Raw genomic sequence first — 118,278 nt, 5'->3', positions numbered from 1 at the left:
ATTGTATTCATTGAGGAACCAGGCTGGCAGAGGCTCCATCTCAGCATGCTTCCCTGATCATGGGGGCACGGGTGAGGAAGCAAGGCAAGCCACACATAGGCTTCAAGAAACGCCCAGAAATACCCACATCATGCTGCTCATATTACATTGGTCAAAGCAAGGCATATAGCCATGCCTGGGCTTGAAAGGGAGAGAGTGTACAATCTTCCTGCAGGGAGGTACCCCCAAGAACTCAGGGACAAGCTTCCACAAGGAGTTAACGTGAACAGAAAACCCATCTGAAATTAGCTGAAACAGTAAAAGGACAGGGGGATATTTCCTCACCCAACAAGAAGTCTGGAGGTGGATCAAGGCCCAAGTCTGTAAATCCAGATGTACAGGGGGTTTTTAGGGGCCCACTTTGTTCCGTCTTTCTACTTTGCTATCCCCCGTCATTATCACAGAACGGCTGCAGCAATGTCAGCCATCACATGCCATTCCAATGACATCTGGAGAAGAATAATGATGCTTCCTTCCACTGGCCTCACAATATTGAGAAAATGTTTTCCAGAATCCCCCTCAGCTTCCCTTGGGTCCCATTGGTCAAAATTAAATCTTACGGCCATGTCTTAGTCAGTCACTGGCAAAAAGAATGAGACCACCTCCTGCCATGAGAAAAAGCCCATTTTCCCTTCACACAAGTAAGTCTGACTTATATAAGAAACATGCCACTGAACATAAGAAATCAGAAAAATGTAGTCTGGTCTCACCAACTCTGGCAAGCTCCTTTATTCAGAGTGTAAATAAAGAGGGACCACAGTGGCCCCTCGTGAAAAGCTTTCATTTGTGCTTACATAATTATCACAGTGGAATAACTAGGGGCAAATAAAGCAAGCAAAACAGGCATTTAATAGGAAAGGATCATTTACCTAAGGGTCAGGGAAATAAGACACTACTTTGGATTGATATTACATCCGTCTCAAAAGAGTTGACCAAAAGAATTCACCACTCCCTTCTTTGTGAGCCCCCACCATAGTCTAAACATACTTTCTTCATCATTTCACTCACCACACATTATTTGCCTTTATCTGTGTACCTGTCTGTCTCCACCTGCAAGACTGTAAGCTCTTTGAAAGATATGATCTGTTTCAACTATTTACTTTCCTGTGTGTGCTAAAAATAACAATGGATAACATCGGTTACTTGTTCACCATGTACCAGAGCCCATTCAGATTCTAAATGAATTAATTCTTCTTAAAATGCTCACTACTGTCTTATGAGGTCTGTGCTGTTATTATCGATATTTTTATAGATGAAGCAGCAGAGGTTCAAAAGGTCAAGTCACTTGACCAAATGTACACAACTACTAAGTGAGAGAGTTGGATTTCAAATGGAGGCAGCCTAGCTAGGTCATGAGCTTGACAAATGGGTGAACCTAACATACATTAATATGCAATGCGAAGGTGAGAGAGCATAGGAGTGAAGAACAAGTGCTATTATCTTTTACTGACATGTAGAATCTGAAATCAAGCATGAGAGATGTAAATTCCCTGAGGGCAGAGATCATGTGTGTTTCCCTTGTTCGCTATGGTTTCTCTGGTTCTTAGTACAGTCCCAGCACACAGTAGGTCCTCAAATATTCCTGAAAGTGGGAGAGAGAGGAAGAGGGGACTGAGCCAGGGAGGAAGGAAGAGAGATTGAATGAATAAACACAGCAAATGCCCTCCTTCCTCTATATTTTCTACTGAATCTTCCTCTTTCTTATTTCCTTGGGTAACTTGGCTTCTGAAATTTATAGTAGCTCAGACCATAAAGCATCTGCCTACAATGCGGAGGACCCGGGTTCAATCCCTGGGTTGGGAAGATCTTCTTGTGAAGGAAATGGCAACCCACTCCAGTATTCTTGCCTGGAAAATCCCATGGACGGAGGAGCATGGTAGGCTAAGTCCAAGGGGTCGCAAAGAGTCGGACATGACTGAGCGACATCACTTTCACTTTCATGAAGGAGAGGAGGAAGTGTTGTTCTTAAGTACTCAGTTCAGTTCAGTTCAGTTCAGTCGCTCAGTCGTATCCAACTCTTTGCAACCCCATGAATTGCAGCCCACCAGGCCTCCCTGTCCATCACCAACTCCTGCAGTTTACTCAAACTCATGCCCATCGAGTCGGTGATGCCATCCAGTCATCTCATCCTCTGTCGTCCTCTTCTCCTCATGCCCCCAATCCCTCCCAGCACCAGGGTCTTTTCCAATGAGTCAACTCTTCACATGAGGTGGTCAAAGTATTGGAGTTTCAGCTTCAGCATCAGTCCTTCCAAGGAACACCCAGGACTAATCTCCTTTAGGATGGACTGGTTGGATCTCCTTGCAGTCCAAGGGACTCTCAAGAGTCTTCTCCAACACCACAGTTCAAAAGCATCAATTCATCGGCACTCAGCTTTCTTCAACATCCAACTCTCACACCCATACATGACTCCTGGAAAAACCATAGCCTTGACTAGACGGACCTTTGTTGGCAAAGTAATGTCTCTGCTTTTTAATATGCTATCTAGGTTGGTCATAACTTTCCTTCCAAGGAGTAAGCGTCTTTTAATTTCATGGCTGCAATCACCATCTGCAGTGATTTTGGAGCCCAAAAAAATAAAGTCTGACACTGCTTCCACTGTTTCCCTGTCTATTTCCCATGAAGTGATGGGAAATGCTCTCAAAGAAAGGAGTTTAAATGGAACATTGTTGCAGGGTACCCAGGCCTATCTGCTGCCCTAAAATTCACTTAGCTTTTGAAACAATGTATCTTATATATAGCAGACTCTTCCTCACACTGAAACATTTTTTTGGAAACATTCTTAAAGAGTTTGGACTTGTGTTTTTTCTTCTAATTGTGTGCTGCCTGCAATGTCAATGCAACACAGGAATGGCAGTTCCCACATGGACAAACTGATTAATTTTTAAAAAATCAATGCAATGCCATAAGCAAATGAGCAATAATTAAAGGCCAGGAAACGGCCACTGTCGGTTAGTGGAACTATTACTCTGGCAGCCCCTCCACCAGCATTGTGTCCCATTGGGTAATGGGCTGCGGATGCTCAAAGCACTATTTTTCTTCTTTCAGCACCATATCATAAGACTCTGTTTTCATCATTCATAGAATTTCACAGTCCATAGAAACAGCCATACAAATTTGATATATCAGATCTAATTTTTAGATTGTATAGACTCCCTACTTTAATTTTAATCAGCAAAGTAAAATCATACTGAAACCAAAGCATTGCACTTTTGTCACAAGTGAATTTCAAGTGTTCTTATTCCTAAAAGGTGTCCAAGTTTCTGTCATTGATTTTCTTGTTTTGATTCCTATCCAGAAAGCTAATTTTTAAAAGTGTCTCTTTGGTCTAACCTTGAACTAGAACTTCATGAGTCTCCGAATATGAGTTTGTTCTTTATTCTCAGATTACTTTCCAATTTCATTCAAATGTCTTTGAGTTATTAGGGTTCTCTAGTGTCTCCTTCAATTTCAGTATATCCAAAAATGAACTCATTGATTTCTTTCCCATCTGGATTCTTCTTCTTGATTCTTTTACTTTGCTGATTGGTACCATACCATCCTTCACCCTCTGATCCAATGCAACACTTTGACCACTTTCGATTGCTCTCATTTTCCCACCTACATCCAGTTAGTTTACAAGTCCATTCGCTTTGATCTCTGGATCCATCCTTTCCTTTCTATTACCTCACCCACTGCTCTAAGTCAGCCACTTATCATCCCCTTGTGAAATATTGCAGTGATCCCCAAACTGACTTCTGTTGTTTGCCTCTTATCCCTCCAACCCATCCTTTACATTTCCACACAATTATTTTCTAAAAGAGAAGTGTATCATTTCTCCCCTGCTCAGAAATCTAAGATGAACAATTTTTTGAAAGCCCAAACTTTTTAATGACATTCAAGACTCTTCTTCCTTTACTCCCAGCCTACCTTGGTGGTCTCATCACCTTTCACACCCCACCATTACCTTCATTATCCCTGCACATGGATGCATTTTCCCCAGATTTATTATGACCTCCCTCAATTCCACCAGTCTGGTGAAATCCAAATAACCCTTCAAGGCCTAGTTCAAATACCCCTCCTTTTATGGAAAGGTGCTCAAGCACCAGGCAAAATCAATCACTCCTTCCTGCTCTCATAACACTTTGTTTATATCATTATATCCTTGTCCTCAGTCAGGTTCCCAGAAGAAGATCCTGAGAGGAAGGTTTGTAGAGACGGGTTTTACTTAGGGGGTGTTCCAGAAGACAGAGACTGGCAAGTGAATGAGGGGAGTGGGACCAGGAAAGAGAAGAGACAGAAGATGTGTGAGACTGGGTGAGACTAGGCAAGAAGTTCAGGAGCAGTCGCTCAGCCTGATCTGGTGGGACATTAACTGAAGTCCTTCTCTAAGGCAAAGGGAACTGGGCTTTTCTATTCTCACACTGAGCACTCACTGCTAGGAATTAGGCTCCCCAGCACTTGCTGCTCTCCAAATATGTACCTTGTACCCAGGGGCAGTCACTAAAGAAGAGCCGTAGGTGCAGCCCAGTGGAAGCAAAACCTGTCAGCTGATGGAGGGGCACAGAAATGGAGAAAGGGATCCCTGAACATCCGGGAGGAGGGTGGATAGTATCAGCTCTGCTCCTTAGTATAGTCTGCCTTATTTCCACCCAAGCACTTCCCAGCCTCTGGATGGTGAATCACTAAGGAGTGGACGTCCCTTTTTAGTCATCCTTTTGTCCCCACAGCACAGAGGATGTGACTTTGCACCTGGAAGGTGCTTAAATAGTATTTGTTGTTTCAAATTAAATATTCCTTTCCTAGGTCTTATGGAACATTTTGCTACTACTAATCAAATAGCTGAGACTTCCTTTTTCCTCCTAGCTAGTTTTAGCTCAGTAACAGAAGATGTGACTTCTAGGGTTTCAAAACCTAAGGTTCAACTTTTCACCTTGTGCTTTTCCTCCTGGAGCAAGAACTTGCTCAGCATCTCTCTCCCTAAATTCCAAGGCAGGCTGCTTGCTCTGCTCAGTCAAGACTGCCAACCCAAGAAACATTTTTGAAAGATCACAGTCAACATCACTGCCAAGAGAAGAGGTTCTTGGCACACAGAGAACCTAGTTCAATATGAGATGCCAGATGGTGATTTCAACTTCAGCTCAATTCCTGCTGAAAAAAAGTGTTTGAACTGCAGATGAGAAAAGCTTCTATGACAAATTTCCAAGTGTTAGAAGCTTCAGAGGGAAATGGCAAGTGTTGATATAGCCCCCTCCCAACCACATGCACACACACCATAGAACTGCTACCTGCATCTGGTAACTAAGATTCCTACAACGATGACTTTGCTTAGGAAGACTATCAGCCCTGATATGATTTTTTTTTTTTTTTTACTAATATTAAAGTATATTATCCAAATCCATTAAAAGAAAGTACTGTCTGTCTATATGCAGCGTTTTTTCAAAGGATGTGTCCCTGTAGCATCTGCTGTGAGCTTTTTTGGTATCTGGAGGCAATTCTTTCCTCTCTACCAGTAACTCCATCATTAAGCCAATTAATAAACAGTATGTCTCCCCTCTCTGAATGCTTTCACATTACAAAGGATGTGTGTGAAGTATAAATTGGTGGCGCTCTGCCTGGATGCCCTTGGGTCTCTGACTGACTGCTGCAGGAGGTGGAAAACCCAGCACCTCTGACTCCAGTCAGGGCTAACTCTGAGGTGTAGTTTATGCTCCAGAACTTCACTCAGGATTAGGCTGAGGCTGGGACTTTGCCTGCAGTTGTACCCTTGGCTGACTTGTCTTCTGCTCTCCCTGTCTTGTTATTCCTTTCCTCCTTAGCCCTCCCCTACAGGATTCTCCTAGAGCATTTCTTTAATAAGACTCATGCACACAAATCCTTATCTCAGGGTCTGCTTTTGGGGAACTGACCTAAAATTCTGGGCAGTAGAAAACTTCAAGGCATTTGTGCAAATAGAGGGAAGACAGTTTTTGTTTTTGTCTGGAACAAGGAATGTATGTATGCATACTTCCTTTATTAATCAAAGTCTCAGAAGGAAGTAGTGGATAAACTAAAATTAGGTATTTGGAGAACAGTTAATAAAGGGACTACTTACAAAGGGGTGAGCTGAGTGCACAGAAGCAAGGGTGGTACCTGCCTGGAAGCTGATACCAGAGGGCGCCGTTACCAACCCTTGGCTTCACTGGCAGAACTGGTGACAGCATTGTGTAGAGATGGCTGTGATCTTAAGGGATGCAGCCAGCCTACAGAGACCCTAGAGGTGGCAGCAGGCTGAGTAAATACCCCAACCTCATGATGTTTCCTCCATCCAATCATTTGCCATTGACCCCATCAGCCAAACCTAATGGGATGCTAGGTGCAGAGGAGACCCTTAATACAGCACATCCCAGTTGGCTTCTTAGGGAATAGAGCAAGTAGAGGAGGCAAAGGGGGCATTTGGAAGGACAAACAGGCACATCTACCTACCTATTCTCTCTCTCTCTCTCTCTCTCTCTCACACACACACACACACACACACACACACACACACACACTTTGCTCTGTGACCAAATACACATAAACAGGCACTCATTTTTTTCCCTGCTGATTTCTGGTCCCCCGATCCCCTTTTATTTGTACTTTGGGGGATCCAGAAATAGGTTGCATGATGTTGGGCGGTGGAAGCAGTAGAAAACTTCTCAATAATACAGAAATCAGACAAAGTGCTTTTTTGGTTAAAGCTTTGAGCATGGCATCTGGACATCTCATCATAATCCCAAAACCTCATCTCCAAGATGGCTTTTTTTATCATCACATTGACCTCAGTATTCTGGTGTGAAGAGGTCTAGATTATATCTTTAGAGAACCATGCACATTTGGTCCAAATTGAAAACAAAATGCAAATCAAAGATTTATATTGTTTTTGTTAAGGAAGGATCTAATTGCTCTCTCATCAATCCAGGTGCAAAAGATGCCCTCATTATTTGGTTTACTCCCAAATGTCCTCATTATTGGAGATGACACTCTCTTCCTATTGGTCTCATTTTCTGTATTTGAAATGGTCATTTTCCCTGCATTCAGCTTTGACTTGGTTCCAAATATAAAACACTGCAAAATGTGCAGAGTGGAAGACAAAGGTCACCCAGTTGTTTCAAAGCCTTTGAGATTAATCATGGAAAACAACACAGCTCCTTGGGATGCCGGCAGGAGCTGATGTGGGCAGGATGAAGGCTGGAGGATGGAGCGCACCCCTCCCACTCATCCCTGGAGGACAAGCACACACAGCAGTGATTACCTTCTGGGCCTCCAGCCCTCCCTCTCAGAGTCCCCTCAGGTGTGGGTACAACTGAGCAGAAAACAGGTAGGTGCTGGGACAGGTGTTGACAAATGGCCTACATGGTTGTCACCTCTAAGTGTTAGAATAGGGCACACTGGGCTATTTTCTTCTGAAATTTTGTTTTTTAAAATACTCTTAGGCGTCCAAAGGTTTTAGAGGGTGGTGGTTTTTAAGAATATTTTAAAACTGTGTTTCATTCCAAGAAGGTGGTTTGCATCACCCATAAACCTGCATAGATGGGCAAGTGTGGGTATGGATGAGCCCAGCCCAGGAGACTGATACATGAGCTTGAGCAAATCACCAAGCCCTCCTGAACACAGGCTCCTCATCACAACAAGGTGCTGGGTGGGAGGAATAAGAACCCTCTTCTTGTTCTAACATTGCACTCCCTGAAACAGCAACCACCAGCCGTAGGCAGCTAGTCTGAGTGGAGACAAGCTGCAAAATACACACTAGATTTTAGACTTAGTGCAGCCACTTATGTAACTCATATCATTCATAATTTTTATATTGACTACATGTTAAAATGATAATATTGAGCATATATTGAGTTAAATAAAATATAAACATTTTACTTGCTCATTTTTACTTTAAAAAATATGACTACTAGAAATTTTTGAATTACACTTGTAGCTCGCCTTCTTTGAACAGAACTGTTTTATTTATTTAAAAACTTTTTTTTTTTTTAATATTTCTTGATTCTCATTTCTTTTGTGTGTGCCTCAAATCTAGAAAACTTAAAGTACTCTTGCTTGGGGGAAAATGTTATATCATTTTCCATTCAAAGGTCTCTTTCTTTAAAGAAAAAAAAAAGGTAGGGATTTCAGGTCATGATGACTGAATGTTTAAGAGTGTGAGGTGAAGGAATGCCAATGGTTCTTAAATTAGAATTTTAATCTCTTCTACTTTGAAGGAAACTGTGTCAGTCTTTAGACCTTACATCTTTAGAACAGTAGAATATTTCCAGATCCCAGATACATGCAAAAAGAGTGAAGACCAGCCTCCCTACCCCACCATGCACACATAGGAGACATCTCTTCTCCACGTGAGGTCCAAGTATTTGGAAAACACCTCAAAGTTTAATCTGTGGGCTCCCAAGGATACATGTTCAATAACTACTTCCTGCTGTGCATGAACTGCTGGGTCAAACAAAGAACAGTGGACAGAGACAGGGCATCAAATATGTCTTCAAACTGATAATCTGGGCAGAAAGAGTAGCAGAGGGGAGCTGCAGAGGCACTTAGGAGCACAGTGGGAGGAGGGTCGCTTGTCTGGAGACAGTGAAGGTACGTATATTTGCATGGATCAAGTAGGGCCTTGAATATCAGGAGGAAGATCTAGGACCTGATATGAAAGGCAATGGGCTGAACAACTTGATAGAAGACATGTTTTAGGGAAATCACTCCTCTCTTCTCTGCTATGCTATATACCTGTGTGTCCCCAGCTCTAGGACCTGACTAGAATCCAGCACCACCGCACAGAGTTCCCTCACTCTCTCCTATGTGCATCGTTTTGCCTTCCCCAGGCACAGTAACACATTCCTCAAGGGTAAGGACCAAGGCTGGGGTTTCTTCTGAACACCTCTTGACTCCCGGGAGAGTAGTGGACATGGAATAGGTGTTTAATGCTTACTTTTAAAAAATAATCTTTACAATAGCCAGGACATGGAAGCAACCTAGATGTCCACTGACAAATGAATGGATCAAGAAGTTGTGATACATATATACATACAATGGAATATTACTCAGCCACAAAAAGGAAGAAATTTGAGTCATTTAAACTGAGGTGGCTGAACCTAGAGCCTGTTGGACAGAGTGAAGTAAGTAAACAAAAACAAATGTCGTATATTCACGCATATATATGGAGTCTAGAAAAATGGTACTAATGAACTTATTTGCAGGGCAGCAATGGAAGCACAGACATAGAGAACAGATTTGTGGACACAGTGGGGAAAGGAGAGTGTGGGATGAATTGAGAGAGTAACATTGAAACACATACATTACCATATGTAAAAATAGATAAGTAATGGGAAGTGGGACGGGTAGGGTGGGGTGGCAGGAAGGCTCAAGAGAGAGCGGGTATGTATATACTTCTGGCTGATTTTCACATTGTTGTATGGCAGAAACACAACAACACAACATTGCAAAGTAATTGTCCTCCAATTAAAAATAAGTTATTTTTGCTGAATGAGGGAAGATAAAGAGAGCATCCTAATTCCTAAGGCACAAATTAGGAAATGTAAATCTGTTTGCTTTCTGTCTCTTTCCCATCCCTCTCCTGTGTATCTCTTGTTTCTTGAGGGCATATTCTTGGGTTCTTACCATCAGTATTTTGTCATGCAAACTCGTGGTCTTTGACTTGTGAGTCTGGAACCCAGATTTTGCCCTTCCTCCTTTCACCACCCATGTCCTTAGGCCTTTGGGGAGAGGGTGATGTCCTTTTCACCCAGACAGTCCCTGTGTTGGATTATTACTGATAATCTGCTTTATGTACTTGGCCCTCCCTGATGCAGCTCTACTGCTTACACAAACACTGTCCTGATTAGTTCAAACCATCAGAGAAATAAGAAAGACACTAAGTGTAGAAGGAGCTGGGAGTTACCACACAGTGACAGGAGAGTTTTAGTTTAGGTTTTTTGTTTGTTTTTACTATTCTGCAATTATGAAATAACATAAAGCCAACTATGACTTTGAGGGAGAGTACACAGTTTGGTTAGAGCTGTAGCCTTTCCTTAATCAGAAAAAGATAACTCTGCAGATTCCAGGACATTTACTAAGTTTGAATCTCCCACCCCCACTCCCTCTTTTAATTAACTTCTGTTATCTTGACTCTAAATTAATCATTACAGAGTTACTGCAGGAAGACACAAAGAATAACTTTCTTTTCCCTGGACTACTTTTTAGGTAACTTTTTACAGCTTTTTTAACAATCTAAGAAAGCCAATCCAGGACTGGAAAATGTAGCAGAAAGCCATTGGGAAGTGTTGACTACAAAAAACTTTAAGGACACTAGGTCCCTGAACAAGGCTCTTCTTAAAGTGAGAGCTGATATCAGTGGCGATAAACAGCAAGAGATAAGGAATGTGAAGGGTATTAACTCTGGGTAAATATTTATATTTCTTTTCATTTTTTTCTTACATTGCATATAATGTAGAGTTGATGTTTGGCCACTATTTCTGCTCTTATCTTTATTTTTTGTTTAACAGAGGAAAACTCAAGTGATAGCTTCTGAGGTAATTCCCTGCTTTCTTCCAGTGACTCAGTCTGGACCAAGACTAACCTTTCACCCTGTGCAACCTAAATTGCAGGTACATTGTGATCTTTGTTAAAAGATCTACATTAAGTGATCTTCACTGGCAGGATTGTAATTGCAAAGCTACACCATCAAGTAGCCACGCTGCACACTTTCTCCTCCTTTATAGCGAAGCTGGAAATTGTGTGTAATTTTCAGCATTAACTCCACTCAATTTACTCCCCTCGTGAAAGAGTATCTTGTGGTTTTGAAATGACACAATCCCCGCCAATTCTGAGTTTTCTCCACAGGGAACATCTCCTCAACCCCAAGAATCACTGCTGGAAATGAATGACAGTCTCATCCTTAAGGATTCTTGCAAGTTAAAAAGTGGTGCCTGGAAAAAAAAAAAAAGTGATGCCTGGGGAGAGAACTTGTATGGTGAGACTCGCATGGCAGAAACTAGATGAAACAAGGGGAAAAAAATCTTTTTAAATCTTATTTTATCGCATAGTTGATTTATAATGTGTTAATTTCTGCTGTAGAGCAAAGAGTTTCAGTTATACATACACACATATATATGTTACACATGTACATATATTCTTTTTCATATTCTTTTCCATTATGGTTTATCACAGGATATTTAATATAGTTCCATGTGCTATACTTAGGACCTTCTTGTGTATCCATCCTATATATATTAGTTTGCATCTGTTAATCCCAAACTCCCAATCCTTCCCTCATCCACCCACCTCCCCCTTGGCAACCACTAGTCTGTTCTCTATGCCTGTGAGGTTGTTCGTTTCATAGATATGTTCATTTGTGTCTTATTTTAGATTCCACATATAAATGATATTATATGATATTTGTCCTTCTCTTTCTGACTTACTTCACTTAGTATGATAATCCCTAGGTCCATTCATGTTGCTGCAAATGGCATTATTTCATTCTGGAAAAAAACCAAAACACTCTTCATTCTCACCTTCTAGGACTGTTGGCTGTTTTAGTCCCCAGTGAACATATTCTCTTATTTATGACATTTATGTAAGGATTCTGATAACAGGTTAGCTCTTCCCATAACAAACAGTGTGTATGTATGTTGTGTAATTATTCCTGAACAACCATGCATAAAGTACATGAGTGTGTGTGTGTGTGCATGTTTGCCCAAGACTGTTAAAGAGTGGGGAGAGAGGGGCATGAACCTTTCCTTTTGCTTATTCCCATGTGCATGTGTTGAGAGAATAGCATTTGGTTTCTAAAATAAAGCTGGTCTGCATAAAACAAACAAACCCCAAACTTTATTTTCAGTTATCTGTCAATTATATTAAGTTGTAAGAAATAATACAGAGAGGTTCCTTATAGACCTTTTCCCCAATTTTCCCCAATGATAACATTTTGCATAATTGTAATATAATGTCACAACCTGGAAAATGACATCAAAACAATCCTAGGGCCTTATTCAAATGCCACCAGTTTTATGCTCACCTTGTTCCTGTGAGTATATATTTAGTTCTGTGCAATTTTGTCACAAATGTGACCTGCTTTTGAATCCTAGCTCTGCCAACTAGCTGTGTGGTCTTGAGCAACCTCCTTAACTTCTCTGAGGCCTGGTTTCCTCATTTGCAAATGGATGGAATAATGTTTGGCTCCTAAAGGTGCTGCGAGGATTAGGTAAAACCATTTGTCAAGTTTCCAGCACACTGGATTCTCAGAAAATGCTAGTTTCTTCCCGTCTACCCCTTGTTCTTTCAGTAGCAAGGGAACATTCTCCAGTTTCCAGCTGAAATAACCAGGCTGGTGAAAGTTTAGTTTAGCCGCTCAGCCGTGTCCGACTCTTTGCGACCCCATGGATTGTAGACTACCAGGCTCCTCCGTCCACGGGATATTCCAGGCAACAGTACTGGAGTGGGTTGCTATTTCCTTCTCCAGAGGATCTTCTCGACCCAGGAATCGAACCCGGGTCTCTCACATTGTAGGCAGACGCTTTACCGTCTGAGCCACCAGGTAAGTTCAACCAGGCTAAATCAGGCGGCTCCTTCTTCAAGAGCAACGCATTTAACTCTGCAGCCCAGAGAGAAAAATGGTGTCACCTCCGGCCCACAGCCAACGCCTCTAGGCCCGGACCGGAGTCGGATTTGCCTTCAGATCAGAAGTGTAGAGATGGGGGAAGTGAGAAGCAGAGACTCTGGGGGAGCCCCTGGGTAAGGGTAGGAGGGAGGAGGCGGTAGATACCAAGCAATCACAGGCCTGAGAATTTCCGACTCCAGGGATTTTCCCTCGGGTGTGGCTAGTGACACAGGGTTGGATGTAGCCACAGAAGGACATGGTGGGCAGGTGGGCGGAAGCCAGTCTAGACTGGTAGGAGGGTCGCACTCACTGGCTGGGGTTCAGGGTCAAGCCTGGAGCTCTTCAGCCTCCCGGGACCCTCTTCCAATGACCGCCAGTGGGCGCTCGAGGGCCGAGAAATCCAAGGCCTCCTGGGGGCACAAGAGGCACCCGAATCCCCATCTTACGGTCCCACGGGCTGGAGGCGGGCCCCTTCCCCGACCCGGAGACTTTGCTGGCCGGGTGTCCTCGGCACGGAGGGGCGTGTGCACGAGTTTCTGGAAGGAAGGGGCAGAGGGTCGACTTCAGGTCGCTGACCTCCCCCACCCGCGTCCCAGCAAGCCCCGGACTCCGCGGCGTCCGCCCCAGCGGTCGGGACCGAGCACCTCCGGGCTTCGGCCACACGAGGAGCAGTCCCCGTGGAAGGGAGGGTGGCGGACTGACTCCGAGAGGGCCCGGGCGGCGCCCAGCGCTCCTCCCTCAGCGGCCCCAGCTGCGCGGGCCGCGGAGGAGGAGTCGCGCCCGGGCAGGCGTCGCCCTGGCTCCTCCTCCCCGCGCGGGCCTGGCCCTTCCTCCCCGCCGTCCAAGGCTTCGGGTGGCCGCGGCGGAGCCGGGAGCCGAGCGCGCTGGGTGCGGCCGTCCAGCTGCCACCGCCGCCGCCGCCTCCGAGTCCCGAGTGCCCCCGCGGCCATGGTACCCGCGGCGACGCCGGGCGCCTGAGCTCCGGGACGCGGTGAGCGCGCAGTCGGCTCCCGGGGACCCGGGTCCCGCGGCCTGGGGGTGCTTGGAGGCCTCGTGCTGCCCCCGCGCCGTCGGCGAGGCCCTGCGCGCCCGGGTGGCCCCGGCATCGGGACAGGCTGGGGATCCCCCTCCGGGTCTGCGGCCGGGTGGTGGCTGTCGGCAGCGAGGAACCGGGTGGCCAGGCACCGGGCTCGGACCCGGGCGTCAGCGGAGAAGCAGGCGGGGAGGGGGCGGCTTGGGAGGCGGAGGAGGGGCCCGTCCCGGAGCGTGGGCGGCGGGGGCGGGTCGGCGGGCGGGGAGGATGCGCGCCGCAGTCCCCAGGAGCAGCGCTTTTGTGAGTGCTGGCCCCTTACATATGGAAATGACGCTCGAACTGGTCCCCATTCGCGTCCTTTTGAAGGACGCCCGCCCAGAACCCCGGAGCCGGCTGCGAAGTATTGTCCGGCTTCTGGAGCCCTAACAAAGCGTCCCTCCCCGCTTTGCAGAGCGCTGGAGGCAGCGGCCGGCTGTGCGGGCGCAACGGAGAGGCCGACAGAAGGTAAGCGAGGACGGCGGGGGCCGAGGGAGCTGCTGCTTCGAGACACAATGGGGTGCCCGAGGTGTCCGGGGGTAGCGATAGACAGGCGGGTCGGGGGACGCATCTCCATCTCGAGTTGGGAGGCACCTGGGCGGCGCACCCGCGCTCCGGCCTCACCTCGCCCTCCGCCGGCACCGCAGCTCAGCCGGGGCTGGGCACCTCCGCACCCCGCAGGGTCCCCGCCCGCACTGCCGGCTGAAAGCGGCTACTGTGTGCAGGTCCAGGACCGGACTTGAATCCTGGAGGGAGCAGAAAGGGTGGTTGTTCTGTAGCCAGGCAGCACTGTGACTGAGAAATTGAAGGGAAACCTGCCCGGGGGACCCCGAGGTGTTAGTCTGGACTGAGTCGCGGAGAGCTGTTTGATACAGTGGGAATTTTAGAAGGTGCGAGTGATCAGTGCATAGAGAAAGACTTTCCCCGTGCGACTACTGAGAAAACGGGAAGAACAAAATGACGCTCGGTTTATTGCCTGAAACCCTTGACCGCCAGACCCACGGAATGAAGTGTGGTGTGTAGCCAGAGAAGCTTCCAGGGTTCCAGAGGGTGGGCTTCTGCAGCTATCAAACCGGTCCCTGACAAAAGGACAAGGCTGATGGAGACAGTTGACTGCTGAAAGCTCTTTCTGTGTAGTTGAAAGAGATAGAGATAGGAAGGGGCGATTTCCCAGCCTCAACCCTGACAAACCCAGGCTTAAGTGTAAATGAAATGGGAGCTGGAAAGATTGTGCTACCATGTACCTTGTTTCTAGACAGCTTAGCTATTATGGGATCTTCTGCTTTCTTTACTTGACTGGGCCAGATCCCTTCCTGGTGTTGAGGAACTCCTGACATAAGCTTGTCATAGAAATTAACTCCTGGATTTGTGAAATCAAAATGAATCACCGTCATTGTCTGTCGTGACTGAGGTGATAGCTTTTTTAGGATTAGAATCCCACTAAAGTCCACAGAGGCACTCAGGCTGAGCTTCTGAGACCAGCGAGGGTTCTCAATCCAGACCCCTAAAATATATTAACATAAATTTATATGTTGACTTGTTTCCTGAGGCTTGACAGTCTGCAAGGACATGTTTGTTTGTTTCAGTGTCCGTTTAATTTTGAGTCCTCTTTGGTGGTTAGCGTGTTGGTAATTGACCTGAAATATTGTCAGGTTTATGCTCTAGAGTTGAAGAGGGCTGTGAAAATTCCCAGACTGTTTGTAACAGTGACATGACAGGCTGGCTGACAAAACAGTTTATTGTGGTCTCCTAGCTGTTGTCAGTGTCCTCAGAGAGGTGAAGTGAACTGCTGGGGAGTTTCTTGGCAGATTTGTTTATTTTCAGCTGGTTTCTGGTGATTCCTTAGAGGAAAGCATTCTGAATTGCAGTGTAGATAAAGGGTAGGAGTTACGGATGTTCCAGATGGGTTGGACATCAGCAAAGATATTGCCAAGGCAGGAAGAGGCTTTATAGGGGGCAATGGAAAGGAAGCCATCACAGGCATGGTCTTTGCAGTCAAATGTCAGGATCAGTCATTTTTATAGGCACATGCTCAGAATGCCATGGGTGTCTTTTTTCTTGTCCTTTTTTCATTTTAGATATGTGATGAGCCTTAATATCAAAAGATGTTAACTGTCACAGAGGCGGAGAATAGGGCTCCAATGAATTTTGAACAGACAATCTTAATAGGCCAACATTTTTATCATACGTCAAATGTTGTTCAAATAAATTGTTTTAAATGTCACTGCAAATGACTTTTTAAACTAACATTTCACCGATCTTGATGCTTCTGTTTTATGTTGATAATGAAAATACATTTTATCAGCCTTATATTGATAAAGGGTTGGCACATTTAGTCGGAGCATTTTAGAACGATTCAGACAGCCTGCAGCCTTTTCAGGAGGTTTATTTTTATAGATGTCAATTCATTTGTAAGCCAATAAATTATGTGGTTTGAATTCTGGCTATTGAACTTACATCTGTTGGGCAGGGGCTTGTGGAGAGATTTACTGAAGCTTGCAAGAAGATATTTTTGTCCTATTCACAAATAAAATATAAATTTGAAAGATGGGAATATGCCAGTGAGCAACTTTATTTGAAAGCAGGACACATTTTTATTGCAGTTCATAACAGCAATTACCATTTGTTCAAGCTTTTAGATGGAAAAATGACAAACTATTTATGATCTAAAACTCACTTAAAAAACAAAGCTAGGAAAATATTGATTATAGATATGAGAAGACAAGCGCTATACTCCAGGGAGCCATAGTCAGAGCTGCAGACATTAATTTAAGTAAAAGTGGCTCAAGAAGTGAAAGTTGTTACAAGCTATCTCTTTTAGGAGAGTAACAAACATGAACCTCTGTTTTGTACTTCTGAAATTTTACTTAGTAGCTGATTACAGGTTATTGAAGCTACCCTGTGCCAGGCTAATGAGTTAACTCCAGCCATCCTGAGTTAAGACTTGATTGGGTAATCCACCTAGCTATTAGGTTTAACAAAAACTTGGGTTTGTTAAATCATTTCAGGAAAGTAAAATACTAAGGCCTGTTATGTTTTAGAATAAATGCTAGTGGGATACCCTTAAATTTTTTTTAATTGTAGTCAGCAAAGTTTGTTATTTTCTTTCAAATTTAATGTGATTTTTTTCCCACTGTGTGGTGACATTTAAGTTTTTGTGTTATATTTTTACATTCTGATTTTATTCTTGCTGATACTCTTGTGCTTTTAGTATCCAGCTAGAAGTGAGGTGCTATCGGAGCTGAGAGAGACTCTCTGACAGTAATCGGTTTGATGAGCAGCAGTTTTTGACAGAAATATTCTACATCAACACGTAAATGGGGAATGGGGGTGCATTGCTTTTTCTGTTAAGCTTCTTGCTAAACTTAAATTTATTCTTGTCACTGTGTCATTTTATGCTGAAATTGGTCCAAAATGGAAATCTTTGCAACAAATTAAAGTGTTTGCAGAAAAGAGTGAAGAAAAAGAAACATTCTAGTTTGACCATTGGTATTATGAGGCTCTGACATGCCAAACAGTGAAAGCAAAAGGCATGAATGAAAAGCTTAGCCAAAGCAGAGCTAGTCCATGTTCATCACTTTTGTTATAAAATAACTAAATTAGTCACTTAGTGGTCACTGCCTGGGCTGTGGACCCCCAACAGCTATGTCTGAACACAGATCCAAAAGCATCTATTATGATACTCGGGGAAAGCTGCTGAGCCAAGAGGGCCATCCAGACATTCCTTGTAGCTGTTCAGCTGCTGAACCATCTGGAGGTGAAATAAAAGGCCTGGGCTACGGACTCTGGCATTGTGCTCATTTATTATTTGGTTTTCTCTTGCCAGACTTTGTCCCCTTTTCACTCCTTTTGGCCAGAGCAGACGTTCCCTTTGGTTGGTCTGACCATTCTTATAAGCTCCTTTCTATACCTTGGATGCTGGAAGGTTCACAAGTTCACCGATCTACTTCATGCTGGCCTTATATTAGGGACTTTATTGTCCCGCCCACACCTCCACCTCACTCTTTTCCAATCCCAGACGGCACTGTGATTTCATCGGCTGGGGTTGCTGAGGGGAGCACAGTGACAGTGGTCTCTGATGGACATCCCTGTCAGGGACAGCACATCCTGGCAGCCTTGTTTTGAGTTATTTGGAAGGAAAATGCTCTGAATCGTTCTCATTTTGGCTGGTTGTTGGGTGGTAAATGTTATGATTAATGGCTTGGTGCATCTGCCTCTTATTTAACTATCCCTGGTTAGAACTCCAAAATATTACCCACACTGGCTGTTTAATTCTAAAGGTGTCATAGAGGTTTCTGGCAATTTGATTGAAAAGGTGTATGGTAGAGGTCCAGGCTTGCGGCAGGCTTTATAAAACTGAAATTGTCCTTGGAAATTTGAGGGACAATTTATTACTCAAAACCCAACTTCCTTCATCTCTAAGTAAGATTCCTGTCACTGGTGAGTGTCAACTGGGCTCTCACTCTGGAAAGCATTGAATTACACAGATTAGACATACTTAAGTATTAACAGTTATCTGTTTCTGGACTATGCCCGTTATTGAAGACACAGGACTCTTCGTGAACATTTTTGTGTAAAAATGTATTTCTTCTTTGCCATAAATCCCAAAGCTACTTTAGAAAATAGAGGATGCTTATTCTGTGCATCCTTTGAGCCTCATAGGCTCTGTGGTTGGTGTTGTTCAGTCACTAAGTTGTGCCTGACTCTTTGTGACCCCTTGGACTGCAGTATGCCAGGCTTCAGTATCTCCCAGAGTTTGCTCAGATTCGTGTCCATTGAGTTGGTGATGCTATCTAACCCATAGTTATTCAATAAATGAATCAAAGGATGTAGGGAGGAAGGAACCACACTCTTCCTCATTCCAATTTGGAGGAGTTTGTGGCCACCAGGTATTCCATGATGGTTTCTAGTGCTTGGTACCATATAGCTGGTTAATACATAAAAGTGGAGATGAGAGATTTGTCAATGATACCATACCAGAGGTCCCATTCATGTGTGCTGTGTGCATGTGTAAGGTTGACAGATAGTATAATTTAGAGTCATACCAGAGTTCAAGTCCCGGGCCCATGGCCATTTTTCATGTTAAATCATCGGACAAGTAGCTTAACTTTGCCAGGCCCCAGTTTCTACATATTAAATGGGAATATGATATCTACTTTAAAGAATTAGGAGGATTAAATGAGATCATTTATGTGAAATACTCAGGGCCAGACTTATAGTAAATTCTCAGAAATTAAAAAGAAAAACAAAAAAATCTTCTGAGCTCTCATCTATAGTTCAGCCTTTCTGGGTTTTTTTTTTTTTTTTTTTGACATTAAATTAACAATAATCTGCCTTTGAAGATTGAGGAAGCCCTGAACATTACCTACTGCAGTACCATTTAGTCATATGATATTGCTTATATGCATAATACGTCCCCCAACTGTTCTTGCTTTCTAGGGTATTCCACAGCTCCTGTTTTGATTTTTGGAAGGCAGGACTCTGGCCAGTTGATGTATATAAGTTACCCCTCTTCAGTTTACCGCTCCTTTGTAAATTGCATGTATTTTCTTGGTTGTTTTCTCAATTACCCTCTTGTACCAATTTCCTCTGGGATTAGCTGCTCTTGCTTGCCATGTTTAACACTCAAAACAACCTTCCAGCTGGGTATTATTATTCTCATTCTCTAGACAAGGGAACTTGGGAAAGTATTTTAGTACAGATTTTCCTCCAAAATCATATCCTGTAACAACAACAAAATTGCAGTTAAAGTTTGTGAATCCTTAATTACTTATAGAATCAAACTTAGTATGGTTTCCATGGTGCAGTTGGCAGTGAGTGCTTGCCTTCAACTTATGCTTGGTTATGTCTTCTTGTGGAAGAAATGGGTGTTTCACAGTCTTCGTATGCTCATTTCTATAATGTTCATTCAGGGTAAGTTTCCTTGCAAGGTATCTCATTTACTAACTCCATGACGTTTACTGAGTCCCTGGTATGAAGAATAGACTGTACTAAGCATTGGGAAGCTAGAAAAGAAACTGAAATCATGGACCTTGCCGTTAAAGAAATTTCTGCCAAATGAGGAGAAAAATAATTCTTGCACATGAAATAACTGATGAACATTTGGGGAATAATATCAACCAGTAAAAACGCCTTTTGTGCCAGAAGAGTACTGACAACTTGTCAACCATATGTAACATCTTTTGGATGTTTCCATATGATCATTTGTTCTGCAGGGGTGGGGCTGTTTTTCCTGTTAAGTCAAAAGAATGTGTTACTGAGCACAGTTCTTGAGAAGGAGGGAGATGAAATAAAGAGATAAAAAAGGAAAATTGCTATGAAATGAAAGGTTTGAATTAGTGAAAATCCAGTGACCTTGTAAAGAGTAGGGTGTGATAGTTTATCAGTTCAAACTGATAAACAAAATAACTTGAGAGTGTGACATAAACATCAAAACCATTCAAAGCCATGAATAAGATTGAGACTTCTTAGTACATTGTGAGGTGTTTTTTCTTTTTAAATTGAAGTACAAATGAATTTATTTACAAAACAGAAACAGACTCGAAGACTAGAAAACAAATATGGTTACAGTTGCCAATGGGTGAATAAACTCAGATACACATAACTGTTGTGATTTTTATGGTCCTCTTTCATTGGTTTAGATGGTCAAGTTTCCACCCCTTAAAAACTAATTTTTAGAAGGGGAAGTGTTAGAGTTCTTTCACTTTTGCATTTTAAAAAAATATGCAAAATCAGGAAGAAGCAGAATAGTCTAACTTTTATGAAGTTGATCAGATTCTAGCCTAGGGACTTTCCTGACAGTTCAGTGGTTAAGACTCCACACTTCCACTGCAGGGCACTTGGGTTTGATCCCTGCTTGGGGAACTGAGATCCCACGTGCCACGGGAACTAGCCCCTCGACTATAGAAAGCAGCACCTTTAAAAAAAAAAAAAAGTGTATCTTGCCAATATAATTTTTCTTGGGATAAAAAAAGATGGCCAAAAAAATTAAAAATAAATAAATTTAAAAAAATTCTAGCCTGGGGGACTGTAAAACAGACACTAAGTCTGAGAGCTTAAAACCTTGAAAATACCTGAGGGTCTTGGGGATTCTCAACAGATCTTAGTTGATGATGCGGTGGGCAGACGCTAAGTGAATTTCATTAGCCAAGCCTTGGCATTGTCTAAATTCCTAACTTTTGTGCTCAGTTGTGTCCAACTCTCTTGCAGCCGCATGGACTATAGTCCGCAAGGCATCTCTGTCCATGGGATTTTCCAGGCAAGAATACTGGAGTGGGTTATAGCTTTGCCTAACACCTTGGTTGTTCCTTTCTGGTGTTTTGATGTTTATGTCAAGTTATTTTGTAAACATTTACGTGCTGATTAGTTAAGCCAACAGACCAACCCTGGGAAGGCAGCCAGAGCTAGCAGCACCATAATAGAGAAACTGATAATTAGGAGAGGAGACCTTGGAGACCAGGAGCCTGGAGCAGAACATTACCTCTATCCCTTTAATGAGCAGCCCAGCTGTTTGATCCATCTTCTGAGTTCACTCAGTTCTGCTGAGACCCTGGGGATGGTTGTTCGCTCTGTGTTAGCTTGTCATATTTTGAACAGTTGTCTGAGGAAAGAGGCAACACAGCCTAGAGCAGCACTGATGTAGTCTGGAAGGCTTGTTTATTTTCAGGTCTGGCTGTGTGCAACATCTTAATGTGTGTGGTCCCCGTGATTGTAAAAATCTGCACTATAATATCACCTCTAAGTTACAGTTTTCTGATCCAGGACTTTGTTTACTTAAATGTGTGCTTTTAAAAGTAGAATATTGGTGTGCCAGGGGCTAGCAGAGGAGAAATGGAGGGTTACTGGGGAGTGAGGGTAGAGTTTCAGTCATGCAGGATGGAGAAGTTCTAGAGAGCTGCTGTATAACAGTGCATATATAGTGAACGATACGGTACTGCACACTCAAAATTCTGTTAATAGAGTGGATTCCATGTTATCTTTTTTATCCCAAGAAAAAATATATTGGCAAGATAAATACTTTATTTATGTATTTATTTATTGGGTGCTGCTTTTTATAGTCAAGAGGCTAATGCTGCAAGTCGTGTTTGAGATGGCTGAGGTCACCCTCTCAAGGGAATATATGTCTGCCGTGTTTGGCTTCTATTGCATCATGGTGAAGGTACCTTCAGATGCAAATGTTTCAGGCTTTCATTGGAAATCCCAACACAATAAAAGTGAATGATTATGCAAGCGAAAAACCAAGTTTCATTCTTCAACTGGAAGAGGAGCTAGAATTTTACGATATATATTTTAACAAAAATAATTCTGAGAGTTATTGATGACTCTGTGTTTTCATGAATCCTGTGAAAGATGGAAAAATGGAAAGGCTGGAATTGGGGTGGGTCAGAGAGATGGAAGACCTCTTCACCAGGAGTACAGAGGTGAGATGGTCTAGATTTTAGAGGGTCCTAAGATTCTGCATGATTCACATGTGGTCTGTGGCTCTTTCGAATCCCACTGTCTTTCTAAAAGCCTGAAGTGGTGTTTTCCTCTTTCTCTAGGCAACTAGGCCTTACCTAAAGCTCCCTGGGGCTAAAGCAAGCTTCAGGGAATACTCTTCCTGTCGCACCTCAGGTAATTGCAGAAGTGAAGTTAATTGAGTTGGCATTTTTTGAGGAACTCATGTATGAGGCATTGGGTCTCATGTAAACAGGGGTGGTTTTATATCAGACATGTTCACCCAGTGCCTCTTCGCTGCAGCCCTCCGGTCTGACTACAAAGAGGGGCAGCTAGGCTGAAGGGAGAGAAATGAAACCGTTTGGCAGACTGCAACATCTGGCAGTTCTTCTGGAGCTTGCTGTATTGCATGGGCGCTCTGGTCCTGCAGTCTGTTGTCACTAACAATCACTTCATTTGGAAGGGCTGGATGGCAGGAGTGGCTTTTCACCTTCTCTGAGTCCTGACCACTCTCAGTCTTGAGTTTGACACAGTGGCTGCCTGCCTGAGGCTGGGCAGGAGAGAAAGGCGCCTTTCTGCCCAGGAGACTCCTTCCTTCTGGTGACCCTTACCCCGCCAGGCCCCGACCTCACGGGTGTGCATCTGGTGTGAGTGTGTGCGGGAGCTCCCCCGCCTGCACTGGGTCCTGGAGGCCCAGAGGCTTCACGGGAGGTGTGCGGTGTTACCTCCCTCCCCCGCTGACCCTCACAAGGCCCCGATAGGCCAGAACGTGGGGCCCACGTCACACCCTTCCCAAGGGGCGGGCAGGCGTGGGGGCGGCCTGCGGAGGGGCGGCAGGACTCCGGCGCCGCCGTGACGGGCCTTATCTCTGTCCCGCGCAGGTGAGCGCTGCGGGCGATGGGATGGATGAGGCAGAGCAGGACCAGCATGAGGCCCGACTCAAGGAGCTGTTTGACAGTTTTGACACGACGGGCACCGGGTCCCTGGGACAGGAGGAGCTCACCGACCTCTGCCACATGTTGAGCTTGGAGGAGGTGGCCCCGGTGCTGCAGGAGACGCTGCTTCAGGACAACCTCCTGGGCCGGGTAAGGCCCGCGGAGAGGCGGGCGGTGGGAAGTGGGTGCGGTTTCTGTGCGGGCGCGGGTGGGGAGGGGCGGGGGCGCAAACCACAGGCGCTGCTGTTGTTTCTAACATTCTGGGTTGTGTGCTCTCGGCTGTCAACCTGATAAACAGCGGGGGGCGGGAGGTGGGGATGCAATGGGAGCGACACAGCAGTGCGGTTTGCTGCGGTGACCAGGGAATGCTTTAATTTGTGCTCTGGAGTGAAAGTGTACACTGAGCATCTTAGATGAGAAGAGAAAAAGGTACCGAGGATGTTTTCCCAACTCTTTGTGGCCCATTTTATGGACTCCACACTCATCAAGGGAGGGGGCTGAGATTTCCATTGAAGTGACGGAACCTACAGTGAGAAAACTGCCATCCCAGGAAGAGCAGCTCACTGTTAGGATGTTTATAAACTATAAACCTAAAGCTATTTCTTGTGAGGACTGTTTGTAGGATGAAGTATTAATTAAACCTTTCACCCAGGAAATAAGACAGGAGGGTAAATAAATACTGTGCAGATTCTTTTAAAACCCAGCACGACTTGCTTCCAGCAGGGATGTGCATGTGTGCTGATGTTAAGTTTTACCTCTGAAAACAAATAGTCATGTTCTCCCTGTAGATCAGGTCACAGAGATGAGTAAGAGGTGAAAAGGGGTTCCTCTTGCTGTTAGTGGGAAGGATGTCATGACCTGCTAGTGTCTTCCATTCTCATAATTAAAATTTAAAGCATCATTTGTTTGGCTTTGGGTTGAATCTTGCTATTGGTTCTTTGAATGGATGAGAAGGAAAAATGGGCAATACTTTTCGAGCTCTGTTGCTGCCATTGCTGACACTTTGTAGATGTTTGTTTTTGTCACATGGTGTAAATCGAGGAAGCAACTGTGAAGTTCAGCTTTATTCTAGTGACCAAACTTCCTTTTCTTCATTTCATTTTCGCTGTCTCTTAACTGAAACATTGGGCACGTGGCCTCAGACACAGGGCAGTGTATTGGCTCTCTGTGATGGGAAATAGGAGTGATGAGCATCCTAAAGTTAATGTACAGGGGATGATGTTTTGGGGGGCTTGACACCATGAAGGTGGCATCTAACAGGACTCATACTTAAAGGATGAGATTTTTCTAAAAGTGAAACTATATTTGGTAACTTTGGGGGACAATTCGCTGCTTATAAATACATGTGATCCCTAAAAAAAAAAAAAAAGCAAAAATCTTGCTTTGAAAGCAACCAAAATGGGAGCTTTGAGAATTAAACCACTTGCTCCTCATCATGTAAGGCACTCAACTGTTTTCTTGTTCTTTCTCCATCTCAGACATTATCGGAAGCCAACAGAATCTCATTTCCCACTGTGGTTCTTGGGGATCTGAGTCCTTTCAGTATCTGAGGGATAGTATCGTGCTCATTAAAGCCAGAGAAGACAGAATATGACTTCAGGTTTCCACTAGAGCCAGTGAAACACAGAACCCTCTGCTGTAAACAGATTGCTCCTTGGCAGCAGATTGACAGCCCACCCTCCAGATGTTGTGCATCTTTGACCTCATTTGGCAGACTAAAACAGCGGACCAGTTATTGATTGATTCGTTAACAACTTGACACTACCAACCCACTTTTAAATTTGCTCTTGGCCTGTGAATAATGAATACCTGAGTGGTCTATAGCGTGATATTTACTTATCCAGTGATAAAAGTTAAATAGATGTATGCATATTGATTTCATGGAGAAGGTCCCTGGTGGTTGTCTTGAGAGCAGAGTTGGCATGAATTAATGCACTACTGTTAAATTTGCATTTTTTATGAAACTGAATTATTCTCAGATGATCACATGTACTGTGCCATATGCTGTTAAGATACTCTATATGGTCTACAATTTTAAATTGTAAGGAAAAAAATTCCTTAGACTTCACTGGAGAATTCTAAGTTCTACCATCATGATATATTAAATAGGGATCTTAAGTTGTAGAATTATAAAATTATAAATTGTTTCTAATGCCAGCGTCTTCCCCCTCTTTAGATGGTATTTATAGAAAAATATGTCAGAGTTAGCAGTTTGGCTTAATAAAAAAGGAGAAAGAATAATAGTGTGACCTATGTATGTTCATGAATATACCTAAGTATATTCATCTATTCATTAATTTGACAAATATGTATTGTATGTGTCCCATATGTCAGCATTCTAATGGCCTTTTGGTATGGGTGCAACTTGTGTTTATTGTAGACTTTTCCATTAATTTGGCTTTTGAGTACCTTAATATCCATCAGCTTCCTGCATGCTTATGGTTTTAATTTTGTCTTTTATATCACAACAAATATAATTTCTTTTTTAAAGAACTGATGCATTTACCCCCTTTTTTTGGCTGCACTGCCAGACTTGTAGGATCTCAGCATCCAGATCAGGGATTGAACCCAGGCTCTTGACAGTGAAAGCGCAGAGTCCTACCCACTGAATCGCCAGAGAATTCCAAGTATAATTTCTAAACAAAGCAAAATAAATTTACCTCCTTTGGAATTAGGCTGACTTAATCTTTTTTCTTGAAAAAGAAATATGGTAAAAAGCATTTCCCCCCTCACCTAAGAATATGAATATTATCTGTTTCTTTTTTATCTTAAGATCCATCTTTTGTAACTTCTTGTTCTGTTTTTTTTTTAAGCCTGATGTTTCTTTTGATAGTTATTAAGGAAACGAACTTAAATCAACTTGCCATTTTTATATATTTTATTAATTGGCCCTCATATTGCCCTCTTAGCTCTTGCTTTATAACTTGAAGTCATATTCCCCTGACCGAGTGGGCTTCACAGGTGGCGCTTGTGGTAAAGAATCTGCCTGCCAATCCAGGAGACATAGGTTCAATCTCGGGGTTGGGAATATCCCCTGGAGGAGGAAATGGCAACCCACTCCAGTCTTCTTGGGTGGAGAATCCCATGGACAGAGGAACCTAACAGGCTATGGTCTGTAAGTCACAAAGAGTCGTACATGACTGAAACAACTTAGCTTGCACGCACTTGGTAGTTATCTTTTAAGTGTTTGAAATGCCCAGAGATTGTGGATCACTGGTTTAAAGGAAAGAGGACATTGCTGGTAGGTGATTCCTACTAGGTTATCAAAAGAGCTCTGCTTGTATCTTTGTTATCAGGTAAGCACCTGTCAGGCGGGTCAGACCCCAAGACAAGGGATTCCTCAAGATACTGAGGAACTTATAGACTGATTAGGTAACATTCCTGGTAGGTGAATAGTACTGGGAGTAAGTGCTACAAACATTTAAGAAAGAGAACCATATTAGCTCACTTATTAAACCAAGTTTTCATCTAAGCAGTTGATTCCAGTTGTAGGTGCTTCCTGTTTATTGTCTTTTAAATGAAGAGTTTCCACATACCTCTCTACCTCCTTTATTAGAAATCAGAACATAAAGATGATAATTTACCTTGCTTTTGTTGAAGCCTTTAGTTAGTTCCAGTTTTAAAAATACATTTTCTTTCCCTCATGGAACATATTAACTTTAAGACAAAGCTGCCACCTGAGTTTCCCTGATGTCCTCTTTAATATGAATCTGGATGATAAAGAATTAACGTCTCACATCCTTGACACTCTCTAGAATCAGAACAAACCGTGTGGTAGCAGAACTTACCCCTGGTTTCCAAAGAGTACCAAATGTATGTGGACTTCGGTCATCAAAGGCACTTTGGAATTTTTGTATTAAAATTTGATAACTGTACAAATATATAATTCTACCCAGTTTTCCCACTTCTCATTTTCAAGTGCTTGGAGTTCTTTTATAAACGTCTTGTTTAATTTTATATGGTGATCTGCTGGTTTGTTTGTTTCCACTTCATTAAGCTTTTAAAGATTTCTTTCACTGCGGGTAGCAGAGGATGAGATGGTTAGATAGCATCACCGACTCAACAGACATGAATTTGAGCAAACTCCAGGAGATAGTGAAGGATGGAGGAGCTTGGCATGCTGCAGTCCATGGGGTCGCAAAGAGTCAGACACAACTTAGTGATTGAACAACAAGAACAATACACGCTTTAACCATTTGAAAAGTGGATCAGAAGTACAGCAGTACTTTCTGGTGGTGATAATTTGTACTTCTGAGGGATATTTTCTGGTTCTCTTTTGGTCTTGTGACTCTATGTAAACCATCACTCCATTCCTTTACAACCATGTCATCTGGGGTTGATTTGAACTCCTAAGGATCTATAATTCACATTTATAGACAAGAAGACCTAATTAAGAGATTATAGGACTTGCTACTTTTCTTTATTAATACTTTCTTATCAACCTCACCGCAAAGTTGCCTTTGGTATTGTGTACTGTGACCCTCGCGAAGCATTAATCTGGCATAAAGTAAGAGCAAAGGGAAGCCTGTTGGAAAGACCTTCCACTCTCAACAAGAGGCAGGAGCAAGTGCTAAATAGCTATTCTTTTCTACCTACTCTATTTCAGTTATGGCCATCAGTCTCACCAGAGAAAATAGTGATATGATCAGGAATGGTCATTAGGTTTCTACAGTATTCCATTTATACTTCTATGAGTAGCTTCTTGTTTGGATGGAGGGGACTTAAAGTTCTTCAGTGTCCAGCACAGATTTTACACTTCAGTGTTCATCTATATGACAGAGAAACCTAGAGCCCAGAACATGGAAAAAGGATGATGACTTGTCCAAGGTTAGGCAACTCATTTTAAGCAGTCCTGGGATGGGAACCCAGATTTTCCAGTCCCTGAGTTTGAATGCATCTCTCCTCAGACTCCACATATACAAATATGGGTCTCATTCTCTATCCCCTGCAACTCGCCCTCACCCCCAACCTCCCATCCCTCACCCCCCACCTTCCACCTCTCAACCCTCCACCTCCCACCCCTCACCCTCACACCCACCACATGGAGACCATATGCTGTAGAAGCAGTCTTTGAATCAGACCTGAATTCAGGTACTGATTCCTGCTGCTCTTTAGCCACGTATACCCGTTGTCTTAAATACTTTGAGCCTCAGTTTCTTCATCTGTATAATGGAAAAAGTAATATCCTCCTTATTAGATTGTGATGAAGTTGACTTAGATTGATGTGTCAGAAGCTTATTTTGGAGCCAGGCAAGGAGGTAACTACTGTGTCCTATGTCTCTCTGTACACTCCCCTCCTCTATCCCGTAGGTTTTTGATATATGATGACTTCCCAGGAATGGTTTTCTGAGAAAGCTCATTCAAGTGGAGAGTGGAATCGCTAGCAACTCTCTCGAGTGGTGGTGGTTTGTATCTATTTCCATCTGTAGGCAGAACTCCTTGGAACTGTCTTGGAGTAAAACTATATGGTTGCTTTAGGTTTTACAAACCCACCTTTTAAAATGGCCTTGGCCTCTCTCCACATTGTTTTCAGTAAATGACTTTTAAGCTGCAGTAGCCCAAGTGTTGTATTTAGAAGAAAATATTTGGTAACTGAATCTTTCGTTACGAAACCAGGTCTCTTTGTTCTTCTGTGTCATTTCTTTTTGCATAATGCTGTCAGTGGTTTTTTCCTCTACATCAACCTTCTGGTGAGTCCATATTTCTATACCCATTTCAGCTAACACTTAATGTTTTGAAACTCCTTTCTTTGATTTCTCCTTGTATTAATAGATGCAAACCTCCTAAGTGTGATGAGAGTTACATAGGCCTTTGGTCTAATAAGTGCACTATGTTGAATGCTGGCTTAAGCCCTCTCATCTTGGGTCTGTTTGAAGTGCTGCCTGCTCACATGGGGAAGCCTGTGTGCATCTGATCTCCATGATTGCACGAGATGATTTTATGCAATTTAAGTTCCTCATTCTGTTTCCTGTTGCAGGGTTTTGTGTGTGTGGTTTGAAATAGCATCTGTTTGTTATGCCATGCTTAAATTCTTTTTCTCAGAGAGGCAAATTGTGTTTCTCAAAAAGCATTCCTATGAAATTTGGAGAGGAAGAAAGATGAAGTAAATTTCTATTAAATATTGGTGACACATGACAGAAAATATCAGGCTTGACTAGTTTCCTGTTAATTTAGTTTGAATGTCATGTGTGTTTTTAGTCAGTCATGTAATTTCCCCATTGCTGCAAACTGTCCTTTGAGGCATGCAAGATACAGGGATGCTTGTAAAATGAATAGCAGCAATTATTATTCAAATAAGGGGGTACCTACCAAGGTATGCATGGCTATCAAAGCTGGTTACCATGTGAGATTTAATTACATTGACTATTTCTGAAGACTTCTAAATTTTAACAGGACACAATAGTAAAGCTCCCTGGGAGGATAAAAATGGTACTTAAAAATTACAGGGACTGAACTGAGTGAGCCCTTGGATGCACATTTCTTCACAATAGAGGGCGTTTATTCACTTTTTTTGGTTCTGAGTTGTGCCCTGAGGGGCTTTTCTGCCCCATCAGTAATCATGAGCACCAATGAAAAATAGCATTCACCTGCCTCTATTAGAGAACTCTATTGAAAGATGTGGAATTTACTGCTGTTTAAGGCAGAGGGTCCAATGTCTCTGTCCTCACAAGAAGGAAAATAAAGATCAATTTAAGACTTACAGCTGCTCCAGTTGTTTTGATCAGCCTGCCAGATATTTGTTTTAGATCTGTAGGTTCTTTTTGTGGAGGAAGAAGAGGTTACCCAGATAGACAATGTTGAATTATGAAGAACCCCTGAGTTAATAATCATGTTTCAGTTCAGTTCAGTTGCTCAGTCGTGTCCGACTCTTTGCGACCCCATGCATCACAGCACGCCAGGCCTCCCTGTCCATCACCAACTCCCAGAGTTTACTCAAACTCATGTCCATCAAGTCGGTGATGCCATGCAGCCATCTCATCCTCTGTCGTCCACGTCTCCTCCTGCCCCCAATCCCTCCTAGCATCAAGGTCTTTTCCAATGAGTCAACTCTTCGCATGAGGTGGCCAAAGTAATAATCATATTTAGTCTTGTATAAACTTTTTTCCTTCTGAAATGTAGCTGATGCAATACATCCTAAGTCCATTTTGGAAACTTTTAAGCTCTGCCTGTGAATATCTTGGAGAAGTCAGATGTCAAAAAACTGTCCTTCTTTTCCCTGTTGGCCTACTAGGACATACTCTTTTATCAGTTCCCCTACCAGCTTTTTTTTTTTTTTTTAGAGCTGCTGATTGTTTGTTTGTTTGTTTTTTTAATTGGAGGATAATTGCTTTACAGTGTTGTGTTGGTTTCTGCCATACGGCAACATGACTCAGTCATAACTATACGTATATCCCCTTCCTCTTGAGCCTCCCTCTCACCTTCCATCCACACCTCTAGGTCATCACACAGTGCCAGTCTGGGCTCCCAGTGCTGTATAGCAGCTTCCCACTAGCTGTTTTACACAGTATATATGTCGGTGTTACTTTCTCAATTTGTCCCAGCCTCTTTCCCCCCCAACTATGTCTACAAGTCTGTTCTGTATATCTGCGTCTCTATTCCTGCCCTGCAAACAGGTTCATCAGTACCATTTTTCTAGATTCCACATGTATGTGTTAATATATGATATTTGTTTTTCTCTTTCTGACTTACTTCACTCTGTATAACAGGCTCTAGGTTCATCCGCCTCAGTTCCACTGATTCACATTTGTTCCTTTTTATGGTTGAATAAAAAGGGAATACTTCTGCACTCTTGGTGGGGATGTAAATTGATAATAGCCATGATGGAGAACAGTCTGGAGATTCCTTAAAAAAAACTAGGAATAAAACTACTATAAGACCCAGCAATCCCACCACTGGGCGTATACTCTGAGAAAACCATAATTCAAGAAGATACATGTACCCCAGTGTTCACTTCAGCACTGTTTACAATAGCCAGGGCATGGAAGTAACCTACATGTCCATGGATAAAGAAGTTGTGAGAGAGAGATAAAATCACGCACATACAGTGGAATTATTTTTTCTTTTCATTATTTTGTGTCTCAAAACATTTGCCAGTTTCAGCCTTGTAGTTGCTAATTGACTCTTGTCTTGTCCCCGCTCCCACCCTCTAGAATCCGGACTGTAGCTGGTAAACCACTTGAGGGCAGAGGTTATGTATACTCTTGCCTTCGTGTCCTGAAGCCTCAGTGTCTGGCTTTACACCTGTGACATTGTGTAAAGTTGAGGATGTGACCTGGAGCAACAGGGGGATCTCCCCGAGAGGTCAGACCAGGAGTGAAGCGGGGGCTGGGACAGGCAGGGAGCTGGACTTTGATGAGTCCAGGCAGAAGGCCCGAGTTCTCCTGGGACTCTGTCACTTGAAGACCAGCGGCCTTGGGAAAGGACACGCCTTCTCTGAGCCTCCCTCCTTTCAATTTAGCGGAAAGATGCCTACCTTGAGATAGGGCAGTAAAATTCATCTAATCACAGGAGCAAAAGACAGACATAGAGAACAGAAGGGTCTTAGGAGACACTATCAAACAAACTCATAACACACTTATTGGGGCCTGTCTCTCCTGGATGTTGTGAGAGTCAGCTGGCTAAATGTCCAGGATAGAATGAGCCTACAATAATGCCCCCAGGACTTGCATTAAAATAACTTTCTAGTAACTGAATCTCTTTCCCATTTAGCAGTGGGGGTTGGGGCAGTAAATCTGAGATACAGAGACCCCTGAGTCATCTGTGTGGCTAGTGCTCACTGGGTTGAACTACGTTAGGACAGAATTCTGAAGGGCTCTTTCCAATGACTTCTATCAAAACTGCCACCTTGAGAAAACCCAGCGGAGGCGCGCAGAGTCAGGTATAAAGGATGTGAAAATCTCAAAGCAGGAACCACCCTTTTGAAACAGGAGCCTCCTTCTCTTCAGCTCATTAACTAACTGTGGCAACGAGGGACTCCAGTTTCCTTTGGTCATGCCTACTGATTCCCTGAGAGAGAGTAGAATCATGGAGTGGGGGTCCCCGAACACAGCAGACCAGATCTGCTTTTCTGGTGCTGGGCAGCTGCGCAGATCCTGGGGGGGCAGGCTCCCGGGTGTCCTGCTCTCACCCCACCCTGCACTTGGCTGGCTGGTCACGCTCACGGTCAGTCGCTTTGCTTGGAAAACATGGCCATTTCTCTGTGAAAGTGGTGAAAATAGTCACCCCATTACTGGTCCTATTGGAGTGGCTACTACCGCTTATTGAGTACCTAGTAAGCTCTGGGAGTTGGTGATGGACAGGGAAGCCTGGTGTGCTGCAGTCCATGGGGTTGCAAAGAGTTGGACACGACTAGGTGACTGAACTGAACTGCACAAGTCCCAGGAAGTTTGAGACACTTTATGTAACTCTCATTTTATCTCCCTAAAGCTGTTATCAGGGAGGTGGTAGCATACATAACATAAAATACATGCAATGCTTTTGGCAAAGTGCCTGCCTGACTCCCTGTAACCTTCCTGAGAATATGGAGGCTCTGTCTTCGGGGCCTAGGATAGGGCCTGGCACGTAGCAGTGGCCCAGTAAATATCTGCTGAATGAATCATAAAAATTAGTTGTTCCATAGCCCCACTTTTCAAGAGGAGCAGACGAAAGCTTGGAGATGTTTAGTAATTGAGCCATTTCACAGAAGCAGGCCGAGTGGCTGAGCCAGAGTCAGAACCTCGGGCCAGCTGGCTCCGGCATATAGAGCCTTCGCTCCTCACCCTTCTCCTGCCCACCCTGAGAGGAAGGCATGATCCTGGTAGGAAGTAGTAGATGCCAGTGTGGGAGGTGCCCTGAGTAGGAGGGGCTTGGGTTTGTGATGTTTGTGAGCTGGTTGGTTGGGAAGATGGTATTGCCCCTGGTTAACTGAAGCTGGATGCCACAGTGCCTGAAGCTGGCAGAAGCTGGCCTTCTGACACTGGCAGAAGCTGGCCTTCTTTCCTCTCCCAGGTATTTATGTGATTTGTCAGCTATGAAACCTAATGAGCACAGTTTATAATTCTATGATCTTTTAATCCTTCACTGGCTCCTTAGCAGATGCCCGCCCTTCCTTAATAGACTTCTGCTCTGGCTCCGTAAATATGCTGATTTCTAGTCTGTGTGATCTAAAGGAATATGATTTAGAAAGCAGTTTCAAGTAATCAAAATGAATGTGGTAGAGAAATCACATGCACTTTGGGGAGTGTGGTAAATTGCAAGCATATACAGTTTTATGACACATGAATCTCAGTGGATTCCTCTCCTTTGCATTGATTTGCATGAATAAGACATATGATTTGTTGTCCTTTATTGTTTAGATAACTAATGAGGTTTGCTGCTTTTCCACATTTAATTCAGAAGTGGTTTTTATCTGTCACCTATGTTTAAACTCCTAGGCAGTGTTTTGTAATGATGTCCCAAAGAGACCCACAGCAGCACACATTATGAATTTATCAACTTTGTATTTACATATGGGCTTCTGTATAAATAGGTATCATGTTATTAAGCTATAATTATGGTAAGAAGAAATACCATCTCTGACTTCTGCCCCATGGTGAGGTCATGTGAATTTAAGTTATAGAATAATATACTTGGCTATAAAGAAAACCATTTTACTCCTTTAATATACCAGTTCTGACTTTGTTTTTTTTTTTCAAGAATTGTACAAACCTCTCCCCCTTTTTATTTTTTAATAATGAAAGTTCCAAGTGATACCAACAGTTCCCTTTGTGGACCACACCAGGAGAAGGGGGACTCTCCCTTATGTGCCAAGGAAACTGATAAGGATATTGGTGCAGGATTGTACTTGCAAAACATTAGATAAGGCGTCAATAACCAATTCTGAGTATTTACTTAAGTAAAACTCAGGTTCCGTCCTACTTCAGTCAAGGTAATTGTGTTTTTAAGAACTCGGGAGAATGCTTCCCAAGGTTCTTTTATCCTTTGTGTATGCTGTTGATTTCTACTTGTTTATAGAATTAGGGGCCTTGGGAGATAAATATCATCTACTTGCCTGAGGCAAGACTGTATTTCAAGTCATCCTCGAAAGGTAGTTTACTCTCTTTTAGAATATCTTAAGAGATGAAAGCATTTTTGGCACATTGTTTAAAAGGGTCATTTACTTGGAAATTTTTTTCTAGGGTCTAACCTAACATCTTTCTTTTCTGGTCTTGTTCAGAAAAATAAAAGGAACTGAGTTCAAAACCTATCTTCTTCTGAGTTTATAAAGAGGATTTTGCTGTGTAATTTTCCCCCTCAGGCTTGAACAAATGTTGATATTGGTGTTGGTGGCTCTGGTGTGTAAAATGATCTTCCCATTTTCCCTTTAGTGCTTTAGAGAAAAGAAGAAGCAGAAACAAAAACAGGTTCTAGGATTCACTTCAGGGCTGTCAGGATGCTAACAAATGGTTCTGGAACCTTGTACATGGGTTTGCTTCCTTAAGGCTATGGCAAACTTTTTCAATTTATTTTGAATTGTTTATTTTCAGGTGCATTTTGACCAGTTTAAGGAAGCATTAATACTTATCTTGTCTAGAACTCTATCAAATGAAGAGCACTTTCAAGAACCAGGTAAGGACGCTAACTTTTCTTCTTTTCCTTTGGCTTTAAAATTTGTCCAGGGGAGAATCTGGGGACTTTGAGGCATGTGTGTGAAAGCTTCGAAGTATCTGCCTCCCCCAGACTGAGCGGTTGTTTGGAGTGACTTGTCTTTTGACGTGGTCGTAAAAGGCATGCAGCTGTCGCTCCCTGGGAAGAGCCTTCTCTACCACAGCAGTGAATTAGGGAAGAAATCACTGGATTGTTCCCAGGAGATCTGTCAGATGGTGTGGCCATAACTCATTCCTGGAATGAGCAGAGTGGAACTGAATGGTCCTTCTTCCCTCCTCATTGCCTGTGAACATGAAATAATATGAACTGGGGCAGAATTTTGTCTGAAAGAAGGGTGGATAATTTTATTTAGTCCCAGTGAGTGGATAGCCCTGTGTTACAGACAGGACCACATTATAATTATTTTTCTCTCTCCTCTTGAGTGATAGTTCTTTATGGTCCATGTTGTTCATATTTGTACTTTTAATGCCCAGTAGGATGCTTAGCACATTATAAGTATTCAGTGAAAACTTAATATTATACTTCATTGATTTTTTTTAAGGCACTATAGATTATGGCACATCTTATTTTATATACTCCTAAAAAGAAAATTTTTTCTCAGTTAAAATGGTAAAATGCCACTGATTATAAGACACATCATAATTTGAGAATGTTCAAATCTAGGAGTGTGTGTGTTGGATCTTAGGATCAGTGACATATGGTAAATATTTAAGGGGAAGTGTAAACAGTGTTGAAATTTATATAATAATACAGTCTGGTTTTTTAAAAATCAGAAGCTAAGGTTAGAGGTTAATTATAAAGGGGCACACAAGGGAATTTTGGGGTGACAAAACCATTTTTATGTCTTGATTGTGATGGTGGCCGCAAATTTTATAAGTTTTTTTCTAACCCACAGAATTACTCTCTAAAAAGGTGAAACTTATTCTATGTAAATTATACCTCAGTAAAGCTGACTTTAAAAAAGAGAACACTAAAAATACAGTCCAGTTTTGAGAGTGAGGAGAGATCATTAACATTTTGTTGCTACAAGCAGTCATTCAGTGTGACCTACTTGGAAGCACAGGTGGGAACTCTTGTCTTATCCTCACTGGTGATCCAGTTCATCAGACCTTCTGAAATGCTCCAGATTTGTGTCATATATATGAACTCTGCGGTTAGCAGTGTTTTGGGTTTGGATTGAGTCTCCCCCTTTTTATTAAGGTTATTATTAATTCTGAGGCGTGCCAGAGCTCTCTGCAAGCCCCCAACGAGCCTGGGAGGGAGTTTATTGCATCCTAGAGGTTTTCCAGACTAAAAATAGAATTTCTGTAGGTCACCCAGTGCTGGAACCTGGACTTTTGTTCTTACAGGGTCTCACATTTTGTTAGTAGTTTTACTTCTTTAAGGTTGTCATCTTGATAAAAATAGTGTAAGATCTAGGGACCCTAACTAGAGCCATCACCCCATCTATTGTTGTTCATGCGAGCATAGGTAACATACACTTAAGCTCAGTGTTCTTCTCTTTGCCCATAATGGGTGTTTATGTCAGTTTGGAATAGGCTGCCCTGCTTCTCATCCTTTTGCTGCTCTTTCTTCAAAACCTGATCTTGATACCTGCCAGAAAATTGTCATAATAAATATACAGACCACAAATGTGAAGGGTTCCCTGTAGAACTGTACCATCTTGGGATCTGAATCATAGGATGAGGAGGTAGACAGTGTCTGCTTGAGCTTGGTAACAGTTTGAAAGAAAGGTCTGTAAGTTCAACTGCAGTCAGTGGTTTCAGATTTATATGTGCGCCTCACTGCTGGGCAGGAGGAGGCATCATTTGGACAAGTCTTCCAGAGGGGTTTTTAATAGTTGACTGTGTGCTCCATCCTTTGGGTGGACTACAGCAAACCTTTGTTACAGAGCTGCCCCAAGTCAGTGTAATAAAGCATCAAAGTACTTGCTGACAGCATTTCCTCCAGCATTTATGTGACTTCCCAAACATTTGACCTGGAAGGATAAAATCTAGAATTGAGCCTTGCCTTAAGAGTGTTTTATCTCATTTGAGGCTGAGTCATTCCTTCTTTGTTCCTGAGCATCTCTGCTTTTTCTGACTTTTGCCTGTCACTCCCTGGGCCTTCCAGTCATTTCTGGGGATCATGCATTTCTTTTCACTCAAACATTCTTCCACCCACTCAAATATGTGACTCCACCCCTACAGGCTGCCTGGCTTGGCTAGAGAGAGGCAGAGAAAGAAGGATCAGGACTTAAATGCTGTATATCAAGAGGCCACCTGGGTTCACCTCCTCTTTCCCCTTTACGAACATGGTTCAGTTCAGTCGCTCAGTCGTGTCCAACTCTTTGCGACCCCATGGACTGCAGCACGCTAGGCTTCCCTGTCCATCACCAACTCCCAGAGCTTGCTCAAACTCATGTCCATTGAGTCAGTGATGCCATCCAGCCATCTCGTCCTCTGTCGTCCCCTTCTCCTGCCACCTTCAATCTTTCCCAGCATCAGGGTATTTTCCAATGGGTCAGTTCTTTGCATCAGGTGGCCAAAGTGTTGGAATTTCGGCATCAGCATCAGTCCTTCCAATGAATATTCAGGACCGATTTCCTTTAGGATTGACTGGTTTGAACTGTTATCAACATAACAATCCCTCAAGTCATAGACTGTATGACTGCAGGGCTAGAGTGAATGCTGCCATTTATCCATGAGCAAACTGAGATTCAAAGAGGGATGTGGATTAGTTGAAGTCTCACAGATAGGGGCAGAGGAAGATGCTAACACTGTTATCACCAAGGGATGGGAGTCCAGGAGGCTTTAGTTTAAGGGTGTTCACCCTCAGATGGATGAGCTGGGAGCAACGCAGGCTCAGTCAGTGCAGCCTGGCCAGAAAGAGTCTGACAAGTGGCCAGCAGCAGAAGGAAGGAGCAGAGAAGAGCAAGTTTCACCTAATCGTTAGTGACGGGGCTGTCTATGTCCTCAGCATCACTTGGCTGTTCAGCACTTAGTTTGTCTTCCACCGTAAGGGACCAGGGCTGTGGTCTTTTTGTCTTACATTTTGAAATCAATGGACCTACTGGACTTTGAGAGGAAAAATTAATCTGAAATTAGTAAAAATAGGAGGGCCATAGTGCACAGCCCTTGACACTGAATGAGTCATGAGCTGATATTTTGTAACATCCAAGATGTTTATAAATTAAAAATATCCAGTGCTGCACCTGACTATAATATGGAAAATCCAGCCTGATACGGTAGGAAGACCCTTGAGCCAGGATTTGTGTAACACTGGGATATGTGTTCAGTGGTGGCCAACTCTCTGCCACCCCATGCTCCCCTAATTGGGTGGCCTTATACATTAAACTCCAATACTTTGGCCACCTCATGCGAAGAGTTGACTCATTGGAAATAGACCGTGATGCTGGGAGGGATTGGGGGCAGGAGGAGAAGGGGACGACAGAGGATGAGATGGCTGGATGGCATCACTGACTCGATGGGCATGAGTTTGAGTAAACTGCGGGAGTTTGTGATGGACAGGGAGCCCTGGTGTGCTGCGATTCATGGGGTCACAAAGAGTGGGACACGACTGAGCGACTGAACTGAACTGATATATTAAAACTTCTGAGGTCTTTGGTTACCTCATATGTGAAGGTAATTATACTAGAAAATACTTAAAACCCATTCAACTCCAGGATTCAGCTGTGTTGGCTCCTAATATCCAAATGACATCTATGTGTGTGAAAAAAACTAGCTCTGTTTCTATAAAATTTCGCCCAAAATAAATTGACACTACAAAGGTCAACTTAACAGCAAATGCCCAGTATAGTTCATACTTTCCTATTCTTCTAATAAAAGACAGCTATATATAAATAATAGAAAAACAAAGCTATAATAAGATTTCAGAGGAGATGGAGTTAAGTCATGATTTCCACAGTCTTGGGTTCTGCCATTTCTAACATCTCTGAGGTACAGTGTCTTTATTTCTAAAATTAGAAGGTATAGATGATTTGTAGCATCTTTTTAACTCTGATGTTTATGATTCTAAAACTCTTAACAGAGAGTTTTTCCCCCTAAAAACTCAACAATGCAATGAAGGTACTAAAATTCAGATGAAGTCAGAAAAATGGGTTGGGGATGTAGGGAGTCCTCTGTGGATTCCAAGCTGATTAACATCACTGGTGGCAGAGCTCCCCCACATCTAAGTGTGCAGCGTAATTTTCAAGTTATTTTCCTAGAGTGAGAGAGGGACACCTTAATTATTATTTATGGATTATAGGATTTGGGTAATGGAGATGCTGACACGGTCCAAGCTACACGGCTGTAAGCTACATAGTTACATGGCTACGCTGTCCGGATCTGTTCTCCAGAGACTTTTGTCCTTGTCTGATGCATCTTGCAGTAGGTTTCTGTTTTGTGGTAGATGTTAGCATGACGCAGCAAGTGCTTCCTCCCCTCATACTGTTAATGTAAATATCTTTCCTTTGTTTATCTGGTGAGGGAAATCTCAGGTTTGGAAAAGCTAAACCGTTAGAAAAATAAGGCAGATGATTGGGTTTTTGTTTTTTGTTTTTGTTGGTAGTAAACATTCTTCACTCCAGAAACTTCCCTATTTCTAATTATTTTCCTTGTATTTTGGAGAAGCTGTGACTATAATAAACAAATAGCTCCTCATTTACTTGGCAAGTGTGCATTGAAGCAGACAGCAGGCTAGATCCCGGTTTGCAGGCATTGAAGATTTGTGTTTGCAGCTGTATTCGGGGGCCGTGGGCCAGGCCCTGAACTCTGGCTGAGGGCCTTGTTTTTAGAAGATATGCACAGATGGCCAGCAGGAGTGTCCTCTTGTCCTCTCTTCAGTTAAGAACTTAGTCTCTGGTTCCCTTGGTATATATGGGATGCTATCAGTGAGGACCAAAAAAATTTCTTCAAAAGTTAAAAGCAACATAAAGGCACTACCATTAACCACCACCACCATCAAAAGACAGTGTGAGGACTCATTTCCTGAGATCAGAGGGAACTAGAAATGTTCAAATCCACTAGTGGTCATGTAAAATAGTGGGACATTCCTGGATTTTTATAAAACAATAAGCATCAAAAACTATAAAAGTGTTTTTGGCCAATCAATGCCAGATTCAGATTTTATGCTATGGAAATAATTATGTGTGTGTAAGAGTCATTTAAAATACTCATTATATATATCTTGAGCAGAAATTTTTTTGAAAGTAATTTTATGTATTTATTTTTGGTGACACTAGGTCTTCATTGCTACAGTGGCTTTTCTGTGGTTGCAGAGAGCGGGGGCTACTCTCTAGTTGTGGTGTACGGACTTCTCATTGCAGTGGATTCTCTTGTTGCAGAGCACAGGCTCAGTAGTTGTGCTTCATGAGCTTAGTTGCCCTGAGGCATGTGGGACCTTCCTGGATCAAACCCATGTCTCCTGCACTGGGAGGCAGATTCTTTACCACTAAGGCACCAGGAAAGCCCTCAAGCAGAAATTTTTGACAGTGTGTTTTGGTTAGGCAAGCTATGATGTACCTGTATAATCAAAGACTAGGCAGCTATTCAGTTGTCCTCTAGAAGGATACTTACTGTTATGACCTTCCAAGAAGCAAGAAGGCACTTAAAAATATATATGTGTGTGTGTGTGTGTGTGTATGTGCAAAAAGGACATTACTGTTATTTAAAATTAAACAAATAAGTCTGGTGAGAATTTTGCTAATGAAACAGTTTGTTTGGAAGTTGTGCTGACCTAAGTTTATTTCAGTTCCAGTGTATGTGATGGTTTCCAAACCAGGGACAAGAAAATGGTAGTTTTCTGCAGGGAGTCCTAGAGAATTGGTGTGTCCTTTCATGTCAGCGGTGCTAGTGACAGGGAACCAGCCTGCCAGTGCAGATGTAAGAGGCTCAGGTTTGATCCCTTGGTCATGAAGATCCCCTGGAGGAGAGCATGGCAACCCACTCCAGTATTCTTGCCTACAGAGGAGCCTGGTGGGCTATAGTCCATAGAGTCACAAAGAATTGGACACAACTGAAGTGATTTAGCACACATGCCTTCATGTCAGCACTGTGGTGAAGGGAAAGGGAATGACAAGGAGGAGAAAATCAGGGCACGAATGAGATGAAGGCGGCTTCAGTTTCTGAGACAGACAGGATGCCGTCACTGTGCGTTTGCCAGTAATCTTAACCTGTCACAACACATGAGGAGAAGGAATGTGCTGCACGGCTGGGGGCTGTGAGGCTTTCCCTGACTCTGCTCCATGGGCTCCAGGCCACCGCTGACCCCCAGGACCGTGGGTGGGAGGACCCAATCCCAGGCAGAAGCTACCTGACAGATAGTGCCCTTGCCCCACAAAGCTCCTGTGGCTTCCCCCAAACCTCAGGATGTTAGGAACTCCTCACCTCAATAAGGACTATGGGTCCAGGTCTCTTTGACTCCAAAGCCCATGGGCTCTTTCCATGAAGCACTGCTGCCCTGGAAAGCATGCAGTCTGGCTGGGTAGGTAAATCTAACAAGTAAAATGTTTATAGAAAAATATAACCATGGTCAGTATTAAGCATGGAGCAATCAATATATGGGTTGCACTGAATTCACAGGAGAAAAAAGGTCCCATGAAAGTTATACCAGGCTTGAAAGAAGTCAGTTTTGAGTTGAGCCTTGAAGAATGGGGAGGATTCAGTTAGATGATCCGTGAATCTCTGGCTTCTTCCCCCAAATGGCTCAAGAAGCAGGGCCTTCTAACAGGAATTAGCAGGCTGAGCCTCCCAGGAGAAGGTTGGGGAACAATCTTATCATCATTTTCAACTCAAAGAGTTTTTCCTGTTGACAGGTCTTCACCTGCTTTAGTGCTTAGATAGATCATCTGGTCAGACCAGTCCACCCTGGGGGTTGCTAGACCACACCTATCCACCATCCTCAGCACCCTTGGGGAGAGTGCTAACCTTCCCCTTGACATTTCCCTTCCAGACAAAGCTAATCAGAGCCACCCCATTACATTTGTGCCCAGAAGCCCCTGTGTTCCCGCAGGAAACATCACTCGGATTGCTAAGAGCTGAGTGGAACTTGTGGAGACTGAACTGCTAAGAACTCGTGGAGACTGCTCCTAAAATTCTGTCTTGGCATTCAGCTGTTTAGTTGCTAAGTCATGTCTGACTCTTTACAGCCCTGTGGACTGTAGCCTGCCAGTCTCCTCTGTCCAGGGATTTCCCAAGCAAAAAGACTGAAGTGGGTTGCCATTTCCTTCTCTAGGTTTGCATACGGGGAGGACACTAAAGGTCCAATTGGCACCTGCATCTTGTGTGAAGATGCTGGAAGAGAGGCGTGATTGGGGAGTGGGGTGCTAGGGTTCTGGAAGCAGCTGCCTTGGAAAGGGCTGTGTGGACACAAAAATGGGGCATGAGAACCCTGCCTGCAGATGGTCTCCGCAGAGGTGGGGTTGCACTGGGAGGCAGAAGGAATGGATATAATGTCCCAAGGCTTTCCAGCTGTCTTTTTTCCCCCTCCCTTCCTTGGAACATCTCCCTCTCCAGCCCTTTTTTTCCCCACCTCTCCCGCTCTCCTCTACCCTCCTCTCCTCTTCTTCTTGGCCTCTCACTCATTCTTCCTCTGCCTGTTGGACCCCAACCCATCAATTCTTCCCGCTTCCGCTCTCCCAGCCCTCCGTCGGCCTCTCGCTCTCCGCCCTGCTTCTGTCCCTCTCCTGCTTCCTTTGCTGTTGGTTCTCTTTCTGTCTCTGTGTCTTCCTCTCTCTGGGTGGTTCTCCGCTTTGCTTCTCCTCTTCCCTTTCTCTTCCTTAGTATCGGGTGTGCATTTGCTCTCTGACTGTGTGATCCCTGCGCAGCGGTGTGTCAGAGTGGGCGAGGAGGTGGGATGCACGCTGGGGGTGGGGGTGCTCATTTGCTGCATGACTACCTCTTCCCGGGAAGCTTTGTGGGCTGGGGCGGTAGGGGGAGGCTTGTCCTGAGGTTTACACCTGCTTTATTTTCAAAAGAGTGATTTGAGGAATTCCGTGAGGTCAGCAGAAATGTAGTCTAGAGGGTCTCAGACAATCCTCCTGTCCCCAGGTCCGTTAGAAGGGATGTGGTCTCTGGGAATGAATTCCTAGGTTAAGGAGGCAGGAAGCCAGGGATTGCAGGAGCAATTCCAAAATAAGGAGATCAGCACCACAGAGGCATAGTTTTCTTCTTCATCCTGGAAATATCCTCAGGTCATTTCAGGGAAAAGGGAAGTTTGAATCAAAAAGTGATAAAATAGCCATCTTATCCCTCAACAACTACAACAGAATGCTCTGCCATGGCTGGTGTCTGGTATTTAATACTAGGGTGCGTCTCTGAAACTCTCCTTTAACTTCCCATGTATGTACTATGGATGTTGGGCTTCCCTGGTGGCTCAAATGGTAAAGAATCTGCCTGCAATGCGGGAGACCTGAGTTCAACCCCTGGGTCAGGAAGATCCCCTGGAGAAGGAAATGGCAACCCACTCCAGTATTCTTGCCTGGAGAATTCAGTGAACAAAGGATGGCTACAGTCCATTGGGTCACAGAGAGTCAGACATGACTGAGTGGCTAATACTTTACTGTGGATGGTGCTTCATCCCAGGTCCTAAGCTTGTGTTTTTCATGAAAAGTATTGATGGAATAAATAGTGTTTAGGCTTTTGGGTAACCATTTCAGCTTCCTCTTGGGTCCTCATTGCTTTGTCTTTGGCCATTGCAAGAACTGAGTGTTCCAAGTGGCCATTCGCATCACACAGGTGTCTGGGGCAGTTCTGGGGGAGAGCACAGAACGAACACTGCCCTGCTCAGAGGGAGAAGGGAGTGAGGGTGGGTGGCTGTTGGTTGTTTTCCCTGCCTGCAGCTAGCCTGTTCCAAGTGGTCATTCTCATTAACTTTGCATTTCAATTTTTCTTTTATTGTGAGCACAAGATCTTCTGGTCACATTAAATGTATGCACTGTGGTTCATCCTGATCCTGGAAAGCGAACATTGTCACAGCTCTGGAGTTTTCTCTTCTTGTTACATCTCATTGTGAGCTCTCCAGAAGCTCCAGGAGTCCAAGACTCCTCTAGGCAGTGTGGGCTTCTCTGTTTTCTTTCAAAGCTCACTTGTGCTTTTATGTAGTGATGCCAAATAGGGGAAATGGAAAACAGGAAAGAAGGGAAAATGGCTCACAAGCTTGACACTCCAGGTAGAATCATAAATACACATTCAAGGAACTGAAACACTGAAAGTAAAAGCAGTCCTTTATTTCCCCCACCCCCTGCGCCCCCACTGATATTTCATGTCCCTCCTTGGAACTCATGATTGGAGCAGTTACTTACACTTAGGTTAAAGGAAGCTATATGTACATAATTTCATTTCTTAACAGGTTAAATGACCATGTATTATCTGACATAGAAAAGACTACATGCATCACATCTAGATGTGCTCCTAAAGTAAAGAAACTTTGCCCCAGGGCTGTGGTTTGGCAAGTCTTTCTTGGGCATGGTAAGGAAGGGGCAAGGTGTTCTTTAGTTTCAGTGAGCAAGAATGTCTTGAAACCCCCACTAAGGCCTCCTTTCTGGTGGACTGCTGCTGAACACTTGTAAAGCCCTGCTTGAGATGAATAAGGAGAATATTGGCATTTTCAAACCCTTAACACAGCAATGACTGTTGGCATGAATGTTCTCTCTAGACCTTCTTACATTTAATGTCTTTCTTCCCCTTCTTATTTTGTAAGTACAATGAGGTTGATGCTCTAAACAGAAAAAGAATATGTGGGTATGTAAGTCTAAAATGTAACTATTTTTAATTGATGTGATTAGTCTGATACTTTATTGTATGATTTGTGAAATTTCTTATGAGAAACTTTAATACTTCATTTTTTCTTTGCTGTGTTAATATCTTTATTCCTAAAAGATTTTATATTTTAATAGATTTCTCTAGAAATTAACTTTGTGATGTAGGTACAGTCTGTGAAAGATATTAGTGTTTACTCAGAATTGGTTTGTGTAATTAAAATATAAAATTAACTTAAAAATTAAAGTTTCTGGCAATGCAAAAATAAGTAAGTATATAAATAAAACACCAAAGGATCCTAGTGTTTCACAATCTATGTATTACCTTTCATTGTGTAGGAAAAAAACTGTTTCAAACCTACCCCTGCTCCCTACACAGCATGAGATACTTAGTGGTAAATAACTAGGGCTTCCCTGGTGGCTCAGATGGTAAAGAATCTGCCTGTAATGCAGGAAACCTGGGTTCAATCCCTGGGTCAGGAAAATCCCCTGGAAAAGGGAATGGCAACCCACCCCAGTGTTCTTGCCTGGAGAATCCCATGGACAGAGGAGCCTGGCAGCATACAGTCCATGGGGTTGCAAAGAGTAATACACAACTGAGTGACTAACACTTTCACTAACTAGGGAACCATTTTATCCACAGATGGGTTTTAGATTAAATCACAGTGGGACTTTTTTGGTTTTTGTTTGAAACAGTGGCTTTGTCCCACTGCTTTTTTTCCTGTGAAAAAGCACAGCGTATATTAAGAGTTCTTTGTCACTTCCTTCCCCAGACCGTGACTATCTCCTCACAGTGGAAAAATCCCATGTTCCATTTTCCGATGTTTTACATTTTCCCTTTAATTTTTTCTAAGCCCCCATCATCACTAAATGGTGTATCTTGTTGTCCTCCACTAAAATTTAAGAATATGTAATAAATTAAGGATGGTTCTACATTGCCTCTTATCTGACTAGCATCTGTGGGTGTCAGCTGCCAACAAGTAGCTCGGGTGTCTGGGCCGCTCCTGAATGCTCACAAGCTGACACAATCTCTTCTGATAAAAGGTACCTTCAGATATGCATGTGCCTTTCAGTATAAATTTTGTATGCTTGAACACTTTGTGTAAGAGAATCACTCGACCTAATAAAGTGACTTGGCTGGTACTTTGAAAAAGCTGGGTATAAATATCGCTAGAATTTATAGAACAAGCATAAATACTTCACTCTGAGCTTTGCTGAGTATTTTCAGGATGTTTCTGAGCACATTTGTGAAATCAGAGCTTATCCCAGGAAAAGGGCCTGGGGGGAGTGAGGACAGAGTTAGTCACATAGGATCACCAGTCCTCCCAGGGAAGCTTCAAAGTAATGGCTACCCCTTAACATTTTCATGTTAAGGAGTAGGGTTTTATTTTCTTAGTTCTTGTCTAATCATCTACCCTAATTTTGTTGAAATGTGTACAGCCCTTACCTAAAAATCTACATGTCTGAGTTCAGACATACCTTGTTAAGACTGTCATGTTAAAAAAAAAAAAGACTGTCATGTTCAAACAGAACACATATGTTCTCCAGAGAGACAGTGTGTCTGTATGGGTGATAAGAACTGAAATCAAAGTATTGCCAGTCTTATATTTCATGGAAATTTTTATTCTCCTAATTATGTTCAAGATGCTAAGAAAAAAGGTCTATCTCTAATTTGATATTCGTAATGAGTGAAGTATTATTGCTTTAAAGCTACCATTGTAGAGGAAGATTAGTGTGTGGTGATGGTGGTGGTGTGGTGATGGTTTTGGTGGTGGGGAAGGTGGGGATGATGGTGAAGGTTGAACCTGAGACATGTCCTGCAGAATGCTGAAGCCCTTCTTCAAGGTCAGGAGGTGACTCTCCCCTTACATGCACATTCTTTTTTATTTTGCAATACACAAAGCTCATGAAGAGAAAAGAATATATCATTTCCTTAATGCAGTTTTGCATTTGCTGTTTTATTCCACAGCTTTTAATTTTATAATGAGATTTTGATGCCAAGTTTTATGTAAGCAATGAGCTGTCGTTAATTGATTAGGACGCACTGTGTCGGTTTCTTTGTTCTCTCGTCTTGCTTGTCTGATGGATCAGAAAGTGGGATGGTTAACAAAGGAGTCACTGAGGTACAAGAGGGGTGTGTTCCAGACTAATTGGAGTGAATGCTACCTTTACAGTGCTGATACAGTGTTCATTTTATCATCATTTTCCAATGTGTTTCTTTGGTGGTATCATCCGTCCCTCTACCTTCCCCTTTGTCTGTGAGCAGAGCTTGATAAACAGAAGAACAAATATGACTGCTTGCTTTGTCCTGATCTTAATTCCATAGTTTAAAGCAAATTCTTCACTGTGGGCTCTGCATCTCTCCCACCATATGCTAAGATCTACTCAGGGCACTATAAATCTTTCGGAATTAGAAGCTATGTTCTGCATCTGACCTGCTGGCTCATGGACGCCCACATCCACTGCAGCTGGCAAACGGTGGTGGTTTATTTTGGGGCTGGTATATAAGAGGCTGTGTCCGAAGGCTGGGAGTGTCAGATAGGGACTGAGATTGTCTTGTAATGTGGCCTCAACTCTTGTCTCCTTGCCCAGACTGCACTCTCGAAGCTCAGCCCAAATATGTTAGAGGTGGGAAGCGTTATGGACGCAGATCTTTACCTGAATTTCAAGAATCCGTGGAGGAGTTTGCAGAGGTGACCGTCATCGAGCCGCTCGATGAAGAAGTACAGCCTTCACACATCCCAGCCAGTGAGCGCAGCGAGGTAAGAAATTGGACAGACACATCCATCTGGACCACAGGTGTGGAGACCTGTGGGTACCCACACCCTTGTAGTGCAAACGCAGGAGGACTGGGGGTTTATGGCTTTTCTCAGCCACTTTTTTCTTATTACTTGCCTTTTGGGTATCTATAACTGCTTTTTCTATTGTTCATATGTTTCATCTCTGTTTCAACTTTTGAAGAGCTGATGTTTCTGTGCATGTTTTATGTATGTACAGTTTTTAATTCAGTTATTTTTATATTATCTGAGGTCTACCACTTCTAGCTCTTCTTGGGAATATCTCTCCCCTCCATGGCACTGTCATTTTTAGTTATGTAAAAAGCTAATCAGCTCCCTCCCCGCAAACTATAAAACAGCTGCAGTGACAGGTAAGAAGTGAAAGCAGTTTTCAGGCATTTCAGGAGCCAGCATCTTATCTTCTGTGGTGGGGTAAAGCAGCTTTGCAACTTTGTCCTTGTCACAGGGCTCAGCAATTGCCAGGATTCTTACCAGTTCTGTCGCCCCCAGGCTCATCTGACTCTCCAGCAATCAGAGATCCCTCTGCTCCCTCATCTCCCTCTTTTCATTTTACATTTTGCTATAATCTACCAATAGAGAAGCAGTAGCATTTTCTTTTTTTTTTCTTTATGGCTCATTTACCAGTGTCCCATTTATAGAACATGATTGAAAGTGCCATGCTGAGCAAGCTCTAAATATTTCTTGCAAATCCCAGCTTAGTCTGGGGATGCAGATATTTCAGATGCTCATATAAGCTGGAAAAGAGACAAAAGAGCCTCAACTTCCTTAAAGTCATCCGTAGATCATAGGTTAAGCAGGGAGCATGTGTTTGTTGCCATTTAACTTTGATGTTCAGCCTGCTGATATCTAGGAGAAGCTTGCTCCAATAATGTCCCCAGCAAGCAGGTAGCTGGCATCTTCAACTTTCTAGAATACCCACAAACCCAAAGGTAACAAGAGAGAGTCCCAGTATTGAGCAGAAATGAGACCAACCCCAAGTGCTGCAATTTAGAAGACATATGACTGGTCTGCTAACGAGAAGAGGATCACACTGCTTTTTAGAATCAAGTGATACCTGTCCTCACAATAGAAGTGAAGGAGCAGTGGCAGAAATGTGAGTGAGAAGAGAGAAAGAAAAGCAACTAGAGGGGTAAGACAAATAGAAACCACAAAAGTGGTGTGAATAGTGTGGGTGAGAGGTGATAGCTAAAAACAGAAAGACCATGAGAAGCAACGAGGATGCTACTAAAACATCACAGCACTGGGGGCCCATGGGTCTGAGGCAGAGACCTCTACCCATCTTGGTTCAGTCGGTTTCAGACCCTTTCTTGGGTCACTTTGAGAATTTAGATAGGGCCCTTTCCACAGTAAAACACATATACTCACACTCACAAGTGTTCCGTTTACTATTTCAGGTAAGCAAGTAATTTGCATACTTCAGTTCCTGCAGTGTTCGTAATATTTATCTTGCTGTCAGGAAGATATCAAAATTACAACATTAAACCTGTTTCATAGCCCTAACTAGTGTGGAATGTATCTGAGACATTTCTCTGTGAAAAAAATAATTGGTTAAAATAGGGCTTCACACTTGATAGGGGAAGATTTTCTTATTTGCAAAACACTAATTTTAAGTCTAGTATCTCTTTTCTCCAATTGTTTTCAGTACTGAGGTACTGTTATTTGGTGCTAAGAAATTAAATGGTTACTTATTTTTTTGTGAGGCGAGTTTCTAGTTACCACCTGGGGATACCCAGAAAGTTCTTGGGCAGAACTGATTTTGTTATTGGCAGGATATTTCTTATGTCTTTATTTAATTTCAGCTACTGATTTCCAGTGAGATTTACTGTTTAAAAAGTGCAACTTTGGCTTTATGTGTAAATAAAGTTAAGGGTTGAGGCCAGAGTCTGGGCAAAATCTTGCTGCTTATATCTTAGTACAAGGGTATATTGGGAGAATCATTTCACCCCTGATAAACTTCAGCTTCCCTAACTCCTCTAGAAACCTCTTAGGTGTGACCTTTTGACACTATGTAGAAGCTTTGGTGTAACAGCCCCCCATCAAAGAGCAGCAAATAGAGGGCTGGAGAAAGTCATCTATCTGTCTGCTCTCCCCAAGGACTCTGCTGACCTGACTTCGAGTCTGTTATAGCCCAGCCAGAAAACCTGTAGCAAATCAGATAACACGTTTTTACCTCCCTCTTTATTTATTGCTAAAAGTGGACTCAGTTCATCCAGCTGCTTTCTTGTCTAAAAATGAAGTGTTTTGTGAACTGAATGGAGCCTGTTGGTTTTCAGATCAATTCATCACAATGTTTACAGCATGATGTGTGAGGTTTTTGATGTTCCTGTTGGCAGTGAGACGCCTCATGCAGTAACCTTGGCTGTGGATCACATGCACTGCCCTCACGATCTGCAGCCTAGTTTCGTCACCATTGGTCTTAATTGCATCCGGTTGTGTCAAGGTGGCACTCCGGTTTCCTGGCCAGTTTCTGTAGTCATTTCAGCAATCGAAAGCCACTCTGTTGGTCAACTCAGTTCATGCTCTGGGCAGCACTGGCTTGCTCTAGACACCCTTGTCTCTTCTACAGAAGCTATCTAGGGCTCCTCGGAGTATTGGGACATCTTCCCTATTCTAGAGTGGCTCTCAGGTGGGGAAGATGAGGAGGGCAATGTTCTCAATGATCTGTGGGATTTATTTATTCTTCCCTTACAAGTTCAGTATCTGTCAGGAGGTCTTTTTTTTTTTTTTATACAAACAGCCAGATTGCAGATTTCTGCATGAATAAATGGGTTTTATTGCATCTCAAGCTACCAAATCACTTGTTTCCAAACTAAATTTTTTATTTTGTATTGAGGTATAGCTGATTAACAATGGAGTTAACAATGTAGTTTTAGGTGAACAGTGAAGGGACTCAGCCATACATATACATGTATTCATTCTCCCCTAAACCCCACTCCCATCCAGGCTGGCACATAAAATTGAGTGGAGTTCCATGTACTATACACTAGGTCCCCCATTGGTTATCCATTCTAAATATAGCAGTGTGTACATGTTATTCCCAAAGTCCCTAACCGTCCCTTCCCCATGGCAACCATGAGTTGGTTTTCTAAGTCTGTAAGTCTCTTTCTGTTTTGTAAGTTCATTTGTATCATTTCTTTTTAGATTCCACCTATAAGGGATGTCATAGGATAGTTCTCCTTCTCTGTCTGACTTACTTCACTCAGTATGACACTCTCCAGGTCCATCCATGTTGCTGCAAATGGCATTATTTCATCCTTTTTAATGGCCGAGTAATATTCCACTGTACATATGTACCACATCTTCTTTATCATTTCCTCTGTCGATGGACATTTAGGTTGCTTCTGTGTCCTGGCTTTTTTAAACAGTGCTGCAATGAACACTGGGGTGCATGTTTCCTTTCAGATGTTTTTCTCCAAATATATGCCCAGGGTTGGAATTGCTGGATCTTATGGCGGCTCTATTTTCACTTTTTTAAGGAACCTCTATACTGTTCTCAATCGTGGCTGTACCAATTTACATTCCCACCAACAGTGTAGGAGGCTTACCTTCTGTCCACACCCTCTCCAACATTTGCTGTTTGTGGATTTTTTGATGATAGCCATTCTGCTAGCAGTTCTTTATTGTACTGCTGGTTTCTTTTTTTTTCCTCTTGATTGCCTCTGGCCTTTTTGTCTCCTGCCCTTGGGTGTTAAGAATTTCTTCCTTGGGTGTGTTTGTTATCAGGGACTCATATTTCCATGTGGCTTTGCAGTATTAAAGGCAGGAGCAGGCTGGGTCTCCTGTGACATGACTATTTCATGAGGAGCAGTCAGATGGGGAGCTAGAGACAGGTCTGCTTGGTTTGGCTGTAGGTTTCTTTGACTCCTGGGCCCTGGCTCAGGGGTTCCTGGCTTGCCCTTAGACTGAAGTTTTTCCTGTCCTTAGACAAGCCTCACTTCTTCTAAAGTGACTTGAGAGTTTTCTTTTTCTTTTTTTTTTTGATGAAGACCACAGGACCCGAATCTGTTATCAGAAGTTCAATAATGAGGAAGTCCGGCTGTTATTACCTAACAGGAGCATAGTTTTCAGCTCTAGGATGAATCAAGTAATTATCCCCTTTATTTAAGGAGTTTGGAGAGGTGGGCAGTAGAATGGAATGGTGTCACAGTTCAGTTCAGTTGCTCAGTCATGTCTGACTCTTTGTGACCCCATGGACCGCAGCATACCAGGCCTCCCTGTCCATCACCAGCTCCCAGAGTTTACCCAAATTCACGTCCATTGAGTTGGTGATGCCATCCAACCATCTCATCCTCTGTTGTCCCATTCTCCTCCTGCCCTCAATCTTTCCCAGCATCAGGGTCTTTTCAAATGAGTCAGCTGTTCGCATCAGGTGGCCAAAGTACTGGAGTTTCAGCTTCAGCATCAGTCCTTCCAATGAACACTCAGGACTGATCTCCTCTAGGATGGACTGGTTGGATCTCCCTACCATCCAAGGGACTCTCAAGAGTCTTCTCCAACACCACAGTTCAAAAACATCAGTTCTTCAGCACTCAGCTTTCTTTATAGTCCAACCCTCCCATCCATGCATGACTACTAGAAAAACCATAGCCTTGACTAGATGGACCTTTGTTGGCAAAGTAATGTCTCTCCTTTTTAATATGCTGTCTAGATTGGTCATAACTTTCCTTACAAGGAGTAAGCGTCTTTTAATTTCATGGCTGCAGTCACCATCTGCAGTGATTTTGGAGCCCAGAAAAATAAAGTCAGCCACTGTTTCCACTGTTTCCCCATCTATTTGCCATGGTGATGGGGCCAGATGCCATGATCTTGGTTTTCTGAATGTTGAGCTTTAAGCCAACTTTTTCACTCTCCTCTTTGACTTTCATCTAGAGGCTCTTTAGTTCTTCTTCACTTTCTGTCATAAGGGTGGTGTCATCTGCATATCTGAGGTTATTGATATTTCTCCCAGCAATCTTGATTCCAGCTTGTGCTTCCTCCAGCCCAGCATTTCTCATGATGTACTCTGCATATAAGTTAAATAAGCAGGGTGACAATATACAGCCTTGACGTACTCCTTTTCCTATTTGGAACCAGTCTGTTGTTCCATGTCCAGTTCTAACTTGCTTTCTGACCTGCATACAGATTTCTCAAGAGGCAGGTCAGGTGGTCTGGTGTTCCCATCTCTTTCAGAATTTTCCACAGTTTATTATGATCCACACAGTCAAAGGCTTTGCCATAGTCAGTAAAGCTATGGTGTCACAAGTCACCTCTAAATGATAACCTCAGGGTGGCTTGTTTCCTTCTAGGAACCCATCCTGTAGAGATATGTTAGCAAACAGTCATCTGAAGGGATAAACAATAATCCCTACCCTGTTTCCCTGGTGGTTCAGGTGGTAAACAATCTGCCTGCAATGCAGGAGAGCTGGGTTTAATCCTTGGGTTGGGAAGATCCTCTGGAGAAGGAAATGGCAACCCACTCCAGTATTCTTGCCTGGAGAATTCCATCGACATGGGAGCCTAGTGGGGCCCCAGTCCATGATGTCGCAAAGAGTCAGATATGGCTGAGCAACTAACATACACACACACGCACACAGAGTTTCCCTCTAGGGTTGTTCCAGAGTAGGGGTATTGCTAAGGGTGGACATTTCATTCCTAGGCTCTTGGTTTAGTTACGCACAGTATGCTTTTTGCATCCTTATTTGGAAGGCCTTTTCCCATATGTACAACAGATTATAGGTAATTCTCAGTAGCCACAATTCTCTGAGGTCTACCTGTAATTCCACCATTTTCCTCCCACCCAAGAAAACAGAGATGCTGGCAAATGAGAGTGATGATGTAGTGTGTGTGTTAGTCACTCAGTCGTGTCTGACTCTTTACAGCCCCATGGACTGTAGCCTGCTAGGCTCCTCTGTCCATGGAATTTTCCAGGCAAGAATACTGGAGTGGGTTGCCATTTCCTACTTCAGGGGATCTTCCCAACCCAGGGATCTTTTGTATTGCAGGCAGATTCTTTAAGGTCTGAGCTACCAGGGAAGCCTGATGTTATGGTAGAGATTGCTTTCAAGCATGTAAATTTTCTTAATATAAGTTACATGCGAAGATCCAAACTGCCCCCATGACTATTCATGGTGCACCAACCATTGTGTGTTGTGCCTTGGGTGAGAACCCATGTTATGACTGTGGGATCACATTTTGGCCTCATCCTTTGAATAGAATACATGAGTTCTGTGAGTTATAACACCTTGTTATGAGGTGTTTGGGGTTGTGTTTGACTTTTGTTTCAGTTCACAGAAGGTAAAACCCTAACATAAATTGTCAACATTTTAATCATCTCCATCATACCCTCCCCCAGTTTCATTCAGGCAATTTGATTCTTTCCTGATGAAGCAGAAAATACCTAGCCTAACTGTTAAGCATGCCTCCCCTACGAAGTTTACTTTACAAGGCCATAAAGCCATTGCACAGGGAAAGACCACTGTAATCTTGCTAAGTTTTTTAGCACTAAAATGATATTTTAGAATTTCACTTAGAAACCCTGAAGGCAAAACGTGCTAGTTCACAAGTGATGGTTGGTTCCACCATCAGGTTGAGATGTGCAGTCACCTTTCAATTTAGTGAGTTTATCTGACAAATAGATCCCTTGGGAGTCTTACCTCTCCTCTGGGGTATTGAAAGGAAAATGGTGACTTTTCTTTGTCCATAGGATCATTTTCACTCAAGGCAGTTCAGTTGGACATTCTATTCTGAATTAATCCAGACTAACAAAGGGCACTTTCTTGATTCCAACGTAAGGTATGATTGATGAGAAGGTTTTGGTGGTGGTAGTTTTTGCTTTACTTTGTGAAGAAACAGGTGAGTTTTTGGATTCCAAGAGTACATACCCACCTCCCCCCCATATGCACATATGCAGTGGCTACTGAACTAACCTTGAATTTTATATTCACTTTTCTCCTAAGAGTAGCTGGAAGTGGGGGAGAAAAACAAAACTAATTCTTGGTTCTATTCTGTATTATTCAGATGTAGTAGAAAAGGTTGACAATTAATACAGTTGGAGCAGGGCCACTTTGCTTTCTGCCCTCATTCAAAACACGGGACACCTTGTTAACTGTTTTCCTCCACAGGGTATAAATCGGGTCTAGTAAGATTCTTATCATGAGCCAGAGGCTTTAAACAATGATTTCTTCAATTGCAGACAATAGGAGTGTAAGTCAAAACCTTGCAGTTTAAGTGAGGACCTGAGAGAAAAGTTAAAGCCAATTGCTTCATTCAGCCGAGAATGGACGTTAAATCAAGCTTTTGTGTCAGGACTGTGGGAGTAGGAGGATGAGTGGTGGTGGTTGTTTAAAACCAAAAACAGAAATGAAGAACCCCAACACTGATTTTACTACCCTCCATAAAATCAAACTTCTTCAAGAAGTGTGAAACTGAAACTGAATTTATCTCCTTATGTTCATTTTCATATATGCATAACTTTGTAGTCGAACTTCATGAATTATTCATTTGTGTTGTATAGAGCAGACATTTAATTTTGGAGCAAACTTCTTAGTAACTTAAAGAAGTTCTGCTACGAGCTTTTGTAGTCAAACCTATTTTTCAGTTCCTTGCCTGTTAAATTGTTTGTTCTAGTCTTAGATAAAATAAGCAGTTTCATTACATGCCATTTGCTTCCATCAAATGATGTGAGATTATCAGGAGAGGTTTCCTTATTCATGGAATTCCAGTGATTTCTTGAGTATTATTAGATCATCTGGCTATTCTCAGAGATGAAACACACATTCAAGATGCAAGTATAGATCATAAAAGTGATATAAAGACACCCCTTCAAAGCTAATAAGATGCTTTCATTGTAACATAGACACAGCTTTCAGATTTTCAGGTTTTGCTGTTCTGATAAGTCCTCCTGACTGCATCACAGAGGAGGTTCCTTTGGAATCCAGCCCTCATTCTCACTTCTTGCCAGGTTAACAATTTCTAATACTTATTTTCTAACTAGAAAATAGAATCGACAACACTTCAAAAAAAAAATTAACAAGTTAATTTAAGTGATAATAGTAGTATTTTTCCAACTATAGCATTAGAAAGTATTTTTCAAATAGGAAAGCAGTATCCACTATCTGAGAGCGACTCGGATGAGCAGGATACCGCAAGCAGATGTATGAAAGAATCCTTTTCCTTTAAGGACTTTAAAATCCAGTGAACTGAAACCAGTCCCCAGACTTGGTAGAAAAGGCTTAAGGCTCAGACTCCTTTAAATTCAGCATTTCTTCACACTGGCGGTACCGGAGGCTGTTTGGCATTGCAGCAGGACTTATCTAAATGTGCATGCATTTAAAAATCATACATTAATTCTTGTTATCCCCAGCACTTACTTGTAGCTTTTAATTGCTTTTATAGATAAAGGAACTGATTTGCATTCTAGTTGTGATAGCCCTGCAACTGAGCAGCCTGTCCCTGGGTTAAGAGAATTAGGGTGTGGGGCTGTCAGGGCGCCCTTCATCGCCCCTTCACCTTCAGATGCTGGAAAGCTAGAGATGAAGTTCTCAAAAGTGTGTCCCTGCGGGGATAGTAGCAGCCTGGCTGGGCACACTTAGCTTCCAGTACCTGCCCAGAGCATGGCTTTATAAATACTTATAATTGTTAGTTAAATAGGCCATAGATGCCACACTTTTAAAAATGCTAAGGTTTCCATCATAAATATTCTCCTAAACTGGTCCTGTTTTTGTGTAGAGACTTCCTGTGCTATTCTTGTAAAATGGATACTATGGCTCAGTTTGTCCGGGGAGCTTTGTTACTTTAATAAATTTCCTTTCTCTTCTCTCTGGGCTTGCAAGACTTTCCCCTTTCCAAAAAAAAAAAAAAAAAAATCTGCTTAAGTCTGCTGAGATCGGCTCAGCTCAGCAACCTTTGCTGGGAAAGAATAGCCCCGTGTGTGCGCCATAATCGTTTTAATTAGGCATACATTCTGAGGGGCACAGAGGTCTGCACTCCAGCAGATGGCTGCTGGGGGCTGAGGTTGGGCTATTGTGGCCAGGGGCCACGCCAGGCCCACGGGCTGCAGATGCCGGCCCAGCCTCGGGGCTAGCAGCTCCGGGATCCCAGAAGCTCGGGCCATCTGCTTCGCAGTCCAGCAAAGCAGGTGTCCCTCCAAAAGACACATTCCTGAGAGCAGGGCCGCCTGTATGGCCCGCGTGTGCGGGGCAGCCTTGTCCAGCTGTAGGACAGCCTGAGAGCTGACCGCAGTGACCAGCGTGGCTGAGCTGCGCGGCCCGCGGGGTGGGTGCGGGACTGCCTTTGTCTGCTCAAGTGTGTGTGAGGGGCGGGGGGAGCTGCTTCCTGCAGCAGCCGTTTTAGGGCCAGGCAGCTTAAGACCACCTCCCCTCTGAACGCTCTCACAGAGGCTGTTGGCCAGCACACATGACCTGCTGAGCCCCGCCAGCTGTGGGGACACTCTTCAGAGTGTGCAGAGGCCCCCCAAGGAGGCCTCGCTCCTCTGCTGAATCAAAGGTTGATTGCTTCATCACAACTAACACGCTCCAAGCTGTCGTTGCTACAGAGTCTCTTCTGGGTTTGTTCTTCAAGCTGATGCTGGTCTGTCTGCTATTTCTTTCCTCTGCCTTTATCCTAGTGTTGCACACCCAGGTGGTAGGAATAATAACTATAACATTTGTTTACTTAACAGACACTTAGCACTTAATTTGTAGCATTCACTGTTTTAAGTGCTTTCCAAATACTAGCCCATCCTCAGAGGTAGGTACTGTTATTCACTTACCCTTCGGGAAACTGAGGCACACAGGGATTAAGTAACTGGCCCAGGCTTGCATAGCCCATAAGGGAAGAATCCGTCTCTGGAGCCTAAACCCTTTACCACATCATTGTTCTTGCTGAGATATTAACAAGAGCTAACATTTCCTAAGACCCAGGCATGCGCCTCCATGTCCCTGTGGGAGGGGGTGGTCAGCCCCACTCTGCAGACAGCGGCAAGAGCTTCACCCTGGCAGTCTCCCCCAGCTACCATTTTGCCTCCAGGGTCAGGAATAGCTGGGATCCCACAGGACTTTTTTTTTTTTTATTTATTAATATCCATTCGTTCTCCAGTGAGAGGCTATTGTAAGATTTCAAGGAAAGAAGTTGAAAATCCTTTTTCATTAATTAGTATGGAGAACACATCCCAGCAATTGCCACCCCTTCCTCTCCCACTTTTCCAGAGGTGTTCAACACTCAGGGCAGACCAGTGTCTGGAAGCTACCTGCCAGGCTTTACTGCTGGGAAAAGCATCAGCAATTAAAGGACCTGGTTCCAGAGTGATGGCTCTTTTTATTCATGGTATTCCTGTAGTCAAGAGATCTAATCCCAACACCACCCCCCCACACCCCACCCCCACCCCACCCCGGCCACCCCACCTTCTAACCTGCCTTCCCCTCTCTCTCCCCCTGCTTTTAAATTGGAACTACTGGTTCCAGGCAGTGAGAATGAAAATAAATGAGCTGTGAATGAATTGTCTCTGCTCCCTCCCACCCTCACCCCCTGAAATTGCAATTTAATAACAAACATTTGTAATGTGTTTATCTCCCCTTAAAGGAACAGACCTGTGGGGGAGACTGGGAAGAAGCATAGCAAAACATCTGGGTGGTAAACTCAATCTCCATTTGAAGTGGTCTTGGGATGAAAATGTAGCCCTTAGGATAAGTTTGCTTCCCCTTCTAACAGGGCTGGTCTTAGCTGGATCTGTGCTTCTTACACAGGGCTGTAGAGAAATACTTGGAAAATCGTTACCCCTGGAGATGTTAAAATAAGTTATTCCTTACCATGTCACCACTCACCCTAAGAGTTTGTGTGAAATCACTTAAATTGCTGTACCTGATGCTATTGATTAGGCTGTCTGAAGAGGGCCTCTTTGGATGACTCTGGTCACAGTCCCCAAGGCAGGTCTCAGATGAGTGTCCCTGATCTTCCTACATGCTGCTGAATTTAAGAGGCATTGGCAGCAGGAGCTTTTACCCTCCTGGAAGCACCTGGACTTCCCACTGAGCCTGGTCTCTGGATCACAAGTCATAGTGCAGGAGGACCTTGCTGACTAGCGGAGTGGTACATAGCCAGGGGGCAGAAGTTCCCCTTCCCCCCACCCCCAGGTCACGGGGAATTCATTCAGTGAGAATTCGAGGGCAGGTGGGCAAAAGAAGTAGTGAAGTTGTACCTATTTATATGGTATAAACAACATTTATAACAGTAAAGGAAATGAAATTGTTTCCCACATTCCCTCAACTAAATATATATTTATTGTCTCTGTTTCCTTCCAGTCTTTGTCTAATTGTATAAATGTTTTTTTTTCCAGTGGCATAGTGTTGATGGCATTTTTGTTGTGGTCCTTCATTTAACATTTCGTCAGATGTATTTCATGCTCCAACATGGTTTTATAATTATATAATGACTACATTATGATGTGTTATTATACTTTATGCCCCATTGTTTTTAAATTGTTTTCAATATTTTACTTTTACCATCAGAAAGCATAGGAAATTGGATCAGAAAGCATGAACATTTTCATGGCTTTTGATACATAAAGTAATTTCCTTTACTAAAAAGTAATATTCATTTGTATTGTTTCCAAAAACATCAATAGGTCTATTTTATTTTCTTTCCCAAACAGGCCTATTTTAAATCATAACCTTGTTGGTAATAGGAGTCATATCTTAAATACTTGGCTAATTTAATGGGAACAAAATGATTGCTTGGTTTTAATTTATACATCTCTGATTGCTGCTAAAATGAACCTTTCCCCATATTTAATTGGGTTGCCTCTTATGTGAATTGTCTGTATTCTTTGCATATCTGCTGGACACTTGGCATTTTTCTTATAAATTTATATAAATAACCAATACCTCCCAAGGGCAATCAAATTAATCCTTTAAGTTTAAACATGGGAATGAAAAGAAACTGCAAATATAAATTTAACATGTACTACATAAACATATGTCCAAGAAAAATAATATCAAATTTTATTTGCTTATTTAGTGCCAGGCCCAATTCTAGGCATTTTTACCCAGCTCTGTGAAATATGTACTACTTTATTCCCATTTTATAGATGGAGAAACTGAGGCAAAAGAGATTAAGAAATTTGTTCAAGCTCAAACCCAGTAGGTAAGCCTGGGTTCAGAAACCTACTTTATTTGTTTCAGGTGGACTGAATAGATTTCATTTTAGGGTGTTTCCAACTTACATGCTGAATGATGAATTTTCACCATTTTGGGTGCTGCAATAATATGAGCATTTAAGTCATTTGGTCTGTTGGTTGAGAAATAAATGTGGAGGGATAGACAGGCAGGCTGCTTTTATTGGGGGGGCATAAAAATGTATACTTTACAAATAAAAACAATTGAATTCTGCCTAGAAACAATAGTGTAAGAAAAATCTGGAGGTCTGTTTCTTCCATTGCTCCTTCCCCACCCCCCAACACATCATCCATTCGTCAGGTTTGCGGTGTGGAAATGTGGGCCAATAAAATTGTAATCACAATCAAGTAAAAATCACATTGTGCCACAGTCCATAGACTTATCATCTGTTTTAGTGACTTTGAGTTGTAATCTGTGAGTTGTAGTGAGTATATTTTGAATTATAGCCTTTGAATGTCTGTCTATGGCTAGAATAACTTACCTCAGCACTGGCAGTTTGGGGTTTCAGGTTAGTGTGGTGAATCCTGGTGAGCTCTTTGAATCAGTGCTCTCTGCAGTATCTTTCTGAGTGAAATATGGAGCTGTGAAATCCTGGTAGATGGTTGTCCTTCAGTTAAGAAGAGAGGAGCACAATAGATGTGCCTAGTTTGGCTGCAGGAACTTCAACGCATATCAACTTGAACAAGTTACTAAAAGAAATCAACGTTTAACCTAAGAGTTTTAGATTGCGCACTGTCTGCCATGAGGAATCCAAGCTCTAGAGACGAGTTAATTAGGTTTGTTTTCCTGTTGAGTTCGAGAATCTAAGAAATAAGTTCCCCTTGTGCAGTTCAGCCGCCAAGGAGAGTGGGCTGGTTATTTACGTGTTGTCAAAGGCTGTTGTTCAGTCACTGAGTCGTGTCCGACTCTGCGACCTCAGGGACTGCAGCACGCCAGGTTCCTCTGTCCTCCACTGTGGAGTTTGCTCAAATTCATGTCCATCGAGTTGGTGATGCTGTCTAACCATCTCATTCTCTGCTGCCCCTTTCTCCTTTTGCTTGCAATCTTTCCTAGTATCAGGGCCTTTTCCAATGAGTCGACTCGTTGCAAAGGTAGCTTCAGTGGTAGTTATCAAAGGTAGCTACACTCATAAAGCTGGATCTTTGCTGAGACAGCAGCAGGTTTTAAAAGGGGATAAACTTTTCTCAACAGGGTTACCTGACTGCGATGGTTGTGGAACCTCCTGAGAAGTAATTAGGAAGCTTGCTGATGAGGCCAAAGATCACTGTGTACCTTCTCATGGCCACTGGTTGGAAGCAGATCTGTGCCATGCTTGGCTTGTGGAGCAAGGACTGGATTTAGGGTGCCCTGGTCTGGGTGCTTTTGTGTAATACACAAACTACACCTGTGTGCTGTGACTTGGAAAAGACTCAGTAGAACATAGCAGGATAAGGGGCAAAATGATCCGGTGCAGATCCATTTCACTGTTTTTAATGTAGTAATTCACTGATAATGTACATTTTAACGTGAGCTTTCTAGCCTACCTGTTTGGGGCTGCACCTCTGTCTCCTCGTTGTGCCACAAGCACACCTGTCTCATTCTTGTCTCGTGGGTCAGCAGTCAGTGCTCCTTTCTTTCCACTTGGCTGTCTCCAGCTGACCCCTCAGGTCTCAGTCAGATTTTGCTTCTTTCAGGAAGTCTACCCTGAACTCCCAAGGCTGAAGGATATCCCAGTTAGGTACCCATTCTTGAACTCCCCCACAGTAGCACTCAATACACGACAAAATTGTGCTTTCTCTTTTCTTGTCTGCATGACTTTGCCAGTATATAAACCTCATGAGAGAAGAACTATGCTTTTCCTGTTCATGGTTGTTTTCCAAAGACATAGCATAATACCTCACACCTGTTAAACATTTATTGAAGAACTCATAAATGCATGTGTATAAACTCTTCTCAGTTGATGGATTCTGAATATTGGCTTTGGCCTGATTTTATTGGTTGTGCTAGGTTTTGCTATTGAATAAGTGACATTAGCTCACAAGGCAAATCCTTGGTGAGATGCTGCAGAAGGCTGCGTGGTATTTCTTAGGCATCTGCTCTCTATTGGCTCACTGATTGAGAGAGCCTGCCTGGATAAATGCACTAGAGGGTCCTGAATCATGCGACTTACTCAGATGATGACATCAGAGCCAGAGAGTGATCTGGTCTTGGAAGAGCAGGCTTAGCTCTGAAGCACACTAACCTCCTCCTCTTGCCTCCTCTAGCACTGGAAGACGCAGCGCAGCGAGGAGTATGAAGCGGAAGGTAGGAACTGAGGGTGTGCCGGGCCGGCCTGGGACATTCACAGGGCTGCACTCACAGGGCATTCTCCGCAACCCCTTCCCGAGGCCCTTCCCTCCCTCCTTACAGCCCTACCTGCTGGAGGCCAGCTAAGAAGCAACCTGAAGTACAACAGCAACAAAAAATTCATTCCCAATTGATAGCTCGTAGTTTTAAATCATTGCATTTAACATCATGCAAGATATGGCAACTGAGATGTGGAATTTCACTTATGGGTTAATTACTGTTTTACATAGACTTTCACATTAATCTATAAACCATCCTAAACGGTTTACTGATTAAATGCATCCCTTGACAAGTTTCATGGTGATGTCCTCACCAGCAGATGGCACTGTGATTCAGCTGACAGATCTCCGCCCACTTCACAGCCTACCCTGGATTAACTGTACTTAAGTGTAATTACAAATTCTCTAGGCCTCCAACCTGTAAAGACACAGCAGTAATAGGCTTAATGTCTGTTTATTAAAATAAATAGTAGGGGTAGCACTAAATACCCTTCTCAACCCTCCAAGGTTCTTGCAGGCACACAGTATCATGCCAATAATTAGCTCATGTTTAAGTAATGACTTGACAGAATCTCTAATGTGAAAGTAGAAATCTTAACTAGAAGTGAGAAATTTTCATAGAGAATAAATATTTATTTTCAAATAAGTAGGCTGATCCTTGTATCCTCAAGTAGAATTTATCCTTAATATGTGCTTAGTTGCTCAATTGTGTCTGACTCTCTGCGACCCCATGGAAGCCCACCAGGCTCCTCTGTCCATGGAGTTCTCCAGGTTAGAATACTGGAGTGGGTAGCCATTCTGTTCTCCAGAAGATCTTCCTGACCCAGGGGTCAAACCCAGGTCTCCTGCATTGCAGGCAGATTTGTTACCGCTGAGCCACCAGGGAATCAACTATCCTTAACGTACAGATAATTAATAACGTGCAACCTTTTTTTTTTTAAGTTAGGTTGCTTATAGGTCAGAATATTCATGTGTAAAGATTTAGAAACATGCCACTCTTGAGACTTTTATCATTATTTAATGATATTTACCATGAAATTATTTCCTTCTCATTAAAACAGTGCTTAGACTAGAAAGAAAGTAGAGATAATAAAGTCTGGTAGCTATAGTTGAGGTAGGGTGTAGAAAGCTCTTTAGAATGGCTCTCAACCAGCCTTTTCTTTCAGTCACACCAAAGCCTAAGCCTGTGCACATTTTCCTTTGAAATAAAACAAACTTAGAACCTTGACATGACTGCACCGGAATATTTCTTATAGGGATATAACTGTCAGTGAACAAAAGAGTGCCTTTTGGCCTTCGTTGCAGCCTAAGAACCAATGGTTCTACTTCATCTGAACTTCCGGATCAAATCAACACTTGAGACCTGGGTTTGATCCCTGAGTCGGGAAGATCCCCTGGAGAAGGAAATGGCAACCCACTCCAGTATTCTTGCCTGGAGAATCCCATGGACGGAGGAGCTTGGTAGGCTACAGTCCATGGGGTCGCAAAGAGTCGGACATGACTGAGCAACTTCACTCACTCACTCATTTTCAAAAAGCATATTTTTCTTTGAGTATAGGTGCTCTCTCTGTGCAGTTCTTTTAGGGACAATATAATATGTGCTTTTCTTTTAGGCCAGTTAAGATTTTGGAACCCAGATGATTTGAAAGCCTCACAGAGTGGGTCTTTGGCTCCCCAAGACTGGATAGAAGAGAAACTGCAGGAGGTTTGTGAAGATTTGGGGATCACTCGTGATGGTCACCTGAACCGAAAGAAGCTGGTCTCCATCTGCGAGCAGTATGGTTTGCAGAATGTCGATGGAGAGGTGAGCGTTGCGTTGTATTTTTATTCAGGAATAGTCATCGTGATACAAGCTAACCTGGCCACAGGCTGGAAACAGCCATGTTTTGGTTTCCTGCAGCAAGTTACAGAGACTCCATGCTCTTTTTTTCCTGGCAAGTCAGCCGTCACGTTTCTGTCTCTGAGGAGCTTATGTTTGTCGTGGGGAAAAAAAACTGACAATAGCTGATAATTACCAAACCCAAACTGTGTGTGCCTCACTGTGCTAAGCATGTTACCCCACATTATTATTAGACACCAGCTCACTGTAGCCATGATGTCAGTCTATTTGTAGATGTGGCATTCACAGAGTCAGATGTGAGAAAGGTGTGGAGGCAGGACAAGGCAGAGAGTTCAGGAGAGTTGAGTTGGGCGAATACTTTGAAGCCCAGACTGATAAGTTTAGTCTTTGGAGAGACAGTCTCCCTATCATCCCTGGTTTCTTTAACAGATTACATAATATATTGGAAAAACTTACTTGCTAAGGGTGGTCTGAACTTCTTTTATGGAGTATATAGGTATAAAGAGAGCCATAGATTAGGACACCAGCCAGGAGTCACCACAATAATCTGGTCATGAGGAAATGGAAAAAGGTAAGTTGGTGGTTTTGAAAACGTACAACAAAAGAGCCTTGAAGAAGCCCCCAAGATGCTCTTGCTTGGTAAAATTCTCAACTTTACGTTGTCTAAAAAATTAAGAGGGGTAGCAGGACTTGGTGCATGAACAGCCATGAAACAAAAGAATGTAATTAATTCCAAGACACGTCTTTCAAAGAGTTGAAAATAAGGATTGAAGGGACTTAGAGGTTAGGGCTACAGTTGTACAAGCTTTGGGAAACTTTGATTATAATGGTATTCAAAACCATGTTATCTGCTTGCTCAGAGGATAAGTGGTTTTATTTTCCTAAACCAGAATGAGATTTATTATCAAAAGCTTCAAAGCAGCCTAGCTTGCAGAAAAGTTCTCCCTCCTGCTCCCTGTGTATGTGACCATTGCACACTCTCTGACTGCCTTTTAATGGCTCTGCAGTCGTTTATTAATCAGTGGTGACTGTTGAGTCATAAAATCAAATTCATCCTCCTAAATTATAAACCAGTGCAGTGTACAGAACCTTGGGTTGTTTTTGCCAAGAAATATTGCACAAACTTGGATTATTTATCTAAGAACAAATCTTGGAATAAACTGTAGCTGTTTATGGGGAGTTGCATTTTCTTCTGTGGTGGAGTTTCCAGGAAAAGAAGCAGCACATTTATTCTCCTCTGCTGTGAGGATGAGTGAAGGATTGCTAATTGAATGTAGCTTTTACTTAGTGTTTTTCCTCCCTGCCAAAATCATGAAATACTATAGTGCTTTTGTACTACTAGCTCTAGACCACAGAAGAGCTGAAAGTTCATGATGATCTCACCAACACACAGCTTGGAATCCTAGAATTTTACAACGGAAAGCAATTTTAGATTTAGTCACCCCACATTTTATAAATAAAGAAAGAGGTCACTGCTGCCTGTTGTCATCATCGGGGAAACTAGATTGACTACCTTATAGCTGAAGCTGGTACCCTGCCTTCCAGAAGCCAGGATGGCTATAGGGCAGTGAAAGCAGACTGTCACCCTGTTGTTTAGTCTCCAGGTCATGTCTGACTCGCGCAGCCCCATGCACTGTAGCCCACCAGGCTCCTCTGTGGGATTTCCAGGCAAGAATGCTGGAGTGGGCTGCCATTTCCTTCTCCAGGGATCAAACCTGGGTCTCCTGCTTGGCAGGAGGAGTCTTTACCACTGAGCCACCTGGGAAGTCCAGAGGCCAGATATGACCCAAAGACCATGGGGCCTACACAATGTTTAAAAATTGAACTATTTGCTATACTTTTTAAAATCGGGACTTTTTTCCCTTGAAAATCGGAAGATTTGGCTCCATTTTTCTGGTAATGAGAAGCAGCTCTCCCCTTTGGACAGGGCATGCACTCAGATGTTCCATTCACTGCTTTAAAAGGCTTCCAAGTAGCCTTTTAAAAATTTCTCAAGACCATCCCGCCTCATTCATTTATATCACCTTCCTGGCCCCTCTGGCTATTTCCCAACTTACACACTGGGAAAGACCTGGCTGGTGATAGGGAGGAAGAATGTCCTCAGGGCTCTAGATTCAGCTCCTGCAGAGACTGCAGGGTGTGTCCCACTGATTTGCATTCTTATCAGTCCAACCCAGTCCCTCTGTCCTCTTCTGAATCCACATTCATTTACTCACCACTTGCCCACACCCCGGTGTCTAATAACTGGCAGGACTTGTTTACTCCACCACTTGGAATGGATCAGGTGATGGATGTTTAGGCTGTCAGGAAGCTGTACATTGATTTGGCCAAGGTCACAGGGCCAACCAATGTGGAGCTAAGGTTAAAGGCAAAATATGCTGGTTAACTTCAGTCATCACTGCTGGATTTTACTGTGACTTCTGGCTTGACAGTCCTGAAAGCCTAGTTCTCTATGAAAGTGTTCTTTTGTTTGATAAAAATGAGACAGAGAATCTAAGGGAGCTTGGCAACCTCCGAATTTTGCCCAAAATATCTTTCCATCTGTTTCTTTGTATGATTCTCTATAGGAACTGTTGCTTCTTCCGAAGACTTCCACCCTTTAAAATGGTTTTGTTTTGGAATCCTCTCCAAAGGAAGTGGTAGAAAAACAAGAAGAGAGACAGATGTTTCCCATTGGATATGAATTGGAAAAAAAGCATTCAAGATAAAAGAAGTGCTGCAAGCACTTAGCTGAGGGATAGAATCAACAATTAGGAGATGACAGGAGTCCTAGCAATAGTCCAGAGTTAGGAAATAAATATTGAAAATTTGAGGATTTGTTACAAAGAGGCTTTTGTTAGAAGGGACCCAGTTGCAGGCACTAATGGTAAGTTTGTTGCTTATTCAGTTCCTTGCTACTCAGCAAATTAGGCATCATCTTTTTAGAAATGTAGAATTCCCAGGCCTCCGCCCCAGATTTAACTACATCAGTCTGCGCTTTAAGAGATCTCAGGTGATTTCTGCTTTGTACACTGGGGTCATGTCCTATAGAAAAATTTCAGCCCCCCAGATAGGAAGCTGACTGTGAGAATGGAGGGCTTTGCTTTCCCTCCCTATTTTGTGGTGTCTGTGATTCATGTTGCTTTATTCCCTTTTCCATTCCTCTGTGAGTTAGGGAACAAACCATCTCCCAGGCACGCCTCTAGAAGGGACTCCGTAAGAGGAGGACCACTTGATTACTGTCAGAGGGGGCAAAATAGTCAGGCAGAATTTCCTTCTCTTCACATCTCTCGAAACACTTCCATTGCACACACGTGAAATTCTTCCTATCCAGTCCTCATTTCTGCTGTGCAAAAGCATTAAAAAAAAATTAAAAACCCCAAACACCGCAGTGTGGTTCCAAGTAATGTTCTAAATTCCAAGGCATGGGTTTCAGACCCAAGCTCTTAAATCATTGGAATCTGTCCCAGACCCAATTATGCTAGTTTCCAAAATTTCATATAAGCAAAATATCATGTGGAGTCCCCATAATATAATGGCTTAATGAATGTCTGTTTTCTTCTGTTACAACACTGGGAAGCTATATCTTTATATTTTTCAGTAATTCTTCAACTCACAAGATAATGCATAGTAACGTTAAAGATAACCTGTTCTAAGAGTATGAGCAAAAGAGAAAACAGTTAATTTCTAAGTTGCATAAAGTTATGAAGATGTTGAAAATGAATTTTATTTAGTTTCTGTGAGGGGGGAGGACATATTACTAGAAAGGAAAATATATTTAGTGAAGTGAGAATAAAGGGACATGTCATATTTCTGGAGCCCTGGGATCAAGAGTGGTGCCAGTATTTACTGGCTTTGTTGTTTAATCACTAAGTCGTGTCCGATTCTTTGTGACTCCATGGACTGTAGCCTGCCAGGCTCTCCTGTACATTGGATTTCCCAGGCAAGAATAACTGGAATGGGTTGCCATTTCCTTAGACTGAGGGATGGAACCGGCGTCTCCTGCATTGGCAGGTGAATTGTTTCCCACTGAGCCACTTGGGACTAGAAGTGTACTTTGGACTTCGTGGGGGTTTTTTGAGAGAAATAGTTAAGATATATGGTTACCCTTTTCTAGATGCTTGAAGAAGTCTTCCATAATCTTGATCCTGATGGTATGATGAGTGTAGAAGATTTTTTCTATGGCTTGTTCAAAAATGGAAAACCTCTTACACCATCAGCATCTACCCCATATAGACAATTGAAAAGGCACATCTCCATGCAGGTAAGAAATAAATAGGAAGTGGATTCTTTGGGAGTAAAGTTAACATCCATTTGAATAATTTCTAGTGAGTTAATCTGCTGTCTGAAGAAAAATACTGAGGAGAAAGAGAAGCAAAAGAAGAGCAGAAAAGAAAGACTAAACCACTGGGGAAGTTGGGTTTGAGAAATGACCGTAAATTATAGTAGGAAGACCACTAATTATGCCCCTTCTTGTTAGCTGTGGGCCAGAAGGAACCTGATGTTAAAGTAGAGATGCATCTCATCTGTATGCAGGATTCTCTCTGCCAGGTCAGCTGTTGATCAGCTTTGCATTCTTGACTGACTTGGGAAAGGAAGATCAAAGGGGCCACATGGCTTTTTATCCTAGCAGTATAAATGAAAGAAGCATGGCTCTGCCCCTTGTGGTCAGAACTGACTGCGTTTGGTTTTGACCAACATCATGTTGCAATGCCTGAGCTTGCTCAAGTCTCTTTCTTCTTCTAGTCTTTTGATGAGAGTGGACGACGGACCACCACCCCATCTGCGATGATGAGTACCATTGGTTTCCGGGTCTTCTCCTGCCTGGATGACGGGATGGGCTATGCATCAGTGGAGAGGATACTTGACACCTGGCAGGAAGAAGGCATTGAGAACAGCCAGGAGATCCTGAAGGTGTGGCAACTGAAATGGGAGGCAAATGACAAGTTGGGAAGGGTTGGAAAATTCTGTTTGTGATTTGATTTGATTTCTCCTTAATGATTCTTCTGTTCACAAGATCTCAGACATAAGAGATAACTTTTCCTACCCCCTTTAACCAGGAGTGTTGCTGACTTCATGTTTTTAACCCCTAAATTATTGACAAGAAATTTCTTAACTGATCTCTGGTTGGTAAAGATTAGAGTTTTGCCATTGTGTTTATTTACAATGCCAGACAGCATTTTAAAAAAACACGTAAATAATCATGTTTTCCTTAGAGAGACCTTAGTTATGCTGTAGGTTGAATATTGTTCCGAAGCAATTATTAAAGAAATGTAAACATCCAGTTTGTAGATTATAAATTCAGTTCTCCAGGTCTGTATAACCTTCACATTTTCTGCTTTCTAAGGATGGAACTTGTGATTATCTTGAACTTGTTCTGATTTCTAGGCCTTGGATTTTAGCCTGGATGGAAATGTCAACTTGACAGAGTTGACACTGGCTCTTGAAAATGAACTTTTGGTCACCAAGAACAGCATTCACCAGGCAGCTCTGGCTAGTTTTAAGGCTGAGATTCGGCATTTGCTGTGAGTTGAGCAGAAAGCTTACCTGCTCTTTTCCCTTTCCTACTTGTTGAGCAAGTCCTTCAGATGCCTGTGGCATGTATTCTTCCATTCTGAAGGCAGTGGTGGCTAATCTAGCCTATCATCTCACTTCTGTGAAAGTGAGGTAAAGCTTAGATCTGCATGTAGGCTTTTGAAAAGGGCTGTGGAATGTCTTTGTGTTTGGGAAGGGTTCTGGTTGTCTTGGTTTTGTTTTTGTATTGGAGTAAGCCAGAGGAGAGTTTTTTTGGGTCTACTTGTTGCCTAGTAACAATCTCCCTTATAACTTTGTTTCTTTCTGGTTCTAGGGAGAGAGTTGATCAGATGCTCAGAGAAAAAGAGAAGCTACGGTCTGATCTGGACAAAGCTGAGAAGCTGAAGTCTCTAATGGCCTCAGAGGTGGACGATCACCACGCAGCCATAGAGCGGCGGAATGAGTACAACCTCAGGTGTGATGGGTGGGGCCAGGGCCCTCCTTTCCCACCACCCTGGCCCAGAACAGTGGGGTTTGCCTGCCTGCCTGCCTGCTTGGCCACACCTGGCTGGGGTGACTTAGGTGTGGCCAAGGCTACAGGAAAGCAGGGCTCACTGGATACCTTCTCAAGGAGCTCCCCATCTCTGTGACTCTTTCCGTTTTTGGTGGCTCTACAGGGGGACCTCTCAGGGACTTGATGGCAGCCTGTCAATCTTTCCTTCTCACAGGAAACTGGATGAAGAGTACAAGGAGCGAATAGCAGCCTTAAAGAATGAGTTTCGAAAGGAGAGAGAGCAGATCCTGCAGCAGGTGGGCAAGCAGCGTTTGGAACTTGAGCAAGAAATTGAAAAGGCAAAAACAGAAGAGAATTACATCCGGGACCGCCTCGCCCTCTCTTTGAAGGTAATTATCCTCTTAGTTATATGGTCTGTGTGCCTTCTGGGAACACCTCATGGAAAACCACAGCTCTGTAAGAGGACAAGTCTGCACAGGGCTCTTAAGTCTGGGTCAACACCCGGACATAGTAGAGCCCCACTGGGATCCAGGTTTCAGGGGTGTCCAGGCTTCTGGTTTGCCAACAGCATATCTTGTTCTTCCCTGCTGAAGTTGCAGTGAGTCCTCAGGCCTGTTTGATACCTGGTTGATGCTGTGCCCTTCCTCATCCTTAGCAGATGGCTTTTTTTTTCCTGCCACATAGAGGCCATCCACTTTGTTTCTCTGCTCCCAAATCTACCTTTTCCCTTGCACGTCCTCCTCTTATTTCCTGTGCCTCAGTAGAGGAAGTGATCCTTCTCTTTATGGAGCTCTGACATCGGGTTATGTGGTACAGTGTCAGCTGGAGCTGAAGGTGGGCGGGACCCTCTTAGGTCTTGGGAGGGGTCTGAACGCAAGGCTGCCTGGTTCCAATCTGGATCCCACTACTCACAGAAGACCTTGATCAGGTTACTCAAGCCTGTTTCCTAATGTACAGGAGAGTGACCATCATAATACCTACCTCATAGCATTCATGTGGAGATTGAGTGAGTTGCTACATATACTGTATCTGAAAGTAATAAGAACCTATGGAATAGTTAGTTTTGTTGAGGTTATGAAAGGTTCCTGAAACTCCACACATCGAAACTGAGTCAGTTCTACCTCCCTGACCATCAAACTGCTTCCTCTCCTGAATTTTCACCCTAATCTCCATCACCACCCTGTGCTGTAAGCCATAGAAGTCGCCGTCCTTGGTCATCCTGCATTCTCAGTTTCTGAGTCCTGCTGATGCTCTGAAAGGCTTCTCAGATTTATCCCATTTCTCCATTTCCACAGCCTCTGAACAGGTTTGGAAGTCATCACAATTTCTCAACTGACTTATGTGCATCCTTTCTTCCATCTATCCAGCCTCCCTCCGCCTGGTCACCAGAGTTATCTTACTGCTGCTGCTAAGTCACTTCAGTCGTGTCCGGCTCTGTGTGACCCCATAGACGGCAGCCCACCAGGCTCCCCCGTTCCTGGGATTCTCCAGGCAAGAACACTGGAGGGGGTTGCCATTGCCTTCTCTAATGCATGAAAGTGAAAAGTGAAAGTGAAGTTGCTCAGTTGTGTCCGGCTCTTTGCGACCCCATGGACTGCAGCCTACCAGGCTCCTCCGTCCATGGGATTTTCCAGGCAAGAGTACTGGAGTGGGGTGCCATCTTACTGAAGAACATTTAAAAATCATGCTATACCCTTTGTAAAAGTGCAACTTGGCAGCGCTGAAAGGCCCTGAAAAGGGGTTCACGCTCCTACCTTCCTAACCTCAGGTCTTGCCAGCAAGCCCCAAGTCCACGCCCGACCTCTGCTGCACCTGCCGTCAGTGATTTCAGTTTCTCGGTGGGCTTTCAGGCTCCTCACTGCTTTCTCCAACACTGAAGGGCAATTGCTTATTCGTTCCCATTACACTTACTTTTTTTTCTTGCCAGAAGATAGCATATTTTCTATCACATCTTAGGTAATTGTATCCATATCTGTCTCCCCTGCCATGGCCCCAGTTGTGTGTTCCCTGTGGTCAGCAACAGAAGCTGACTTCTCAGTTTCCAAAGCACCAACACAGGCCCAGTTCACAGAGATTGCTCCTGACTGTTTTAACATCTAAATTTAGACATACTTTGAAAGATTAGAATTCTAGAGTTGTCATTTGGGAGGAAGGTAGTTTTCTTTTTTAAACACTTCAAGCACATGCTTTTTCACTACATGTTAACTGTATAAGGGTGTGAACAAGAATATATTTAAAACACATTGGCTCTGCCTAAATGTCCGTTGACAGAGGAATGGATAAAGAAGATGTGGTACATATAAACAATGGACTATTACTCAGCCATTAAAAAGAACAAAGTGCCATTTGCAGCAACATGGATAGACCTAGAGAGTATCATACTGAGTGAAGTAAATCAGACAGAGAAGGAAAAATATCTTACGACATCCCATATATGTGGAATCTAAAAAGAGATGATATTAATACAAATAAACTTACAAAACGGAAACAGACTCACAGACTTTGAGAATGACCTTATGGGTGCTGGTGGGAAGGATAGGGGAGAAAGGATAGTTAGGGAGTTTGGGATGGACATGTATACACTGCTGACTTAAAATAGATAACCAACAAGGACCTACTGTATAGCACATGGAATTCTGCTCAATATTATGTGGCAGCCTGGATAAGAGGAGAGCTTGGTGGAGAATGGATACATGTGTATGTGTGACTGAGTCCCTTTGCTGTTTACCTGAAACTACCACAACATTTTGTTAATTGACTATACCCTAATATAAAATAAAAAGTTTTCTAAAAAGAAATATATCATCTCTATATTTTGGCAAGATATGCCTTGAAAACATACAGAAAAAACCCCACATTTTGTGGACCAAGGTTGACGTGTTATTATAATAATTTAAACATAAATTATGAAAAAACTGTATGTGTAGCTTTTATATTGGAGAAGGCAATGGCAACCCACTCCAGTACTCTTGCCTGGAAAATCCCATGGACGGAGGAGCCTGGTAGGCTGCAGTCCATGGGGTCGCAAAGAGTCGGACACGACTGAGCGACTTCCCTTTCACTTTTCACTTTCATGCATTAGAGACAGAGACAGAAATGGCAACCCACTCCAGTGTTCTTGCCTGGAGAATCCCAGGAACGGGGGAGCCTGGTGGGCTGCCGTCTATGGGGTCGCACAGAGTCGGACACTACTGAAGCGACTTGGCGGCAGCAGCAGCTTTTATATCTTTAAACCAAAATCAAATTGTAAATTAAATATAAACCATGTCTATATCATCATTAAATGAAAATTGTTGGAGATATTCTCCTTTTTGTAGTTTTTCTGAGTTCTCTTTTGCTGTCAAATAAACATGGTATTCTGCAATCAGTCTTTTATTTGACATCCTAATGAGAATGCTTTTCATGTCATTAAATTTTCAATTGCAAAGCTGTCGAATAGAAGTACAATGCAAGTCATATATGTAATTTCAAATTTTCAGACAGCCACATTAAAAGGTAAAAAGAAACAGATGAATTTAATGTTAAATCATTTTAATCTGTTATCTCTAAAATATTATCATTTTGACTTGTAATTAATATAGAAAACCTGTTATTGAGCTTTTTTTTTTTTTCATTTTTGTTCTAAATCCTCAAAATCTGGTGAGTATTTCATACTCACAGCTCCTCTACCTGGGACTGCTAGTGCCTGCTATTGGATAGCGTGGTTCTGTAGTATCAAGAAAAAGAAGAGGCATGCTTTGGGCTTATAAATAAACATTGTTTTTTTTAATATTTGCTTTTTCTCGTCGAAGGTACTGAAACTTTCTCAATCTAGAGCATTGATTTATGCATCATATAAAATGGTACAACAGCTTCCTTTTTAATCCACGTAATTTCCCCAAATTTCTTCAGGAAAACAGTCGTCTAGAAAATGAGCTTCTGGAGAATGCAGAGAAGTTGGCAGAGTATGAGAGTCTGACAAACAAACTTCAGCGAAATTTGGAAAATGTTTTGGCAGAAAAGGTAAATCTGTTTAAATGTGATTTCCTGAAAGGTAACCCCGAAATGTAGTTTACTCAAAAGACCAGAAGCAGTGCCACTAAGAAAATGTCTATTATGGAATTATCTATGTGACTTTGCATGGCACTGAGAAAGGATCTCTGCTTTAGATGAACACATCACTCTAGAATGTTCTTTCCATCATCCAGTGGATGGCGTTTCTGTTCAAAAGTCACATTCCTTTCATACTTAAGAGATTGAGTGAACACCAGAAACTGGGACCTTTGGTATTTTATAGGTCAAAGAAGGACACTTGGGAAAAATGACAACTTTGCACTTCCCATTTTCTAGTTTGGTGACCTTGATCCCAGCAGTGCTGAATTCTTCCTGCAAGAAGAGAGGCTGACACAGATGAGAAATGAATATGAGCAGCAGTGCCGGGTGAGTGACTGAAGAGAATTTAACTTAGTAAGTGGAGGAGTGCCTAGGTTCAGATCCTGCTTCACCGTTTACTAGCCAAGTGACTGGTAAACGTAACCTGTGGGTATCTCAATTCCTCATCTTCAAGGTGACAAAAATAAATGAACCCACAAAATAGGGTTGTTGTGGAGAGTCAAGAAGTACACGTGAAGCGCTTAGAACAGAGCCTGAGACACAGAGAACACTTAACCTAAGTGCTTGCTATTAATGTTATTATTTAGTATCCTGACATATGAGAGAGTCGTGCAAACTGCAGTTGTTTGTTTTATCTGGGTCAGAAATTGCCAGTAATTAGAGGAAAATAAAGTTTTATTCTAAGAGAAGGAAACTGTGGTCATGTTGATATGCTTATTCCAAAACCAGCCTTTCCAGAGTGCAGGCCTACTCTGATATAATTTGCTTTTGTTCTGTGGGGATTTTTCCTGAATACATTCCTTCCTTTATTTACAAAACGCCAATAGAGCAGAAACCACTCAGGTCTTTAAGTAGTAAGTCATTACTACTAGAGGACACAAAAACATCCTAATAAATAAGAATCTTTGATTTTTTTAGAAAAGTAACTCTTCTAAACTCAGGAATCTGGGTTTTTTTTTTTTTTAAACCACAAACTCTTGTGTATTTTAACATGGTGAACATAACTGAGTTCAGCCTGCTTTAGATGAACATAGTACTTGGGCAAAAATGAAGAAAACAATCACCTCCTTATGAGGTTGTTCATAGTCTGCCTCCTCAGGAAATAAATACGCAGATTTTGAGAAAAGAAATGAAATATTTGTCACTCTTACAAATACAAATTTTGTGAATACAAATACAAATTTTGGCTCTTGTCTCTAATCTCCTATGCTTTCAGTTATTTCATCAGTAAAATCTGTCAGCTCCACCTCCAAAAATTCCCCAAATTCATCCACTTATTTATTTTTTAATAGCTTTTCATAACCATACAATTCATCCACTTAAGGTATACAATTCAGTCTCTTTTAGTATATTCACAGAATTGTACAACCATTACCATAATAAATTTTAGAACATTTTCATCACCCGCAAAGAAACTCCCAGTCCACCTAGCTGTAATCTCTCCCGTGACCTCCAGCCCTAGGCAACTAATACTCTATTTGCTGTCTGTTTGGTTTTGCCTATTTTTTACATTTCCTATAAATGGATTTATATCGACCTTTGTGACTGGCTTCCTTCATTTAGCGTATTGTTTTTGAGCTCTCCTCATGTAGTACCATGTATCAGTACTTTATTTCTATTGCTGCATAATATTCCATAACATAGCCATACCACATTTTATTTATCCATCCCTTAGTTGATGGACATTGAGTTATCTCAAATATTGTGAATAATGGGCTGCTGTGAATAATCTGTGTGTGAGCGTTTGTGTGGACAGATGCTTTCATTTCTCTTGGGTATGTACTGAGGAGTGGGATTGAATCACATGATGACTGTATGCTTAACCTTTGAAGAACTGCCGAATTTTTTGCAAAATATTTGCACCATTTTACATTCCCACCAGTATGAGAGTTCCAGTTTCTCTCTATCCTTGCCAACAGTTGTTACTCTATGTCCTTTTTATTTCAGCCATCCTAGTGGATATGAAGTGGAATCTCATTGTGGCTTTGATTTGCATTTCCCTGAGGGCTAATAACATTGAGTATCTTTTCATGTGCTTGTCAATATATCTTCTTTGGAGAAATGTCTCTTCAGATCCTTTGCTGAACATTTAAATGTGTTATTTGTCTTTTTATTATTGAGTTATAATAGTTCTTTATATATTCTGTATACAAGTCTCTTATCAGATATATAAGGTGCAAAAACTTTCTTTTTTTCCATGCTGTGGGTTGTCTTTTTACTTTCTTGTTGGTATCCTTTGAAGCACAGAAGTTTTCAATTTTGATGATGTACAGTTTATCTGTTTTTTCTTCCGTTGCTTGTTTTTGACATCACATCTAAGATTTATATTGGTTTTCAAACTCCAGCTATTACAAGACCAAGTAGACGAACTCCAGTCTGAACTGCAAGAATATCGTACCCAAGGCAAAGTACTCAGGCTTCCCTTGAAGAACTCACTGTCAGAAGAACTTGATATTAACAGTGGTTGCATCGAGCCTGACCAGGGTAAGCCATTCAGACACCATCTTTTCAGAGTCTGTGCCTTGACTTTTGATTTTAAAACCATGGTTGAATGTAAAATTGCAAAATGTTGGCAACCCTGCCTTCTCCGCCCCCACAGCACTACCCCACCCCCCACCCCCCAAAAAAAGACTTTGGCAATGCTGTTTTCTTGAGTTGTTTCACTTGTGGTATGTTTTTTTCATTTGCCCTTGAAGTCTTTATGAAAATATTTCCATCTGATTTTGATACACATCAACAAAGAAATGGAAAAATCAAACCACAAGGATGTTAAAAAAAAACTGGCCATGAGTCTGCAAATCCAGGCCTTGGGAGTGTTAGAATTCAGTCACTGAGTTATTGCTGAATCCTCCCTTTCTAAAACAGTGCCTAACTGGTATGACAATGTTTTGTAGAGTGAGCCAGCCAGAAACCCCAGAATTTGATTTCCTTACACTGGTTGTGCTAAATGCCTGCAAAACAACAAATAAGATAAATAAATGTTGGTGCCTGTGCCTTGGGGAGGATTTTGAGTAATACAGCTGGAAGGCAGAGCTGTTTGGGAACCCTCCTATGTTCATTATCAGCTCTTTTCCTCCCTCCTCATATCCTGCCTCTTTCCTCCAGTGTGTTGAATATGAATTTCAGAAAGGGTTTATAATGAATTCTTCATTGTAAATAGTTTTCCCCACTGCTATTTGGAACAGGAGTACAGGTTCTCACAATGGTTGTTTATTCTTCTCCTTACCTATTTATTCTACAGTAAATAAGGGAGTGAGGAGGGAACAGGAAGAGGCTTGAATACTTTTTCTCTAAGTCTGTACTCTGTAGCCGTACTATGGTAAAAGGATGGAGCCCAACTGATATATCTCAGAAGCTTTTCTGGGCTTTTCCGTAGATGAGCAAGGGCTGGGAGTTCTAATCATGGGTACATGAGACTGTGCCATCTTGGGATGGTTTACACCCCAGGTATCACTTCTCAGATGGGGAATGCTATCACAGATATAGAGAAAGCCCAAAGATTGTCAATTCCAGATTGCCTTAATTGTCAATTCCCCTGCCTTAATATTAATCCCCTGCCTTAGTATTAGATGTAATCATTTCATCTGTGCACTAGCTCAGCCCTCAGCGTATGCTTCACATTTCAATGTTTGTCTCAGTCACCATTGTGGGCAGTTGCAGAGGTGAACTCCTATGGAATGAGTTGATAGTTTTCTACTGAATCTGCCTATATCAAGGTTCCTAACCTATGCTCTATTCTTTTAAATAACTTTAGCTGATAATTTAAGATGAGGCCCCACCTGCACTACAGGAAATTAGCATTATAGTGCTCAATCTTCTGTAATGTTGAGTGGTGGGTTGGATTTCTTGATCCATGAAGTTAACACCTCAAAGCATAGCAAGTATGCTGGCCATTCATCCTCCTGCCACATTCCCTTCTGCTGATTTGGCACCCAGTATTTGTTGGATGGCAAGAAGGCTGGTTGGTTTGATCATACTGCCTCTCTCTGCAGCATTTTCATTAGCAGGAGGTCACTTTTAAGAAACATTTTCCCCATCTGTTCCCACCTCCAGTCCTATTGACTTCTAGTAAGGTTTGATACACTGCCTGTACATGGAAAATCTGTTGTCTTTGTTTTTTCTCATTTTCCCTCATGCTTGAAAACAAGAGACCACTCTTGGATTCTGCTGTTTCCTAGTAGATATCATCTATTGCAATTTAGGATTCTATAATTAATACCAGTTGTGTTATTGAAAGAACCTGCAGCCGGGTCAACAGATCCCATGTGTTTTCAGGGCTTGGTTCTGAAGAATGCAATCCACTGAATATGAGCATCGAGGCAGAGCTGGTCATCGAACAGATGAAAGAACAACATCACAGGGACTTGTGTCACCTAAGACTGGAGCTTGAAGATAAAGTAAGACTTTCTTCTCAATCCTGTTCTCTGAGTTCTTTGAGCTCTGACAAGCTTTTGCATGTACGACACTCTCCATTCTTTTTTCTCCCAGAGCAGCACTTTCTGTACATTTCCTCATGCATCTGGGTGGCTACCAGGAACTCACTTCCTCAGGATGCTTTCACAGGCCAAGGGGCCTTTGAGGGCTCTTCCTTGTAGGAGAGAGAGTCTTAAAAATGGAATATCTTCAGTCCTAGCCAGCATGGAGCTTGAAGGTCATTACATTATTTCCAACTCATTAAAAAAAAACTTAAAAAAGTCCTTTGATATAGCATTACCTCCTAAATTAGGTACAAGTTCTGAATCTTGGTTTTCAAAACCATTTACATGTTGCTTTAGGTTATATTTCCAGTCTTCTCTTTTATCATTCCTTTGAGTTACTTTATCTTCCAGCCAAACCAGGTAGTTTGCTGCTCTTCATCAAACTGTCCTCTTTTGCTCATGCTATTACATGCTATGTTATTATTTCTTTCTACCTCTTGAAAGTCTACTTAACCTTCAGAGTTTACATTAAATGCTACCTCTTATATTCCTGAATTCTCCCAACCAAACATGATTTTCACCTCCTTGGAGTCCCCTGGTTACATTGTAGTTATTTTTCCTATACATGTTCTTATATATTTTATTCTGACTGGTAGTACACTTTCTTTATATTTGTCATAACCATGTCTAGAGAGGGAGCAATGCCTTATCCAACTTGTCTTCCCATGAGGCCTGCAGAGTACCTGACAGGTGTTAAATAAATACTTGAATATAATTATCTATGTTAAGACTTTCAGTTTGCAGTTGGAAAGGATGCCTGTGAAGAAATACAGTGTCTATGTGAAGGTCTAGTTAGTTTTAACAGAGTTGTTTAGAAACTAATAACATTCAACCAATTTACAAAGGAAATCAAACCATGCCTGACTAAAAAATATTTAATGTGTTTTGAATTGTTACTTTAAAACAAAAATAGGAAAACTGAGAAATGTCTTGTAAGAAAAAAGTCTTTACTGCCCCATCGCCTTTCCATGGCTTTGACTTGAATAACACTGTGGTGGTTTCACTTTCTGGCTTTAGGTGAACTATTATGAAAAGCAGCTAGATGAAACCAAAGTTGCCTTTGAAAAGGAGCAGGAGAATATGAAGCTCAAGTGTGAGAATGAAGTACACATCTTAGAAGAACAAATAAGTGACCTTAAAAATAAAATTGCAGAACTTCAGGGCCAGACAGAAGTACTCAAGGAGGCACAACACTTGGCTATCTGCAGACATGAGGAGGAGAAAAAACAGCTGCAGATGAAGTGGGCTGAGGAAAAGACTCACGTGCAGGAGGAGCTGCGGCTGGAACATGAGATGGCCCTCAGGGCTAGGCTGGAGCAGGTGGAGGAAGGCTTTAACAGAGAGAGGGAAAAACTTGTTCAAAATGGCGCCTGGACAGAGGAGAAGGTGAGGGGCTTGACTCAGAAACTAGAACAAGCTCACCAGGAGCAGCTGAAAAGCCTGGTGGAGAAACACATTCTTGAGAAAGAGGAATTGCAAAAAGAGCTCTTGGAAAAACACCAAAGGGAACTACATGAGGGAAGGTAAGAAAGTGGGGAAAGTAGAGGAGAGGACACCAGTCCTCAGGGGCACCGCAAGTCCCAGTCAGTAAAGGAGACTTTGAAAAATCAGAGGGTGTAAGAGCCCACTTACTGACTAGAATTCTTTTTTTAGTTTTTCAACTTGTTTTGTCCTTGTTTAGATATAAGCCTACCTTGGGATTATTGAAACTTTTTTTTTTTAAGAGGAAAGTTTTTTTATCAGACATGTACTTTTTAAGGTACCAGATGAGGATGAGATTATCACAAATGTGATTTCTTTTTTGTTTAGTCCTGTTGTTTTCTTAGAAAGGCCTTTTATAAGTTATTAGATTCTGGGCAAAGTTACATTTCCTCCCAGAGTTATGAAACACTGTTTTGTGCTTACTTTTCTCATGTGAAACCTCAGGTGCTTTTGAGGGCTTTGGTGCTTCATACTTTAACTTGGTGGTACTTCATTAAATAGAAAGCAAAACATATATGTATGGTTTATATAACTACATATAGACAGACAGAGAGTCACTCAGTCTTGTCCGACTCTTTGTGACCCCACAGACTGTAGCCTGTCAGGCTCCTCTATCCATGGAATTCCCCAGGCAAGAATACTGGAGTGGGTTACCATTTCCTTCTCCCAGGGATCTTCCTAACCCAGGGATCAAACCTGGATCTCCTACATTGCAGTCAGATTTCTTTACCATCTGAGGCACCAGGGTATACATAATTAAAATGAAAGAATTTTATGTATTTCCCATTTAGGGTTTAGGGTAATATGTATTTGAACATTTAATGAGAAAGCTCTGTAAGTTTTTGGCTAAAACTCCATAAATATCTGGGCGTGTGCCAGAGAATTTGGTTTCTAAATATTCTTTTTAAATGCAGAGAGAGGTAAGTGAGTCTTTTAAATTAATTCTGGCTGCCAGTGTTGGTGCTCAGAAATGAGATCCCTTCTGAGTATAGAAATAAGTGAAGACCATTTTTTAGAAAATATTTAAATTGTTTGCTTGGCTGCTTCTATGCATGGGAAAATGTTTTTTGTTTGCTTCTAGAGTTGATGACAGTTTCAGTAATGCTGTATGTTGACCACATTTAGGGAAAAAATGGAAACTGAGTGTAATAGAAGAACCTCTCAGATAGAAGCCCAGTTTCAGGCTGACTGTCAGAAAGTCACTGAGAGATATGAACACGCCCTGCGGAGTCTGGAGGCGCACTACCGCCAACAGCTGAAGGAGCTCCTGGACCAGCAATGCGAGGAGAGGTCCCAGTGGGAGTTCGAGAAGGACGAGCTCACCCAGGAATGTGCGGAAGCCCAGGAGCAGCTCAAAGAGACTCTGCAGAGGGAGAAAGCAACCTCTTTGGTCCTCACCCAGGAGAGAGAGATGCTGGAGAAAACATACAAGGAGCATTTGAATAGTATGGTTGTTGAGAGAGAGCAGCTGCTACAGGACCTGGAAGATCTGAGAAATGTGTCGGAAAGTCAGCAAAGTCTCCTGTCCAACCAGATACTTGAGCTGAAGAGCAGTCACGAAAGAGAGCTGAAGGACCGTGAGCAGGTCCCGTGCCACGCGGGCACCTCAGAGCAACTGGTCAGCCAGAGGCTTGAACGGCTACAAAGGGAACATGACCAGGAGACGCAGGAAATGATGTCCAAGCTTCTGGTCATGGAGAGTGTCCACAGAGCAACCTGTGAGAAAGCAGATCGAGAGAGGGCTGAGATGAGCACAGAAATCTCCAGGCTCCAGAATAAAATCAAGGAGATGGAGCAGGTAGTGCCTCCTCCCTCCAGGCTTCAGAATAGCTGTCAGGTGATAGGAGGGGAGGAGGCAGAAGAAAATGGTGCCATGTCCCTGCTTCAGCAAGGAGAACAGCTGTTGGAAGAGAATGGAGATGTTCTCTTAAGCCTGCAAAGAGCCCATGAACGAGCAGTGAAGGAAAATGTGAAAATGGCAACTGAAATTTCTAGGTTGCAGCAGAGGCTGCAAAAATTAGAACCAGAGTCAATAATGTCTTCTTGTTTAGATGAACCAGCTACTGGGCTCTTTGGAAATTCAGTGGAACAAACAGAGCCATTTTTACAGCCAAACCGAATCAAACAAGCAGAAGGTGGAACCACGCAGCGTATTCTCAATGACCTACAAGGTGATGAGGTCCGTGACCTCGAAAGTACAGGGGCGAGCTCTGGTCAGAGACAGGTCAGAGCAGAGGAGTCTGAAGCATCAATAGAGAGTTTTTCCGAGCTTGAAAATAGTGAGGAGACCAGAACTGAAACCTGGGACCTGAAGAACCAGGTCGGCCAGCTTCGGGAACAGTTAATGATCTTACGTGCAGACTGCGATCGAGCGTCTGAAAAGAAACAGGACCTACTGTTTGATGTTTCTGTCCTAAAAAAGAAACTGAAGATGCTTGAAAGAATTCCTGAAGCTTCCCCCAAGTATAAACTGTTATACGAAGATGCCAGCAGAGAAAATGAATGTCTTCAGGAAGAGCTGAGGATGATGGAGACGCGCTACGACGAAGCACTAGAAAGTAACAAAGAGCTCACTTCAGAAATGTTCAGATTACAGGATGAGCTAAAGAAGGTTGAAGAAATGACTGACACATTCCTTAGCCTGGAAAAGAGTTACAATGAGATCAAAAGAGAAAACGAGGAACTGCATGTTCTGGTTTTGAGACTTCAAGGCAAGATTGAGAAGCTACGAGAAAGAGCAGCACTGCAGTGTGACTGCTTCTCCTTATGGGAAGCCCATTTGGATAACCTGGAAGTCGGACCTGATGAAAAGGTCTTTGAACGAAACCAAACACTGGATGAGCATGTATCAAATGTTATGAGTGTGCACCATATTATAGAAGAACATTTGTATCAAGAAAACCAGTACCTAGAACAGGAGAATACACAGCTCTTAGAGAAAGTAAAAGCACATGAAATTGCCTGGCTACATGGAACACTCCAGACACATAGAGACAAGCCTGGAGCACAGAACCGAGTTATACTGGAGGAAAACACTGCTCTCCTCGGCCTTCAAGACAAGCATTTTCAGCACCAGGCCACCATCGCGGAGTTAGAACGGGAGAAAAAAAAGCTGCAGGAGCTGACTAGAAAGTTGAGGGAAAGAGTCACTGCTTTAGTCAAGCAAAAAGATGTACCTTCTCAAGGAGAAAAGGAGGAAGAGCTGAAGGCAATGATGCATGACCTGCAAATCACATGCAGTGAGATGCAGCAGAAAGTTGAGCTTCTGAGGTAATGTATGTACCTTCTACACTTCATGGAGCCTCACAGAGCACCTCACCAGATCTAACTTCTGCTGCTTGCTGTGCCTAGAGAAACTAACCTGTTAGTCTTCAAAAAGAGAGCAGTACTTTAGACTCCCTTCTGCTTCTGTGTTGTATTAACAAGTAGAATAACCCAGCCTAGGAGGCACTCCTTCCTCTATAGGAAATAAATGTTGTTCATTTGGGGGCTGAAAGTTCATAATGGAGAGTGTTCACTATTTAACCATGTGTGTCATCATTGTATGTTGTCTTTAACTCTTTTCTAGCACTTCATTTGGATGGACAGACTTTTTTCCTTTGGCTAAACGTTATTTTCTCATTTTGATGAAACAAGTTATATGAGAATGAATGCCTTTTGTGTATTATTAACTCACTTGGTAGATAAGAACTTTCTTCTTATACTAATATGGGGAAAAATGTGTTTCATGGCTTATGGTTTGTCACTTACATCACTTAAAGTGCATGCTGATATTCTATAGATATTGGAAATTCACCTTAGAACATACAATTTTTTGAGGAGCTATCAGATTTTAATGTGCTGAAAGAACAGAGACAAATATACTAATTTGAACCACTGCTCACTTGACTTTATAAAATATGATAGCAATAGTCTTCTAACAAATTTGGTTCAAAAAAGTTGTAGAATTTACATCATGTCTGAAATATCTTAATGATACGGGAAAAAAATAATTCTAGCTTTAGTCTTTCCTCTTTTTATTTTAGACAGTTCTTAGTTCCAAAAATCATAATGAGATGAAAGAAATTAGAAGGTAACCATTAGTGTACATATTTTGACATGTCCCTTTCATTTATGTAGTGAATTTTCTTTCTCTAGGTAACCTTGGGGTTTAAAACTGAAGCTCATACAGCTTCGTGATACGGCTTTTGTCTTTGAGGAGCAGGCAGGACTTGAGACTGAAATACAGAGTCATTTGCTCAAAGCAGTATGAGAAAGTCAGCAAGTAGGATGGGTACTGAGTCTTTTTTCTGTCTCAGTGCTTAAGTGTTTTAGTCACACTTCCCTAATGTCTTTTAGTAAAATTCTTACTTCCCAAAAGAAATGAGTCAGTCTGTCATAGCTTGATTTCCAAGTACGAAGAGACTACTAATTTAGGCTTTTCTTTTTAACTGGTATGGAATATGGGTTTAATTGGAAGTTACTAGAAAGTGTTTTCCAAAGATGCCAGATGATGGCCTTTTTATAACTATTTTTTAAAAATCTCTGTACTGCAGATATGAATCTGAGAAGCTTCAAGAGGAAAATTCTATTTTGAGAAATGAAATTACTACTTTAAATGAAGAAGACAGCATTTCTAACCTGAAATTAGGGAAATTAAGTGGATCTCAGGAAGAAATGTGGTAAGATATATACTTAAATATCCTAAAGGCATTTTTGCAAGGACTAAAACTGTTGTACTTCAGTGTTTAAAGCCTAACTCTTAAGTTATATTTTCATTGTCCCTTTAGGCAAAAAATAGAAACTGTACAACAGGAAAAAGCTGCAGTTCAGAAGATGGTTGAAAATTTAAAGAAACAGGTAAGAGGTATTTCTCAATGTTTCCTGATTCTAAAATTTTCTTTTTTTTTTTAACAATAATGGTAAGGTTGTAATTCTGAGTTTCAAAATGGAAACTTACCTCATGCTAATTCTAAATTCAGCTTCTATTTTTTGAAAATATTATTTTCAAAATGTATATACATTATTTCTAGACTCTGGGTGTGTGATCCAAGCCGTATAATCAGTGGAAATGGGGAGATGATAATCTCTAAACCAAACCTATGAAAAACTAGCTCTATTCCTTATGTGTTTGGTCCATTCTCTTTTTTTAATTGGTGGGAAATCGCTGTACAGTTTAGTGTTGGCTTTGACATACAGCAACATGAGTCAGTCATAACTTTATATGTGCATATACATCCCTTCCTTCCTGAGCCTCCCTTCCCTCCTGCTATCCCATATCTCTCGGTCATCACAGAGGACCAGGCTGGGTCCCTGGTATTTAGCAACTTCCCACTAACTATCTGTTTTACACATAATAGTGTATATATGTCAGTGCTGTTTTCTCAATTCATCACACCCTCACCTTCTCCTGCTGTGTCTACAAGTCCATTCTCTACTAAGTTCATCAGTACCATTTTTCTAGATTCCATATATATGTGTTAATGCACAATATTTGTTTTTCTCTTTCTGACTTCACTCTGTATAAGAGGCTCTAGGTTCGTCCACCTCGCTACAACTGACTCAGATTTGCTCCTTTTTATGTCAGAGTTACATTCCATTGTGTGAATGTACCGCAGCTTCTTTATCCACTCATCTGTCAGTGGACATCCAGCTTGCTTCCATGGCTATTGTAAAGTGCTGCAGTGAACATTGGGATACATGTGTCTTTGAGAATGGTGGTTTTCTCAGGGTATATGCCCAATAGTGGGATTGCTAGGTCATATGGTAGATTTAGTCTTTTAAGGAATCTCCATACTGTGTTCCATAATGGCTGTATCAGTTTATATTCCCACCAACAGTGCATAAGGGTTCCCCTTTCTCTACATCCTCTCCAGAATTTATTGTTTGTATATTTTTTGATGATGACCATTCTGACTGGTGTGAGGTGATAACTCATTGTCGTTTTGATTTGCATTTGTAATAATGAGTGATGTTGAGCATCTTTTCATGTGTTTATTAGCCATCTGTGTGTCTTTTTTGGAGAAATGTCTGTTTAGGGCTTCTGCCCATTTTTTGATTGGGCTTTCTGATTTGCTTTGATTTGTTTTTCTGATATTAAGCTATATGAGTTGCTTATATATTTTGGAGATTAACCCTTTGTCAGTTGCTTCATTTGCAATTATTTTCTCCCATTTTGAGGGTTGTCTTTTCATCTTGTTTATAGTTTCCTTTGCCGTGCAAAGGCTTTTAAGTTTTGTTCGGTCCCATTTATTTACTTTTGTTTTTATTTCCATTAATCTAGGAGGTGAGTCAGAGAGAATTTTGCTGTGATTTATGTCAAAGAATATACTGCCTGTGTTTTCCTCTCAGAGTTTTATAGTTTCTGGCCTTACATTTAAGTCTAATCCATTTTGAGTGTACTTTTGTATATGGTGTCAGGAAGTGTTCTAATTTCATTCTTTTACATGTAGCTGTCCAGTTTTCCCAGCACCACTTATTGAAGAGGCTGTCTTCTCTCCATTGTATATTCTTGACTCCTTTTTCAAAGATAAGATGGCCATAGGTGCTTGGGTTTATTTCTGGGCTTTCTCTCTTGTTCCATTGGTCTATATATCAGTTTTTGTGCCAGTATTATACTGTCTCAATGACTGCAGCTCCTCATAGGGTTTTCATTTAGGTTAGCCCCTTCCTCTTTCTTCAGCATGATTAAAAGCAGTAGGTTAAGAATAGAATTTTACAGATATAGAATACTAGTTCGTCCATGTATATTTTCATAGAATTATGATTTAATTTAGATAGTGTGTGCCATTCAATGCCCAATTTGTATAATCTCAACAATGTGCAATTGTGTGAAGAAAGGCCATTTGAGAATCAGTCTGAAACAGTCAAAAGACAAGGACATCCTGGGAAAAGAGTATTTTTAGCATTTGAAATAGACAAGGTGTTAACATCCAGAATATATTTTGTACTCTTACAAATTGCAAAACCCAATTGAAAATGGATAATTGATATGAATGGTCAAGTCAGAAAAAAGAGCACATATAAAAAGAAAGTTAGCCTCATTATTCATTAGGGAAGGGCAAATTAAATGTTTCCTTTTTTTGCATATCAGATCAGTAAAAATTAAAGATTGATCTCATCTAGTATTAAAAGGGAGTGAGAAAATGAATATACTTATACATTGTTGATAGGACTATAAGTTGGTAGTGCTATGAAGAACACATTTTGAGGATGTCAATCATAACAATAATATATATGCATACCTTCTGACCCAGTAGCCCCACTTCCAAAAATGAGATGCTAAATACAAAATGCCACTGTGTATAAATGAATTTTCCAAAAGATTGCTTTTTCATCAGTATGAGAATGGATAAATGCAGTATGGAATGTCTTGCTACATGGAATACCTCACAGCCACATAAAAATATAGCATATGGCAGTTTCTGAATGCACTGATTTGGAAAGATAAGAGTCTATAAGATATTATAAGTGGAGAAAGCAGAGTATCCAAACATCTGAAATTATGCAAATTTTCGATCTAAAGAAGAAAAACACTATGTGTATATGTGTCTGTGAAAGTGAAAGTCACTCAGTCATGTCCGACTCTTTGCAACCCTGTGGACTGTACAGTTCATGGAATTCTCCAGGCCAGAATACTGAAGTGGGTAGCCTTTCCCCTCTCCAGGGGATCTTCCCAACCCAGGGATCAAACCCAGGTCTCCTGGGGGAAAATGCAGGTCTCCTGCATTGCAGGCAGATTCTTTACCAACTCAGCTATCAGAGAAGCCCTCATATGGATTTGTATATGCATTGAAAACAGTCTGGAGGGGGATGCATCCAGCTGTGAACAGTGGCTATTCCTGTTGAGTGGGATTGGACAAGAGTGTCTAATTGACTTTGTAATAATGAGTATGTATTGTTTCTGCTATTAAATGTGTATGTGTGTGTGTGTGTATATATATTTTATCTACATAGAGAGGGTAAAAGAACTAATCTCTAAATAAGCTTTTTTAGCAGAAGTAGGATAACAAATTTTAAACACTTGTTTCAATTTTAATTAGATTTCAGAATTAAAGACCAAAAACCAACAGTTGGATTTGGAAAATATGGAGCTTAGCCAAAAGAATTCTCAGAATCAGAAAGAGCTGCAAGAACTTAATCAACGTCTGGCAGAAATGCTAAGCCAGAACGACAAAGAGCCAGGACACAGTGCATGTGAGGAATGGGAACAAGAAAAGTCTAATCTCAAAGAAGAACTGGAACACTGTAAATTGCAGGTATGGTCTACAGCTACTCTTTAGCCTTTCTGGAGGAAATCCCAATTAAAAAAAGAAATGCTTATATTTAATTTCTTATACATTTAAGTTCTAATAATTAAAACAGTGTAGTGTTGGCACATGAGTAGAGAGATGAATAGAAAGTCTAGAACTAGACCCAGATACAAATGAAAACTTAGTATATAACAAAGATGGCTTCTCAAGTCACTGGGGTACAGGTGGACTTTTTAATAAGTGGTGACTGGACAACTCAGTAGACATTCAGAATTAAAGTCAAAAGACAGCTTATAAACTGGGGGAAAAAATATTTGCATCCCATACCCCAAAGAGTGGGGCTAATATTCCTACTATGTAAAGAACTCTTAAAAACCAAAGAACTTAGGATCAAAATCTGATAGCAAAATGGGAAAAATGCATGAACAAAATAGTCACACACAAAGAAAAAGAGATAAAAATGGCTCTCAAACCTATGAAAAAATATTCAAAGTTACTCAGAATTAGAGAAATGCAAATAAAGCAACATTTCTCACCTGTGAGATTGGCAACAATTTAAAAATATAACAACATATTCTGTTGGCAAAAGTTTGGAAAAACAGGCACTTTCATACATTGCTGGTGGGATATAAACTAGTACTATATTTCTGGAAGGAAATTTGACAATATCTAACAAAAGTATATATGTACTTACTTTTATGCTAGCAATCTTCTAGAAATTTACCCTAAAGATATTTCTCCAAAAATATGAAAATTCACATGCACAGGGTTGGTTATCCATTGCAGCATTGTTTGTAACTGCAGAATATTGGAAACAGCCTAGACGCCCACACATAGAGTTGTTGGATAAATGTGATGGAGTCACACCATGGAGTAGTATTATACAGGTTTTAAAAAAAGAAAAAGAATGAATGAGAAAGATCTCTTGATATGAAATTATTTCCAGGACATACTAGAAATAGGTGAAAAAGGAAAAGCTGAAAAGCATATCTAAGCGTCTCTCTAGTATGTCTCCAACCATGTAATAAAGAAGGGGATATTAGATAATACACATGTATTTGTGTAAAAGAAATACAGAATTTTTGGAAAATAAATACAGGAATGATAAACCAGGTAACTAAAGAGATGCTTCCGTATAGGGGGCAAATGGGAAAGGAATGCAAGAGAGGAGTGGGAATGTGATCACAGGGATGAGGAAGGCAGTGACACTTTTGGGAAGCTTTTCATATAGTCTGATACTTAGTACCATAGTCATGTTTCACATACTCTTCACATATCCCCTCAAATAAATAAGCAAAACCAATCCAGAAAAGAAAGATCAGGGGAGGGGGGAACTAAATGGAACACAAACGCTAACAAATGAACCTAACAGTATTATGAGTGGATAACATAACCATGATGTGGAAGAAAATAAGTAATTTAGAAATTAGTATTTTGACTGTACATGGGAAGATTAAGACAAAAGGAAGTGTACATAAATGCTACAATAGTCACTAAATGTGTTTCTCATGTGGGTGTATGTTAGTGATTCTGGAACTACTCTCTGTATACCAGAATTGAACAAATAAATATATTGTAGATAGTAAGAACTGAGTTTCTCATTTTGGGACAAGGAGGTTGGAAGTGGGGAAACTAAGAAGGCTAAAATGAACCTTCTGATGTTGGATTGGAATTTGAGTTAATAGAATAAACTCATTATTTGTTTATTATATAGGCAGATACAGAAATGTAGATGTGTGTATATGAATGGAGCACCCAAATATTGGTTTCTGAACACTGTTCTCCTATATGAGAAACCCGGGCTTCTTGGAGAGATGATTGATCCTAAGGCTGGTGAAGGGTCAATTCAAGATAAGCCTGGAACATCTCATGGTGCCAGAAAGAAAGATGTGCCCCGAAAAAAAATGGGGCATGTCAAAAGGACAGGACACGACCTGAAGAAGCTCCTAATGGCCAAAGCTGAAATAATTTGATCAACAAAATAAAGCATAGCACAAAATAAGCATAATTATAAAATAGAGAATAAAATGAATATCTATAGGTCCATATGTTATAATGGAATAGGTTAATAAAGGGGAGAGAAATAACAGATCGTCCTTACAATAGAATAACAATTAATAAATGTAGAAGGAAGGAAGGAAATAGCAAGTCTTCATTAGGCAAATACCAAAATAGTAATTGTTGTCGATAAAATCCACTGATAGACCCTAAAATTAATAAGCAGATGCTTAAGGGAAAACACAGTTTGCATGGTCTCAAAGCATCTGCCCCCCAGGGAAAGATAGTAACTTTCCAGTGGAGAATCTTCAAATGCAAACTTAAGAAATCATGTTTATACCATTTTAGTGGGAAGTTTTTTAAAAGATAGTTTTGGTTAGTTCCGTTAAGTATAAGGACAAATGATCTTAAAACAGTGTGTCATTGAGTATGTACTAATTTTCCCTTAATGCTGCCTTTTATGACCTTATTAAGTTTCCCTGGGCTAAATGAGTATGTTATTTTGACTTTTTAATTTTTTTTCTTAGTCTTCCACTTTAGTGTCTTCTTTGGAGGCAGAACTTTCTGAAGTTAAAATACAGACTCACATTGTGGAACAGGAAAACCTCCTTCTAAAAGATGAATTGGAGAAAATGAAACAAGTAAGACTATATATGCAGCTTACATGGGGGCAAGGAGATATGTGTGGGAGTCATAGAATAACATGTACCAGATTGTCTTTTTTTTTTTTTTTTTTTGCCATTGAGAGTCCCTTTTACTGAATCCTGTTAACTAGCTTCTTGCTTAGTGAAGTTCAGGGCTTGCAATACAAGTCTAATTTATAAGAGCTCCTATCACTAATTCTCCAAATGTTGTTCTAGTTATATAACTTATGTGTGTTGTAGGCTGACCTTCTATTAATACTACTATAAATGAATCCTAGCCACTTCAGTTTAAGAAATGTGTTGCTCTACCTTCGCCCAGCCAGGTGTTTAGGTAATATAAATTTGCCTAAAACACTGGTGACTTTCTTGCTAATAACTTTAAAAACTATTCACCCAGATTTGTGAGACCCAGGTTCTCCCTTTTTCTTATAGTGAGTTTGAGGCATTTATCTTGGGCAGAAGAATAGATTCTAGAGCATTATGAGGAATGTGGTCTCACCTGTGAATTTGGCTTTAAAAAACATATTTCAAAGTTTCAAGCAAAGACCTAATTTTAAGTATAATTTTAAGTCCACTTAAAATTTATATTCTGAACACTGTCCAATTTATTCTTTATTCTGAACTTTTCAGTGAGTACATGAATTTCTCAGTTTATGCAATCTTGATATATAATAGGAGAATTTAGTTTTTCCATTTTATTTGTTTCACTGAAGGATTACCTTAATACCATGATATCTTTAGATTATAAAATTCTCTTGTATCTATCCAACCTATGAGCATAAAGGTGTCCTTCTCTGAATGCTGAAACAGAGTCTGTACCACTGGGCATGTTATGTTTGCGTTGATCCCTAGTTGACACCCATAAGTCTTGATTTCCTAATAAGATTGTAGACTCGGAATGCATGTCTCTTCCAGTGCCTAATAGAGTACAGGTACCTAATAGGTGCTTTATAAGAACCTTTTCCAGTCAGATGTTGCTATGGAAGGTATAGCTGTCCTGCCATAGCAGAGGCTGTCAGTCCATATAAACACTCCAGTTAAAAGGCCCTTCTGTGTTATATAAGTATTCCAGGACTGTTATTACCAAATTTATCCTAATTAACTTGGGCATACTTTTCTCCTTTTTCTTTTTCTGTTGTTCAGCCTTTCAGATGATAATGATGGATCCCATGTCCAAGCATGGGAAATGTATGTGCTGTGATTTTGCCAAGCTAGGGATCAAAAGAAAAGGAGCAGAGTTGAGAGTAAAGCAGCATGATCAGGACCTCATTTTGGCACATTTTTCTTGCCTGTGAGCACTTTTGCTTTTGGTAGGAAGTTGTTCATGGTCCCTGGACTCTTGGATCACAGGAGTAGGGTGGTGTCAGTTCATTGTTGCTGCCATACAGAAAGCACATGCTGCTCTGTATGACATAATAATTTCTTGTTCACAAAACAGTTTTGTTTATATTATCTGCTGCACTGAAAAGAAACATGAATAGCATCAGCAGTAGTCACATGACAGTCTGTAGACATCCAAAATGGTACCAGGCTTTGTGAGGGTCTGGGGATAGGGAGGCAAGATAGTGAGTAAAGGAGAAAAGTCCTTTATTAACCAATGCCCAGGTACATAGATTTTCCTTCATCTTTCTGACTTGTTTAGATTTGTAAATTATGTTGAATTTGTTGCCAGTTGAAGACAAGAGTCAATCCTTAACGTCTGTTTTGTTATACTGTTCCAAAAGACCTTCAGGTAAAATGTTACAAGTGGCCATAAAATCATGACAGTAAATAACTGAAAATTGAAAGCCAGGTGAAGCAGAGAGAAACGGAAAACATATAAACTCTAAAAGTGTAAGAAACAATCAGTCTCTTTAAGGCAGCATTTGTGGGGGGTGGAGACTGCTCCCGCACACCAAGATGTTTAGCAGTATCTGGGGTCACATTTGGTTTCCACACTGGGTATACGAGGCAGGGAGTTGTGCTACTGGAATCTAATAGGTAATGCCTGGGATGTTGTCAACCATCCTACAGTGCATAGGACAGTCCCCCGTGACAAGGAATTACCTGGCCCTGAGTGTCAGTAGGGCTAAAGTTGGTGATGAAAAGGAACAAAAAGTTTTTGGTTTATCGTGATTCCATAAAATGCAGAGGAAGAAGCAAGTATGTCCATACCAGCAACATTTTCCTAAGCCAGTCAATTTAAGTATCTCCCAAAGTGAAGGATATGTAAAATGAGCTGAAAAAGACTGATTGATTTATCTTTAAACTTGCCTTTGTGTTGCTTGATACATTATATGTGGTTGATGCCAATTCTGTATTCTTGATTGAAAAAAGGTTTTTTTTTCTAGTTAAAAAAAAATGAGGAAAATGTTTTGTCATATGTACCCAAGTTAAATTGATGACAGAATGGCAATATGTTATTTATTTTATCCTGAAGGTAAAACAGAAGGCTGGGACCATTACTTAACAATGTCTGGTAGGTTTTGCCTGAGCAGACATTTAGGCAGTCAATTGGAGAATTGAGAGAAGCAAGGAACATTTTCGTCAAAGTTAATTATAGTCCCCTGGAGTTTATATGTCCTTGGAAATAGATAGGGAAATGGCAGCAGCCATGAAAATGTCCTGTCTATAAATACATTCATGAGATGTGATGGGTGGGCTCATTTGTTTATCCCTTGCAGCTCTGCAGATGTCCTGATCTCTCTGACTTCCAGCAAAAAATTTCTAGTATTCTAAGCCACAATGAAAAACTGCTGAAAGAAAAGGAAGCTCTAAGTGAAGAATTAAATATCTGTGTTGATAAGGTAATAAAAATAAGACTTTACCATCATCATATGGGATGTACCGTAATGAACATTTCTCTAATGCCAGTGGCATATGGGCCCATTGTGTTAGCCTAAAAGTCTCCTGGAACAGCATTTTGCTGGCATTTTGTGACCTTAGAGCTCCTGAAGCCATTAGTTTTTTTCTTTTATTGAAGTATAGTTGATTTACAATACTGTGTTAGTTTCAGGTATACAACAAAGTGATTTGGCTGTGTGTGTGTGTGTACTTCTTTTTTTTGGATTCTTTTCCATTACAGACTATTACAAGATATTGAATATAATTCCCTGTGCTATATAGTAAATCCTTATTTATTTTATATATAGTGGTGTATATCTGTTAGTCTCATACTCCTAATTTATCCCTCCCCGACTCTTCCCCTTTGGTAACCGTGTGTTTTCTATGTGTGAGTCTATTTCTGTTTTGTAGTAATAAGTTCATTTGTATTACTTTTTTAGATTTCACATATAAGTGATATCATGTAATATTTGTCTTTGTCTGTCTGACTTACTTCACTTGGTATGATAATCTCTTGACCCATCCCTGTGCAGCAAATGGCATTATTTCATTTTTTTAAGGCTGAGTAATATACCATGGTGTATATGTATACTGCATGTGTATTTATAATCCATAAAAATTTTAGGATTATTTGTTCTAGCTCTGTGTGAAAAAGTCATCAATAATTTGATAGGGATCACATTAAATCTGTAGATTGCTGAAGCCATGAGTTTAACAGGAGTCTAGTTGTTTAATATATATATTATTAAATACAGTAATATAAAGATTGTCTCATTTTAATAATTATTGCTAAATATATATTAAATATATCACTAGCTTACTTACATATAATATGAATATTATGAATATAATATGATATATATATGAATATAATATGAATATAATAATCAGAAATTAACAATCTGAAGCCCATTACATAGTCACTTTTTTTTCTACTATATTTTCCATGCCAAGTCCAGAAACACTGCTTTTGTTACATCTGCCTTAATAGGCACTGTTTTCCTATTGTGGCACATTCTTGGGATTTCTAATTGCCTTCCAGCCCTTCATGTCTCACCCACAAAACATGAAGCAATGAGAAAGAAAAATGGAAATCCCCAAAGAAAAGAGACTCTTCAAAATTAAAGTAGAAAAGAGAGTCAAGGAAACGTTTGTCTTTTACCGTGCCCCAATCTACTATGTAAAGAGATGGTACTTGATCTTCTCGGTGTAAATGGAGGCATATGAGTTGAGGCTAGACATGTTTACAAAAATGCTGTTACCTCTTTTCTTTTCCTGAAACAGTTGGCAAAATCAAGTCTTTTAGAGCACAGAATTGCTACTATGAAGCAAGAACAGAAGTCTTGGGAACACCAGAGTGAAAGCTTAAAGTCACAACTAGTGGCTTCACAGGAAAAGGTAGGTGGACAGTTCTTGTTTCATCCACATAGTTAATTTTTCCCTATATCTTCCAGAAGAACTGCAGGAAATAACGTTCTAAGTGGATGTGGTCTAAAAGGGCCTTAGAATGATTCAATTTAACTAATATTTGACACATGTTACAGTATAATAAAATAATTTGAACAGTGTTTCCCCCAAAGTTCATTATTATGAATTAATCATGAGATTATCTCATCATTGTGAGATTACTTATTTATGAAAGCTTAAGAATAGTGCACAAAAATGACTTCTTATTTCTAATTTAGAATTAGGATTTCTAAGCCAAGTTCATGCCCTATTATAGTTAAAGATATCTATTGACATACCATTTACCAATTTAAATTTTGAAAAATTGAAATATAAATGAGATATTAGCATGGAGTAGGGTTCTACAAAGATATGGTTTTATTTTAAACTGAGAGGTCCTTTGCAAAACAACATGACAGTCTAGAATGTAATTTCTACAAAATTCAGTAAAATTATCTATAGTGATGCCAGCTGGTACTGCCTGGTTCTGTAAGATATCACTTGGTAATATACCAGATGACTGGACCAGCAATACCTTGCTCATGGTATATTTCATTATTCTCTTAAATATAACGTAACATCCTGTAAAGATACATAATATCCTGGTTTGCCCTGAGCAACTGAAAAGAGCTGGATATAGTAAGTAGAAACAGAAGGGACTTTGGAGTTCTTTGTCTTAGTTCATTCATACATGCAGATGCTATAGGTGAGACCATGAAGATTTGTTATTTGTTCTCCTGACGTAGGTTCAGAACTTAGAAGACACCCTTCAGAATGTAAACCTACAAATGTCCCGAATTAAATCTGATCTACGGGTGACTCAGCAGGAAAAGGAGGCTTTAAAGCAAGAAGTGATGTCTCTACACAAGCAACTTCAGAATGCCAGTGACAAGGTAATTTCTTTTCTTTATTGAGGTATAACTTTATATAGTAAAATGCACACAGTTCAGTTTATAACTTATTTTTACACATATATATGTATCTATATATAAATGTGTATTTTACCTAGAAATGTGTGTATGTATGTTTGTGTTTGTGTAACCACCTCCTAGCTCAAAATAAAGAACATTTCCAGCACCCAGTAGGCTCTCTTGTGTCCTCTTCAGTTGACAACCCCAAGGGAACGACTTCTCTACCTTCTGCCACCATAGGTTAGGGATGCTTGTTTCTGAACTTCACATAAATGGAACCATAGTGACAAGGTAATTTTTTATATTGTGCAAATCAAAAGACCATGGGTAAAAACATTTTGATATTATAGAAAGGGTCTCATTTTAATATATCACAGTGCTGCTTCATCTGTTTGCAAGTAAATTAAGAACAATATATGTAGACAGCATATTAAAAAGCAGAGACATTACTTTGCCAACAAAGGTCTGTCTAGTCAAGGCTGTGGTTTTTCCAGTAGTCATGTATGGATGTGAGAGTTGGACTATAAAGAAAGCTGAGCACCGAAGAATTGATGCTTTTGAACTGTGGTGTTGGAGGAGACTCTTGAGAGTCCCTTGGACTGCGAGGAGATCCAAAACCAGTCCATCCTAAAGGAGATCAGTCCTGAATATTCTTTGGAAGGACTGATGCTGAAACTGAAACTCTAATACTTTGGCCACCTCATGCAAAGAGCTGTCTCATTGGAAAAGACCCTGATGCTGGGGAAAGATTGAAGGCAGGACAAGGGGATGACAGAGGATGAGATGGTTGGATGGCATCACCGACTCAATGGACATGAGTTTGAGTAAACTCCAGGAGTTGGTGATGGACAGGGAGGCCTGGTGTGCTGCAGTCCATGGGGTTGCAAAGAATCAGACATGACTAAGCGACTGAACTGAATTGATGTATGTCAGCCTTGGGTAGATGTTAAGATTTTGTCCTACCATAAAAATTGGTGCTAAATTCAGCTACTTTATCTCTTGCTGATACTTTTTTTTAACTGTGTTTTTTTTTTTTTTTAAATAATAGTTGTTTCCATTTTAAAAAATGACTTTTGGGCTGAAATTTTTTTCAAAATGAGACTGTACCATTTTTTTTTCTTTTTCATGTTTTGGCTTGAAAAGCAAAAGGCTTATCTAGTTGTGATACCTAAAAAAAAAAATTTTAAAGCACCTTTCAGGATCAAAAAAAAAAAAATCACTGTGGTAGCTTAAGGCATATTCCTGAGTTCAAGCCTCAATTATATGGATGATACGTGCTTTGGATTCTAAAAAAGGATATGATTGCATATGTGAAAATGAAAGTAGAGTTTGGCATGTGAACCCTTTCAAGTTAGCCGTGCATTTCAGAGTTCTCTTTGTGTCCTATGTTAACCAAAAGAATGCTTATATGGATTCAAAGCATAACTTCATAAGAATGAGGTAATCTTTAAGGACACTAGTCTCTATGTGCTTGGGTCTTTTATGGAACTGGGACTTGCCCTACAATCAGCTTTGCTGTTAGATTTGATAGAGCTGTTTTGCCAAAGACCATTTAAAACAGAATTTCCAAACCTTTTTTTAAAATAAAAACTCAAGAATATTGTTTTACTTTTATCTATATATACCAGTGCTCACTCACATTAGAAGACACTCAAAAAAGAAATCAGCTTGTTTTTTAAGGCTTTTCTGTTAATTCTCTCTTAAGAACCGGGCCCCAGAAATAGGCACCCATCCATCAGGATTCCATAACCAACAGCAAAGTCTGTCCTGGGACAAGCTGGATCACCTGATGAATGAGGAACAACAGTTACTTTGGCGAGAGAATGACAGAGTCCCAACCATGGTACAGAACACCAAATCGGAACTCATACTCTCCCGGGAGAAGGTAACTTGAAAACTTGCACGTGGTAGCCTAGGTTTGTAAGTCAATGTTTGATATGATTGCAGTGATTCTAGGTAAGGATTTGAGTATTCTGGTGTGGCAGACTTATTTTAAGAATGTATAATTTATCATTTACTTGCAATATAATTTTATCATGATATGTTTATATACTATTTTTTGTATAAGCAGTTCTATATTAAATCTGTGATTTTATAAATGGAAATTATGTGAACCATATATTCCTCATTCAAATAGGCTAGCCACCAAGACTGGTAGTACAAAAATGGCAAAACTAAACTCAAATCTTGTTGGTTTAACTCCTTGTAAGAGGAAAAGTTGCCCCTCTTTAAAGATGCAGCATTTCAAGGTTAGAATGGTATTTAAAGATCATTTTTTTTTCAGCTGATGTTTAAATTCTTTACCTCTGCTGAGTAGTCAAGCAATTATTTTTTTTATTTATTTTTAATTGAAGGATAATTCCTTTACAGTATTGTGTTAGTTTCTGCCATACATCAATATAAATGAGCAACTATTTGTAACCTATGCTTAAATCTCTCTTTTGAGAAAGAACTCTTAGGAGTCACAGATATTCACTAGAACTGCTACGCTGTGCCAGAAACTCTGCTATCACTAAAGTTGCAGTGGTGAACAAGACTAAACATGGTCGCTGTCTTCATGGAACTTAGCTGATGTAAATGCACTGCTCAGGTGTGAACAGTCCTGTAGAGTCAGAGGAACTGTCACCCCCTTCACTCCCAAAAGTTATGCTCATGTAGGCACACAGGTGCCCACAGATGACGTCTGTTTGCTTGGCGGCCACATTGCTCTGTTGACTCCCAGTGCTTTGGCTGAGCCAGAAGTCCCCTCTTCCCTGTCTGATGCTTATAGTGTTGGATCAGGCTAAAAATAGATTAACCTAGACAGGATCTTTTGAAATTCAAAAGAGTAAGCTTCAAAAATTGGCAGACTTGACTGGAAAAAGCTTTTTTAATACAACAGAACCCAAGCACTGAATAAAAACTTTCATTATGTTAGCTTTTTGTTTTTCCTGACTGGTTGGTTATATTAGCATTTCTTCCCCTTATGCTGGTTCTTGTTAGGTCCGTCAGCTGGAATCCAACCTTCCTTCTCCTAAGCACCAAAAACATCTAAACTCATCAGGTACTGTGAAGCCCACAGAGCAGGAGAAGTTGAGCTTAAAGAGAGAATGTGAACAGTTTCAAAAGGAGCGATCTCCTACGAATAGGAAGGTGAGTTTTTGAGTTAATACCACATGCCTATATGCTGACTCTGATGCATCCCTAAATGTATGTTTCTTCCCCTGTGTGCTTCCAAGGAAATGACTGATGGCATATTTTGATTCTTCCTTTTATCTGCACTTTTGTCATCTTGTCAAAGCAGTATCATAGTCCTTTTTGATTGAGTGACTGCTAAAAAGGAGCAATTTAAGTTTTCATAAAGAAGATGGTTAATCATCTTCATTAGTATATAAGCCTTTGTAAATTAGTAAAACATATATACCTGAATATTAGGAACATTTTAATTTGGCTAACCATTGCTGTGTAATAAAAAGACAAAACATTCATGTCTCAGTTTCTGTAGGTCAGGAATTTGGAAGCAGCTTAATGGAATGATTTTGGCTCAGGGTCTTTCCTGAGGTTGCTGTCTAGATATTAGCTGAGGCTGCAATATCCGAAGGCTTCACTGATGCTAGAGATCATCCACTTCCAGATTTATTCAGATAACGTGTTAGGAAGAGGCTTCTGTCTTTTGCTGACTGATTGCCAGAGACTCAGTTCCTCACTACCTGGGCCTTTTCTCAGGATGTGGCAACGAGTGATACAAGAGAGAGATTCCAGAAGACCACGATGGAAACTGTAATATGTTTTATAAACCAATCTCAGAAGTCACACAACATCACTTCTGTATTCTATAGGTCACACAGACTAACTCAGGTATAGTGGGGGCAGGGGACCAGGCAAGGGTGTGAGATAGGGATCACCAGGGACCCCTTAGAGGCTGGCTACCACATGGTTAAACCTCTGTAACACGATTCCATTTGCTTTGTATTCTTTGTTCCATGAAGTCTGAGTTCTAGACCAGTGTTATTGTGGGAGTTCTTGCTACTTGTTTTCCTTTCTTTCTTTTTCTAAACTAAAACTCAAGAGTTTTCACTACAGGCACACCTTGGAGATATTCCGGGTTCAGTTCCAGACAACCACAATAAAGTAAGTCACACAAATTTTTTAGTTTCCCAGTGCAAATAAAATTATGGTTCTGTAATTATGTCATTTAAAGTCTAGGTTATATTCAAGTAAACTTTTCAGAAAGATGTTGGGTTTCATCCAGCTGCTCACCAAGGGGAAAGTCTAATGATAGGTTTTAAAATAACGATGAATTTAATTTAAGGATGCCTGGAAAGTGTATACTGATTTCCATTTAACAGTTCTTACTACTCTTCTCAGCTCTTTTGACGGAGGCCAAGATTAGCATTCTAGAATTGTATCATATGTTTTCCACTTAGCAATATTCTGAATCCTTGAGTGTCCTCTAGCTCATTAGATTCTCATAAGATCCTGTACCAAAGAGAATTCCAAAAGTGGATCCTCATAAAATTTTCAAATTTCTCTTTAAAATTGAGAAAAAAGTTAAATAAATCAGGTTTTGTGTACTCTGTTTTCAGACATTTTTCCCTACTGCAGATCTGTAGGAGATGATCATGATATCAGTTTAGTGAAATACCAGCATTTAAAAACATTTTTATTATAGTTTCTTTACAATGTTGTGACATCTTTAATAAAATATACTATAAAATATCAGAGTGCGTGGCTTATAGTAGGGATATTATTCCATGGAAGTTTTCTTTTAGTGATATATACTTACAACTGATTATGCATTTATATGTACATGTGGGGGTGTGTGGGTGTACTGGGTTGCAAGATAAAATGTATTTTGTACAGTGAGTGGCATTGAAGTTTGAAAGCTACCTGCCTTAGGACTCTGTTCTATGTGAGGAGTGGTGATTAAAGCTAGACTACTTAAATATAATCAGTGCACTGAATTATTTGTTCTTTTCCCTTGATGAATGAACTCAGCTTTCTTCCAAGAGTTGAGATTTCTGATTAGTGTAAATTTGTCAAAAAAAAGTAGAGCAATTCAGGTTGTTTTCTTTTTTTTAAGGGAGTTTTATGTTTTTCAACAGGTTAGTCAGATAAAATCCCTTGAACGAGAATTAGAAACAATTCATCTGGAAAATGAAGGCCTGAAAAAGAAACAAGTAAAACTGGATGAACAGCTAATGGAGGTAAGTTTTTAAGGCAAATGACCTTAGCTATGAAGAATATTTTAATCCATGAATGACCCATTTGTTGAGAGAGGCTAGCATAGCTTTAATTTTTATTACGAAAACAGTGAAAATCTAAGTACATTGCCAAGCTGGACTCTGGTTTGTCTTACCAAGTTTGATAAATATTTTTGCTAATTACACAGCTGTAGGAATATATACTGCTTCACAGAAGAAGGAATAATAATAATAATGTTGACCATCCTAAAATCCAATGACCTGTGCCTCAACAAATTCAAGTGGCAGGGACTCTGTCCAGTACTAACCTAGAGGTTCAGAGCTCTCTCACCAATGCTGTGGTTTTAATAGTTTCCTGATACCTCCCCCAGTGTAGTGTTTTATAGATGTGATGTGCTCTGTTACAACCTATTCAGTTAGGAAGTACATTCAGGGAGTTTAAGAGCATTAGCATTTAGACATTTAATTTTCAAGTGTTGCCATTGTTCATTTCTACATTTGTAACTCAGCACTGTCTTGGGAGAGGTACATCTGTTAAATATGAAAGTGGATTTGTAAAACTTGTCATCTTGGACATTGAGTTTCTAGTCTTAATAGATTGCTTTCTGAACACCGAGTGCAATTATAGGATGTAAAACAATTTATGTAAAATCTCCCTTAATAAGTAAAAATTTCATTGAGGTACTTTACTTTGGGTAATAAAAATATTAGTTAGTCCAGCATTTAATGACCTGTAACATTATATAAGGTAGAGAGGTATGGGTAGAAAATCTTTCTGTGCTCTTAAAAGTTCTGTGTATACAAATATTTTAAAGCCAGAATTATAGGAAAAGAGATATGTAAGTATTTTCTTTCATGAAGCTGAACATGTGCAAAGATAAGTTTCAATAGATGCTTGGTTTTTAAATATGAAATATAGGCAAACATATCGCATTTACATTTAAATGACCACTAAGATTTCTGTCAATTTTATGTTCTCTGATTTATCTACTAATAGGGAGATTAGTGACACTAAAAAGAATGAAATCCAGACCATTTTTGCTTTTCCTTCTGCATATAATAAATGTGTTTATTAAAACTTTGAGCTGCAGTCTGTGTTTAGATGTAGATAGCCTTTTCTGAGGAAATAATTATATACTCTAATGAATGAGAGATCTGAAGCCACACATGACATGTCTAGTACCCAATTGGAAAGTAACAGGGTATACTTAATCACTGTTAGATCCTCTCCAAATGCTCTTCCAACAGGCTGTGCCTTCTCCCACCTGCTCTCTTTGGCCTCATATGCCCCCTTCTCTCCCAATCATACGTTACATGATTAGTCATCATAAGCAATTTCCCCTCATTACTTTTCCCCCTGATCTGGTAGTAAATATTTGGTAATGGATGAGGGAAATTGAGTGTTCTTGGCACTGGAGCTGAAAAAAGAAAAAGCGTGAATTTTTAATTGGAACACTGTAAAGAACATCTCATACACTATTCTAATGAAACTTCTGTTGAAATAAGACTGAGCTGTGAACTCTGTGCAGACATATAATTCAATTCTTTAGCAGCTTTGTTAAATGTAATTCACACACTACACAATTCATTCATTTAAAGTGTCTAATTCAGCGATTTGGGTATATGACATTGTGTTTTAATTTATACTAAGTGTGTATATATATATATAGAAATTATATATATGAATGATTAAAATGGCAAATTTTGTTAAGTGGCATTCAGTGGCATTAATTACATTCACAGTGTTCTACAACTGTCACCACTACTTCTAAAACCTTTTCATCACCCCAAACAGAAACTTTAACCATTAAGCAATAACTCTTCATTTCCCCTTCCCACTGGACCTATAAATTGGATTTTTATTTATGCTGTGCTACCTAAAGATTAGGCCAAATTTGAGGACGTTCAGTGGTTTTTCACACCATTTTTTTTGCCCAGCTCATCAGGGGATAGGTACATTCTTCTCACTCCCCCATGGAGTCTCATCAGGTTTGGGGGAGGGGCAGTAGGCAGGCAGGGAGATATTCCTACATCAGAATCTTCGGTATCAAAGAATTTAGGGAAAGCTTTCTAGGTGATTCTATCTGATGTATGCACTCCCTTGGGGGAAGGAATTTCTTCTCATCCCTATAGGATAGTTTAAAATCACTGATTAACATAACACATACCCTTACCCCAGGGCAATTAAAGATCCCAAATTATTAGACCAGGAAATGGAAGAATTTGCCTCCCACTCCATGGTTTTTTCAACTATATGAGGCAAAGTTCTATAAACAATTTGTTTTGAACACCTAAAAAAAAAAGTTACAGACTGTTAGCAGTTCTTATAGTCTGATGTGTACCTCTGATAGCCAATAGTTCAGACACTTGAACAACAAAAATGTTTTATGGTTTATATCTTGCATCTCCACAAGGCAAGGTATATAACATCAGGTCTATTCCATACTGCACTTGAAATCTTCTGAATTATTATATTGGAATGAATGGAGGTAAGGAAGCAAGCTCATAAACCAACCAAATTACAATAGATGAGGAAGTGGCTGCCAAATTAAGAGCTGTTTGACATTTTAATATCTGTAAAATTTATATACAGAGAACTGTAGATGTTGGTCTTTTTAAGTTCCTACTGACTAGAGCATATGTGTTAAGGTATGTAGTATACCCTGTTTTGTGCTGTTCTTTCTCTTTATAACTCATATTTTCTTTCTCTTTTATAACTCCTGCAATTCTCTTTTTTGTTTTATCTGTGGCTAACCTGTACCTAGAACTCTGTGGTTGGAACTAGCAGAGAAGGGTGCAGTTCTCTGCCTGAGATAGTGTGTGAAGGTAGAACATTCTCTTTCAATGAATTTCATAGCATGGAGACATCTCATTAAACCCCTTATTCATGTAATCATTTCTACTACTATGACAGTTAATACATACTTAAGAGCCAATATTCAAATTCATTTAACTCTGGAATATATCTGTTTACATTTCCATTAGGATTTTCTTCAGTATTTAAAGACGTGGTGAAGAAAATCATCCCACTGATAGAAAATCAGGGGATCATAAAGTGGTGGGTTTTCTAAATCCATAACTAGAAATATTTCAAAATGGGTAATACCCCACCTCAGAAATTTAAATTTAAGGAAATGGATAGTGGCTCTGAAGTTTCATGATAACATTTAATTCTAGTTGTGTCTTAGAGGACCTTTTTCCCTTCTCACATGCCTGGGGGTGCTTCCTCATGAGTTTAGTACTTGGTCATATTTGTTGCATGTCTTCCATTGAGCTCTGTGTCTGCTGAATGTGTCCACAGATGTGAAGTGGCATGCTTCACTGACCAAATGCAGTGCCTTCTTTCCCTTGCCCCACATTTGATTGGCATGTGATACACATACCATTTCCTCATTGTCTTGAATAAATCCTTTCATTCCATGTACTTCGATTCCCAAATATTCTGGAATATCACCTTATGTCCTAGAATTGCCTGTCTGATAAACTAAGATAGATTAAAATAATTTGATATGCAAGATGAGATTCTCAAAACAAATTGCTAACTTAGAAAAAAAGTAGTCATTGAACTGCTTTTAGGAATCTTTGTGGGGAATTCTCTGGTGGTCCAGTGGCTAAGACTCTGTGCTCCTGATACAAGGGGGTGGGGTTCGATCCCTGGTTAGGGAACTAGATCCCACATGCCACAACTAAGACTCTATGCAGCCAAATAAGTAAAAATAAATGTTTTTTTTTTTTTTAAAGAATCTTTATGAATGGTAAGTGGCAAAACTGTAAAGCATAACCTCTTTCTACCCTTTGCCTATTCCACCTTTTTTTTTTAAACAGGGATAATTAAATGTTCTAGTGTAGGAAGAAAAAAGGAAAATCCAGACATACGTGCACCATGTACCTCATGTTTTATTGTCACTTAAGATTGAGGAAGTACACTGTAAGTCTAAAACTTTTAAGGCCTGCTTATTCATTAAATGTATTACCTCCTAAGCAAAATGATTTTTTATTTTTACTTGGGATCAACTGTGCTGCCTGTTTTCAAGTTATCAGTAAGTCTGAGAGGCCATTAATGAATCCGTAGACTTCCTTTCTCTCTGCCTGCTACTTTCAAGGCAGCTCTGTGACTGAAGGCATGGTAGCTGACTAGGGCTTTGCTCTTATTCTCCAGATGCAGCACCTGAGGTCCACTATGATGCTTAGCCCATCCCCTCATGCTTGGGAACTGCAACTGCTCCAGCAGCAGGCCTGTCCAGTGGTTCCCAGGGAGCATTTTCTGCAGCTTCAACACCAGCTGCTGCAGGCAGAAAGGATAAACCAGTGCCTGCAGGAGGAACTTGAAAATAGGACTTCTGAAACCAACACACCACAGGTATGATGATCTTTTTCTAATAGTAAACACAGATCACCTAGTTTAATTTTACCTATTTGGAAGTTATACCAGTTCAAAGGTGGGGATGAAGAATCTGTCTTTTGTCAGTTACACCTTACCTGTATTACAAATCCACAGAAGTGCAGTGCTGTTTGGGCTTTGGTCTTGGTTTTTGCAGTGCTACTTTTGAGCTCTCAGCTGCTAAGCTGGGTAATTAAGAGTTCTGGGTCTCATGCAAGTTGCTAAGCGATGATGAAGTGTCAGGCTCACTTGAGCATACTGTGCAATTGACCTAACATTCTTGTCTGATGCCAAAAATGTTACAGAATCCAAGTGCAACTCTCGGATATGTATTACTAACAAAGCATCCTGGGTTTTCTTGTACTAGAGGGGTGTGGCCTGCTAAGTTCCTTGGAATTCACAAATGGGGACTTTTCACAACTATTAAAGTAGAATGTGTCATCGGTGACTTTTTTAAGTTGACATAATTCATTTAGCTTATTTTTTAAATGATCTAGTTTGAAAAACTTTTTTTAAGAAAATAAAGATCTTCCTCTTCCCTTTGAATTAGCATTAACCTCCAGACACAATCTTACATTACCTAAGTTTTCAAATAGTTAAATTTTCTTTTTAGTGCTTCATTCATGATTCTCTTCTTTCAGAAGTCTCTTAATTCTTCCTCAGAATTAGGAATAAAATTAAAAACACTCCTTAATTTGCAGAATTCTAGATTAGTTAATTCTAGGTTGGATAACTCTTCTTCTGTTTTCAAAATTTACCTTGCCTCTCAGGTGACATTTGACAAGGATTTTCCAACTCTTTTTCTGTAATCTGGTCACAGTTGCTTTGCAAAGTCATATTGGCACCATAATTGTACATTGGAGCAATTTTGTTTTCTTTGCCTGCTAGTATATATCTATCTTTTGCATGATGTAGTCGTCATCTGTTCTTTCTAACAAAGGCTTAAAATCCATGTTTTTGGAAGCTTCCTACATTCAGTTTCCAAATACTAAAAGTTAATTCCAGAAGTAACATTGTGATGGTAGGTATTGGACAGATGCTTCAGCTCTTCATTATAGACGTGAATCATGAAACTTGACCTCAGTTTTTAATAGACATTTTAAATCAAATGATCGAACTAAGATCCTACTCATTACTCTCTCATATATACTACTTTTAAAATATGCTCCTCCCAACCCACCTACCAGTGTTTAAAAGTAAAAAGTATCCCTTTACTTCAATTACTTGAGGATTAGATAGACAAAAACTGTTAAGATTTTGTATTTAAAAAGAGAGAATTTCTCCAGCCAGATGGCGGAGTGGACTGCTTATTGCTCTCACGAGAAGGTGCTGGCAGGCTCTCTCTGTTTCTGGTAACTGAGCTGACACCGATTTTAAGAATACAGAATGTTGTTAGAATCTGCATGTTGTCTCTGTGTGTGGAGTGATGTGATTTCGTCTGCCTTGTGTTGCTTCGCTTGCATATGTAGTATTGATGTGTGCTTTTAAAAATTGTTTGCATTATAAATGTGTGAATTTAGATTCCCCCCAAAAGCATAATCTTGACATCAGGGTGAAGTGTACCACTTGCCTTCTTTCTCTAGGCCTTGCTACCGGAGCAGCGAGCAGTGCACGCAGATTCCTACAGAAGGATTGGGCACCTGTGAAAACTGGGCTGTTATTGATGGCATTTCTTACCATGGCAGATACTCAAATGCACACACCCACACACACCACACAAATATAGACATAAGCTGAGAAATGTTTTGGAAACAAGTGCTCTTTTAAGTTTTATTATTATTATTAAGCCTTTGCAGTATTATGTTTCTTATTTATGTGAATCAAATTCACAAATTTCAGCTTGTTACACTTAAAGAGAATGAATTTGAAATTCTTGAAAGGATGTGAATTTTGTGAATCAAATTCACAAATTTCAGCCTGTTGCACTTAATTATTTATATCATCTAAAGAGTGTGGATTTGAGATTCTTGAAAGGATGTATTCTATATATTTTCTCATTCCATACATTGTAAATATTTTTAACAAAAGGTACTGCTTTTATATATGGAATTTAAAGAAAATCAGGATTATTTATACTGTTTTATATAAGATGTATAATACTTTTTTGACAGGAAAAAGGAAATTTTTTATGAAATAAAATAAATTTTAAATATATGACTGCTTTTGTTTTTCCTCTTTCCCCACTCTTTTGCTATGCCCCATGTTCTTTGAATTAATTACCCAAGTTTTTTGCTTTGTTTTGCTTTTGCTTTTTTTTTAAGGCAAGTGAAAAGCTGGCATTTTCCATTTATGTTTGAATTTTATACCTTTTAAAATATAGGATTTTTAGATGCTCTTAGGACCTGGTTTCTTGAAACTTCTGCATTCATCTTTTGCCTACTACAGTTTTTATCTTTAAATTAGTTGCATGGCTTAGTTGTTTCTTTTATGTTTGAATAAATGCTATTATTTAACACACACAAATGTTGGCTTTCACCTCACATTTGGTCATTCTTTGTGTTTTTTAAAGGACACTTTGGGGTATATTTTTAAGGACAGGTTATGCCATCAGCTACTAACACCTGAGTCTTGCTTAAACATTTGAAGAACCTTTTAAAATCTGAAATTCTTTATGTGAACATTTTGGTAGACTGGGAGAAGGGGTAGTCAGTTGCACTCTAAATCTTGTTCTAGGTCCCTCTGCACTCCAAAACCCACACACATCTTAATCCATCACTGTTGTATAAGGAGAAGAGGAGAAGCCAGCATCCTTTTTCTGCCCTATTGTTTCATCTAGGAGCTCTTTATGGGGAGAAAATTTTCAGTTTTAAATATGTTCTAACGATAAGTCCATCCTCCAATTCAGGTATTTGCTGCACATTGACAAGTCAAATTGGGAAACCAATAATTAGAAGAACTAGTGGGAAGAGGCTACTAGAAACACTAACACCCTCACAGTAACCAGCCATTTCGAAAATAAAACAGACACACATACTGCAAGCTGATTGGAAATGTTAGGTGATCCTGAATAAACTCAGTTTTTATTCATTTTGTTGTTGAAAGTCCCACAGTATTGCAAAGACCCAAATCACAGATGAAAGGTTGATAACCATCTTTTAATTTACTTTGGATACCTATTTTACTATAATAAGTACACACAGATCTTAAGTATTGGTTTTAAGACTTTTGCTTTATCTCGGGGGAAGGTGGTAGCACAGGTAAGATTCTTTTTTTTTATCTTTGATTCTTCCTCTGATAGGGTTACCTTTCTAACCTGTGCAACTCATGCAGTGTTCAGAACTCCCATTTCATCAGAAATCCACCCTTGCTATTCAAAAGCAAACATTCGCTGTCCTTTCTCTAGGCATCTTATGGGGAAAATTAACTACTAGTGCTTTCTCATGGCATGATTTTCAAATAACAATACAATTTTTTTTCTTTTCCTTCAGGGAAACCAGGAATACCTGGTAACTGTCATGGAGGAACGAATGTTGGAAGTTGAACAGAAATTGAAACTGGTGAAAAGGCTTCTTCAGGAGAAAGTGAATCAGCTCAAAGAACAAGTGAGCTTCCCAGGTCATCTCTACCCACCCATCTCACCTTCTGCTTTAATTCCAGTTTTACTTTCCTTTATTGCTACTAACTTGCTAACTTTTATTGTCTAATAAAGACAAACTCTATTATAAACTCCTAAATTAGAAGAATTTAGGAGTCACTGTTCCCCATACCACTTCAAAAATATGAATTCTGTATTCTACATTGTTTTTTCCAAAGTTCTTTTGAGTCATATGTTTGTCTACAATTTTTTAAATGTATATTTGCTAACAGTGACTCGTGGACCTAAAGCATTTCTAATGAGGTTCAATCCAAATTGAATTTTTATAGACTTTTTTTGCCCCAAATAAACAGGAAGTTTATATTTGTTAAAAAAAAAAAAAATGGGGGGATAATAAGTGTAACTTTAGCTTTCTTATTTGCAACAACTATGACAGCCTCAAAATCTAACTTGTGGCTATAGCCAGACCCCAAAAGGCTGTGTTTTGAATCAGAATCTGGACTCTCAAATTCAGGATCACCAAGTAGGCTAATCTTTTTCTCTTGCTGGCAGCAAGTGTGGCCTGGTGCTTATAAATTATTTGTGCATCTACTGAAGAGACATAACAGAAAGGATTACTTTCTAGGGAATTTTATAACCTCTCTGGAATCTGAGATTGAGACAAACTGTGGCAGGGGGTAGGAGGGTAGAAACTGCCCAACCTGGATTTTTAGACATGTAGAATCTGAGAAGAATAATCCCAAGGGAATGGTGGACAGGAACTTTCCTGTGTCCTAAATCTTAATACACAGAATGGAGAGAAAGAGAAAGTCCTGTACTTACATTTATTGATTCAGTCCCTTACTCATTTATTCAACACATAGTCACTACATGCCAGGTTCTGTTCCAAGTACTAGAAATACAGCAAAATCCCTGCCCATATGGAGTGTAGTTCACCTACATGGTACTGACCATTTGGCAGTACTTCCAGTAGCAGTTCAAAAACAAAGAAAATGGGTAACATGGGGTGTGGACATCTACAAACACTTTGGCATTAACAGTTCATCCTATTCTGGGAGAAGCAAAAGAAACAAATGAGAGAGAGGGAAAAGTAGACAGTGGAGGGTCTTAGTGCTAAGCCACAAGAGTTTGGATTTTGTTGTGTACTGGATAAGAGTCACTGAAGTGTTTTTTAATGGAAGGGAAAGAGGAAAGGTTATACACTAAAACAGTTTAATAGAAAATAATGTTAGGTGTGGTTTTTTTTTTTTTTAATAATGTTAGTTTTATGTTAAACTTGCCAGTCACCTAGGTTCTGGGCTTCCATGTGATAGTCTTTAGCATTGCTCTTTGAAATGCTATTATGTAAATTAGTTAGCCAAGCCTTAAGTTTTCTTTATTACCTTAAACCTTCATACTTGTAGATGCATTACCTGAAACTGGGTGTAAAATGAGGAGTTAAAGGTATAATGAGGGAAAGGGGATTGGAAGATATTAACTTAAGGAGACCAAAAATCAAATTATTCTAATACTGCTGAAGAGTGTTCCCACCCTAACCAAGACTATATATTCTAACCATAAAGATTAGAATATCTCTTCTAGACAAGGTTTTATTTTAAAAGGAAGTAACTGCTGAATCTTTGTGTTATAATACATGAGCTACATTTAGTAGGTTGTATGTAGTAGTTATGAACGGGAGACAAGCATCTATTGTTAATAACAGGTAAACAGTTCACAACCTCAGAAATTGTGATATTTTTAGAGAATAAATAAAGAAATAATACCTAGGCTGAAAATACCTTCACTTTTGAACCCTCAAATATCAATTTGTTATTTTATTAGTGACTTCTGCAAACAAATTATGCAAAGAAACAGCCTGGAATAAGTGGATTTGTTTTACTTGTATCCCTGGTACCAGGTCTGATACTAAAGCTGTATTGTAAAATAAAAGAATATAACTGATAGAAGCCATTTGCCTTTATAAACAACTGTCCTTATGTCAGATCTTTTAAAAGAATAACAGAAATGGAGTCAAGATGTTTCTGGTTCTGTTTCCAGCTCTGCAAGAATACCAAAGCAGATGCAATAGTGAAGGATTTGTATGTGGAAAATGCCCAGTTGTTGAAAGCTCTGGAAATGACCGAACAGCGACAAAAAACAGCAGAGAAGAAAAATTACCTCCTAGAGGAGAAGATTGCCAGCCTCAGTAATATAGTCAGGAATCTGACACCAGCACCACTGACTTCTACACCTCCCTTGAGGTCATAGCCAAGCCAAAGGATGAACACTCGTAACTGTGCACTTTACTGAAATGGATGGGACATTTCAGATGTTCTCTCAACTGTTGTTGTTGTTGTTTTCTTAGAAACCTTTAGTGGCTTAAAGTTAAGCCTAACATAAAACTTCCAGGAACAGAATTAAAGTCTCTATTCACTGTAATTAGTTTTTCTAAATAGACTATAATGGAAGTTGCAAACAAATATCTATTTCACTGAACTATTCCCAAGCTTTGAATTTTTAAAAAATATTCTAATAACCATCAAGAAGGTGATAGGAAGACAATTCAAGAATTTTAAAACCCCAGTTTTGAATGAGTTTTTCAAAATTACTGTTATGTACAAGTTGATAGGTAAATTGCAGATTTTTTAAAATTGAGATATTATTAATTGGTTGTTTTGATCTTTATTTTAAAACCAAATGTATGTCTTCTCATACACTTAAATTTGTAAGAGTCATTCTATTTCTAGTAGTTTGGGTTTTTTTAATTGTTAGACTTTTTGTTTGGTAACAGAAACTAGAGTCAATAACCACTGAGGTCAGAAAAGGCAGAATTCATAGAACTCTACCTTCTAATACCTATGACAGTATTACCACTCTTGATGTCTTATAGATATAAAACTCATCTACTCAACTGCACTGTAAACTAATGTTAAAACTTTACTTTCTTTAAACAGTCTTTTTTTTTTTTTTCCTTCTTAGAAGTTTCTTTGGGAGTTTGTCTTCTAAGAAATGGATAAAGCCACATTCTTAAAGCATTTGAACTATAGGGTAAGCACTGAACAAACTGCTTTGGAGTAAACAGCTAATCCTAAAAGAGAGAGGAAGCAAGCCATGTGGATTTTTCTCTCTTTAAGGTCTTAGAGTTCATGAACTTATATTTGGGGTTGCATCAAGAACTCAGGGAACAATACTTTAAGTCATCTTCCTGAAATACTGTAGGGCTCTTTAAAAATTTGAAATGTACAAAATATGTGACCTTATTTATTTGTTGTATATTTAGAGCCATAATGGGATTTTTATTTCTACATTTTTAATGAATTTACTTTTCTGGGGAAAGGGCCTTGCTTTTAGAGTTAAAAACCTCTTTTAACTTACAGAAGAGTTATTATTTGCTTGTTTGTTTAATGTGGGTCAACATTTCCATGCTTCCTATTCCTCGGTACCTTGAATCTGATCATAAGAATTTCTTACTGTAATAAGAACTGGCATGCCTTCTGAGGTAAAGGAGCGCCAAAGAGGATTTTCCAGTCAGTCTCAAGACTAGAACATTATAGAACAGTAAACATTTTGAATAACTTCTTTCCCCAGATAAAATCCCTGCTTCTAGCCTACTTCAGCCAAGAATTGGTTGGTAAAGAACTTTGTGTGTGGGACACAAACAGACCTTATCACAGCTACCTATTTGTTTTTGTGGAAGGGTAATTAGATCACAAAAATCCACTCTGCTGTATTCCAGGAAAGTCAAGTCCATCAATTTTTTTATAAGAGATATCACAGCAAAATCAAACACTACCTTATGGGCAGGAACAAAAGGCAAAGCAAACTGCTAACGAAAGCTCTATTATCAGAAATTCCTGATTTCCCTCCGGAAAAGAATTAATTTTAATCCCTCCCTATAGTTATATTTAAAAACATTTGACATCTGCTGTCATACCTTCCATAATCATTTTTCTCCAGTGCAGACAGTACTAAACTCAACTATTTATGCAGCATTGACTTTAACACTTAAAACTGTAGATAGGCCTAGGTTAAGATCATAAATAAACTAAGCACCTGTGGTGTGTTTATGTGATATGCTTTAAGTTATTCAAGGCTTTTGCCGTCAGAACTGAACACCAAGCATATTTCTCAAATAGATGGCTTACCATATGATCACATATGTTGTACTTTTATCTTTATTTTTTACATTATGAAAAGTATAGGTTAATTTGTTTATTTCTTATAAATCTGTATTTATATGTATATAAAGTGCTGTACAATGAGTGTAAATATGACTTCTGGAAAGTTTTAGACTACATTTAGAATCCCTTTAAAATCAAAATGCTGCTCAAATGAAAGTTAATTTAATATCTAGGTGCTTACTTTTTGTTTTACTGAACTTATAAGACTGGAAAAAAGATCAACACAAGTAGGGTTACCTTAAATTTATATATTTGTGCAGCAGATTATTTTTGTAGACTAGAGTGGGAATTTAACTGGCAATTTATAATATAGCTTGCAGCTTTTAAAAAACTTTTAAAGAGATTAAATTTAAACTATTAAATATTTAGATTTTGCTTTCAGACTTTATAATAGGACTCCTTAAAATCATGTTATATATTTTATAGGCATTTAATTCCTAGTTTATTAAAAGTACTTGTTGTTAAATTCATTTGATTTCTTAAGAACAGTTATTTAAATTAGTTTTAGGAGATAGGATCTTCATTTCAAGGAAAGAGAATCAAGTTTGCCATTTTGATAATGTTACCCTTAGAAAGGGAAAATGTGAATAATAAAACCTACATTGTTCTATTTTGCTTTCTTCTGCTTTTTAGAAGCCTGAACTCTTAAGCTCAAATTTGTAAGGGGAGAAAAGTGGATGGGGAGGGTAGAACCAACCACAGTATTTATTTTTCTAAAACTTAATAAACCCAGATTTTTAAAAACTATTGTAAATGTGAATTCTTCCCAGAAGCTTCAAATGCATTGTTTATATATTTAACCTTAAACATATGTAGATCACCAAGTCATAGGCTTTCAAGGTATAGGAGCAGTTCTCACAGGTCTAGCATTTTGATAATGTACCAATACCCAGAAGAGGCATTATGATGAGGAACTTTTGTTTTTTTAAGAATGAGTAAAACTTCAACGTGTGAAAATGAATTTTTTATTTCTGTGATTTCTTTTTTTCTGAGTGAGGGAAAAGAGAAATGTGTTGCTATTGTCAGCATCTTAAAGATATTCCCACTCAAGGTAAGGCTAAGTGCTTTGTGACAGTATTAAGTCTTGTTTTGAATGGATTACCAAGTGACTAACTGAAATGATATAAATTATTGCAAGTAATGCCAAAACTAAGTCAAAACCTAATAGCCAAAGCATTCCTTACTTAAAAGTTATTAATTATATCATGTTTGGACCTATTTGAACATCTCAGCCCTGTAAAACATTTTTGGTTTTATGACATATGGATAGCAGTTTAATAATAAATCTATCCAAGTCAGCTTTTTCTCAGATTTTTTTTTAATGATATACATTAAATCTGTTCTTATTGGAAGACATTATCACAGCATGATTGAAAGGAACATTGGTTTTGAAAAGGAAAACCTGAGTTCATCTATAGCCATCGCTAGAATTCTTTTCATGTAAAGATAAATGTGTGTGTTTATATCAACTTGGTATATTTCATCTTAGCCATTCTATCCTAGAATTATTTTACCATGAGCTTAAAATGTAAATAAATAATTTTGCAAATATGGCCCTTGTTTTCTATCTCCTTGAACTTTTGTAAACAGTTTCAGTATGTTTATCATACTGAAAGCATGAGTTTTTAGAGTGAAAGCATCAAAACATTGCACTAAACACATTTTACAAATGCAGAATCTCTGGAGCTCCCACTCCAGACTTACTGACTCAGGGCCTGCATTTAAAACCCTGTCCCCCCACCCCCAATCCCAAAATGATTTGTATGTGATCTAGAGCACTGCTTCTCCATTTCTGTCACAGAATCAATGACCGTCACACCAGCCAGTTTGGGACCCCTGTGGTGGTTCATAATTTACTTCTAAAATCCTGACAACCTCAGGTGAAGCCCTACTTGGGATTTTGGTTGCTTCAGGCATGCCTTTATTTCACTTGGCCATAATTATGGGTGATTCATAATTTTCAGTTAAGCTGCTTATAAATGATAAGTTATTTGCCACTACTGGCAAAAAAAAATTGACCTAAAAGCACATTAAGTTAATAATGCTGAGTACTGAAATATAGAATGGAAATATTGGCCAAACGAGACCTATCTCACAAGCCATGTTTTATTTATGAAGCTTTTATACCAATCTCACACTGCCTTTATGTGACAGGAACTATTACTAACCCCATTTTACAAGTGAAAAAACTGAAAATTAGTGAAGTTATAACTTACTCAAGGCCACACAGCCAGCTCAGTGAGGGACTCAGGACTCACTAGGCAGGTTTGTCTGTTCTAGTGTTTTGCAGTGTGACAGGTATCCATTTCTCCTTCTGGCAAACAACATTTAATTGGTACAATTAACTACCTACCATGTGCATTGCTCTCTAAAGAAAAATATAAAAACTATTGATTTTCTGTTTATAAACTGGGGTAGAGTAGTGAAACTTATACACACACAAAATAAATAGAAAAAATTAGATCAGTATGAGAACAATCCAGTTTTGTTGATGGACTCAGTGCTACAGGCACTAAGATAAGCAAGATTAGTGTACTCAGGTATTTTAACACAGAAAATGGGGAAAGTTCTTAACCTAGCATTAAATGTAACTCTGTACTTCATTGTTTTGTAGTCTCTTATTCATTTTGCATTGAAAAAAGTCTTACTTTTCTAATATATACCTGATATACATTTTCCCATAATAATGATTAAATTTTGTCCCAAAGACCAAAATTTTGACCTAATGCAAAATGTCTGTAACCTGTGAAGTTAGATTTAATATAGTTACTGCAAGTCAAAAAAGTGTTTATTCTTTGTTTCGTTTTGCCTCATTTGCAATCAGGATAAATGACTAATTTTGAAAAATTTTTTTAAAAATTTGAAATATTAAAAAAATTAAAATTCAAAAAAGGAGCTATAAACTGAATCAGTGAAATAGAGTAGGCAACAGTGTAAAAATAGAACTGGATACCCGTATGTTAAAATAATATTTATCTGAGAAATGATGACATGAGATGTACTTTACTAGCGAAGGCAAAGTAAACACTCTGAATAGTCCTTACAGCCCAGATGAACATTTACCAATCATTTTTCTTTCCTGTTTGAGTATCTGTCTTTAAGATCTCAAGCAATAAATAAACATATTAGAATATAGATAGAAGATTAGAAAATAGTATTGTATCAATGTTGATTTACTGAAGTTTATAAGTACTGTGTTTATGTAACAGTATATTCTAAGGAAATACACACTGAAGTATTTAGGAATATATAACCATAATGTATGCAAATTATTCTCAAATCATTCATAACAAAATTACATAGAAACAAATCAAGGAAGCAAAATGTTTTTTAAAAATAGGTAATGGGTATGAAAGCATTATTTGCATTATTCTTGCAATCTTAAGTTTGAAATTATTTCCAAATAAAATTTGAAAATGTTATCTGTAACATTTAAAGTGTTATAGATAGAAATGTTATCTATAACATTTAAAATGCTATAGAAATTTATCAAGTGTGGTACTAGGCAGTTTACCTTCTTTACTCTCATAGCAGCTCTGAAGAGTAGATGATATTTTAATGGTACAGAAGAGGAAACTGACTAGAAACCATCCATAGCAGCCTATTCACATGTCTGGGGTCCTGAATGTTCATTGGAAGGACTGATGTTGAAGCTGAAACTCCAATACTTTGGCCACCTGATGCAAAGAGCTGACTCATTTGAAAAGACCCTGATGCTGGGAAAGATTGAAGGCAGGAGGAGAAAGGGACAACAGAAGATGAGATGGTGATGGACAGGGAGGCCTGGCATGCTGCAGTCCATGGGGTCGCAAAGAGTTGGACATGACTGAGCGACTGAACTGAACTGAAGAAAAGTTCGGCATAATCAGATACTTATCTACTTCCCTGGGCACATAGAAAATGGGGAAATAGGCAGTTGGGCAGAAGTAAAAGCCAAAAGAAAGCATTAAGAGGGCCTATAAGAAACAGGAGGGGCTGTTGAGCAAATGAATCCCACACACACAGACACACACACAAATGACCATCATGAAACAGCACATAAAGGTCCAGTGGAGGCTCAGGATCTCTAATATACAGTGCCCCCTCCTCTATCTCGACACCTGATAGAGATACACAAGTATTTTCCTTGAGGTGAAAGACACTTTATCTGTGTCTTTTACTCTCCCCCCCCCCCCCCCCCCCCCCCCCCCCCCCCCCCCCCCCCCCCCCCCCCCCCCCCCCCCGCCCTTAGGAAGAATTTAACTCAAAGAAATAGAAACCTGCTCTGGCTAGTCAAGTGAAAGGGGATTTACTATAAGGAATAATACTCAGTTCATGGAAGCAAAGGGCAGGAAATAAAGGCTTCATGAGGCATTAAAACAAAGACTTCTATGCTCTCCCTTACCTTCTTCCTCCTCTATCCCTATTTCTCATCACTTGGCCTTTTTTTTGCTTCTCTGCCCCTGATTGTTAAGGCTAGTGGGGTGGGGTTGTTGTTTGTTTCTCCTGCTTTATCTGACTTTCCTGTTTAAGTGCCGGAGTCCAACAATTACTTCCAAGTCACAATTCCAAATTTTTAAGGAATCTGACCAGGCAGTCTTTCCATAATCCAATCAACTATGGCCATTAAGGGTCAGAGTCTTGGGGGTACAAGCTTCAGAGGCCACCATATCACAGGGAATACTCTCACAGATAAGGGGTTAGAGCAGTTAGGGAAATCTAGACTCAAGATGTGTAGACAGTGGATATAAAAATGACTTTAAAAGGTAAAATTGCAAAGAGATTTCCCTGTTTACTCACATTTTTTATGGAAGTATAATGGCTATTCAAAGAGAAGCACCATCTTAAAATGCCTCCTGGTGACAAATGTCACTATTGCTCATGTTATCCAATCTTTTGTTCTTATCCCCTGCCCCTACTCCTTGGTCCTGATTACTACATATTCTCTAGATATCACATATGGAGCTTCATCAAGATGTTCATCCAAGTCCCAGAGGGTATAATAAATGTCATCTATCATATACTACTTAAGTCACACAATTCTGCAATCTTATTTCAAATATTGCCAGAGAAAGCAAAAGTTCGACGTCTTTTAAAAACTATAATTAGAGGAAATTTGAATTTTGTATTAAGACCATGCATAAAAGAAATTATATTGAATTTTTTCAAGATACCTTCCCTTACTCTTGAAGAATGGGATAGGGGCCCTTCCTTTGTGCTCACATGAGCACCCTGTGCATTCCCAGGTAAAGCAGATACCACTCCTTGTAACTGCCTGCTGACTTGTCTGACCTCCATTAGACTTAGATCTTTTAAGACAGTAACTGCTGTCTTAGTCACAGTGCTATTCCCAGTTCCCAACTCAATGCTGGAAGCAAACTG

At 40.6% G+C, this 118,278-nt stretch overlaps 1 protein-coding gene across 5 annotated transcripts; it reads left to right on the top strand.

The window, feature by feature from the left end:
• The first annotated feature begins 13,542 nt into the window (after positions 1–13,542).
• Positions 13,543–114,215, top strand: NIN (ninein). 5 transcript variants are annotated; one of them, XM_043471647.1, is made up of 32 exons: positions 13,543–13,622; positions 14,116–14,168; positions 23,018–23,221; positions 34,576–34,657; positions 47,028–47,197; positions 61,626–61,665; positions 63,320–63,510; positions 67,643–67,789; positions 68,272–68,439; positions 68,914–69,050; positions 69,374–69,514; positions 69,768–69,942; positions 73,445–73,555; positions 73,883–73,972; positions 75,991–76,129; positions 77,921–78,042; positions 79,141–79,646; positions 80,731–82,875; positions 84,141–84,266; positions 84,375–84,444; positions 87,627–87,842; positions 90,362–90,475; positions 93,142–93,264; positions 94,586–94,699; positions 95,494–95,640; positions 97,364–97,543; positions 98,641–98,790; positions 99,721–99,768; positions 100,743–100,844; positions 105,001–105,201; positions 108,651–108,764; positions 110,795–114,215. In XM_043471647.1, the coding sequence occupies exons 3-32, from the start codon at positions 23,039–23,041 to the stop codon at positions 111,002–111,004; spliced, it is 6,462 nt and encodes a 2,153-aa protein (XP_043327582.1). In that variant the 5' UTR covers positions 13,543–13,622; positions 14,116–14,168; positions 23,018–23,038; the 3' UTR covers positions 111,005–114,215. The 5 variants fall into 5 exon arrangements, with proteins under 5 accessions (XP_043327582.1, XP_043327583.1, XP_043327584.1 ...); XM_043471648.1 differs by having other exon boundaries at positions 108,651–108,777; XM_043471649.1 differs by lacking the exon at positions 99,721–99,768.
• The last annotated feature ends 4,063 nt before the right edge of the window (positions 114,216–118,278 follow it).

The sequence above is a fragment of the Cervus canadensis genome, chromosome 6, assembly GCF_019320065.1.
Source record: "Cervus canadensis isolate Bull #8, Minnesota chromosome 6, ASM1932006v1, whole genome shotgun sequence".
Taxonomy (NCBI): Eukaryota; Metazoa; Chordata; class Mammalia; order Artiodactyla; family Cervidae; genus Cervus; species Cervus canadensis.
This window is presented reverse-complemented; position numbering and strand designations above follow the sequence as displayed.

Excerpts from the sequence above, each read along its gene's own strand:
- NIN (XM_043471647.1), top strand. The coding sequence starts at position 23,039 with ATGGATGAGGCAGAGCAGGACCAGCATGAGGCCCGACTCAAGGAGCTG. Across the intron at positions 63,511-67,642 it reads TGCAGAATGTCGATGGAGAG|ATGCTTGAAGAAGTCTTCCA; the intron begins GTGAGCGTTGCG and ends ACCCTTTTCTAG. Across the intron at positions 67,790-68,271 it reads AAAGGCACATCTCCATGCAG|TCTTTTGATGAGAGTGGACG; the intron begins GTAAGAAATAAA and ends TTCTTCTTCTAG.